This window comes from Cydia fagiglandana, chromosome Z (genome assembly GCF_963556715.1).
Source record: "Cydia fagiglandana chromosome Z, ilCydFagi1.1, whole genome shotgun sequence".
NCBI lineage: Eukaryota > Metazoa > Arthropoda > Insecta > Lepidoptera > Tortricidae > Cydia > Cydia fagiglandana.
This window is the reverse complement of record NC_085959.1, coordinates 37,466,002-37,610,180: the sequence shown is the minus strand read 5'-3', so window position 1 is coordinate 37,610,180 and position 144,179 is coordinate 37,466,002. Positions and strand designations below refer to the sequence as shown.

Below are 144,179 nucleotides of genomic sequence, written 5' to 3'. Positions count from 1 at the left end.
AGTTAAACCAAGATAATTCTGCAACGATTTTGATAACACACGCTGTGAAAGTGTTATTTTAAACGTCAAAACTTCTATGAAATTATGACGTATAAATAACATTTGCACTAGTTGCACTGCGTATGCTATCAAAATCATTGCAGAATTTTCTTGGTCTAACTCTATTCATTCACCAGTCAAGTTATTAACATGTAGATACAGGGTCAACCAAAAAACCAACCAAAAACGCAAGCGCGAAATTTTTTGTTGACAATATCGCAAGGCCGGGTACCAATCTTCACCTGGGCCTAAAAGTCCGAAGTGCCCCAGTGAGGTGAACTTTCATGCGAAGTCAAAGCCGTGCTTCAGGCTTCAGGACTAGTAGTTGAGCACAGACTCCAACCAATGTCCATTGTATGTATTAAAAAGCGAGACCGCAGGCCGAGCATGGCGCAGCGAGGCCAAAGGCTAAGCTGAAGTAGAGGACATGTGGAACACAAACCAATAGTAAATTGAGGTAAAATCACTCATTCACTCCGAAACAATTAGACAGTGTGCGCGTTATAGGTATTGACAGTCTCTTAAGACTGCGTCGAGCGTCCAGTGGCGCCCTCATTAGTGGAATTGTGTTTTATAATAAAGCAATTAATTTCTGTACCTATACATGAATCAGTATAATATGTCATAGGTATTAATATTGTTGTCCTACTCGTACTTATTCTCCAACTTTTGGTCTTATTCCGAAGTACCATTTCGTAAGTTTCGGCCCGGCCGAAAGGTTCGGCCGTTTTTTGGCCGAAACCGAAACTACAGCCGAAACATGATGTTTTGGCCGAAACTGGCCGAAACCGAAACCGAAACCGAACCTTCGGTCGGACACTAATTTTTGTAATGTTTTGTAAGTGTTTTTATATTTTACTTTTATACTCACATTGTAAAATCCTAACCTAAGACCGTAATTGAATAAAGGAAATGAATATACAATTGCGCTCAATTTGGGATCGATTTATCATCACTGACAGGACTATTGTAGCCAATAATCCTGACGTTGTGATAATAGATCGATCGCAACGCCTACGTGCTCGTTGACATCACCATCGTGAAAGCCGAGAAGGAGAAGTCCAGTAAGTACCTCTCACGAGATAACCGCCATGTGGGATGTTGATTCGACGATCATTGTCCCGATAGTCATTTCAGTGAACTGTCTAATAACCAGTGATCGTACATTTTCCAGCATTTTTGGTGCAGCAGAGTGGTGTTAACGGAATTGGTATACTTAGATAATTTCAACTGTAATGGTAAATTAAGGTTAATATTAACGTAATTAACGCTAATTAATCATTAGGGTTGAAATTATTTATACCATTTCCGTTAACACCACTCCGCTGCACCAAAAATGCTGGAAAATGTACGATCATTGCTAATACCAAAGAGTCTCGACCAACATCTTGAGAGAGTCCCGCTAGGTGGTTAGCCGCGTCGTACGGCCACAGATTAATAAATAGTTGTGGTACGGCGCGAATACGAGTAGACCGCAGGTTCCTCTCTCCCCGGCCCTGACCACCGGTAGCTTGGGCCTTGCCCCGCTGCTGGCGGCACCCTAGGTTAGGTTTTTTTATAATGTGTTTATATTTATTTTTTATTGTTTTGTAAGTGTTTTTACATTTTACTTGTATATTTATATTATCACCTAGCCTAAGAGTTAAAAATAAAAAATAAATAAATAATAAAAAATTGAAAGAGAACTCTTTAATCTATTTATGTAAATGAGCACCATTTTAAGAATGACTCACGCTAGACCGGGCCGGGGCCGAGCCCGAGCTATCGGAGCTTCAATTTCTATTGAAAGCACTACGTAATCACCGATCAGCCGTCATAGAAAATGACGTGTCGTACGCTTCGGCCCGGGCTCGGGCCGGTCTAGCGTGAGTCATCCTTTATTCGACGATTTTTCGTTTTGTATGGTTGCGTTTCTGAACATTTTGTGGTAGGAAGGGTAAAATAAATATCGAGATAAGCCAGCAAGTATAATTACAGTAAAATATTATTATACTTAGTCATCGGCAAATAAATCAGATTCAACCTTGTGCACGTTGTGCAAGTATAACCCTAATATTGGTTTGACGTCTGTAAGGTTGATCCGCGGCTGCTGTCGCGCGTCCATAGGCTTCCGCGCGCGCATTCGCTTCCGCGCGTGCATTCGCTTCCGCGTGTGCTTCCGCGTGCGCTTCCTCGTAAGCGCGCACTGCCGCTTGCGCTTCTGCGTCCGCTCCTTCTAAATGCAAGAGTGCGCCGATTGCCCGGCGTTCTAACCTGCGGTTAAAGAAACTTATTAAAAACAGGTCTCCCAGTTATCTTAGGTGAGTGGAAAAGAAGTTTTGTAATAATCTGGTAGTTACAATTTCTTTGTAGTTTTAGATACATATGTATGTAAAATGTATAATTATTGGTGCAATGAAGAATATTTACTTAATTACTTACTTAAAGCGGTGGTTCTTATTGTATATTGGTTCTATCTACATACCATTCTTTCTGACTCTGCAAACTCTGCGAATAAAAATAATAGTCACGTTAATCAACATTTTATATATTTATATTATATAGCCAATTCAATCATCTCTTCCTCGCATTGTCCAGGGTTTTCCACTGCCCATGAGAGCCTGGGGTCCGCTTGGCAACTAATCCCGAGAATAGCAGTAGGTAGCTACCACTTTTGACGAAAGAGACTGCCATATGACCTTCCAACCTAGAGGCGTAACTAGGCCTTATTGGAATTAGTCCGGTTTCCTCATGATGTTTTCCTTCAACGAAATGCGACTGGTAAATAACAAATGATATATTATACCTACAGAAGTTCATAAATCAGCTTTGGTGCGAGGTATGCGGGGTTTGAACCCGTATACCTCCGGATTTAAAGACGCACGCTCTTACTGCTAGGCTACTAGCGCTCTTTCCCATAACTAACCATTTTGGCTCAGCGATCCAAAGAGAATCTCAATGGCTTCCGAAACGAGAGCGTGCCACCTGTCCCGATCCTGCGCAACTTCCTGCAAGTTACTGACGCGAAGCTGAAGCAGATCCGCTGTCACACTGTCTTCCGAACGATACCTGAGCCAACCCACCGGTTTCTTTCCCATAATAATAAAGCATAATAATAAGGGGAAGATAAGCCCGCAGGGCAGCTTGTGGCGAGCTGTTGGGGAGTAACGACCCCACGGACCCGAGTACTCCCGAGAGTCGGTCAGGGTCTCCGTCTCCGGCGTGTCTTCGTCGGTCGGAGTGGACCCCAAGGAGACCCGCAGGACTCTCAGCTCTGGCTTGCCTTAATTGGCCGTCCAGAGAGGAGTCGTTAGAGCTATATGCTCCAGGGGTGGAAGTGAAAGATGCATAAGACGCGAGTTGGCACAGTGGCTGTTAACAGCTAGAAAGCGGCGCACACCTCTCGACACCCCTGAGCCGCTCACACCGATGTTGCTCCTGGTCGTCTTTACGACGGCAGTTTCAGGGGCCCATCTAGTAAGCGGCGAGTCATCGCCTGTCTCGATGACGGTGTTTACATTGTTATGGCAGGTGTCCGGACCTCTTTTACAATAGCCCAGTCTCATTGTCCACCCAAACATCAATCCATAAACCGGTATACTGTTCACTTCTTCTACAATAGTCCCAATGCCTGCTGCGACCGGTTCACGGGTGTCTATTGTTAAGCCTGTGAACGGGTTCCAGCAGGCGTTCTACATGACATTAAAACTCTCCAAAGGGCCTCTACGTGTTGGATCTATATCCCCACGCAAGCCTATCAAAAGACCGGGATTTATAGGCCCGTGAAGTCCCAAAAAAAAAAAAAAAAAAAGGGGAAGATAAAACACGCACTTGTACACCAGCGGCCGCCAGCAGCACCACGGCGATCACGAACAGTCCTCGAACCATTTTTATCTGTACGGAAAGGAAAATTTAAATTCACTATTTATTTTCCAACTAAGTAAACTCTGTGCCAACATTAACATGACAGTGTGGAAGTATAACTAAGGTAAGGTACTTCCACAGCTGTACCAGTGATAAAGAAGGTCCATCGTTTAAAATTTATTTTACTTTGGTTTAATATGAACTTGCTATCCTGATCGTTAAATAAGTTAAGAAAACAATTCCAAAAAAACTTGCAGAATTGTCTATGATCCTTGCAAATATCTTAACACAAAATGGGAACCCAATCACACTTATCTTTAAAAAAAATGTGTGTAAAACGTTTGATTCGTTTCTTAAGTTCAGGACGAAGTTTATGGTACTTATATGTAAGTACGTACATAAATCTTGAAAATTCATGACCCAAGACTAGAATATTACCTGAAGTAAAAATGTAGGCTCGTAGGATTCGTGTGGCATCTGAAATTGCCACATACGTTATTATATAGGTACGAACACGAGAGCGCGTCGAATTGTATTCATTGTGTTTACTTATGAATTAATATTTGCAATTGTATTTTGTAATTGTTGATGATTTTTATTGCTTGTATGAGTTGTATGTTAATTGCATTTAGACGCGTAAAGGATGACTCACGCTAGACTGGGCCGTGGCCGGACCGGGGCGGGCCGGAGCGAACCGAGGCTAAAAATGCTTGCTAAATAAAAGTTTGAGTATTGAGTTTATTTCAATTGAATGAAATTATATATATTGATGTTTTAAAATATTCATTTTACTTGAATGTGGTAAAATATAATTTATATAGTGTTTTTATGTCATTATTTAATCCATTTTTTATTTGTGGTAGTGTTTCTTTTTTTCACAAAATTTTCTGGCTAGATAGAGTTCTCTATCCTGCAAAATACGAGTATTAAGCGCAATTTCACCAAAAGTTGCCCGAGTAAGTAGAAATTAATAAAGGTATATTTTTGCTGTCCCTAATTGGGTTACCGTGTTTATTCCGCCCAGAATGAAGAGCTTATCAACATTCGTAATATTAAGACTTATTTTTCTGCAATTTTTGATAGGTAATTAACATTAGTATTTGTGTAAGTCCTGTTACTAACACTTGTATGGGTCTTGCCTGAAATAAATGATTATTCAATTTAATTTAATTATATCGAGCTGACATCGTGCGACATTAAAATAGTAAGTTCTAGACAGATTTCCGAAATATATTTGTGTAACTACGTAAATATTAAATACTTACGGAATCCAACTAAAAGACAGTGTTAAAGATAAATTGAAATAATGTTTCAATTTATTACGCATATTTTTAAATCAAAGTTTATGATTAGGTTCCAAAGCTCGAACATCGAAAATTTCGGGCCTTGAACCAAAAAAAAGCGGCCAAGTGCGAGTCGGGCTCGCCCATGAAGGGTTCCGTAACAGCAAGTAACATTTTAAAAAAAAAGTACTTACCAGATCTTGTTCAAACCAATTATCGGTGGATGTTTGCATGGTAATGTAGGTACATCATATATTTTTTTTAGTTTATTATTCTCTTATTTTAGAAGTTACAGGGAAGTGTCTCTCGCGCAAACTATCCAGTCTAGAAAAAAATGATATTAATAACCTCAATATAATTTTTGAAGACCTATCCGTAGACCCCGTATGGGCAAAAGAAATTTTTTTCGCTAAGTATATTTCTTACATAGATATTTTGTACGCCTATAATATATATTTTCTTTATAATACCAAAAAAAGTACCTCAAGAGAACTCATCAGTATTATAATATACCGTGTTTTTATTGAATTCCGTTAACTTCGGGGTATGGGTAAACACGTATAAAGAAACAAAATAGCATAGTATTCATTTTGTGATAGGAAGGGGAAAATAAGATTAATAACGACACATTCCAGCAAATAAGTATAATTACAGTAAATTATTATACTTAGTCATTGGCAAAGAAATTAGATCCAACCGTGTCAACGTGTTGCCAGCAAAACCCTAACATTAGTTTGACGTCTGGTCTGACGATCCTGGGCCATGCTCGCTACTGTCCGGAAATACGCTTCCGCGCGTGATTTGGCTTCCGCGGTTGCTTCCGCGTAAGCGCGTGCTGCCGCTTGCGCTTGTGCGTCCGCTCTATCTAAATGTAGGAGTGCGTTGATGGCCCGGCGTTCTAACCTGCAATTATAAAAACTGTTTAAAAACAGGTTAACTAGTTATCTCAGGCGGGTAGAATAAAAGTTGCAAGGTATCTTCTAGATAAGGTAAAGTCCCGACGCTGGATAAGCACGAAGAATTCATACATTGACGCGCTATTACCTATCCCTATTGTACGGGCATAATTATATTGCTGTCCCGCTCGTACAGTGGCATTATGTACCTTCCAATTCATTTAAATGTAACGTTTTTATAACACTTTATCATTAATTCAATTCAACACTTATATTGTATATTTTGTTATTTACCTACTCGTTTTTGCTATAATAGAAGATATTGCATTTGGTTTACGAGGCAAATGATAATGATGAATAGGACGACATAATTATCAAATCAAGACTGATTTTTTTCGTCAATCGTAGACAATATGGCGCCATTTCTTTTAATAAGTACAGACCGAAATTAATAAAACTCTATGACTCTTGTTTATGCTGAAATGTTGCCAAAGTTTATATTTGAACTTATTCAAGTATACAATTTTTATTTTACAGGGTTCGTGGTTACATTATTATGTCAATGTCATTATAGGGGTGTTTACATGGGTACTATTTTTCAAAAATCACCATTATTTACACACTTACCATCGATTCTGACTCTGCGAAGAAAAAATATAATAACGTTAATCGACAATGTATGAAATGTATCCAGTTAAATATTTAGTCCCAAGTCCACAACCCTTTGACCGTCCTAGACGTGCCGTATTCGAACTTCAAGATATTCACAAGAGACGACACGTACTACGTACACGTTTATACGTTATAGTTTAGATATTAGCTAGTTCTCTTTTGCAGCGCAATTCGAGCAACCAATGTCACTTTTACGTTATAGTCTGTTCGGAAAGAGAAGAGTCCTGGAATGTATGAGGCCCAATACATTCCACGACTCTTCTCTTTCCGCACAGACTCTAGATAGAGTAAGATATCTATTAGATGTGAATTTGGATCTCTAAGTCATATCCTGTGGAAATCGTTCAAGAGTATCTCCAGAATCGCGCAAATGTCAAATTTGACAGATTAGATCTTAAACATATCGTTATCGTATCTTGGTGATGTCTAAAAGATGTCTAATAGATGTTTATTTCAAAATCCGAATCGAGCCCTGACGCACGCTGCTGCAGCCCAATATCAAGCTTCGTGCATCCCGACAAGGTTCACAATGACGAACCGCATTTAAATTTAAAGTCGCGATTAAATTTATATAATAAAGCAGTGGTGGTCAAACTTTCTTCAAGAGGGGCCAAAACTTGAAGGAATTTCAGAGGAGGGCCAGATTTACAGCAAAATGTATTTTTATTATATTGCTGGCCATATTATACATTTTTTTTAATGACCGGCGGCGGGCCAGATATTACCCTTTTGCGGGCCGGACCTGGCCCGCGGGCCGTACTTTGCCCACCACTATAATAAAGCAAATAAAATAGGAAGTACAACACTCACTTGTACGACAGCGGCCGCCAGCAGCGTCAAGGCGATCACGAACAGTCCTCGAGCCATTTTAATCTATACGGAAAGGAAAGGGTCAATAAGCGCTACTAGCACCATTCCACTAACCCGGGGTTAGCCGGTTAAACCTGAGGCCCAGTTCTCGAACGGTATTAGACTAATATTATTAGTCCACCAAAGCCACCAACTGTCAAATCGTATGGGTTGCTATGACAACACACTAATAATATTATTAGACTAATACCGTTCGAGAAATAGGCCCCTGGAGTTACCATGGTTACCAGTAGGTACAAAAAAAAATCTAAAATAACCTATTTTCTGCGCCCGTCTTTAACTTCGTGTTTATGATTAAAATTATACTCTACAGGGTGGAAAGATATGTCGGGCCCTCTGGAGGGAAACTACCTTAAATCCTTAAGTTGGCCCATTTTAAAGTAAAATGAGCCAACTTAAGGATTTAGTAAAGGAGACATTCCTTTATTTTTAAAAAGAAACAAAACTGCATGCAAAGATTTTTTTAAATTCGCTTGTCTCGACCGGGAATCGAACCGAGTAAAACTTCCAAAAAATAAACACTTCTTTTTTTTCTACTAGTCGATACGGTTAATGTGAATGATAACATTTCTCCAAGAAAAATTAGGTCTTACACTCGTCTGTCGTACAAAATATCCATAAAATCGAATATTTATTAGGTACTCAAGAATATTTTTGACAAGAATAATTGAAGAAAAAAAGAAATATCTTTGAATGCAGTTTTATTTCTTTTTAAAAATAAAGGAATGTCTCATTTAAGTAAAATGAGCCAACTTAAGGACTTAAGGTAGTTTCCCTCCAGGGCCCGACATATCTTTCCACCCTGTAGGTATATAACTTATTCCAAATGCAAAATTTTGAATAGCCTCGCGAGGAAGCTCGTGAATAAGCTCGTAGGCAAGAGCCTACGAGCTTATGGTTAGGAGCCAGGTTAGGAAGTTTATCTAATACCTCCAGAAGTACTTACAGGGGCCGCGGCCTCGAGTGTATGGGGTATTGCAGCCACCTATGGGATGGCTCAGCTAAATACCAACTCGCCGCTTTGGACTCAGTGGAGCGCAGAGCCAGGAGGATGATTGGCGACAAGAAGCTAACGGCTAAGCTTCAGTCTTTGGCCCATCGGCGGAAAGTCGCCAGCCTGTCGGTATTCTACAGGTTGCACTTCGGGGAGTGTGCCCAAGAGCTACACGAGCTTATTCCACCGTCCCCATTCTACCATCGGACTTTTAGACGCACGGCCGGTTTCCATCCTTACTTGGTAGATATTCCACCAATTCGCACGAAGCGCTTTGCTTCTACTTTCCTTATGCGCACTGCCAAGGAATGGAATTCCTTGCCGGCGTCTATATTTCCGTGTTCTTATAACCCGGCAACCTTCAAATCAAGAGTGAACAGGCACCTTCTGGGCGACCTCGCTCCATCGTAGGCCACGTCTACGCCTCGGCTAGTCTGTGGCCATGAGTAAGCCCATTCATAATTAAAAAAAAAGAGTATATTTTTATGCCCTGCGGGGTTGAGACCCCTGGCCCGTGGGGTCCTAATGTTCTACAACTATTTAAAGACCAATCAAAAAAAAGAATCGATTTCACTGGTGACCGAAGAGCTGGCAGCTTTCTCGCATAACGTATTAACATTGCAATTCAGCAGGGAATTGCTGCCAGCGCCCTCGGCACCATGCCAAAGGGGCCCAATTTCTTAGATACATTTTATTTAGCATTTGTTTTTAGTTTTATTTTATAGATACTTATCTAGTTAGTTTTTTATGTACCTACCTAAAACAAAAAACAAACCTTTGTATCGTGTTATAATATTTTTTTGACATACCTATAAATGGTATTTACGTGGGGTTGACCATAAAAGTCCAACATATATTAATTGATAATCTTTGACTAAATGATAAATATTACCTGAAGTAAAGATGCAGGCTCGTAGGATTTAGATTTCGTGTGGCACAGAAACATACATCTACGCTAATTATATACGAACTTGAGAGCGTGTCGAATTGTGTTATGTCTTTTCAAGGAAATTGGCTAAGCACGAGTCTGATTCGATTTTCTTTGAAAATGAAAAAATAGGCTTTATTTTACTGTAGTAATTCGCCAGTAACTGGCCACCAGGTTAGTAACTGGCCACCCTAAATGAAAATGAATACTATTTAACTACCTATAAACATAATTCATTTTTGTATAAGGTGGCTAGTTATTGAAGGCTGGCCAGGTATTGAAACCTAATACATACTAAAATGAATTCTGTATATAGGTGAATAGGAGTGGCCAGTTACTGGCGAATTACCCTATTATTCTTTACTATTTACTTATACATTCTATTATTTTTTTTATGATATAGGTAGAAGGCAAACGAGTTGATACATCGCCTGATGGTAAGCAATTAATGTCACCGTTGGATACTTGCAGTACTAGATAGGTTGTAAGTACGTTGCGTGCCTTTAAGTTGGGAATACGCTCTTTTTTTAGGGCTTGAAGGTCGTATCAGTCCGGAAACAGTTCAGGAAGTTTAAGGGTTTTTGATCATTACTATAAAACCGGGCAAGTGCGAGTCGGACTCGCGCACGAAGGGTTCCGTACCATAATGAAGAAAAAAAACGGAAAAAAAATGCAAATAAAAAACGGTCACCCATCCAAGTACTGACCACGCCCACCGTTGCTTAACTTTGGTCAAAAATCACGTTTGTTGTATGGGAGCCCCATTTAAATCTTTATTCTATTCTATTTTTAGTATTTGTTGCTATAGCGGCAACAGAAATACATCATCTGTGAAAATTTCAACTGCCTAGCTATCACGGTTCGTGAGATACAGCCTGGTGACAGACGGACGGACGGACGGACGGACGGACGGACGGACGGACGGACGGACTGACGGACAGCGAAGTCTTAGTAATAGGGTCCCGTTTTACCTTTTGGGTACGGAACCCTAAAAAATGATTGCCATAATTCTAAATTTTAATCTAGTGTAATGTACTCGTATACATGTAATTTTTTATAATATTACCCTGACATTCATTACATAAAATAAATCTTATTACTGCAATTTTTGACATAATTATCGGGCTTACATCCGACGACACTAAAATATAGTTACTTATAGTAAATTCAAGACGGATTTCCGAAATATGTTATTTTAGTAGATTGTTAACTAAGGGATGAAAGGCACTCATTTCTGCCGAGGTAGTTTGGCGCTCGAACGCAGTGAGAGCGCTTTTAGTCCGAGTCTGAAATGATGCCTTTCACCCGAGTTAAACACTCTACTTTTCATTTCAAATAAGAGGAAAGTAAAATACATGTTTTTTTTTAAACTTGACAAATATACATGTTAATTGTATTTTTGAGGATATTTTTTAATTAACAATTTAGGCAAAAGTATCGTTATTTATGGAAAGGAGAGTCCAATATCAGAATGGAAATTGTATAACAAATGCATTTATATGCAAATTTTATTGCTTATCGTAAAAAAATACATCATCTGTGAAAATTTCAACTGTCTAGCTATCACGGTTCGTGAGATACAGCCTGGTGACAGACAGACGGACGGACGGACAGCGAAGTCTTAGTGATAGGGTCCCGTTTTACCCTTTGGGTACGGAGCCCTAAAAATACAATCTAACTTAGAACCTAAAATGCTCTAGTGCAGACACGTATCATTTTCTGCACACCTTTTAGAACAATAATGACCCTCTTTCAGAGCATGAGAAATGAAAAAAATATTACTTATGGAACCCAAATAAAAGACATACATAGATTATTAGAGATAATTGAAATAATGTTTCCATTTATTTAGCATATCATCATGCCATTTAAAACCGAAACAAATCAATTATTTATTGATTGGTTTGTCATATTGATAAACTTTAAATTGTTTTTAGAAATCTAACAACTTTTTTTGTAAGCACCTACAGCACGTGTAACGCACGTGTTAAAAAAGTACATATAGTTTGTCAAAGGACTGTCTCATTTCAATCATAGACAGAGAGAATCATACTATCTTTGTCTTACACTAGTAAGCACTAGCACTACTAGCACCCAAAAGAAAAGAATGAGTATAGTTTTCCAGGTTCTTATTGACTGACCAATTGGTTTGACCAACTACATATATGTCAGTGTGAGTGGAACGCTCTGAGGTTGATATAAGTACCAACAGGGGCCCATTTCTCGAACGGTTTTAGTCTAATATTATTAGTGTGTTGCCATAGTAACCCATTCGACTTTACAGGGGCCCATTTCTCGAACAATATAAGACTAATATTATTAGTCCACGAACTGTCAAATCGTATGGGTTGCCATGACAACACACTAAAAATATTAGACTAATATCGTTCGAGAAATGGGCCCCAGTTCGTGGACTAATAATATTAGTCTAATACCGTTCGAGAAATGGGCTCCAACATCGAAATTAGCGTATCAGACTATTCGTTAAAAGTATCTACTATTCTCCGACGATAGCTAGAGGGCGTCCGCCAGCTGACGCTTTGCACGGAGCGGGTGAGCGAGTTGACGAAAATTAGTATGAGCACCGCTAACTAGCGAGGACGCGTGGGACGGATTTAACTTAGGTATTCGCCCGCTCCGTGCACACGCGTCAACTAGGGGACGCCCTTACAAAAAGACATATGTATGTCTTTTTATATAAAAAAATTAAACTATTGCAGATACCTACGTACTTTTGAATTGAAGTTTCAACAACATCAAAACTTTAACTACTTAATTATATCGATTTCTTAACACATTCACTGCCAAAGTTCTCTTAGCGCTACGCTAGCGTGCAAGAAAGCGGCTACGAATAGAGAACCCGCCGAGCGAGTTCCCGACGCTCCATGTGTTAAGGCAAAGGTACCTCTAGCGCTCAATCCCGTGGCGTGGGTCTCCAATGTGCAGGTGATCCAAGTTTCTTAGTAGTCAGAGTCACTCATTTCGGTTCTCTAGTATCTTTACCAAATAACCAGAAATAGACAGCTAGTTTGACAAAAAAGCGCATTCAAAAGTGACTACAGTGAGACCAAGAAAAGTCTGCAGCGATTTTGATAGCCCACGCAGTGCAAGTGTTATTTATACGTCATAATTTCATAGAAGTATGACTTTTAAAATGACACTTGCACTGCGTGGGCTATAGCTATCAAAATCACTGCAGACTTTTTGCGGTCTGACTCTACCTACTTTGAAATAAGAATGGGGAAAATAAGTGATCACATATTTCAGGATGTATTTATTATAAGTATGCAATGCAATAACTGGAGTCCGTTTAAGCTCTGGGGCCTATTTCTCCAACGCTATTAGTCTAATATTATTATTCCACGAGACAAACTAATTATATTAGACTAAAACCGTTCGAGAAATGGGCCGCTGCACTGGATGCCTAGCGATCCGCATCCGCTCTATCTAAATCTAGCGGTGCATCATCACGTCTGTTAAGCCATTTAAATAACTGACGTTTCGCTTCCTTTTGAACCGTCTCCGCTTCCGCATCCGCTCTGTCTAAATCTAGCGATGCGTCAGCACGTCTTCCAATCCAGGTAGATATCTGCCGTCCCGCTCTCATTGGTGGAACCTTTTTCCCTTCCGTATTCGCCCAATCTAAATATAGAAGAGCGTCGATGACCTTGTGGTGCACTGGCCTGCGATTACAAAAAAAACCGAAATTTAAAATCCACAAACTTTTAACAGCACTGTGAAGTAGATTATGGGACGGTTCACGCTAGACCGGCCTGGTCCGGCCTAAGTCATCCGATACTTCAGATTTCTTTAAAAAGCATCACGTGATCACCAGTCAGTCCGATCTCATCACTGCCGTGTCACGCGCATCTCATGTAACTTTAAAAGTTGAGTTTCGAGATAATTACGTTTAAAGTTTTAAAGATTCAAATGCTGTTATCGTTGACGGCTCATCGTAATTTTTTTATTTTTTCTAATCTACATGTAGGAAAATATGGTCACAGAATGGGCCCTTTTTTTTCGCATAATTGAATAGGTTTCATTTTATTCGAATTAAATGGTTCCGCATGATCAACTCTTCCATACAATAGTGGTCACACAAAGTCATATAAGTCAAGTTATATGACATACGCGTGATCAAACGTGACACGTATTACTTGACCAATATTGTTGTCGTATAAACCAAGCGCTCAACCAGTCATGCCTAACTCCAGCAACTTAAGAAACGATGGTGATATTTTGGTTGTGTCAGTCATGCAACTCAAGTTAACTGAGTTGTGCATGACGCCATCGGCAAAAAAACGAAGTTACATGAGTTTGTCATATGCTTTTCTCAGTAAATAATGAAGAATTTCAAAATTTTCTTTTCGAAGATATATCTTTAATGGTTTTTAAGACGATTTAGACTGGTTATCCGTAACTCATGTAACTTGAGTTAACGGAGATTGGCGTGACACGGCAGATCATAGAAAACAAAGTGTAGAACGCCTCGGTCCGGACCTGCATCTAGCTTGAGTCGTCCTTAAACCTAAAATTTATGAACTGTTAGTGTATCACTTAATTTTTTAGCGTTACCTTTAAATGCCTATCTAATTGGCTAAGATTACCCTTTTAATTAGCTTATATCATGTCTGTTCCATCTTTAAGAAAAATAAAGCTTTTTGAAAATAAAGGAATAATGGAGATATAGAATTCCATACCCACTATCTTCCTTTTCACACTGCAAAGAAAATATGTGCATAAATAATAATTATATTAAAAACTAGCAAGGAAAAATAGTATTGTATAACACAACAAGAATAAAATTATTTCTTGAGGTAAAATCTATCATTTGTGTATTCGTAGGAAGTTTTAGCAACGTACTTGTACATTCGTGACAGCGACTAACAGCAGCGCCGCGGCGAATAAGAACAGCATTCCTCGAACCATTGTCAACTGGACAAGCAAAAATTTAACCCCATAAGCATAAAACTATACCAATACTAGCCCACGGATAAGTCAAAATGACAGATTAAGACAAATGATTATCTGCTACCAGTAATTGAGGCTGTATGACGCATTAATGAATAACGCGTTCACGAAAAAGTGTGAGAAAAGGGCGGGTCTAAAAATCTATATTAAGTATGTGATGTAATTAATCGATGATCCCTTAATTAGTATCCATCACACGCTAATGACATTATTCATAAATGCGTTACAAGGTAGAATGTCTACGATTCTGAGAAAGAAAACAAAATCTCTGTACTTATGACTAGAAATTTTAATTCATTTCACTAATTTGCGCTTTCTTCATCCGATTGATGGAAACTGTTAATTTAGTTTTCCCTTCAATGTTCACAAAATAGCCTAGATAGTCCAGTCTTAATAATTTTGGTTGACAAAAACACAAATAGGGTTATAAAATTGCATTACGAACCTGAAGTAGAAAAGAGTGTGCTTGGAAAATGGAATCTCATAATTTCTAAGTACGCATTTATAAGAAATGCAAGCGGGACTAGAGAGCGTGCCTAATTTTATCCATTATTGATACATAAGGTAGATAAATTTAATGGGCCTTAAGCATCGCCTGGATCCTTTTGGATAGGACGCTGTGACCGGGCTGGTCGGATCAGGAAATCTGCTTAATGCTTCTACTTATTTAGTACAAAACAATTTAGGCTTGCTAAAAATTAAAACACTCGCGCTTAGCCAATTTATCCGAAAGTGACAACACAATTTGTGTTATCTTATGTATCAATAATGGATAAAATTAGGCACGCTCTCTAGTCCCGCTTGCATTTCTTATAAATGCGTACTTAGAAATTATGAGATTCCATTATCCAAGCACACTCTTCTCTACTTCAGGTTCGTAATGCAATTTTATAACCCTATTTGTTATTTTGTCAACCAAAATTATTAAGACAGGACTATCTAGGCTACTTTGTGAACATTGAAGGGAAAACTAAATTAACAGTTTCCATCAATCGGATGAAGAAAGCGCAAATTAGTGAAATGAATTAAAATTTCTAGTCATAAGTACAGAGATTTTGTTTTTTTTTCTCAGAATCATAGACATTCTGCCTTGTAACACATTTATGAATAACGCCATTAGCTTGATGGATACTAAGGGATCATCCATTAATTACATCACACAATATAGATTTTTAGACCTGCCCTTTTCTCACACTTTTTCGTGAACGCGTTATTCATTAATGCGTCACACAGCCGCAATTACTCGTAGCAGATAATCATTTGTCTTAATCTGTCATTTTGACTTATCCGTGGGCTAGTATTGGTATAGTTTTATGCTTATGGGGTTAAATTTTTGCTTGTCCAGTTGACAATGGTTCGAGGAATGCTGTTCTTGTTCGCCGCGGTGCTGCTGTTAGTCGCTGTCACGAATGTACAAGTACGTTGCTAAAACTTCCTACGAATACACAAATGATAGATTTTACCTCAAGAAATAATTGTATTCTTGTTGTGTTATACAATACTATTTTTCCTTGCTAGTTTTTAATATAATTATTATTTATGCACATATTTTCTTTGCAGAGTGATAAGATAGATAGTGGGTATGGAATTCTATATCTCCATTATTCCTTTATTTTCAAAAAGCTTTATTTTTCTTATAGATGGAACAGACACGATATAAGCTAATTAAAAGGGTAATCTTAGCCAATTAGATAGTCACTTAAAGGTAACGGTAAAAAATTAAGTGATACACTAACAGTTCATAAATTGTAGGTTTAAGGATGACTCACGCTAGATGCAGGTCCGGACCGAGGCGTTCTACACTTTGTTTTCTATGATCTGCCGTGTCACGTCAATCTCCGTTAACTCAAGTTACATAAGTTACGATTAACCAGTCTAAATCGTTTTAAAAACCATTAAAGATATATCTTCGAAAATAAAATTTTGAAATTCTTCATCTGAGAAAAGCATATGACTAACTCATGTAACTTCGTTTTTTTGCCGATGGCGTCAGGTTTAAAAACTTTAAACGTAATTATCTCGAAACTCAACTTTTAAAGTTACATGAGATGCGCGTGACACGGCAGTGATGAGATCGGACTGACTGGTGATCAAGTGATGCTTTTTAAAGAAATCTAAAGTATTGGATGACTTAGGCCGGACCAGGCCGGTCTAGCGTGAACCGTCCCATAATCTACTTCACAGTGCTGTTATAAGTTTGTGGATTTTAAATTTCGGTTTTTTTTGTAATCACAGGCCAGTGCACCACAAGGTCATCGACGCTCTTCTATATTTAGATTGGGCGAATACAGAAGGGAAAAAAATTCCACCAATGAGAGCGGGACGGCAGATATCTACCTGGATTGGAAGACGTGCTGACGCATCGCTAGATTTAGACAGAGTGGATGCGGAAGCGGAGAAGGTTCAACCAATGAGAGCGGGACGGCAGATATATACCTGGGTTGGAAGACGTGCTGACGCATCGCTAGATTTAGACAGAGCGGATGCGGAAGCGGAGAAGGTTCAAAAGGAAGCGAGACGTCAGTTATATAAATGGCTTAACAGACGTGATGATGCACCGCTAGATTTAGATAGAGCGGATGCGGATCGCTAGGCATCCAGTGCAGCGGCCCATTTCTCGAACGGTTTTAACCTAATATAATTAGTTTGTCTTGTGGAATAATAATATTACACTAATAGCGTTGGAGAAATAGGCCCCAGAGCTTAAACGGACTCCAGTTATTGCATTGCATACTTATAATAAATATATCCTGAAATATGTGATTACTTATTTTCCCCATTCTTATTACAAAGTAGGTAGAGTCAGACCGCAAAAAGTCTGCAGTGATTTTGATAGCCCACGCAGTACAAGTGTCATTTTAAACACGACGTATAAATAACACTTGCACTGTGTGGGCTATCAAAATCGCTGCAGACTTTTCTTGGTCTCACTCTAGTCACTTTTGAATGCGCTTTTTAGTCAAACTAGCCGTCTACTTCTGGTTATTTGGTAAAGATACTAGAGAACCGAAATTGTAATTAAAATCTACTACTTCTTGTAAACCTACGATTACTTTCCTGCTGAGGTTGTAAAACTGTCCGAAATAAACGCGTTTCCATCAATCGGATGAAGAAAGCGCAAATTAGTGAAATGAATTAAAATTTCTAGTCATAAGTACAGAGATTTTGTTTTCTTTCTCAGAATCGTAGACATTCTACCTTGTAACGCATTTATGAATAATGTCATTAGCGTGTGATGGATACTAATTAAGGGATCATCGATTAATTACATCACATACTTAATATAGATTTTTAGACATAAGATAACACAAATTGTGTTGTCACTTTCGGATAAATTGGCTAAGCGCGAGTGTTTTAATTTTTAGCAAGCCTAAATTGTTTTGTACTAAATAAGTAGAAGCATTAAGCAGATTTCCTGATCCGACCAGCCCGGTCACAGAGTCCTATCCAAAAGGATCCAGGCGATGCTTAAGGCCCATTTATCGGACGGTATTAGTCTACTTACTACTTGTAGTCAAAATATGTCCCTACCTATCATTTATTCAAGTATCTAAGTAGGCCTAGTATCAAGCACTTTTAAATCGTCTTATATTTAATAAAAATTTCTGATAATTAGACTGAGGAAGATGATATTTCTTAAAAGAGCAATTTATTAATGCATTTGTTATTGTTCTTTTGAAATGTTCAATCTCTATAATGTGATATCAAGTTTAATTATAAGAATTTTACAACTGTCTATCCTAATTGTCTGGTCATACGGAACTTGTTGTTCGTTTCTTGACCGACTACTTGGTGTGTTTGCTTCCAGTTATAGTGCTGCTCATGGCAATACTTGACTGAATATAACCTATTATTAGATGATTTACTCATATTACTCTAGTATGCTGATATTGATTTAGATTTAGAATCTCCAAAACGCGTTTATTTCGGACAGTTTTACAACCTCAGCAGGAAAGTAATCGTAGGTTTACAAGAAGTAGTAGATTTTAATTACAATTTCGGTTCTCTAGTATCTTTACCAAATAACCAGAAGTAGACGGCTAGTTTGACTAAAAAGCGCATTCAAAAGTGACTAGAGTGAGACCAAGAAAAGTCTGCAGCGATTTTGATAGCCCACACAGTGCAAGTGTTATTTATACGTCGTGTTTAAAATGACACTTGTACTGCGTGGGCTATCAAAATCACTGCAGACTTTTTGCGGTCTGACTCTACCTACTTTGTAATAAGAATGGGGAAAATAAGTAATCACATATTTCAGGATATATTTATTATAAGTATGCAATGCAATAACTGGAGTCCGTTTAAGCTCTGGGGCCTATTTCTCCAACGCTATTAGTGTAATATTATTATTCCACAAGACAAACTAATTATATTAGGTTAAAACCGTTCGAGAAATGGGCCGCTGCACTGGATGCCTAGCGATCCACATCCGCTCTATCTAAATCTAGCGGTACATCATCACGTCTGTTAAGCCATTTATATAACTGACGTCTCGCTTCCTTTTGAACCTTCTCCGCTTCCGCATCCGCTCTGTCTAAATCTAGCGATGCGTCAGCACGTCTTCCAACCCAGGTATATATCTGCCGTCCCGCTCTCATTGGTTGAACCTTCTCCGCTTCCGCATCCACTCTGTCTAAATCTAGCGATGCGTCAGCACGTCTTCCAATCCAGGTAGATATCTGCCGTCCCGCTCTCATTGGTGGAATTTTTTTCCCTTCTGTATTCGCCCAATCTAAATATAGAAGAGCGTCGATGACCTTGTGGTGCACTGGCCTGTGATTACAAAAAAAACCGAAATTTAAAATCCACAAACTTATAACAGCACTGTGAAGTAGATTATGGGACGGTTCACGCTAGACCGGCCTGGTCCGGCCTAAGTCATCCGATACTTCAGATTTCTTTAAAAAGCATCACTTGATCACCAGTCAGTCCGATCTCATCACTGCCGTGTCACGCGCATCTCATGTAACTTTAAAAGTTGAGTTTCGAGATAATTACGTTTAAAGTTTTTAAACCTGACGCCATCGGCAAAAAAACGAAGTTACATGAGTTAGTCATATGCTTTTCTCAGATGAAGAATTTCAAAATTTTATTTTCGAAGATATATCTTTAATGGTTTTTAAAACGATTTAGACTGGTTATCCGTAACTTATGTAACTTGAGTTAACGGAGATTGACGTGACACGGCAGATCATAGAAAACAAAGTGTAGAACGCCTCGGTCCGGACCTGCATCTAGCGTGAGTCATCCTTAAACCTACAATTTATGAACTGTTAGTGTATCACTTAATTTTTTACCGTTACCTTTAAGTGACTGTCTAATTGGCTAAGATTACCCTTTTAATTAGCTTATATCGTGTCTGTTCCATCTATAAGAAATATAAAGCTTTTTGAAAATAAAGGAATAATGGAGATATAGAATTCCATACCCACTATCTATCTTATCACTCTGCAAAGAAAATATGTGCATAAATAATAATTATATTAAAAACTAGCAAGGAAAAATAGTATTGTATAACACAACAAGAATACAATTATTTCTTGAGGTAAAATCTATCATTTGTGTATTCGTAGGAAGTTTTAGCAACGTACTTGTACATTCGTGACAGCGACTAACAGCAGCGCCGCGGCGAACAAGAACAGCATTCCTCGAACCATTGTCAACTGGACAAGCAAAAATTTAACCCCATAAGCATAAAACTATACCAATACTAGCCCACGGATAAGTCAAAATGACAGATTAAGACAAATGATTATCTGCTACGAGTAATTGCGGCTGTGTGACGCATTAATGAATAACGCGTTCACGAAAAAGTGTGAGAAAAGGGCAGGTCTAAAAATCTATATTGTGTGATGTAATTAATGGATGATCCCTTAGTATCCATCAAGCTAATGGCGTTATTCATAAATGTGTTACAAGGCAGAATGTCTATGATTCTGAGAAAAAAAAACAAAATCTCTGTACTTATGACTAGAAATTTTAATTCATTTCACTAATTTGCGCTTTCTTCATCCGATTGATGGAAACTGTTAATTTAGTTTTCCCTTCAATGTTCACAAAGTAGCCTAGATAGTCCTGTCTTAATAATTTTGGTTGACAAAATAACAAATAGGGTTATAAAATTGCATTACGAACCTGAAGTAGAGAAGAGTGTGCTTGGATAATGGAATCTCATAATTTCTAAGTACGCATTTATAAGAAATGCAAGCGGGACTAGAGAGCGTGCCTAATTTTATCCATTATTGATACATAAGATAACACAAATTGTGTTGTCACTTTCGGATAAATTGGCTAAGCGCGAGTGTTTTAATTTTTAGCAAGCCTAAATTGTTTTGTACTAAATAAGTAGAAGCATTAAGCAGATTTCCTGATCCGACCAGCCCGGTCACAGCGTCCTATCCAAAAGGATCCAGGCGATGCTTAAGGCCCATTAAATTTATCGGACGGTATTAGTCTACTTACTACTTGTAGTAAAATATGTCCCTACCTATCATTTATTCAAGTATCTAAGTAGGCCTAGTATCAAGAACTTTTAAATCGTCTTATATTTAATAAAAATCTCTGATAATTAGACTGAGGAAGATGATATTTCTTAAAAGAGCAATTTATTGATGCATTTGTTATTGTTCTTTTGAAATGTTCAATCTCTATAATGTGATATCAAGTTTAATTATAAGAATTTTACAACTGTCTATCCTAATTGTCTGGTCATCCGGAACTTGTTGTTCGTTTCTTGACCGACTACTTGGTGTGTTTGCTTCCAGTAATAGTGCTGCTCATGGCAATACTTGACTGAATATAACCTATTATTAGATGATTTACTCAAATTACTCTAGTATGCTGATATTGATATAGATTTAGAATCTCCAAAACGCGTTTATTTCGGACAGTTTTACAGCCTCAGCAGTAAAGTAATCGTAGGTTTACAAGAAGTAGTAGATTTTAATTACAATTTCGGTTCTCTAGTATCTTTACCAAATAACCAGAAATAGACAGCTAGTTTGACAAAAAAGCGCATTCAAAAGTGACTAGAGTGAGACCAAGAAAAGTCAGCAGCGATTTTGATAGCCCACGCAGTGCAAGTGTTATTTATACGTCATAATTTCATAGAAGTGTGACTTTTAAAATGACACTTGCACTGCGTGAGCTATCAAAATCACTGCAGACTTTTTGCGGTCTGACTCTACCTACTTTGAAATAAGAATGGGGAAAATAAGTAATCACATATTTCAAGATGTATTTATTATAAGTATGCAATGCAATAACTGGAGTCCGTTTAAGCTCTGGGGCCTATTTCTCCAACGCTATTAGTCTAATATTATTATTCCACGAGACAAACTAATTATATTAGACCAAAACCGTTCGAGAAATGGGCCGCTGCACTGGATGCCTAGCGATCCGCATCCGCTCTATCTAAATCTAGCGGTGCATCATCACGTCTGTTAAGCCATTTATATAACTGACGTCTCGCTTCCTTTTGAACCGTCTCCGCTTCCGCATCCGCTCTGTCTAAATCTAGCGATGCGTCAGCACGTCTTCCAATCCAGGTAGATATCTGCCGTCCCGCTCTCATTGGTGGAACCTTTTCCCCTTCTGTATTCGCCCAATCTAAATATAGAAGAGCGTCGATGACCTTGTGGTGCACTGGCCTGCGAATACAAAAAAAACCGCAATTTAAAATCCACAAACTTATAACAGCACTGTGAAGTAGATTATGGGACGGTTCACGCTAGACCGGCCTGGTCCGGCCTAAGTCATCCGATACTTCAGATTTCTTTAAAAAGCATCACGTGATCACCAGTCAGTCCGATCTCATCACTGCCGTCACGCGCATCTCATGTAACTTTAAAAGTTGAGTTTCGAGATAATTACGTTTAAAGTTTTAAAGATTCAAATGCTGTTATCGTTGACGGCTCATTGTAATTTTTTTATTTTTTCTAATCTACATGTAGGAAAATATGGTCACAGAATAGGCCCTTTTTTTCGCATAATTGAATAGGTTTCATTGTATTCGAATTAAATGGTTCCGCATGATCAACTCTTCCATACAATAGTGGTCACACAAAGTCATGTAAGTCAAGTTATATGACATACGCGTGATCAAACGTGACACGTATTACTTGACCAATATTGTTGTCGTATAAACCAAGCGCTGAACCAGTCATGCCTAACTCCAGCAACTTAAGAAAGATGGTGATATTTTGGTTGTTTCAGTCATGCAACTCAAGTTAACTGAGTTGTGCATGACGCCATCGGCAAAAAAACGAAGTTACATGAGTTAACGGAGACTAGCGTGACACGGCAGATCATGAAAACAAAGTGTAGAACGCCTCGGTCCGGACCTGCATCTAGCTTGAGTCATCCTTAAACCGACAATTTATGAACTGTTAGTGTATCACTTAATTTTTTACCGTTACCTTTAAGTGACTATCTAATTGGCTAAGATTACACTTTTAATTAGCTTATATCGTGTCTGTTCCATCTATAAGAAAAATAAAGCTTTTTGAAAATAAAGGAATAATGGAGATATAGAATTCCATACCCACTATCTATATCATCACACTGCAAAGAAAATATGTGCATAAATAATAATTATATTAAAAACTAGCAAGGAAAAATAGTATTGTATAACACAACAAGAATACAATTATTTCTTGAGGTATAATCTATAATTTGTGTATTCCTAGGAAGTTTTAGCAACGTACTTGTACATTCGTGACAGCGACTAACAGCAGCGCCGCGGCGAACAAGAACAGCATTCCTCGAACCATTGTCAACTGGACAAGCAAAAATTTAACCCCATCAGCATAAAACTATACCAATACTAGCCCACGGATAAGTCAAAATGACAGATTAAGACAAATGATTATCTGCTACGAGTAATTGCGGCTGTGTGACGCATTAATGAATAACGCGTTCACGAAAAAGTGTGAGAAAAGGGCGGGTCTAAAAATCTATATTAAGTATGTGATGTAATTAATGGATGATCCCTTAGTATCCATCAAGCTAATGGCGTTATTCATAAATGTGTTACAAGGCAGAATGTCTACGATTCTGAGAAAAAAAAACAAAATCTCTGTACTTATGACTAGAAATTTTAATTCATTTCACTAATTTGCGCTTTCTTCATCCGATTGATGGAAACTGTTAATTTAGTTTTCCCTTCAATGTTCACAAAATAGCCTAGATAGTCCTGTCTCAATAATGTTGGTTGACGAAATCACAAATAGGGTTATGAAATTGCATTACGAACCTGAAGAAGAGAAGAGTGTATTTGGAAAATGGAATCTCATAATTTCTAAGTACGCATTTATAAGAAATGCAAGCGGGACTAGAGAGCGTGCCTAATTTTATCCATTATTGATACATAAGATAACGCAAATTGTGTTGTCACTTTCGGATAAATTGGCTAAGCGCGAGTGTTTTAATTTTTAGCAAGCCTAAATTGTTTTGTACTAAATAAGTAGAAGCATTAAGCAGATTTCCTGATCCGACCAGCCCGGTCACAGCGTCCTGTCCAAAAGGATCGAGGCGATGCTTAAGGCCCATTTATCGGACGGTATTAGTCTAATATTATTAGTGTGTTGCCATAGTAATCCGGGATACGAATTGACAGGGGCTCATTTCTCGAACGGTATTAGACTTATACCTATTATTAGTCCACAAACTGTCAAATCGTATGGGTTTCCATGACAACACACTAAATTAGCCTAATATGGTTCGTGAAATGGGCCCCAGCAGTTCGTAAAATTCGTTGGTAAAATTTTTGTGGAACCCAAACAAAAGACGAAGCAATTTACTGTCTAACAAGATTATTTTATGTATCATAGTCATTATGAATGAGTTTTGTGTACGAAGGTAATTGAACATACTTACCTTACATTGATGTGCTATATTGCGATACTTAACCCGCAACGAATCAATGAAACAGTAAAAACTTTCGCGTATCGAACATTTATTAAAACATTTTCTGTCTATCGCAAATACGTTTTGATGTCCTTTATTTTCGGCTACCTTTCCACTGACATGGAGATGAGAGGAGACGTGCGGGAATCAACCTAGCATTGGTTGTGATCCAGCGGAGCGGAAAAAATGCTATCATCTACGACTCAGTGAAAAGGAAGCCTAACACTGGTCTTGTTCGCGGATATATCACGGAACCTTCTGGGATACTGGCCATGTTTATTTTGAGTACTCCCTTATTTATTGTAAATAAAAATATATGTTCTATTATATAGAATTATTCTTGTGTTTATTCCAGAGGAGAATTCTTCTTTTAGAGACAGACCAAGAAAAGTCGGCAGCGGATTTGATAGCCTTTATAGTGCAAGTGTTATTTTAAACGTTTATGACGTATTAAATAATACTTGGAGTGTGTGGGTTATCAAATCCGCTGAACCTTTCTTGGTCCGACTCTAGGCTTCTAGCGTAAATTCAACTTCTATTTGGAGCCCAATCAGGGGCCCATTTCTCAAATGGTATTAGTCTAATATTATTAGTGTGTTGCCATGGCAACCCATACGATTTGACAGTTCGTGGATTAATAATATTAGTCTAATATCGTTCGAGAAATGGGCCCCAGATGTAACATTGTTACTGTAACTTGTTACGGATTTGATCATGCGTTATGAAGTGACAGTGCATGATATGCGTATAAACCAGATCAAAGCCATAACAAATTATTAAATTAGAAACGATTTCTTGGTGCCTGTGGTGGTGAAATTATACACAATAAAATCCAGTGAAAAGTTTTTTTTATTAGGTGCCTTTATATAAAATATAACTACGTCTAGTATACACAGGTTCTTATAAAATAATTATACATAATATAGAATGCCTTTCAAAAGCAATATTAGATAATATCTAATTTAAGGTGACGTAGGCCTAGGTCGATATGTCAAATAACTAAATGTCACTAGATAATGTTCTGAACGTATTTAAAATTAAACAGAAATTCTTACATATCGACTTTTGGCTACTTATCTTAAAAAAATAGTATAGGTAACTGGATTTTTGAATTAATATACTTTTTTGTTTTTTTTTTTCTGTTCTATCATGAGACCAGCCAGCAATTCAGATTAGAAACAGATCTCTTTTCCCCCATAAATCGCTTGATATGATTTAATGCCTACTTCAAATGAAATGTATTTGAAATATGGCGTAACGAAACTTTGAGAATTCTTTTTTTGTACCATTAAACCTTTTTTCAGTACCTATCCTTGTTACTTAGTATATTTCGTCTACAAAATCTATGAATTAATCGTCCTAAGACTTTAAAAAGAAATATGTTTGAATTTCTTTTCTTTTGATGTCGAACCAAACAAAAGAAATGCAACTTATTTCCAATCGAAAATGGTTTAAATTACAATGAAGCAATTAGTACTACGGTGGAGACCGTGGGCCTTAGTAGGTTACATCAAGTGCTGTTAAGTATGGCACGCTCCCATGTCATTGGTTAGTAGGAGCAAATATAGCATACACAGATTCTACATCTTATTAGCCTTAATTTTCTTTGAAAGGATCAATGTAGTCGTGCTTCAAAGCTAAAGTATTTAACTTTCATTTCGCTCATTGAATTATGGAAACTTTGCCTTCTTTTCCCGTATCCTGTATCACTATGCTATAATGCGAAATATCAGGGGCCCATTTCTCGAACGATATTAGACTACTATCTATTATTAGTCCACTAACTGTCAAATCGTTTAGGCTGTCATGATAACAGGCTAATAATATTAGACTAATATCGTTCGAGAAATGGGCCCCTGATCTATTACAAGCTAAAGTAAACATCTATTTATGTACAACACAAAGAGCAACATCATGTAATACAAATCTGCTTTAATTAATTTTTTATGTATTTGTTGTGAAATGGTTACGATTAACTAAACTCATTAAGTATTAACGTAGATTTAAACATGTAACAACACTTACAATGACCGCATGCTTTGGATCCGACCGATCAGTTAATATTGGGGCATTTCACAAAGGGGTCTCCATCGGGGACCTGACGCGTATAGCAGATAAAGTGTATAGCTTTCAAATAGAGCTCGACGGCTAATCCTATTGTCTATTGTTAACTAAAACCGCACGTGCTACTTACCTGCAAAAAATGGTCTTCATTATTCTATTTGGCACCTGAGCGCGGGTTAGTCCAACGCTCAAAAAAACATTGTAGGTGCGCTCTCCGATAACGCGCCTTTGTTACGCATCTCGATGACACATTTTAGACTGGTTCTGTAGCGTTCGACTCGCCGGCACTCAGTAACCGAAGTACGTATTTTTTGTGCAGGTGGTTGTGGCACGTGGCACGAGCGGTTTTACTTAACAATAGACAATAGGATAAGCCGTCGAGCTCTATTTGAAAGCTACACACTATAACTGCGGTCAAGACAGTGGCTCAGTCGCCCAAGTACCGCCTCTCTTGTTTTGAAATTAGATTGAATGAGGCACGATACCTGGCCTTTTTCTACCGAGCCACTGTCCCCTCCTTGATCCTACAGCTAACCTGCAGAAACCTGTATTAAATACACTTGAATTTAAAACTAACTTATTAAATTTTATCATGCCAAATATCGGATTCTCAGCTTTATTAGAAGTGTTAAAAAAAGCTTCTCCTGCCCGATATTTTCCTAGGATATTGGGGCTTTTCATAACTATAATGGAGCTTTGGCTCGGCCACGACATCGAGCGACTTGCGACGGCGGGAGCGATAACCATAGGTTGGAGAGAAAGGTCCGATCGCTGTGTCACGCTCCAACCTATGGTTATCGCTCTCGCCGTCGCAAGTCGCTCGATGTCGTGGCCGAGCCGTTAAAGGAGAATTTGTAAGCCTATACTCTGTATTTTTAAGGTATTTAAATAAATGTAAACAAACAATTTGTACATTTTCGAGTAGTTTTATTTTAGTATAGTTTTTGTTTGAAATTATCACATTTAAATTTTCACGTGTACCTACGTATGTTAATTCGGTTGTTTTAATAAAATTAGGCCCATTATTTAAAATAAATTATTTTGTACATTATGTAATATTAAGGGCCAGTTGTACAAAACCGTTTGACAAAGTCATCGTTAATACATTGCAGGTGTGAAACGTTTGACAGTTCTCTACGTAATGACATCAGACGCAGCCGTATTTAAAATTGGTCAGTTCTGTGATTGCACAAGGTGCAACCCACCCTTAACTTGTATTTAAGGACTATAAATTACATTGCAATTCTACTCAACTACAGGAAACGGATGTTAGAATAGTTGCGGGTATTTCCTTAATAGTTCAATGTCCTATTATTAACGGCAGATGATAAATTGAGGCCAAGGTATTAGATAATTTATTATAAACTTGCATAGAAATATAGAAATTTCGAGAAGACTAGTTGTCTACACAGACTAGCGCTTAACACTTTGATAATAGAGGCTTTGTTTAGATATTTTTGAACACCTTGGCCGCCCCAATATATCTGATGGCGACTGTACTGGAAGCAAAAAAAAATCTCTGTACACTGCACACATTAGTACTTTGATTGCAATATCACACAAAATTTCACGGTGGGTTGAATATCAATCCAAAAATATTATGTCGATTCATATGTTTCCAACAACTTTTGAGCCTAGTGGTAATTTCAATATAAGCCTCATATTTGAAGGTTTCTCAAAGAATATCTATTATGTCATATCATTTTATTTTAACAATTTCAAAAACATCAAGAATACCTAATCCGCTAAAATATTTGGTTCTATATACTTTAGTATGCTTAATGGTTACTTAGCCTAGATTGAGATCTTCCATGGTTAGTTATAATGGCAAGTGTGGATGGCGAGTCTGATATTACCTATACAAATATGCAGCTGTTTAAAAACTAGTTTGAAATTGACATCATCAACATCATGATAGAAAAGATCTTGTTAAGGCGGCAGATATACCTGACGTCAGGCTAGCAAGAGAGAGGAGTTTAGGTGTGACCCTATTTATCGACCCCTAATCAACTCCAAAATTCCTGCTTCGCACTGAAAAAACAGTGGAATGAACTGTTTCCTGCGGTATTTTCGGCCCGTAATGTTAAAAACTTCAAGTCAAGAGCGTATTCTCATCCTAAAAGCTAGCAACGCATTTGCAATCGGCGCTCGGATGGCCGGATTTGGATTACAGATATATTATGTCATTATCAGGGGCTCATTTCTCGAACGTTATTAGACTAATATTATTCGTCCACAAACTGTCAAGTCGTATGGGTTGCCATGTCAACACACTAATAATATTAGACTAATACCGTTCGAGAAATGGGCCCAGGTCAAATAAAGAGCATTTAATTTTAACATTATTGAATTTTTTATGATCAAAAGACATCAAAATTATAGGTACACTTATAATTAAAGTTAGAAGACTTCTTAGGAATACATTTACTGGCAACAGAGACTTATAGAATTCCCAAACACGACCTTGGTCCAAAACGTTTCGAAAAATGTATATCATTTACAGCTAACAAATCCAGAAGTATAAAGGTTTAATTAGGGTATAAAATGTGCCTAGAGAACTCACTACCAAATTCGTAAAGATCTGCATTAAGTAGGTACGAGTATATTGGTCTATTTGTTACGTTAGTTAGATCATGGGTTTTTTGGCGCAAATTGTAATATTTTCATGCCCTTTCTTTACCTTCACAGACGTCAGTCTAAGAGGTTTGGAGCTCCTATGTTAAGTATAGGGAGTAACTAAGTGATATTTTAACCTAATACAACATTTATTTTGGCTCATCGGCACCTTAATGTTCAAAAATTAATCTAAATTTATTAAATTACTGTTGTGGATAGAGTTAGACCAAAAAAAGTCTGCAGAGATTTTGGTAGTCCACGCAGTGCAAATGTTATTTTAAACGTCAAATTTCTATGAAATTATGACGTATTAAATAACACCTGCACTGCGTGGGCTATCAAAATCTCTGCAGACTTTTCTTGGTCTAACTGAAACTAATTATTGACCACAACGTTTAGCCTGACGGAAAAACAACTAAAAAGATTATGATTCTGGATTAGCAAAATGTCTAAGTGAAACGAAAAACATTTTCAATATTTTTCATAATAATGTAGATCTTAATGACGCTAAATGTCTAACCTACTATAATTTAGTAAGCGTAACTCCATTCAGGCTTAATTCGGCACCACCAAGTCTTCTGACTTCGATCCTTAATCTACAGTTGAACAATTATACAGTTATAACTTTTAAAAGTTCCGACTAGATAAACATGAAAACGATTGACATTTCAATGTCATTGGACTGCGGGTAATTTGAAGCTAGGGTTTCTCTTAATAATACCAATGTTCATAACAGTTCAACATCACTATGTTAATTGTCGAAGGCAAAGACTTTTACAGTCCAGTTTACGAATGACGACGGTTCAAGCAGCAAACCGACTGCCTCAGCTTTCCAAAGAAGCTGGTTTTCTCTTCGACGTTCGCATGGACGTCGATCATGCGCGGTGTTGCTTTCGTTGCTTCATCAGTCTTGCTTGCCCCGTTGGTTGCGTCTGGCTCCTCGTCGGATCACGTATCCGGGCCGGGGTAGCGAACAATAAGGTTCATGTCGTCATCATCAGGGTTGCACTTACGGACTTGAGTTGGCCCTTCGAAACGAGGCCTCTCACACAATTTGTTCTCGATGATGTTGACGCAAACGTCGGCGGAGACGCAACGACGCCCGTTTACAGGTTTTGAGTCTTCCTCTAAGTCAGATTGTTGATTTTCGTCCGCAGTGGCTTCTTCGTCTTCCTTATCTTCTTCATCTTCATCTTCGTCGTCACTGTTCTCTCTGCCTTCGAGGATCATGCGGTGCGTAGCTTCTTCCATCACACTATCAGTAGGAGCTTCATTAATGTTAGCATGTGAGAGCGAGAAGGGCAGCTTAACTGACAGTTCTCCGCCTATACCGCTGACGTTCAGTTTTATCTTCACGTAGTAGGACACGTAAATGGCAAACACGTTGCGGTCTTCGGGCGAGTTTGAATTGCACAGGACCGTGGATGCTAGACAGGCCCCGGTTTTTGAATAGGAATCCTCGAGGGCTATCCAATTCTTTGTGACACCTGTGAACAATGACTGGAGTTATACTACCTACGAATATTTTTAATGGTTAATCATTAACAATTTTGTAGTTAAACATAAATGAGCAGGGTTATATGCGTTAATCATTATTATGTGCTATGTGATTATGTGTTTGCTGTAACAGTCAACGCCATTTTTTTTCATCCTGATTTTAGTTACTTATATTATTTAAATATTGACTTGTACCTGCTTCCAAGTCTGATTACCTTTCTACGAATAGTGTGTGGATGCTCTTGACTTTAGGATTATTTTTAGACTTTAAGTCCCTTTAACGCGGAAAAGTATTACGAGTAAACCTGGCACACAAAAGTAGACTCTGTTTCAAGCTGAATGACTAACTTAAGTGAGAATGTTAATATTGAGTCTAATTTTTTATCCGTGATCGGGTTCTAAAGTAGTATTCCATCTTATGTCAAATCTTACCCCTGCTGGGTATCATTGTATAGGTTTCATCCAGCCGCTGTCCCGGCGGGACGAGAGTGGTGTCATCCTCGACCATTGCCACGTCGTTCTTAAACTTGCTGTCGGAGAACATGCAGACCTCTACGTGCTGAACCACCACCGCCTACACAAAGAACAAGGCTCTCACCCCGGCTAGGTATCATAGTGTAGGAGCCGTCGAGACTCTGCCCGGGCAGCACGGGGGTGTTGTCCTTCTCGAAGGCCACCACGTTCTTGAACTTGCCGTTCGAGAACATGCAAACGTCCACATGTTGGACGACCATTGCCTGAGGGAAGGACGTTAGAATTTTGAAACGCGGAGTTTATTGCCAATTCGTTTTGGAGTTTTAAAGGATTCCCAGTTTTCTTATCTCTTTCTTGCAATTTCTTTAATAAGGTAATTTAGGAATATCGCGCCATAGCCAATAAAACACCAATTAAGTAGCAGAGAGGTTGTCAAGACGTCCAAATGTCCTCTTAACTTAACTTACTTACTTCAAGTAATGATTGGGCTTACTTAAATTAATTTAGAATCTGTGAATAAATATGAGTTTTAATATAGGTAGGTACCTACTATTCGTCTAGTGTGGAGAAAAGCGAATAGAACGAGTGAAATCACACACACACACACACACCGGTAAAATTTTAGTAAGAAGAATCCCAAATATGAAATGATGCTGACAGTTTCATGTCTATGTACAGCATACTGCTTCTGTTAGTTAATGTGTGTGATTCTCGATCATGCAACATAAAATAAACATGTTTAGAATTTAATAATATGTAGTTTTCGTCCATACGTTTCTCGCAAGTATATCGGACACATTTATTCAATATCAATGAATGCCCGGTCCTGCATCAAAATTATACGTTACCTTGATGCGTCGAACAGTCTTGTTGGAGTGGTTGATGATGGAGAAGCTCACGATGATGGGCTCGCCGTGGTGGTAGGCGGACTTGTCCAGCCACGCTTCCAGCCTCAGTCTGTATAAAAATAATACCAGATGTACAGGTATAAAGGAGTCATATTTGAGCGATAGAGAGGCGGATAAATAAATTATTCGCGTTTTTCGCGGCAGGGCCTCTGACCCTATAGCAATATATGTATACTTCAAAGGCCAAAATAGAATCATAATTTTGACTGTAAGTTGTGACCGTGGCGTATCTAAACAGCGTATTGTAGGTAATCTGTATCCCCGACCCCTATAAAAGTTTATTCGGCTCGGAAGCACTCACAAAACCAGTTAATTGCCTTTAAAATTATGTCTTAAAGTTACGACGATTATGAATTCTTTGATAAGCCATTTAATGTTTGTAGATATTTTCAAAGTAAGATGATTCAAACAAGAAACTCGGAGGCATAGAGCCCATTTCAGATTTAATAACTTTTTACATTTTTAATCTTATTTTGATACGACCGTGAGGAACGCTCATGAACGGGGCATGCAAAATGATTATTTCTATTATATTTCTATTTCGTATATATTATTCGTTCCTTATTTCCCTCAACAATAATATGATCAGAAAGCACTATACTTACATGTGAAATGTTCTAAAATGATGTACTCACCGACCGTCGCAAAGCAGGAACGGTTTTTCAACGACCACGCGAGGCGCGGCCGGCTCTGTAGGGTTGGAGCTTTCGCCTGCTTCTGCGGCTAAAAATACATGTACTTCAACATCAAAAGTTAATTCTCTAAGCGTCACTTGCACCATCCCACTAACCGGGGTTAACCAGTTAAACTGTTAACGCAGTGTAAAATTGTTCTGGTAACCATGGGAACTCCAGGTTTAACCGGATAACCCTGGATGCAAGTGGCGCTAGCTGGCGCGGGTGCACGGAGCGGGCGCACGCACGAGAAGTTACTGAACTTAGATAGAATCTGTTACACGCGTCCGCGCCTGTAATGGCTCCTCTACACGATGGGGCAACACCGACCACTCCAAGGGACACAGCCATGTAGAATGAGACAGCAATATCACTTGCTCCCTCTAACGCATAAATGCGTCCCTTGGAGTGGCCGGTGTTGGCCCATCGTGTAGAGGAGCCATAAGCGTTGCTCATACTATTTTTCGCTAAGCCGCTCACCCGCTCCTTGCTACAACGCCAGCTCTGCTAGGCTAGCGGATTTGTCAGAGGCTGTGGTAGCCCTAGATAGAAATTTAGGATTTACGAACCGCATCGCCTAGCAAGTGTGATGAAAAAATTCATTAATTAGAGCCCTAAATCGTAATTTAGGATTGGATAGGAGTGTGATGAAAAGATACATTAATTCCAGACTTAGGTCACAAATGTAGGATTTACGGACCGCATCCCTTACGTGTAATAAATAACACTCAGAAAACAGCACTAAATACACGTGCCTCATTTTTTTAGCATTTTAAAAATGGTAAACAATCTTGGCGTGTCTCTCTTTATTGAAAAACGCTTTTTAAATTATAGTACATGACTATTATTTATGAAAGTAAAATATTGATCATCTAATGCTATATAATTTATTACACAAAAGGTTAATGGTACATAAATAATCATACAAAAGTAACTTACATATATCTAAATATTAAAATGTTTTAATCTAAAAGACATCCGCGGGCTGTACCGGGTGCAAAGGTGCTATCTAATTGTTACATACCTTATAAGATTTACTGTGACTTATTTTTTAAAATCGTTTTAGATTGTTTACCTTTTTCCTAATGCTAAAAAAACGAGGCTCATGTGATCCACGACCTGCACATGTGTTCACGTCAGTACCTACTAACTCGACGGTGACGTAAGCGGACCGCAGAGGTTCGGAAATGAGTTTTGCGCAAACAAAAGACCATCGATTTCCTGTGCTTCAAAGTTCAAACCAAGATGAATGGACCCAAGTTTCGCCACCGTGTATATGAAAAGTTGTAAGTGGTTGTTGTTTGTATGAAATTACGCCTTTTCTAGACAGTATGTGCACAAATGTGGGTCTTGTGGGTCGGTAGGTACGTACATGCTTTGTTATGTCCCTACAAGCATAACGAGCAAAATTTTACATTGGAAAATTTATTCAAAAGTTTTGTGTAGGTACTCGTATAGTAGGACAGTAAAGTACAACGCCATTCTGTATACATCAGGTTGATTATATTATATTATTTGACAAAAGCACATATTATATAAGCACTTTTTACCACCGTTTCTATGATAGAGGATGCAAAACAGCAGACAGATCGCGACGATAATGATGTCCGTTTTTAGGGTTCCGTACCCAAAGGGTAAAACGGGACCCTATTACTAAGACTTCGCTGTCCGTCCGTCCGTCCGTCCGTCCGTCCGTCCGTCCGTCTGTCCGTCTGTCTGTCACCAGGCTGTATCTCACGAACCGTGATAGCTAGACAGTTGAAATTTTCACAGATGATGTATTTCTGTTGCCGCTATAACAACAAATACTAAAAACAGAATAAAATAAAGATTTAAATGGGGCTCCCATACAACAAACGTGATTTTTGACCAAAGTTAAGCAACGTCGGGAGTGGTCAGTACTTGGATGGGTGACCGTTTTCTTTTTGCTTTTTTTTTGTTTTTTTTTTGCATTATGGTACGGAACCCTTCGTGAGCGAGTCCGACTCGCACTTGCCCGGTTTTTATTTTTAATTATCAATAGGTTTTAGTTACCTATTCGATCTATTTCCGATATTATACTGATACGTCAGTGTAAAAGTGACGTTTTTGGTTAAAGTAACGTCACTTTTGACACTGACAGATCAGAGCGCCTACCGCGAACCACGTTCGACGTGTTGCCTCCCTGTCACACTTACGTACGAATTTACAAGTGCGATAGAGAGGCAACACGTCGAACGTGGTTCGCGGTAGGCCCTCTGTAGTACCTATCATCATATTGGAACCAGATCGAGTAACTAAAACTCGAATTGGCCTGTTTGTTCTAAATTACGAGTACCTCTTATAATAAAAGTTACTTCAATTTATTCAAAATAGGTAATTAATTCGAGCTTAAGTATTCCTAAGGGCTGACTATACCTAGAATTACTAATTACACTTAGTATCTAGGCGGATTAACTTTTCTCTGTATTTTTATTAATGCTAAGTTTTAATTAAACCTTTTATTTCGCAAATTAAAAGAGCAAAACTTTATTCACCTATTCTGTGAGTATTTTAGGAGACCATTCTTGTATTCCACGAAAACTCCATAAAACTCTGTAAAAATTCTGAAATTTTTATTTTGTTTAAAAAGTGTGATTTCGCTTATTGCAATATCCTATTTATATACAACCGCGTAGCAAAAAATGGATTGAAATAAATTGTCAAAGCACAGGAAAATTCGACGGTCGGCATTTCGAAACCCGTTTTTTTTCTTATTCTCTATTGTGTCACAACCATGTTTTTTCGACTTTATGTTTTTTTTTACCTGTGCTGAGAAAATTTATAAAACAATCCGCGAGCCGTCGCTTGGCAGGCAGACATGAAAGCCTCGAGCATTTCAACAGCGCGTCGCTTACGTCACACTAGTTCAATACTAATAATAATGCTAGGAAGCCGAATAATTTTGACTCTCTTTATAATTTTGAGCCAAGCCATAAAATAAGAAATGGCTCCCTAGCATTCATAAGTATTAAAGTAGTAGCGTTATGTAAGCGACCCTGGTAAATTGCTCTTACACCTCACGGTTACCGCAGTTTTCCTGTGTCACTCATACTGCTTAGCATAACAACCGTATGTGCATTTGATAATTCATTCAAGTGTGTACCTTGTTCTTAAGCAATAAAGTATGCAGTTGAAGAAGTTTCCAAATACACATACGGTCGTTATGCGGAGCACGTCACTCTGACACTTATATGACTGACACGGGTAAAACCTCGAATCGTGTTACAGATGTAGGTAGTGTATAATTGTTTCCATCGTATTTTCACGGAAACTTACAAACGTGTCTTGCTATTTCAGTCAGTCTCAGTACAAAAAATACTGACATTGACTGAACTAGCATGACAAATACCAACGTTTCCGAGAAAATACGATGGAAAACAATTATGTAGTACCCCTGTAGTGCATGGCCGTATGAAAATATCAATGTCAAAAAAACATGTTTGTACAAACTTTTCTTCAAATGTTGCAATAACTTGTACTTATCCCTAATGATACAAGTATACACAAACAAATAATACAGCAGGAATAATGATTTCTTCTGAATCCGACCGCTTCCTATAATATAAATTCCCTTTTACCGCTACAGAATTTTAACCCCTTTTTTGACAAATTTATTTAAAAAATAATGTAAAATCACAAAATAAACAAATAAAAATCTATGAAAATAATACAAAAATAGGGTAAGTAATATTTAATGTCAATACGGGTATTTTTAAGTGCGGCTGGCCTTCACATTGGGATCTATTTGCACATTGATTAGTGTTTATTGCGACTATTGCGAGTTCAATTTTGCTACTTGCGTTTAGTGGCAAATGTACGAACTCACACTAAGCACTAATCAATGTGTAAAATGTAAAAATCAGCCACAGAAAACCTGTAGCCACATTATCCGTATTGACCATGACCTTGACCTTTTAGCGAGATACGTTGCCAAGAAAAGGGTTACATTTTATATCGTATCGCTCTTTACTAAGATTACATTGTACGGAAATTGATTGTTTCTCATCGGTACTTTTGTACAAACAGGAACCCTCCTTTACATCTGTGGACCTTATTACAATAGGCGTAAGGTCCACCGATGTACAGTTAACATTGGGGACGAAGGTATACGGTAATTTTTCAAAGAGGCAGAACAGACGTGTTTACCAGCAATCAGATTTGGGTGTGAAATCCTCTTAGATGCAGTCGCAGTCGCAGTCTTAGTCGCAGTATGTTTAGGAAATTCGGCTAACAAGGTAGAAACGTTTTTCTTGTGTATCTACGTAGACTTATATTGAATAAGGCGTGAGCAAAATTATCTCAAACAAGCAAGATTTACAGGTCTATTAAATAACAAAATTCATGTTAATGATCATTGTAGCAGTAACGTGCTGTTATTCGGCGACAATCGTTCCTCTTTATCAAGGATCTACACCGCCGCTCTGTCACATCAGGGGCACATTTCTCGAAAGGTATTAGACTAATATTATTAGTCCATGAGTTTCCATAGCAACACACTAATAATATTAGTCTAATATCGTTCGAGAAATAGGCCCCACTAATGCAGCTGTTGTGTCGTTGAAATCTGAATGTCACCTTAAGTTATCATATTGACATATTGTTTTTTGTCACGATGGTAACATTAAATGACATCATTAATTCCGCAATGAAAGCGAGATGCAATGCTTTAGTGTTTCTTCTCTTTCAGTAATACACTTTGATCGTAGAACCTGGTCCCCTTTATAAGGCCGAGTTAGACTAACATAAGAACTAACCTGGCTGTTCCTTGGAAGTCTCTTCCTGATGTTTTTTCCTTCCTCTTATCCTAGAAAAAAACAAAGCATTTTAATATTAAGCATATATTGGTACTGGTACTAATGAAGAGTGGTCCAAAAATACGTTAATTATTAATTTAAAAAAATGTTTCTTGTCGGTTGTAAAAATTCCATTAAAATTAAAATTATAACCATTTATTTAACCAATACAAAATATATTACCTAAAATATTCTATTCAGTTTTGATACACAAAAGCAAAATTTTGTCACAATTTTTAACAATATGCCGCAGTCAAAAATAATTGGCAAAGTATTTTTAGGACACCCTACCCTGAAAATACACAAATACCTGGTATTTAAAAAAATATATCTTACACTTCTTTTATTCAGCTGAAAAATAAAACTCAAAATAAATTTGCTTTTTACAAAAACATAATAGTGGAAGTATTTTTCCTCAGCGCAAGTACTTATTTATTAGTTGCTCTGTACTTCGTTTTATTAAATTCCATGCTCATAATAAAGTTAAATATAACTTTCAACTTTTGCAGAACTGACTCTTGAAATAAAACATAATACCTATTCGTATTTACATTTATTTGAAAATACGTTTTCATTTCCCAGAAAAAGGGATGTAGAGATAAACCGAAATAAGTGTGTAACGATTATGATAGCATACAAGCAGTGCAAGTGTTACTTATAAGTAATAATTTCATAGAAGTTCGATGTATAAAATAATACTTGCACTGCGTGTGCTATCAAGATCATTGCAGACTTATCTTGGCCTAAACGGGTGGTGATTTTTTATATTTCTAATTAATAACTTGAAACATCAATTAAAGTGGGTATTCAAAACCCTCCATATCAAATGAGTGTGACTGTATATTTCTATTCAAAATAAATCAACAACAATAATTAGAAAAAGTTTGACATTATATGTATTTGACCCTTATAATAATAGACGTTAGCCTAAGGCAGAAGAAAATACATTATTATCCCGATCTCATTGATATTCTGTTGAATAATAAGTGCCAGCCCAATTCTATCCCGAGAATTGACATTTATTTCAATACCAGTGTTATTTCCGTTCCAAAAGAAACACTTCATTTTATCCAATCTTTTTGAGGTCACAGGTTTTAACGCGAAAAATATATCAGGAGAGATTTATTGTTGAATCAAAATATGTTTCATCAGTATTTCCCTGTGTGTTTTTCCCAGAATTTTAAAGACAGGATATAAATTATGGGCGTTTATTATACTTAGGTTATCAAAGTTTCACATAGCGGCCACTTGGCGGCCATATTTGATGACGTAAATCAGAAAATTTTGGCATCAAAGACTGGTAGGTACTTTAACATTGTAACATGTAGGTAACCTCTAAATTCCACAACTAACTTTTAACATAGTGCTGTAGGAAAATACTGTTGCAGTAATACTGATGTAATGCCATCACATATATCGGAGTGGCCAAGGTGTTCACAAGGTGACCACGCATCTATAATATTGTCAAGGCGTTAGAGTACGTGTTCAGATATTTTTGAGGCTGATGGCGACTGTACCTGAAGAGATAGACATGCATATACATATACAGTGGAACCTGGTTAATTGGCACCTGGATAAATGGAAAACCTCAATAATTGCAACCTAAAGTCCGGTCCCGGTCCCTTGAGACCAAAAGGCCTCTATAATTGAAATTTTGGAACCTCTATAATTGCAATTTAGATTTTAGTGCTTTCGGTAATTTTGCCTCTGTAATTGACCACATCGCAACTAAGACCTCGATAATTGACACTGTCTTAAAAAAATCCGTTATTTTTGCTCTTTTTTTACCTCTATTATTGAAACGAGTCTTACTTATTACCTCTATAATTGAAATGTAGTTGTTGTAGACAGCAGAAACAATATTTTAATAGCAATGATCATTTTATTTATATCTTCATCCAGAATTCAATTTATTTATTGGGTATCTATCACAGCCTGTAGTAGGTGAAATAGTCTTGTTAAAATCAAAAACAAAGTAGGTATGCTTTTTACATTCTAATAAAACTTTCTTCTACAATTCAATGGAATTTTTTAAACCCAAATGATTAATAAGAAAATAAAGTAGTAATTAAATAATGTAGTGTAAAAGTGCAAGTGTTGCCAGAAGCTATATATAGCTTTTTTATAGACTAGAAACCTAGAACGTAAGCGTGTAAATCTACTTTCAATGGTTATTTGCACCTCTATAAAAGAAATTTGTCAAAACGCAACCTCTATTAATGAAAACCTCTATAATTGACCCAACGATTTTTTGAACCTCGTTAATTGACACGACCTGCTTAAATGAAAAACCTGGTTAATTGACAAAAAATGGCCGGTCCCTTGAGATTGCAATTATCCAGGTTCCACTGTACTCGAAAAACAACCTTCTTACGGCAGTCGGCAAAAAAATATTGTCAATATAAGCATTGTACTTCAAAAGTAATCGTTGACCAACAGACGAAATAGGTAGTTGATTTCACTTGAGTGGTCACTCATGTATCCTAAGTATTTATCGGGGTAGAAAATTGTCGTCCGTAATCCGTAACCTAAAGAGAAAGCGGCCACCCCCTCTACCAAAAGGACGAGTATTCATAGGACAGCTTAATAGACACAGACATATATCAACCTCGTAAGACCCAAGACAATTTTTGCGCCTTTGAATTTGGAACTTTCTTTTATTGCTATCAGAGTTCAAAACTCGAATTTAATTTGTACTTGTGCAAGTACGCAGGGACTTACGAGTTACGATTGTTATTTTTATAAAACCAAGTGGGCGATGGTGTTACTAAAGTATTTATACTCGTAGCTCATCTTTCATTTGTTTTTCATTGGAAAAAAAACATGTGTTAGGTTATATTTATACCATAATCAAGACATTAAACTGAATTTTCACATATTTTTGACCATCTGGGCCGTTCCGATGTATCTGATGGGTTTACCTTAGGTAGCCTAACGAGTTACTGTGATATTACTACACCTTATAAAACAAAGTCCCCCGCCGCGTCTGTCTGTGTGTGTATTTGTAGGTTTGTTCGCCATGAACTCAAAAACTACTGAACGGATTTTCATGCGGTTTTCACTTATCAATAGAATTATTCTTGAGGAAGGTTTAGGTGTTTAATTTTTTAACCCTTGCGAAGCCGCGGCGGGTCGCTAGTATTAAATACTTAATTTGACCATGTCGTTGTTGAGTCTAAGCCTAAGCTAATCCGCAAATATTATCTCAGTGTAGACTACGCAATTAATTTAGCCTTGTGTTTTAATAATACTTTTATTCCATAGTTTGGATCCTCCAGAGGGATAAACAACAAACAACTTGATAACATCACTTGATTTGAACTTGAAGTATGATTTCATCAATAATATAACAAATTCTCCAGTCAATTCACTTTCGGTGATAACAGTTTCAATTGATGGTGGGGGCTGACCGGTCCGTGTAGGAGGGTCGCATTCTATACCTAATTCGATACCGATAAAATGAATTAAAATTTATCGGGTATAGCATTTTACATCAATTTTACACGCGAGCTAGGCCGTTGGCTCTGGAAATAGAGGGATTCGAGTAGTTCCTGGTACAAGGACTGACCTTGGTAATCCAGCGTGGAAATGCTTCGCACCGGGAACGGCGGAAAATTTTTGTTTTAATTTTATATTGTTATTTTATTTTTACCAGAAAATAATGTGGTTTATGATTACCGAAGGTGGACTGACGACCTGGTAAAGGTCGCCGGAGTCCGCTGGATGCGGGTGGCGTGGCGCAAGACCGATCATTGTGGCACTCTCTGGGGGAGGCCTATGTCCAGCAGTCGACGTTCTCTGGCTGATATGATGATGATGATGATGATTACTTAAGATGTATGTAGTCTGCCGTGGTTGCTATAGCCAAAAATACCACATGTCGCCTAAAATTAGGCCATGCTCCAGTAGTCCTTCAAATGTCCCGCGTCTCCGCTGACATATTATAATGTGCATTATGAACGCTCAAGCGAGCGCCCCGTTTCCGAAAGCCGTAATTATAGCAGGCGCCGTAGTATTTAAGCTAATAGCACAGACATAATTAATTAATAATAATAATTGTTGCGTTTAGAATAAATTTCGCTTTTAAGCGTTTAAAAACGGACAGGCAAGGCGCTGTTGGCTTCGGCCCCACGCACGCCTCCCAAAGGTCCGGGACCCCATGGTCCCGAAATATGAAAAGACAGACATATAATAATAATACATATACTGTGGGCTGTAATAATAAAATCTTTGAACCAGAAGCAAGACACCTTAATATGATTATTGCGTAAATGTCAATCGAAAAATAATAATCACTTAATATTTGTTGGTACTTGGTACCTGAAATTTAGATATGAGCAATATTATGCTTGACTGCAGCGATTACTTTTTTTATTTTTATAACACAAAAAGACATGATATCGCTCCCGGACACGCGCTTCATAATCATTAAGGAGCCCACTGATTAACAGTCCGCCGGACGGTATCGGCCTGTCAGTTAGAACAAAATTTTGACAGTTCCGAACAACTGACAGGCCGATACCGTCCGGCAGACTGTTAATCAGTGGGCCCCTTAACCTTTATTGTTTGTGAGAAATGGGTTACATTGCCAGTAATTACTATTGTAACAATTTATCATGGATTCACCAAGGCTCTACCTTTACAGGTGTACAAACAAACATTTCCTATGGACTTCCATTCCGCTCACGCTTACGCTCGGTGAGAGTGTAGTGTACCTATCGGGAACGCATGTTTATCCAAAGAAGAATATTTATAAATGTAATATGTTTTATGTAATCTATTGTTAAAACTTCAAAGATTCTCTAGTCTAGGGTATCGGCGCGGCGCTGTACATATTCAAAATGCAAAATAGCTGGGAGGACGCGACTAAACACCCAATAGGTATAATAAGTAAACATATTAAATACCTACCTATCCGAGTGAAATTTTTTACCAAATGTTAACAAGTTTAATTATTTCGAACTCTGGATTGGAATTGACAGGGAGAATTGACCCGAAAGTTTAATTTCCCCAACTGAATACTCTTTATTGCATACCTAGCCTCGTTTTCATCAATGGATGCCTTTCTTTTAAATGACGCGCCATACGGCCCGACCGGACGGACGACTTCTAATTAGGTATCCCTATTTGTTAACGTACTTGATTTACGTACAGTATTATTAACTACAGAGGGCTTAATTACTCATGTAAATTTATACTAAAGGTAGGTAGGAGCCGGGTATGTCCTTAAATTACGTCCAAGAACACCGGTGGACGGGCAGCAGCGTCCCTCAAATTCGGTGTACTCGACTGCGATCGCCAACCCGCCTGCCAAGCGTGGCGATTATGGCATTCACCCCCCATAAGGGGGAGGCCTATGTTCAGCAGTGGACGTCTTAAGCACTGGTCCCACCGCGAGCTAGTAAGCTATGAGCTATCGGCTATAAACACGAACAAAAGATAAGCACTCCCGTGTAAATAAAAGAGACACGGCGATATTTATAGTTACTCGCCCAGCGGTGAGCTATAAATATCTTTTGTTCGTGTTTATAGCCGATAGCTCATAGCTTACTAGCTCGCGGTGGGACCAGTGCCTTATGGCTGAGATGATGATGATGATGAGGTAGGTACCATTACATATTTTCCAAATCATCATCTTCCTCGTATTCTTTACCGGCTTCTTACCACGGCCCTCGGGAGCCTGAGGTCCGCTCAGCAACTTATCCCATGAATTGGTTTAGGCAATTAGTTTTTACGAAAGCGACTGCCACCGCTCCTTCCAACCCATAGGGATAGGGGAAACTAGGAATTATAATTTACATATTTTGCTAAATAATAACACGTTGTTTATTAGTGTCAAAAATCATAGTTAGGGACTTGTATACATGCAAGCACATGTGCGTATTTTCACATTTTTTTTCCATGACGTATTTTTCATATTTTTATACAAAACAATAAAATAATAATATAGATAAAATCAGACCTAGAAAAGTCTGCAGCGATTTTGATAGCACACGCAGTGCATTTGAAACGTCAAACTTCTATGAAATTATGACGTCCGGTCTATTATGTTGTCCGGTTTTTTTACTGGAACCCTGTGGTGTGCAGTCTTAAACTGAACATGGCCCGACATCCCCTCGGCTACTTTTTATTTGATATTATTAGTTTTTTAAAGAGCGATATTTTTGTTGCTTTGACATCATCGGTGTTTGTATTCACAATATAAGTAAACTCCCATACTCATACGAAATATTTAATGTCGCGTCACGATCGGAGCGTGTAGCGCGCCCTTAAATGATCAATACTCATGTTCATGTAGGTACGTCGTACACCAACTGGTTAGCATTCAAAAGTGACCTGGAGGTGGAACTGGGAGACCCTAAAGGCAAGTTAAACTCTATTATTGACATAGAACTTGAAACAGACAGAATAGCACAAGCTGTCTATACAGCTTGGACAAACAACTGCCCGGAAAAGAAAATCCTGGCGAAGAAGGTGCCCTGGTGGAACCCGGAGATTGCAAAACTCCGGAAGGAAACCAGAGCTGTCTTCAATGATGCTAAAAGGACCAATGACTTCGAGCATTACGCGCGAAAACTCACGGAATACAGCAAAGCTGTGAGGAAAGCAAAAAGGAAAGCATGGATGAACCATTGCGATCAAATCAGGTCCATACCGGAAGGCATGAGACTTACAAAGGCACTAGCTGCAACAAAGTCAGTTCCACTCACTTCCATCAGAAGAAGTGACGGAAGAATGACTGAAACGGGGCTAGAAACCCTCAAAGTTATGTGTGACACACACTTCCCAGGCTCGATAATACATCGGAGCGTAACGGACGATGTAGCAACCGGTGCAATGGAACAATCCATCAGCACGACCAGGTACAACTGGGACACGTCTAAAAAGGTAGTAGATCACGATAAGATACATTGGGCACTATCCACATTTCAACCATACAAAGCCCCGGGGCCAGATGGAATCTACCCCATACTACTACAAGAGGGCGCTAATGTACTAATACCGCACTTAGGTAGACTGTACAGAGCGTGCATAGCCTTCGGACACGTACCGCGTGTGTGGAGGATGGTAAAGGTAACGTACTTGCCTAAACCAGGCAAAGCAGATTACACAGAAGCCAAATCATACAGGCCGATAAGTCTGTCATCGTTTTTCCTCAAAACACTGGAGAAACTGGTAGACAGACACATAAGGGATGGTCCTCTTAAGAGGCATCCGCTGCACCAATTGCAGTGTGCGTATCAGCCGGGTAAATCGACTGAAACGGCACTACACCTGGTGACAACCAGAGCGGAACAGGCGATAGAGAACAAAGAACTATGTCTGGCCACTTTTATAGACGTGGAGGGGGCATTTGACCGCACCACGTATCAGGCAATCAATATTGCAGCATCTAAACATGGCATAGAACCAACAATCTGTAGATGGATTGGTACTATGCTAAATAGCCGACTAATAAAATCCTCCCTTATGGGAGATGAAATATTAGCTACGGCTACGAAGGGTTGTCCACAGGGTGGGGTTCTCTCACCAACTCTCTGGAGTCTGGTAGTTAACTCACTGTTGGAAGAACTAAACAAAGGCCCAATACATACGGTAGGGTACGCAGATTATTTAGTGATTCTTGTAAACGGGAAATTCCCGGGAACAGTATCGGAAATCATGAATAAAGCACTGAAGCAAGTGGAAAGATGGTGCAACTGTCATCAACTCTCCATAAACCCAGGCAAAACAGTAGTAATACCGTTTACCAGGAAAAAGACCCTTAATGGCATGAAGCAGCTGAAGCTTTATGGAAGGGTACTGGAAATGTCCAATGAAGTGAAATATCTAGGCGTTACACTAGATAAAGAGCTGAACTGGAGAAAGCATGTCGAACTAACAACCACCAAGGCACTTAGAGTGTTTGGAATGTGTAGATCGGCTTATGGCAAAACGTGGGGTCTAAACCCAAAGGTACTAAGATGGATCTATACCATGATGGTAAGGCCTATCATCTTGTACGGATGCCTGGCATGGTGGCCAAGGACACTAAAGAGCACATGCAGGGATGCCCTTATGAAAATACAAAGAACGGCATGCATGGCTATTACTGGTGCGTTTAGAACGACGCCAACAGCGGCGATGGAGGTACTGCTAGACCTCTCGCCGCTACACCTAGTGATACAATCTGAGGCGCGGAAATCGCTACACAGGTTGACCCTAACAGGACTCTGGAGCGATAGCAAGCCAAAGACCAAACACACAAACATGGAATGCGACAATTTCATGGAAAGGATTACGAACATGGGCTGCGATAAGATGCAACCCAAGTTTGTGTTCCATAAGAATTTTAACGTTAAAATTCCAACAAGGGCTGAGTGGACCGAAGGTCTTGAAGCACCAATCTCTGATGAAAACGACATTATATGGTACACAGATGGGTCTAAGACAGAATCTGGTACGGGGGCAGGTATTTATGCAAATGACTTTAGTAGTAGCATAAGCATGGGCAATTACGCCACTGTCTTCCAAGCCGAGACATTCGCTATAATTGCCTGTGTTCATGAGAATATAGTTAGGCGAACCCAAGGGAAGAATATCTATATACTCAGCGACAGTCAGGCCGCTCTCAAAGCGCTCGAAGCTCCCAGAGTGGACTCTAGACTGGTATATAATGGCGTCCAAGCTCTGAACCAGCTTGGAAGGCAAAACAGGGTGCAACTGGTATGGATCCCAGGGCACGAGGGATTCATAGGCAATGAAAATGCAGATGAACTCGCCAGAGCCGGATCTGTAAGTAACCTTATAGGTCCGGAACCATTCGTGGGGCTCTCACAGGGAACCATCACAACGGCTATTAAAGACCATACCAAGACTAAACACCAGGAAGAATGGGATAGTCTGACGGGTCTAAAGCATGCAAAGCTCTTTATGCAAGGAATAGACTCCGGCTGGAGCAAAAAGCTTTGGAAACTTAGCAAAAGACAACTCCAAATCATAACGGGGGTGTTTACTGGCCACTACGGGGTCAAAGGATTTCTGGCCAAGATGGGACACTCTGACAACACCGATTGTCGTATGTGTGGCGAAGAGGAAGAGACAGTAAGACACTTAATGTGTGAATGTCACGCCCTCGCCAGACAAAGAATGAAGGACTTTGGAGCAGGATACCTGGAACCAAAGGACTTTAAAACGCTACCCATGAGCTCCATCATCCGACACATGGATATGGTGGGAAAAGCTCTTGAGTAGTTGACGGATCTCTTCTAGGGGGTAACTGCACAAAAGATCCCTATGGGTCGAAGTGTATCCGCAAGGGCCCCCGAAAACAATAAGATAAGATAAGATAAGGTACGTCGTGCTCTGCGTGTATAATAGACCCTAGGGTGCAATTTGCGAAGGCGAGGGAATAAGGTACAATCTACGAAGCAAACGTTAGGGATAGATCCCAATCGATCTAATAGATATTTTCATGACACTGATTTGCTGTTTGAATGTTTAAAAGGAAAGGAAGACTTGGGCTGATCAATTACTTCGACAGATATTTTCTAACAGTTCAAATATTTAGTTGATTCCATTTATGTGCCTTTATGTCTCATTCTTCTTCCTTGCGTTATCACGGCATTTTGGCACGGCTCATGGGAGCCTGGGGTCCGCTTGACAACTAATCCCATGATTTGACGTACGCACTAGTTATTCCGAAAGCGACTGCCATCTGACCTTCCAACCCAGAGGTTAAACTAGGCTTTATTGGGATTAGTCCGGTTTCCTCGCGATGTTTTCCTTCACTGAAAAGCGACTGGTAAATATCCAATGATATTTTGAACATAAGTTTCGTAAAACTCATTGGTACGAGCCGGGGTTTGAACCTGCGAGCTCCAGATTGCAAGTCGTACGCTCTTACCGCTAGACCACCAGCGCTTCCACCATTTATATTCCTTTATGTGTTTGATGTATACTATTATTTATGTATAAAGAGAGTGATCTACATGCAAAGCAACATAAGTATAAAAAGGTGACTTAGGGCCACTTGCACCTTTCCACTAACCCGGGGTTAACCGGTTAAACCTGAAGCAACCGTGGTTAAATATATTAACGGTTTAACCGCTCAACCCCGGGTTAGTGCCATGATGCAAGTGGCGCTTTTATTTTAACGAATTTTAACGTACTTATTGCTCGTAAAGAGCTAGAGCCGCGAGATACTCCTAAAATAAATACGGGGTTATTTTTTGCCCTTGCCCTTTACGGTATTTGTTTCTGGCCCTCAATTTTCGCAAATAAATAGGGTAAATGCGTTTGTAAGTACTCAAATAAATAGAGTACCGTAAAATGGGGTGAGTAGGGTCAAAACTGAAATTCAAACCCCGATAACATTTTATTTCTACATATGAAAACTGAATGGTGTAAGGTTTACTCGGGTAATTCCGAATGTCGAAAACTGCCGGATAATTCCGAAAAGAGACTTTTATTATGATGGAATTTAGGGTGATTTTCATCTGAATTTCGGAATTAACCGACATTCGGTATTACCCGAATACACCTTATATAATTAATAAGTGTTCCGGACGTTTGTCTTTTAGTTTTTATTTTATTTTGGGTAGTTCCATTTCATAACTGTGACAATAAAGAGGAAAACCCACCTCACCCCGTAGTGCCTCGTATTTAAGGTTAGAGGGGTTTTCATACAAAGGTGATTTTGGAAGATTGTTGGATCGTTTTTTTTTTATTATGCGTATTACTATAGCTCCATTTTAAATTGGAATAGGTACATTATTTTTGTAGCAGTAGCCTTAAAATCCCTTCTCACCCCCCTCTCAAACCTTCTCTCCCCATTCATAACCCACCTCTCCCGCGAACCCTACTCACCCCGTTTTACGGTAAGTTTGTTTGTATACAGAATTCAGATGGAACTGGCGGTGTAAATGGCTAGGTTAGGTTATATCTTATTCAAAAGGTTAATTTTCTCCTATTAGGGCCCATATACATATTTTTGTCTTTGTACAATTTGTACATTTTCTGGTAGTTATAACATTTATCTGTCACTGGACGGCCTGACTAACCTAAATTATTTGATCATGTAATGTTTTCTAATCTACCCTCTTAATCTACCCTATAGTTAATCTACCCTCAACTGGCTTAAGGTGTCATTGAGGGTACATTTTGTTTACTTTTATTTAAATACCTAAAGATACAGAGTTATAAATCTGGATTGATTACTGCGGAAATGGGGACGAATCTAAGCCTTTTGATTTAGAAAACCTTGGGGTGTTTTCCGGCGCGGAAATAGGAGAAGGAATGAAAGTGATAAATCTAATTTGTCTGTGTTTTATTGAATTCAGAAATAGAAGCGGAGTAGTCTATTTTAGATTTGTTGCGTCAGCAAAAAAAAGTAGGCTGTATAGGCTCAGGTTTGAGCGACTCAGTGCAATGGTTGTATACACCATGCGCGTTTTAAGTCTAGTACTTGCTCACTATACAACTTTGGGTCTAAAATATTTTGGTTTGTAATGTTTTAATGCAGCGGTCGGCAACCTTTTAGCAGCCAAGGGCCACATAGCAGTTAACGATGTGGACGCGGGCCGCACTCTGTTAATATGTATGACTTTATCAGATATTGTCATTTGTCAATATTAAATACAAAATAGCCAGGGAGACTGGCGGGCCGCAAGTAGTAGGTTCGCGGGCCGCATGCGGCTCGCGGGCCGCGGGTGCCGACCGCTGTTTTAATGTACTGACACTAGGTACTATAACTTACCTATGCAAAGGTAAGGTACATAAAAAATTGAAAAGACTAATATTCGGATGTTGAAAATTTTGTGAAATATTCAACATCCGAATATTGGTCTAACCAAACAAATATAATGTATTTTATTTCGTTTATTGAAATTGAGGGTTTTCATTTGAGTTTGGATGTCCGATTCTGTGATCCCATAGCTGCCTAACGAGCATCAATCTTATGTTTTCACAGTATCGAATTCGTTTCCGAATAACCCCATATTGGAAAACCGATATCATTTCCGAATAACCTCACATTGGAAACCCGATATCCCAAAGCTGGATGACAGGCAAACAAGCCGACTTATGCGTTTACGGCTGCTGGTCACTACAAACACCCATTTGTAGTGTGTACACGCGATTTTAGGCTTTGAGCCTTTGAGAGTAACTGGTGTATTTGCTTGTACAAAGAAATGAAACTTCAATATGGAGGAGCATTTCGTTGAACTGATATAGGACCTTGTGTATAACACAATGTTGTCCGTAAATACTTGATGATCTTTCAACGAAGCATTTGTAGACGAATCCTACTAAATATTTTATGTGAGTCATCATCTTCGTCGCGTTGTCCCGGCATTTTACCACGACTCATGGGAGCTTGGCAACTAATCCCAAGAATTGGCGTAGGCACCAGTTTTTACGAAAGGGACTACCATCTGACCTTCCAACCCAGAGGGAAATATTTACCTACTAGGTAGTATTAGTGGTAGGTATTTAAAAGGTTACGCTTTCAAATCTACCCAGGCTTGAATATTGCGCCTTTTTCTAGTGTTTGGCATGACCAGGGGTTACCAAACTTGTTTGCAGTGGGATTCCCTTATCTCCCTTGTATATTAAGAATGAAAATACCTGCCCGTAGCTCTAGAACTAACCATACAGGTTGCCGACGCCCCTAAGCCAAAAACGCAACGATTTGGCACGACGCGTTTCACAGTTTCTATAGGCTAACCTATAGGCTTCACTATAAAAAAATAATACGTATTAAGGCCCCTGTACGTATTGGGCCAACGCAGGCCAGTCCAAGGGAATGAGATAACAATATCACTTGCTCCCTCTCCGTCTCCCAGACTGGCCTACGCTGGCCCAGTAAGCCTTTAAATAGTACCTCAGTAACTGGTGGTGCGCCATAGCGCTCAAGGAGTTGTGCGCGGGCGACGGCGGAGGCAGCGCGGCGGCGGCCGCGGCCCGCGACGCGCCCTGCAGGACCCTGATGCCCATGCGCACCATGTTGCGCCGCGACACCTTCTCGTCGACTTTCTCCGCTGCTGACAGAGTGACGATTAGTGCCTCTATTCGAGACTTGAATATCAACATGAAATTAATTTAAAGTACAAATAATAAGTATTGCGATACAACAAGATACGGCACCATTCCGCAGGGGGATAGTTTGTAGTTAATTATTAGTTTTATGTAGTTTTTAAGTTTTGTAGGTTAGTTCTTTAATTTTTTTCTAGGTATGTAAGTACCTACTTTTACTCGTAATGCATGTTAATTATAAGATGTAATAATGTTTTGAAAAGATGTGTCCCGCCGAGTTTGTTGCCGGTCCCATATTGGGATACCCTCCTCCAATTGAGGGGGGATTTAAATCTTCTCGGGGCAGAGGTGTACGGTTGGAGCCGGTAAAGGTTTATTTGACGTTCATAAGCGCATTGTAATATGCCTACTTGAATAAACTATTTTTTATCTTATCTTTATCTTATCCTATATTAAATTTGTATGCACTAATAAATAAATTTAAAGTATAATTACTTTTTAACAAGATCTTCAATTTTTTTTATTAATTATATTTTCTTCCCCTCCCCCACGTTGTCCCAGTTCCTCCGTATGAAATTTCTGAGTGTTTAATAAATAACTCAACAAAATGGCAATCGCTTAACCGGAATCGTATCCTAGACTGTAAATAATCATAGTCGTTTAAATTGTAATTGCTTTGGTTAAAGGATGACTCACACTAGACCGGGTGTTTGCCGGGCCGAGACGTCCGACATGTCATTTTCATACCTCGCAATCGAGCTAGCAAAACCGTAGTTTGAGATCAAATAAACAAAAATTTAAATAAGTAATTTAATAATTTACTTTCCTGAAACACAAATTTAACTTTAAAATTTAAAAAATAGTGACTATGTTATCATGAGTCATGATGATGATTCATGACATATGAACGCTAACCTTTACATTCAACTGTCATTTGCTACGGTTTTGCTAGCTCGATTGCGAGGTATGGTCATTTTATATGACGGCTGATCGGTGATTACGTGATGTTTTCCATAGAAAAAAAAGCGCGGGAAGCTCGGGGCCGGCCCCGGCCCGGTCTAGCGTGAGTCATCCTCCATAAAAATACCCGACTACACGTGTAGATCTAAGCTTTCATTTTTTTGATTACAGATTCCACATCATGCAAACCAAAGGGAAACTTAACTATATTTTATTAAATCCCCGCTTCAGTAATATTTATTTATTTATTTATTTATTTATTTAAACTTTATTGCACATAAAATTATAAGTACAAATGGCGGACTTAATGCCATAAGGCATTCTCTACCAGTCAACCACTGGGCCAAAAAGAGACGGTTGTTAGGTGCAGGTTTTATAATAGAAAAGTTAAAACAGATAATCACAAAACTACTACTACTATTTACAAAATAAACACTAATTAACATACGATGAAATAATAAACTTACACATATACTTTGTATGATACACTTACATAAATATCTACATATATACATACATTATACATGTACCTACTCTGAAACATTACTTATATTTCGCAGATAAATGCTTACGCAGCATGCGCTTGAAAGTCAGTTTACTCTGGGCTTTCCGGATGTTGAGAGGAAGGTTATTCCACAGGCGTATCGCTTGAACAGTGAAAGAGTTGGTCAGAAAACCGGAACGATGAGGGGGAATAAGAAGCTTAAGGCTGCGGGAGGTACGGAGAACACAACCTGGGCGAGCAGTAACAAATTTAAATTTGGATCTGAGATATTCAGGTGTAGCAGGGTCAAAAAGAAGAGAATAAAGAGTACTTAACAGTCTCAGAGATCTACGCTCACGAATGGGAAGCCAATCAAGTTTCTTACGATAAGCTGATATGTGATCGTACTTCCGAAGGCCAAATATGAACCTAATGCCGTTGTTGAGCAGTCTATCTAATTTGCTAAGGGAGGCTTGAACGACATTGGAGTAGCACACATCAGCATAGTCGATCACGGGAAGGATAAGAGCTTGAACGAGAAGGATCTTTGTGCTTATTGGCAAGAAGTTTTTATACCTGTAAAGCGCTCTCAGCGTGTTCGTCACTCTGCGACATACATCAGACACCTGGGGCTCCCACGTAAGGCCACTATCAATAACCAAACCCAGATTTTTCACTTTAGGTGACAGCGGTATCACGACATCCTCAAACCTGATCGGTGGTATGTAATATGTATTTAATTTCCCAGTTGCTTGCTAATATATACCAGAAATCCCCTGGAAATATTAGCTCAGTTATGATTTTAGCTGTGTGGGTTTACACGCGTATGGTATAAAAATAAATGATTGCATTATAACATTGGAGTCGTTATTATATTATTTCGTTTTCGTCTTGACTAATCCACTTGATCCATACTTAAGGAAAACAATTCATATAAATATAATGGATATTCATATTGGTTTATTAATAGAGATAACTTCGATTATCGATTATCTGTTTAACTTGCTGAAAGATTGAAACTATTTTTCCTATGTGGTCACCATCATGTTTGGGGTTAAGGATTCAATTATAATAACAATAAAGCCTTTATTTTCATCCTTAATCTATCTTACATAATACAGCGTACAAACAACGCATCAATTAAATCTGCCATCCTGGATATATTTTACAAATAGTGATATATATCTACAGTTCACGTTCAAAAATATCTGTTCTATTTAGTCTGATTGTTGTACATAAATCTCTTTTTTATTTTATCCGCTTCTTTTGGCGCTGACTGTACCTACTCACATACTCAAATAACGTGCGATAGACTGCTAAAATCCTACCTATGAATTAGCCGTGGAGGGGTAAATAATGAACTTTCGTCAGCCTTGGCTACCCAATTTTGTTCAAACTAATGCAGTTGGCTCGCGTGGTCGGTCTCGCCCCATTTTTATTTTTGCCGTCAGTTTCAGGCCACTGTACCCGAATTCTTTTGAAAACATGCCCTGTCGATTTGTGCAAGTAACGTTACGTTTTTTAAAAGTGTATAGTATTTTTTCGCAACAACAAGAACGCGCTACCGCTACCGTACCGCCCCATTATTTCTGTTTCTGGCTGAATTATTCTCGGTAAGTATCGGAATCGGAAAATTTTCTATAGATAGTTCGGCATTGTTCTTGCTGTTATTTTAAATCAATAAATAAATAGCATGGTACAATCTTACATAAATCGAAACATTCCCACAGTAACATCAATAATGTTTGGGTCACTTCATTTCTCAAAATAGTGATGCCGTATGGCACCCCAAAGTGTAAACCGCAAGTTTGAATGCCTGTCTGTATCACTCTCGAAATCTCTATATTACTTGTTTGTAGTTCAATTATGACCCCCCCCTCCCACCTCGTGCAGTACCCGGTCTGTCAAAAACATTCTAAATACCATCTTGGCAATGTTTTTCTCATATTTCCAAAAGAAATCTCATTTTCCTGTGACATTAATTAATCTGAAAAAGCAATAACGGAAAATAAATGAGAACGGAGTGTCGTCAGCAGAAAACGTCGGGTTGTACAATGTTTGTTCTTTAAAAAGGGAAATGTATTTTTGCTACTGAAAAAGGCAGGCAAATGTGTTTGAGAGTGCTAATCAAAAGAAAACCTAGTCCAATATGAAGCTAAAGCGGCTTTAAGGCGTGTAATTAATTAAATTACTGCTTTTTTGTATAAAACAACTACATATTTAAAATCCTGTACAAACGACGCCATTTTAAACCAAGACTGGGTCTTGAGATAAAATAAAAACGTTGCGAAAATTGATTAACGGAACCCGCGGATGCAACTATTTAGTCTCGCATTTTGTTGATTTATTATATGAGAGAATATTTTAAAGTTAATATAATACTCGTACCTAATAAGTTTAACTTCTGACGATGATGGTTTACTCGAATTATATTATGCAAAACAACAAAGGGTAAGGTATAGCTCTACTGACTTACCAGTTATTTTACAATGAGAATTATTTTAAGTTAATATAATACTCGTACCTAAGTTTAACTTCTGACGATGATGGTTTACTCGAATTATGCAAAACAACAAAGGGTAAGGTATAGCTTTATAGCATATCTCACGGAAATATAGGCTTAAGGGGGATTATTCTATGTCGACCTTCCGACCCTACCCGAGCATAGTCAATGTACCTTTATGTTTAAATTTAAATATAGAATGACCTAAATTTTCGTCCGTTTGAACCGACCATGGAATAGCCAGAGCAAAGAGCTAGTAATATGAAGTTTAAGAAAATTTTCATTTTCGAGTTTGACAGCGTAGATGATGCAGTACGGATTCATTGATTATTAATTTACTACGGTAAAATAAATAAGGATGTCACAAGTTGACATTTGACAATTCAGTTAAACCACAAAACTCATATCTTCATTTATTTTCTCAGATGGTCCAGAACGCAAAATGACTAGTGTGTTGTTAATGTGCTGCAAACAGCAAAGAATAGGAGCCCCGCGGAAGCGGGGCTCCGTCGACATCGTTATAAAATTAAGATAAAACGGAAAAAGTAATTCGGGCATTTTGCGTTCTAGACCGTTTGCGATGTAGACTAATTGCAATTTAGGCAAAACAACACACTAGTCATTTTGCATTCTAGACTAGACCATCTGCGGATAACCCAAATTCAGGCCACGAGATTCGTTATTGTTTATATTTTAGCAATCTTACAATACTTAAATAAAGTGTACCGAGCTTATATGTTCCGCGGGGCATCGGACATAATTTAATAACAACACCGAAATATGCTTTTATTAAGCTTCCTTTCATCACACCAGCTCGTAAAGGCACTCTTTTTTTGTACACGACGAGTACTTAAATGGCAAATTAATTTAATGCAAAATCGATCGAATGATGATTCTGAATGATAAATAATTATTTAAAAGCCTTCATTTGTAAAATTTTACAGTTAGTGTTTTTCTCACGTTGATGTGGACAAAAATGTTGTTTTACTCGGCAAAGCTGTTTTTACTCTAGTGCTTTGATACCCACAATGTCATAAATTCCGCTTTTACTTAGAATGTTTCAATTTTGGAGTCATTCAATTGCTCGGGTATCAATATTAGCACTAGGAGTTAAACAACAATTTCGTCCCCTTGTAAAAGAAATAACTGTTTCTTCTTACTAGTCCTATTATGTTCTACGGGGTTCTTTTTACTTTATTTACTTGAGTATGTAAGACAAAGCGAATAGAAAGGGTAATTTTATTTTTGTGTTTCTGCGTAGCGGCAGTTAAGCCTATTTGATCAATGAGGTAGATATATACTCGCTTTTGTTCATGGGGTTAGAACGTTACTTACGTTTTCAACAAACTCCAAAAAAAACGAAAGATTTCACGATGCTTACTTGTTTATCCTTCAATAAGTCCTTCCTATAGGTATATACGCATAGTTTGCATTTCAGGCTATTACTTAGAGTTAGAGTTAGACCAAAACAGTCTGCAACGATTTTGTTAAAAAATATATATTTTTGTTATCTATATAAAACTATTTAAAACAATGACCTACATCAGCGGTCGGCAACCTTTTAACAGCCAAGGGCCAGGGCAAGGTAGTAGTTAAGGAAGTTGACGCGGGCCGCACTTTTGTTAATATCTTTATCAGACATTGTTGATTGACAATTTTACTTACAAAATAGGTAAGGGGTTCGCAGGCCGCTTGTTGCCGACCGCTGACCTACATTATTACTTTGCAACGCTTTAGTTGGGAGTTCCCACGTTTATTAATATTTAAGCAAGTTATGGAAATGTGGGCCGGGGCCGGATTGTGCATAGGTATTTTAGTTAATTTTTATCGAGCGACAATTATGTTAATAATAACCTTGTTGCAGATGCTATCCAAAGAAAGGGGATGACCAGGTTGACCACCCCGAAAGTTTGTATGGAAAGGCGGCCATACAAACGTAGTTCCCATTTTCCTTTCTGGATATTAACAATATTGAAAATATTTTTATACAATTTGATGTAATTTGGCTATTCCTGACCGTTTTATCATATAAATAAAATAATCGAAAAAAAAACTACGGTCGGGTATAGCTATGACTAACATACATAATAAATATTTCCCATAAAATCAATATAAGAATAAGAAATGTTTATTAGCACTAAAATAACATAAAATTAAAATTCATTTAGAACATAAATATTTGTGCTAAAGGGCCTCATTCCTCACTCAGCTTCTTGTCACGTTGAGGACACACATCCTCACACTGATTTTCAGTGAGGCCTTGGAGGATAATGAGGAACACGTTTGTATAGTGAATTGATCGTACCCTTTTCCTCTTAACAATACGCATTGTGAAAAGTAAGGAACATCATTATGGATGACGACGAACGACCCGCTATATTCAATATTTGTAGAACAGTTCCATAAATAGATTTTTCAATTCACCGATAAATTCTCCCTGTTTTGACCTTTCTACTCGTACATCACAAATATCACAATACAAACAGTGGAATAGAGGCAGCGAACTGATATACATGGAAGTATTCTGTCCGCTCAGTTATGACCCAACGTAAACTATTCGATTGTAGGCGGTGCTTACAAACTATTCGATTCGCAACTTCAGTTCGTCCGAGATGACAGTCAGTGACGGATGGCTAAATTGATTTATAAAAACAACGTTTTTTTGTAATTAAAAATGTCTTCATGTGTCGTGAAGTGGTGCAAAAGTTATTTTAGTTCATACCAAGGATAGTGGAATCACTTTTCACTTGAAGTAAACAGATAACTTCAGTAAAATTTGGAATAAACATGACGATTTGTTTTCAATACTACCGTGCTAAGCTAAAACGTAACAACTGCATACGACTTTCATAACAACATACGACTTTTTAAATTGCGAGAATAATAGGGATGGTGTTATGCCAAATGAAGTAGACTATTTTATTAACTTGTGCTTGGTTTAGGTATTTTCTATATAATTATAAATGTAGTAGGTAATGAATTATTTCTTACAGATTTGTATTTTCCTTTTTTATTTCATGAGATGGAGCTGTAAAAAAACTACCTCATTCTTTCAAATTAATAATCAATTATCATTTATATTACTTATAATAATCAATTGATATTATCATTTTACATTACTTTCCATTCAGATTCCCACAAGATGCTATTCGCAGAGAACTATGGAAAAAAGCTGTCCAATTAGAGAGACATGAAATGAAGTGGATGCCTGGAAAGATATCTAGAATATGTTCTATTCATGAGATATAACTCGTGAGATAATCATACCCGGTCTCCTATATGTAGATACACTTCCACTGAATTAATTTAACAAATACACACATTATCTGAAAATGTTGATCATTCGAATCCACCCTCTACCGTCACATATATGTAGGTTCTCTCTCAAGCCATTTCCGTCAGTAGAAAAGAGCGGCAAATTAGAAAATGAAAGCGCGCGAACGGGTGTGGTCCCATACAAAATTTTAATTTTGCACCTTTTTCTACTGACAAACTTGCTTGACCGGCTATATACATATAAAATATTTCCACTGAAAGTGGGGATTTATTGTGACTCCGCCTATTCAAATATTTTTGACCCGATTCGTGTACCCATGTAAATTTTGCAGGCTGTATAGCCAGTCCGAATTCTAAGATCAAGTTTACCATACATTTACAATGGCGTACTTGATCTTAGAAAAACGGACAGACTATACCTGAACGTGACTTCGCACTGCCATACAAATTTATTATAAAATATACAAAATACTTATTATAGCGGAATACATTTATACAACAATTATATATTTACTTATGTTGAGTTAGTCTGTCATTTCATAACAACATTTTAACTAGTTATCTTTTAATCTGCATTAAATTATTATACGTGAATTATTTGACTAGTTCTTCAATGTATGGCATAAACCTATCCCTGTCCAAGTCATATTCTAATCAAATATGAACCGCAAACTCTCAGCGGCCAGTACGTACAGCAAGAAGGTTATTAGCGGATTAATGTCGCTGATTGGTAGTTATTGACATTATATGCATTTCATCTACACTTAGCTATGTACCATTAGTGTAATAAAGATGACTATTATTTTGTTTACCAGCTTTGATTACAGGCTCTGTAAACGCGTACGCGTCGTCTTATTTAAATGTAGGCGTAATTTTGTATGTGTGCTAATTTGGCCCGAGAATTTGAACGGTAATGTTCCTAAAGGCGGTTTCCATACTAAATATGTGCGTTCACTGAATAGAGGTGCCACGTGTAGGGTGGAACGAAAAAATATTGTTTTTATTTATTTCATTCCTGTATCGTCACACAAAAATAACGCGAGGTTTCGTGCGAAATTTCAATATCCTAAATTTACTTTACACACTACATAGCACACTCCGTGTGCAGTGATTCTATTGGTTCTTTAAACATATCATCCACATATGACATCCCTCGCATCGCATCCTCGCATATCTCTGGTCGAGACGCAGTCAAAAAGTGTCGCGTAGCTTTTGATTCTTTTAACTTTGCGATGTCTAAGAGGTGCGATCCAAAGATTGGGGTACATTGGATAATAGGATAATAATTGAGAGATATCTAGTAAACTAGAATCTACCTACTGCTGTAGCAACCGTATACAAGAGGGCTCGGTAAGTTTAACAGTAGCGTGTTTCTAAAGTAGGCATTGCTTCAATGTTTAGTAAATATAAACATTAGTGATTTTCAAGCAAAATGCGTGCGAGTACTGGGAGTTAAGCATACAATGAAATGTGTAGCCCATTTTCACCTTGTATAAACAAAATGAGCCTATTTTATTGAACACTAATTATTTTCCTACTTCCCAACTGTTAATACATACGAAATTAAGCACGTCTGGTTTCACACGCACAATACGATTTGAGTGTCATTGGATCGAATTAAATTAATCCGAACGGTGAGCTCACGCCGCCGTTTCTGTTTTTAACAATTTGATATTTTATGAGTCATGTTATTTTGATACCTTGACAACTTACGTCACTAAACGGTCAAAGAATTTAATTGTAGTAGGTACCACTTCGTACCTTGTCACAGTGACCGTGGTATGAGGTCCCTAGCGACTTTCATATTGATTGTCTCGTTGACAGCCTACCTACGTACGGGAATTGAATTACCTATTTGACTTTACCAGCGTGCAGGTAAGTAACATTCGATTAGATTGGACTTGACGAAATAGCATAGCCTACCTAACAAACATTGATAGAAAAAAAATGTCAAGAAATGATCACGTGACTTTTCGTTGCATCTGTCATCCCGATATTATTTTCTTTTCGATCGGCGTATGTCGTATTGGCTAGGCCCCCAGGAGGCGTCTGGTAAGGCATATCTCTCGCACTTAATGGTGCACATGAAATGCCTGATAACACGACTCGAGATGATATTAACATAAGATCAAAACTTAATCGAAATGTTAAAAGCGAATCTTCATCACAAATGTACGAATTAGAATATGGTCGGATGAATAAATTCGCGTTGAAACTTCACGGCTGTTCTGGCAAAATTGATATGAAATATGATTGCCATTGTGAATCTTCCATTAGATTTCGGAATTCGGATTAACAATGATCGCTAACAATAGTACCTAACAATGCTGCCATTATGTAAATGCCTTTGGTTAAAGGATGATCACGTTAGATCGGGCTGTGTCCCGGCCGGAGCTTCCGGTAGTTACTTTTTTATGACATGACAGGCGATGACGTGATGCTTTCCAAAGAAAACGATGCGCCTGAAGCTCCGGCCCGGACACGGCCCGGTCTAATGTGGGTCATCCTTAAATCTGACACAGCAGACGAACGCCATATTCTTATGGCTCCTCTACACAATCGGCAATGATGGTCCATTACAGGACGGGCGACGAACCCATCGTGTGGGCACGCGCACAATCGTGGCCCCCAATCCTTAGAATTTGCCCTAAAACCGACAGAATGGCAATTACACTCCATCATCGCCGATCATGGGCCACTGCAGGCCATTAAGCCCTCTACACGATCGGGATCACTTACATTTGCCTATGGGCCATTGGCCGTGGCTAACACTTTAAATTGTTTACCAATTACAATAACAATTAGGTATGATTTCATTCTACCAAATAAAATGTAGGTAGGTACATAGGTAATAAGAGAAATTGTAGTCACTAATATTATAGATCGGTCACCAAAATTAATGTTACAACGATTACCTACCTAAATATCAACTTACGGCCTGATTCTAGTTTTAATAAACGTGAAAATATAATCTCCTTACGATATGGATCTAATAAAAGTTAAAAATTAAAATCAGGCCGTTGTCTATAAAACAATAGTAAAACTTACCGATAAAAGCCCGAACGTCGTAAGATGTCCCAATGGGCGCCCCGTGGTACTGCTTAGCGGGTACCAGCTGCACGCTAGGGGGCGCCAAAGGCGTAAGCTCCAGTTGAAAAGGGTACGCGTGGGCGCCCAGACGCTTCATTAGGGCCTCCTGCACACAATAAAAAAAATCTGTCAAAATAACAGCCGCTATTCGGTATTTCGCTAAGATCACCACGTTACAGGCTGAGCCTAATGCTTTTATTGAAATTTCTGTTTTTCTTGAAATAAATATATTTTGAATTTGAATAGGAGAATAGGTAATAGGAGATATTTAGGAGTATTACAAAATATATAAAGTATCATTAACCATATACATATTACATCTACTTTATGTATTTGTTGTTGATTCAAGATGGTAAGAGACGAACATACATTTTTAAATGTTCGGACGTAAATAATAACTGTTTTTATTTATTATCCCTTTACTCCGCTGTGCTCCGCAACAAAGTTATTTTATTTTGCAATCTCGTGAAAACTCCAACGTTTGTAACAAATAATCCGAATACTGTTTACAAAGGAATGCCTTTGGAAGAAAATATCAAAACCGGCTATGTACATTGGTCAAACATTTTGTACGGAAGTTAACATAGTTTCCCAAATATCTTTGAAGGCAGCGCTACTATTATTTATCCCCTTTATATTTAGATGTATTTATTTCAATAAATTCGACGTTAGAGACAGGCACAAGCACATATTGTAGATATATCTTTACCCGCCGTCAAACTTGTAAAAAAGTGGGTTTAATTATGATTTAAAAAACTCCAAATTACACCATGCGTTTAATGTTAGCCTTTCATAAATTTTTTTATTCGTATTTTCTCAAAAAAATCGGACATAGTTGACTCAGGGAACGAGACAATGATTGTCAAGTTTCACGATATGCCTAGGAATTTCATGATTTGCCGGATCGAACGATCGGATGCCGACAGATACAACTTCAACGAATACACAAGTAAATCGAAGGAATTATTATTCTAATAATAACTAATGATGACTTATTTTTCAATGGAGGGAATTTTTACTCGGATCGTGGATCGCGCTATGTCTGTAACTTTAGGTATCCAAATAAAAGTAAACAAAATCTACATTACACGATCAAATAATATAGATTGTAGGTTAATGTCAGATCGTTCAGTGACAGATCCAGGCGGTTTTGTATCTGGTCGAGCACCATCCCACTAACCCGGGGTTAACCGGTCTAACCTGGATTACCACGGTTACCAGTACAATTTGACACTGGGTGAACGGTTTAACCGGTTAACCCCAGTTAGTGGGATGGTGCAAGTGGCGCAAAATGTTATAACTACCCGAAAATTTACAAATTATCTGTTTACTTACTTTTATTTAAATACCTAGATACAGAGTATAAAGGGTAAACCTGGGGATAATGAAAGCGCTATAATAAATGTTAAATTTTATATATTTACACGCGGGTTTGCCGAGGTTGTTAAAATTTATTACTTCGTCAGCTTTAATAATGGCAGCTTCTCATGGGACATAACAGGTACAGAGTAGTATTAAAATTATATAATAAGCTTAAATAAGAAATTATGTGCTATCCCCAAGGAAGCATAAACTAGTAAACCATAGAGAATATTATTTTGCATGCTAAAATTTAGCCGAAATTTTCGAACGGATTATACAGCGTGTTTTCTCCTAAACTACTAAGTATTTGTATATTATATTGAATTTATCGATTTTCCAGGAAGAGTAAGTACCTTTAGATAAATAAATGTCAGTAGGGTTTATATATCTCATATCATATAACACAAAATGCAATAAAATCGGATAAATAGCCTATAAAATTCAACATAAAAAAACCGGGCAAGTGCGAGTCGGACTCGCGCACGAAGGGTTCCGGACCATAATGCAAAAAAAAAGCATAAAAAAAACGGTCACCCATCCAAGTACTGACCACTCCCGACGTTGCTTAACTTTGGTCAAAAATCACGTTTGTTGTATGGGAGCCCCATTTAAATCTTTATTTTATTCTGTTTTTAGTATTTGTTGTTATAGCGGCAACAGAAATACATCATCTGTGAAAATTTCAACTGTCTAGCTATCACGGTTCGTGAGATACAGCCTGTTGACAGACGGACGGACGGACGGACGGACGGACAGCGAAGTCTTAGTAATAGGGTCCCGTTTTACCCTTTGGGTACGGAACCCTAAAAAGGGTTCTTTTATATATTTTCTCTTGCTATTAAGTACAATTAGGTCAATTTATAGTGCCTCATTCCTCACCCTAGGGCGACACCTGAACCCCCATCGGCCCATAAAGAACGAAAGAGGAATTGAAAAGCAAGGATCGGAAAGATCGCATTGAAATCGCAACAATTGCTCTAGTCACTATTGAAAACTGAACAGCCGGGTTTAGTGGACTACATCCATTAGAACTGGCAGTCTGGATGTATACATACAAAGACTCTGGTTATAGTTTTGTAGGGGCAAACCGTACCAGTGCTAGTAATTAATTTAATTTGGACTCAAGTGTTATCGATGTTGGCGGCCGATCGTAAGATCAGGCAGATCGTAATGTTCCTGTATAATGTTTTGACGATAGTCACATTAATCCAAGATATAGGTAACTAGGATATGTTCGTAAGGTTGCTTCAGATGCCCGAAGGCGACTGCCCAGAAATAGAAGCCCCGCGTAGCGGGGCTCCGTCGACTCAGGGAACGATTTTCCCTGATTTTTACGTTTCACGATATGCCTAGGAATTTCACGATATGCCTGTTCTTACGATCGGCCGCCGACGTCGATATAGATGTCCAGCCATTTCTATTATAATGACAAAATGTGAAGTGACTCATTCTCGAAGTAAATAATATTATTGAGAGTACTAGTTCTTTTATTAACTATTTGCAAACGTCTTTGATTTATTCTTATTGCAACTGGAAATATCTGACATGTAGCATTAACTTTTTGTCATTTTGACAATAATTAAACATCGATTAATAATTTTAAAAGCAAAGGATAGGGATAAATTTAAAGAGCTAGGGGCCTTTGCCTACAAAAGGCATACAGATATAAATTAGATTAGATATATGTATATGGTAACAACAAAATGAAATGTACTGCAAAATATCTGTAATAAAAGCTATTTCAATTCAATTCAATAATTTTAAAACGAAAAAGAAATTTTAATTTTAGCGATTTTAATATTTAAAACCGGCGAAGTGCGAGTCTGACTCGAGCACGAAGGGTACCGTACCATTAGGCAAAAAAAGCGGTAAAAAAAATGCGTTTGTTGTATGGGAGCCCCACAGTGAAATGACAATCCGCCTCTATACACTCACAGTAGGTAACAGTAGTCTTTTCAAGCTATTTTTCCTCGACTGTACGGGCTGTACCTACTAAAATGTTTATACTTATTTTCCCACTTTTACTGTACAATAAACACTCTCTAAGAGTTTTGTCACGTCAACTCTTAGCACAATGGCATTCTCCCTGCGGGCGGATTCAAACCTTGTCGCTTCAATATTAAGGTCGAAATCGGATTGACTACGTCCTATAAATGAACCATAACAGAGGTCGGCGGGATATTTAGAGATCTTCAAGAAAATGCAATGACGAAAGACTGGTTATAGTGGAATAAGTGAAATAAGTCAGTAAATCAGTGTTTTGTCAGTGTTACAGAGCAATCATATTCGTAACAGAAAAATACCACTGTGGTAATCAATCTAAATCAACATATAGGTACGTTTAGCAGGCCTATTCTATTATGGATGGCTTTATCTACGTGACAAAATATCCGTCACTTTTTAAAAGAGCGCGAATGAAAGCTGCTAATATTATAAATGCTAAAGTCAGCATTTATAATATTAGTAGGGATATATGACACAGATCATAATATTAATTTAATTGTTGATGTACTATTGTACTGATCTGACTGATAAAATGTACTGATCAAATATAATCTCTAAAATTTAGTTTATAATAACTAAGCCTACTTTTGAGTATTAGCTTCTACGCTTTTCTCTAAATATTTGTAGAATATTTTCACTGTCTATAAAATTTACGGAACCGTAATAAAAGTTCAAGTTCACGCTTGTTGGATTCACTGAATCGGAAAATTTTACGATTTGGCCCTCTCTGCAATTTTGCGTTTGTTAAGAAAATTAAATATGAAACGGCGAAACATTTAAGGCCGAGCTTTTTCAAATTAATTCATTTAAAAACGTTTAAAATTGTGCTCTCTTTGTTGAGAATTAAAATAAAGTTGTAGAGGTACTAATCTTATTTGGGAAATGGAATCACTTTAGTTCACTTTATTCCTAACAACTTTTGTTATATAAAATGCTCCAAAGCAAACTTTAAAAGTGTTGATTAAAAAACAACGTTGTCTATTAATGATGTAGTGTGTTATCTTAGCTAAACAATGCCCGAAACAAATAAACGATTGTTTTTTTTTATGTACAGTCAACGTCAAAGATATGTTTACGTTTTTCGCCTTATTACAAAGGGGTAAGGTGCAAAAGTGTAAACATATCTTTGACGTCGACTGTACATAATAGGAAGCAAACGAGCACACGAGTCGCCTGATGGGATGCAGTCATCACCGCCTAACCCCAAGGATATTACTAACATCAGAGGAGCCACTTATGCGTTGCCAACCTTTGAGAACCCTAAATACCTGCTGCTTAAAGAACTCCATGCAGGCGTGGCTCACTCCGCGATTTCGTCGCTTTGCTACAGGTAGCTAAAAGTCCATCCGTTCGACCCCAATTTTGGAGTTTGCCATAAGCCGCGCGTGGCGCTGTCGCCACCTAGCGGCCATATCTGTGCTGATCGTGACAGACGCGTTTTGTTAGAGAATGAGTCTTCTGTACCTAGTATGTACTATTATTTATTCTGTGCCCCATGTCATAGCACAAGGGAAATATCTCACAAGGTAACTCATTCCACAAATTGCACGTTCTAGGCAAAAACGTAGAAGATAACGTAGCATGTAGAACCGATGGCCATTGGAGAGGTTCTACCACCACAGTTCGACCACGTACCGGAAGGCGTAGCGTGGGTAGACCCCCCGCAAGGTAGACTGATGACCTAGTAAAGGTCGCGGGAGTCCGCTGGATGCGGGTAGCCCAAGACCGGTCATTGTGCCACTCTTTGGGGGAGGCCTATGTCCAGCAGTGGACGTCCTCTGGCTGATATGATGGGGATGATACTAATTTATTATATTACCTACCACCTGAAAACTCCGGCTGCGGAGTGCACCGCGCCCCCCGCCCCCGCTCTGTCAGCACGCGCGCAACGAGCGACGAGGCGGGCGGCGCGATCAGTGCACGAGTTGCAGTCGCCGCGAGCACTCGAGCTTGAGGAAGGACCCCAGACGGGCCCGAAACATGTCGCCAATAGCGACTAAAAATGCAATTGAGTGAAACCGTTGTCGTATAAACAATATTACCTACCTGTAAAGCCGTGCTTGGTTCCCTCTCGTGGTTGCAGTTGAGCGGCCACACTTGGGCGAGGCTCATGATGGCCTCATTGCAGAACTTCAGCCCCATCACCTCTTCGTCTTCACGTCCGTATCTGTAGCAAAATGAAACTTTGATAAATATTATTTATTTTTTGTGTAAATATCACTCATATTTTTGTAATATATTAATATGCAGGCCACGTGTTAAAGGATGCCACGCTAGACCGGGCTGAGGCCAGGCCGGAGCTTCCGGCGCTTTCTTAAAATGTTTCTAAATCACGCTGTCACGTAGACAAGAACGAACCTCATATCTGTACTGTGGAAAGCACCACGCGATCACCGATCAGCCGTCATATAGAAAATAACATGGCGGACGCCTCGGCCCGGGCTCGGCTCGGTCAAAGACATATGTAACTTCGTATAAGATGAATAAAGTCTAAGGAAAAAACGTGCCTCGGAAATCAAGAAAAAGTCATTCTCGGATAGATGCCGCACACACCTTTAGCCTATGCTCGGCTAGATGGCGTGACGACACCGTTTCATATTTAACAATTTTAACACATAGATATCAGTGAATGAATGATTGGATCAAAATGATAGATATCGACGTGTGTCGTGACGTGTGTCGATAGATGGCAGTAAATTTACTGTGACTACAAAATTTACAATGACAGGACCCCTCTATACTTATTATCTATTCTTTTTGGCTCGGTCTAGCATGAATCATCCTTACGCTACGTCTTACGTAGGCGAACAACGCGCGAACGCGGCGCGGCGCGGCGCGGCGAAATCAATCCTTTGATGCCCATAGAAGTGTCCTACGTAAGCGATCTCGTTGCGAACGCGGTGCGGCGCGATTTGCACGCAAATGTCAGGCGGCGCGGCGCGGCGCGGCGCGGCGCGGCGCGGCGGCGGCCGCTTTCGCCGCGCCGCGCCGCGCCGCGTTCGCGCGTTGTTCGCCTACGTAAGACGTAGCGTTAGCTGTGCCTAAGTACGAGTATGTCACCCGGACCATAAAGATACCTCATTCGTTCTAGTCTGCAAGTTTTGACGCGACACGGTAGAACATACTATGCAAACATAATAACCACCTACGAAAACGAATACATGCCCTATATATGTGTCGCTTAACATCAAACTCGGGTAAATCCATTCGACCCTCTGAGCAAATATCTACCCTATTACCTATTCATAATACCAAAATCGCATAATCTGACATATGGATTTACCCGAGTTTGAAGTTAAGCGACTCATATGCTGCTAAAATCAGAACCTTTATGTCTTTGCCGTCGTCGAAAAAAAGGTCGACCCTTAATGTAAACAAATATTTTCGGTATACTTAAGTCAATTTAAACTATCTATTTATACCATTCTCAAAACAAACTGTTCACAGACAGTTTGATTAAGTAATTTATGCAGAAACCCCAGATTACTTGTCTTTTAGATGGAACATATACGAAACATCGCGGTTACCTGGATAAAAAGTTAGATTATAGTTGTATACAGAGGACGGAATTGTCGTAGCATTTCGACCTCGTGGTCTTAGTAAACTGTTTATAAGCGGAGTCATTGAACAAGTAGTCTATGGCTCAAACTAAAAGCGTGTCTGAAAGGCCGAGAGAACATGAAACCATTTCCGCTCTTGCCCACTAAATGAATACTAATAGAGGTGAATTTAACAAACCATTAGTTTTCCATTTATGTATCTAGGAAGACCGCAATAAATGGAGGCGGTGATTTTCAGACCAGCTATCAAACATGACGTTTTTGGTTGAAGAAATTTAACTTTATGAAATAGAGATTGACCAGATATGTGACGTCCCACAGGTAAAGGTTCCTTATGGCGGTTGGCGCTTACGCTATTATTAACGCTGCTCTAATATTATTGCGGCGCTATGCGACGTAAGCGCCGGCCGCCATAAGGTGCCTTTTTCTGTGGAACGTCACATATCTTCACTATTTCATATTTAGTGAATCTCTAATTGATTTCCCGAATCGCGACGCCAGCTGCCATAAGGTACCTTTTGCAGTAGAACGTCACATTACTATTTCATATCTAGCGAGTCTCTAATTCATTTCCCGAATCGAGCCGACTGAAAGATCAGTATCGTAACTATCGGAAACTAATCGATACCTAAAATTCGAATTGACCTGACAGTTACGTTCGAGTATACAGGACCCCTATTCGACAAGCGACGTTTGACGTATCGTGTTGATCTCCCGTTGATGTGGGAAAAATCGTAAGTTCTCGAATACGTACAATGTCTAAATTTGACATTAACAATCCACAGTTAGGGTGACAAGCAAACCAAACCGACCCACCCCTAGTTTAGAGTTGAGTTTTGGTTGTACCAAATGATATTATCCACCGTTGATGGAATCAACACTCAGTATGCAATAAAATCAACTGTTGATTTGACGTGGATGCGAAATCTGACAGTTGTACGTGTCGAATTTGGCTCCTGGTATTACTGGCGGTATTCGGAGCAAACATCCCATACAACCATTTCCAGTCGCCGTTACGTCGCGGTGTAGACACATCTTGTGTCGACACCGTCTGTTTCGGTCACAATTCCAGTCGCAGAGTCGTCGCCGTGTCGACACAGTTACCAGAAATGGGGAAGGGTCGACACATGACACAAAGTGACATAAAGTGTGGTCGCCGTGTGCACACATTGTTACGAGTTTGCGACTACTTTATGCCAAAATCATTCGTTCATTCGTTCATTTTGTTCCTGTCAAATGGAAACTGTCAGATGGAAAAATAGTTAAATAAAAATAAGTGACATTAATACGCCATCTCTAAAACAGATTACAAGACGTAATTATATATTGTTTGCATTTATATTACAATAGGACTTAAATTATTATGGGGAATTAAACTGCTCGAGTGATTTGATAAACTAAGTGTAATATAATCAACGCGCCACCACATTGTTTTAGTTTAGCCGGAAATGAAATTGTTTATTTCTCAGTGCCTGTGTTCATAACTATATTATTTGATGCATTTTTAGTACTTCGATGCGTATACTATACTTAAATAACAGAAATAACGCTTTACATACTACGAAACTTGTTAATTATGATGTATAAATATGGTTTAAGGCTGAGAAATATTGCAGTCACAAAGTAGTCGCAAATGTTTCGACTTTGTGTCGACTCTGTGTAGACACATGACACGAGCTGTCAAAAGTAATAACAAAGTTAATGGATTTCCAAAATGGCTCCTTATGTTCATTTGTTTTCAGATATTCTCAAAGTGTAAAAATGCCGTGGTCAGAGATGGGCATTAATAGATTAACTGTTTAAATCCTCAAATTTTAATCGCGATTAGGTAGTTTAGTCGACCTAACATAGATTGAAATTGAATTAATCTGAATATTAATCGAATAAATTATCGATTAAATCTCGGTTGGAAGATGACATGGCCCCCTGTTTTTGTACGTAAAAATAATAGAAATGTCTTGCATGCAGATGGTAGCCAAACACTTTGTCATAAAAGTCGAGATGGGTGTCGATTTATTCGTTTTAGGGAGTGCCGATTTCGAAAATGATGACCATTTTGGAACCCAAAATGGCGGCCATGCACTGTGTCATAAAAGTCGTCATGGATGTCGTTTTATATGTTTTAGGGGGCCTCAATTTTGAAAATGATGACCATTTTGGAATCCAAAATGGCGGCCATGCACTATGCCATAAAAGTCGTCATGAGTGTCGTTTTATACGTTTTAGGAGGCGCAGATTTCAAAAATGATGACCGATTTGGATTCCAAGATGGCGGCCATGCACTATGTGATAAAAGTCGTCATGGATGTCGTTTTATAGGTTTTAGGGGGCCCCGATTTAGAAAATGATGACCATTCTGAAATCCAAAATGGCGGCCATGCACTATGTCATAAAAGTCGTCATGGGTGTCGTTTTATAGGTTTTGGGGGGCGCAGATTTAGAAAATGATGACCATAGTGGATTCCAAAATGGTGGCCATGCACTATGTCATAAAAGTCGTCATGGGTGTCGTTTTATAGGTTTTAGGGGGCGCAGATTTCGAAAACGATGACCATTTTGGATTCCAAGATGGCGGCCATGCACTATGTCATAAAAGTCGTCATGGATGTCGTTTTATAGGTTTTAGGGGGCCCCGATTTAGAAAATGATGACCATTCTGAAATCCAAAATGGCGGCCATGCACTATGTCATAAAAGTCGTCATGGGTGTCGTTTTATAGGTTTTGGGGGGCGCAGATTTAGAAAATGATGACCATTTTGGATTCCAAAATGGTGGCCATGCACTATGTCATAAAAGTCGTCATGGGTGTCGTTTTATAGGTTTTAGGGGGCGCAGATTTAGAAAACGATGACCATTTTGGATTCTAAGATGGCGGCCATGCACTATGTCATAAAAGTCGTCATGGGTGTCGTTTTCCTGATTTCGAAAACGATGACCATTTTGGAATCCAAAATGGCGGCCATGCAGTATGTCATAAAAGTCGTCATGGCTGTCGTTTTATAGGTTTTAGGGGGCCCCGATTTCGAAAATGATGACCATTTTGAAATCCAAAATGGCGGCCATGCACTATGTCATAAAAGTCGTCATGGGTGTCGTTTTCCTGATTTCGAAAATGATGACCATTTTGGAATCCAAAATGGCGGCCATGCAGTATGTCATAAAAGTCGTCATGGCTGTCGTTTTATAGGTTTTAGGGGGCCCCGATTTAGAAAATGATGACCACTTTGGAATCCAAGATGGTGGCCATGCACTATGTTAAAAGTCGACATGGATGTCGTTTTATTGGTCATGGTCATCATTTTCGAAATCTGCTCTTCCTAACACCTATAAATCAACATCTATGACGGCTTATATGACAAAGTGCACGGCAGACATCTTGGAATCGAAAATGGTCATCATTTTCGAATTCTGCACTCCCTAAAACCTATAAAACGATATCCATGACGACTTTTATGACAAAATACGTAGCCGCCATCTTGGATTATAAAATGATCAATGTTTTCGAATTCTGCACTCCCTAAAACGTATAAATCGACATCCGTGACGACGCAAGTTATCTTTATTTTCAGATCTAACAAATTGCTACAGAATACAAAGGACAAAAAAAGAAGCGAGGAGGTAATGAAACAAGCAAAAATACAGATGATTCCTCGACGCAATTGGATGCTTCTTAAATTGTGTCCAGATTTTTTTGTCAAAAAAGTTTTTATTTTTCACATATTACTCTCACAAGTTCCGTGACATTTCGACCTTGTAATTTTTTAAGTAAATGTTTTTGTTTATCTATGAGGATCTCACTAGAATAATATAATCAAGGTATGTTTATATTTGATGATTGAAATAGTAACGCAAAAAAAATATATATATATATATATTTGTGTCTTATATTCCTGCCGAAGACTTTTATTTTTCCTTTTCCTTCTACACAAGTTTGGCCAAGTACTTAATAAGAATTTAGGGCTCTCAATTTTATTTTGACTTCTACAACAGTAAAGCTACGAGGCCATGTTTGGTATCTTTTACGTATAAATTCGCAGTACCAAATTTAGTTAAGGTATCACATTGACACCATTCCAAAGTAAAAACATATAAACTTATTAAAATACTTTCTTTTAAACTCATCTTCACGCTTAAACTGCTGAACAGTTTTAATTTAAATTTAGTACACATATATTTTGAGTCCCGAGACAGGACATAATAAGTTATCTCAAAAATCATCCTTTAAAGGTGTGAAATGAGGTGTAGGGGGGAATTTAGAATTGACTTCTAGAAGTAAATACTGTTTAAGTTTAGGTTTGAAGTCATGTTTTTTATCATTTTTAACTAAATCAAAGATGTAGACCATCCCAAATTTCATATAAATCGGTTCAGCGGTTATTGATTTCCCGTACAAATTTCCACGCCACTTTTCACACCTTCAAAAGATGATTTTGCTTATAAGGTCTATCCTATGTCCTGCTCCTGTTCCGGGACGCAAACTATTTCTATACCAAATTTCAACGAAATCGGTTCAGCGGTTAAGCGTCAAGAGGAGTTTAAAAAAACCGGCCAAGTGCGAGTCGGACTCGCGTATTAAGGGTTCCGTACATTAAGTCCGACTCGCGCTTGACTGCACATTTCTAATAGGTTTTCCTGTCATCTATAGGTAAAGAACTATTTTGTGTATTCAGACGGACAGACATACAGACGCACGAGTGATCCTATAAGGATTCCGTTTTTTGCTTTTGAGGTACGGAACCCTAAAAAGTTTTTTTTTAATTTTGTGGAATGGTGTCAATGTGATACCTTAAATGGATTCAGCAACCCAGATTTATACGAAAACGATACCATACACGGCCTAGCACCTTCACTGATGTAGATATATCAAAATAAAATTGAAAAATTGAGAGCCCTAAATAAACTTTCAAGAGCGGATACTCAAAAACTATTCAACATATCGAAAAAATTGACTGATAAACTTGTAACAAATGAAATTAACTTTCATTTTGTATAAGTGGCCATGTCGCTAAGATGCATAGTTTCCGAGATATAATCAAAAAACCGGAAAATGGGACCTTCAAAGCCCCCTCTCTTCCCCCCGCTCAAGGGCTACGGCCGGGGACTTTTGATATGTTCACCTCCTAACTTGTCCAAACCAAGTTACGGAGTCAAAAATTGTGTTCCGAGCATTTCCCTCTACAACTTTTTGGAGCATTCGTTGGCTGACCTAAGTAGCTTTAGCCCGGGAAGTAGTGTCATAAGGTGCAAATTTTGGTATCGGATGAATTCCCTTAGCACAGATGTAATATACGTAAAGCTAAGCTAATTGAGCCCGGTAGACATCCGCCACCCCCTGGCAGGTAGGCAGGGGGGCAGTCAAAGTAATTTGTAATGGATTCAAGCTTTGAACTCCTTTTTAACCCCCTTAGAGGATGAATTTTTAAAAACGCTGAAATTACTTTTCCTGTATTCTAATAATATGCGCATATACTCGTAAAAAGTTTCAAGCCCCACACTTGAAAAAAATGTTGATCTCCATACAAATTTTCAACCCCTATTTCACCACCTTAGAGGATAAAGTTTCAAAAACGCTGAAATTAGTTTTTTTTGTATTTTAATAATATATCTTTTAACGAAGTTTGAAATTCCTAGCTTAAAATAAAACATGAACTCCATATAAACTTTCGTCCCCTTTTTAACCCCCTTAGGGGTTGAATTTTTTAAAATCGCTTCTTATCTCTTGTACACATTATAAATGTAACCTGGTGTGCAAATTTCAACTTTCTAGCAATTGTAGTTTCTGCTGATAATATTAATAATTGAATAAAAAATTGCAAACCGATTTTGATTTGTTCGTCAATATTTTTGTTTTTTTCTATTAAACTGTACATTAAATGTCTCAAAAATGAATTCCTTATGCCCGATTTATCTGGAAATGATACCAAACTCGAGGTGGTAGGTACATAGAAGCCGATATGCAGCGTGTAACTTTGGATGCTCCCCTGCTTACCCACAAGGGGGTGGCGTTTGGCTACCGGGCTGGATTGGCTTAGCTTTACGTATACTACATCTGTGCCAAGTGAATTCATCCGATACCAAAATTTGCACGTCCCATACATTGGGTGACACTGCTTACCTCACTACTTATTGCATTTCTTTAAAAACTTTTCTGTAAAAGGTTGACGGGTGTTGGGTGTTTATATGGTTTTGGTCGATTATTATCATTTGCATCGCCCAATGATGACTTACTAGAATTACGAGCACACGAGACACTAATAGTAGTTTGACAAACCTTGGTTTTCAAGAGGTATTTTATATTGACATTTGCTGTCACAAATTTGCTGTCAGATTTAGTCGCAAACCGCACGCAAAGTGCACACAAATGTGTCGACACCTTGTTACGGAAAAGTGTACACACGGCGACGACACTTTGTTTCGAAACAATTCTAGACACATTGTGTGGACTCTGTTACGACACTTCTGACATTTAGTTACCACTTTGATGATTCTGCGACTGGAATGGTTATATGGGATGTTTTCAACAACAGGACCCCTATTCGACAAGCGACGTTTGACGTATCGTGTTGATCTCCCGTTGATTTGGGAAAAATCATAAGTTCTCGAATACGTACAATGTCAAAATTTCACATTAACAATCCACAGTTAGGGTGACAAGCAAACCAAACCGAACCACCCTTAGTTTAGAGTGGAGTTTTGGTTGTAATCATATTATCCACCGTTGATGGAATCAACACTCAGTATGCGATAAAATCAACTGTTGATTTGACGTGGATGCGAAATCTGACAGTTGTACGTGTCGAATTTGGCTCCTGGTATTTCTGGCGGTATTCGGAGCAAACATGTTTTCAACAACAGGACACTATTCTTATTTGAATAAGCTGTTTAGTGGAACTAATTATTGCGATTTGAAAATTTTAAATATCGTTATTATTCAAAACAAAGAAACACAAGAAAAAACATTGTATAAACACTAACTATTCTCTGAGATTACATTATTTTGTAATACTTAGCAGGTGAATACTTAGGTAACTAGTTTTTGGAAACAGCAATTGAGGCTGCACTTGAAAATGTTATTCAATTAAATAGGATGAGAATTCCTAATTAAAATAAAATAATACAAGAACATGGACTCCTAATAACCGATTCATATATTTTTATACTCAATAAAAGCACAAAAAGATAATATTGTTACGGATTAAAGCGTTATTGCACTCACGGTGTATTATATAACACTTTCGCCCTTGAGCGAAAAATGGAAGAAGAAAATCTTTATTGCCGGTCCTGGCGAGAATAAGACGCCTTTTCAGATAATAATTTTATGGATGAAATCTGAAATTGTAACAAGATACCATTTATATTTTACGTATATTTTAGTATTCCTCGTTTTTCAACTTAAAGCATTTATGCGCTCAAGATCTATGAAAATAGGTCATGTTCTAAGGATATCTAGTATATCTACTGGCATGATATATTTACTCGGCTTCACGTGACATGTATTGCAGCAGTATGAAAGGGACAAACGATTATTAACATGAATCTAGTATTAAACTGGATTGGGCATGAGTGGTGGGGATAACAGACAGAACGGGATAGTCTTATGTATCTTTCAGTAGGAGTAGCAGCGAAAGCGCTATTATTGTTTCTCCTTATCACAGTCTCACATTTTATTTGTTCCCCACCTTTTTTTTAGTATTGATAATGGTGGGCAACAAATGAATTCGACCAATCACAGTGTCGCATTTGCATATGTTTTGTCCCTCACGGAGGCACGCGTATACCACTTCTATAGGATGCTACTTCTATGATTATTAAGGACTTGTCAACTTTAGTAAACGTTTATTATGAATGAGGGGGTTAGAAATTTATCAGGAGCGCGATATTTTCGTATTGTATTAAGTACCAAAATTATATATAGGCACAGAATAAATAATAGTACTAGGTACAGAAGACTCACTTTCTAATAAAATCTCACTTTCAGATATGGCCGCTAGGTGGCGACAGCGCCACGCGCGGCTTATGGCTTTCCCCAAAATTGGGGCGGAACGGATGTATATATTTTAGCTACCTGTAGCAAAGCGACGAAATCGCGGAGTGAGCCACGCCTGATATAGGTAAGTACTAATAGGAATGGAACAAAGAAAAGTTTTAAAATGTATGAGTAGAAATAACATAAAAGTGTCATTTTTCGAGAAATGCTCTCCTACTGTAGGTACGTATTCTCTTGATAAAAACTTAGTTAACCTCAAAAGTTTCTTTGTAAGCGCTATTAGTAGTTTTTTAATGAACTTGAAACTGAGAGGGGACGATTCAACTTCTCCTTGCCAACTTGCTCTAATTAGTTTCCAACTTTACCGGCAATGGACTTAGAAAAGTTCTGATACTGTACCTACGCTAAAGGATGACTCACGCTAGACCGGGCCGTGCCCGGACCGGGGCGGGCCGGAGCGAGCCGACGCAGGAGCTGTCAGGAGCGCCACCGTGACCGGGCCGTTCCGGGGCCGGGGTGTCAAGGCCACCCGTTTATTACATTAACACTAGTGCTGTCCGAGCAATGTCCGAGCCTCTAGTGTTTAAGTACATGTAGGAACTCGAGTCCTTTGAGTCTGAATTTGATGTAGGCACAGCTCGTTTTTACAAGACTCTGCGCTTAAAAAACTTCTCCCGACTTCTGTCCTTTGTAGTCCTTTTTAAGAGCAACTCAAAAGGACTCGAGCCTCCAAATAAAGACTCCGTGAAAAAATTTATAGGTTTTTCCTATATAACAGTAACGAAATTAAGCGTTATTTTATGATTTATGTACGTATCTAATCTACAAATTATACATAAAGACAATGCATTTCGGTTTTTTTTTTGTAAAAATACGAGAGTTCTCTGAAAAGTACTCAAGTCTCTACAAGAGACTTTGGTCTCTATCTAGTTGAAAAGAACTCGAGTTTAAACTTAATTATAAGAGTCAGAAAATTGAGTAGTCTTCAAGCAGAAGATTCAAAGGATTCGAGTCCTACCCAGCCCTATCCGAGCCGACCGGGACGTCCGAGCCGACTGTTCATGACAAATGTCATAATAAATGTCAATCAGATTGAAAACAATGGTTCGATCGGAAGCAAGCGGATATGGAAGGAAATAATATAATCAAAATATTGGCCCTAGCTGCCTTAATGACTGATTACGTCGACACGTTCGGAAAAATAAGAATAGGTACATACAACATGATGTAAAGAGCTTTATTTACATATGACTCAAGATTCTTTCGAAGCCACGTCCACACGGCAGAATTAAACAACGTTTGGTAAAACAAAAACAAGATTTCAGAAACCAATATCCAGCATTCACCGTCTGGCTCTCTGCTTCAGGTAAGATATGGAAATACAGTGCATGTACCTATTAATAAATATGTATAATCATGTGCCGAAGAATATTAAGCTATTAAGAGGAAAGGGAATGACCGGTTCTCCATACAAACATAGTTCCCGTTTTCCTCAGTGGATATTGATATTATGGAATATTTAGGTAGTCGTCAGCAAACTGTAGTGGTACCCAATGCATTTAGTTACATTCTACAAATGTAGATTTTTCAGCTTATCTGGTTTTGACATTATTTTCTCCCATCAATGCCACGTTCTTCAGTGTTCATGTGTTCAGTTCAGATATGTTCAATTTCAGGAACCCATGCATGAAAAACGAGTTTAAAAGAGGAGAAATTTCCAATGGCTGCGACGAAGTAACAAAAATTTAAAAAGTATCGGTATAAGATAATTATCTACAAGCTGTTTTCGGCCACAGCGAATACAGTACCACCACTAAGAATGTCGGTGGTGCGCTCTCAATAAAATAAGTAAGTAAATAAAAACTATTAAGCTCGTTACACTAAGATAGAATTGTGTCGGTTACAAAAAATAAACTATCTACTTACTTACTTTCATCTGGTGAAACAGAAGCCAAGATGGCAAAAACGGAACCCTTACAGTTTCGTCATGTCCGTCTGTCTGCCTGTCAGTCTGTCTCTGTCTGTCTGTCTGTCCATATGTCACAGCTATTTTACTCAAAAAGTATAAGGTAACGATTTGGAAATTAGGTATATTTTGTAAGTCGTGCAGAAGAAGATAACAATATAATTGATTTTGTATATGTCAATTCCAGATTTTCTGTTACTTATAAGTATGTATGCAGCAGTTTTCATTTCACTACCCCGCCGAGTCTGTCTGTTTGTGTGGATGTATGTTCGCGATAAACTCAAAAACTACTGAACGGATTCTCATGCGGTATTAACCTATCAATAGAGTGATTCTTGAGAAAGGTTTCGGTGTATACATTTTTAAGGTTTTGTGTAACCCTTCTGAAGCCAGGATAGGTTGCTAGTTTATATTTATTCATTAGCTTGCATTGCAATGGCACTTTAGGCTTAGCCTATAAGTACTAAGATTCTAATGCTTAGATCTAATATTAAAAAAAGTCCTTCTTTGGTCCGACTCTTAAATAATATGTTTGGACTCTTTTCTTATGCCTTTTTACATTTTACGACTTTTAAATCAAAGAGCATATAATCACTACGTTTTAAGAGTCGGCACTCTCGAACAATCCTCGAACCGAATTATGAACGTACATATCCCAACACACCAAATACAGGCTTAAAGATCTCGCATCCAGGCCATAATTGTTAAAAAAAGAAAAACCACACAATACTACCAACACAAAAAAAAACAACGCTAGGGCTCGACACTTCCAGTACCTACTGTTTATCGATATCGATAAATGTGCGATACGTGCTGCTGTATTTACCTACTGTACTACAGCTTGGCAAAAAAGAGTAGATATGGAACTAATTTTTTTTTGCTCTTACAACACTGTTTAATATGTCAGTTGTTAGTATCTATGTTGTCAACAGTGTTGGTTTATTTTCGTATTTATTGTATTGTTTAAATTTATCGTCAGTAAACTGTTGTTATTGTGGCAAATGATGAACAGGACGATCCGAAGTGGCACCCGCCAGGTTATTTATAACGTTTACAGGCGGTGTCTGGCAGAATTTGAAGCCAAAACCTTGTTGTCGGAACTGGACAATGTTTACCAAAGAACGGCTGAGATGACAGGTTTGTAATGATTTTAGAATACTAAAAATGGTGAACTCTGGCGTAATTTACAAAATCCCCATGTTTTTCAAGTTTTAATAACTGTTTTCTTGAAAATTCAATCAATACCAAAGGTTATGTTTTTAAGGTTATGTGTAATATGTTAACAAACCAACCAACTTGGTACTTGCGATTTGCGATATATTTTTATAATGTAAATGTTTTGTAAATTATATTAAATATGTGACTATTATAACTGTATTAACTAGAAATTATAATTAACTCTTCTTTATATTTATTCAATCAGGTAAACTACTGTAAGGAGAATTGTATTAGAAGATGACCTTAACAATGCTGTGTTTGCAACGCCTGGAAAACGCCGAAAGGGGCGTCCAAAAAAGGAACTGGACAATTTCGACCTATGTGCCATTAGGCAAAAGGTTCAATTTTTTGATGGGCTTTGATGGTAGCCGGGGAACACCTGAGAATACTACTTCATGCTCTTCTGTTCAATCTTGCTGCATCACGATAACGCCTCTTCACATAAGTCCCTCAGAACAAAGGCGTTTATTGAGAAAGCTGGGATAGAAACCTTACCACTTCCACCCTACAGTCCTGACTTAGCTCCCTGCGATTTCTTTTTGTATCCGGTGGTGAAAGAAAAAATAACGGAAGTTTTTTTCAAGTGCTGAAGAAGCCGTGGCTGCATATGAAGAAGCAATTTCGGACCTATCTGATGAAGACTGGCAAAAGTGCTTCCAAAGTTGGTTCAGACGAATGGAAATTTGTATAGAGAGTAATGGAGAGTATTTTGAAAAAATGTAAAATAAATAATACTAATATCTTCAATAGCTTTTTTTATGTCAAAATTTATTGAGTGACCTACGTAAATGATCATATTAGATTGATAACTGTTAGATATAATTTGTGGCTACTTATTTTTAAAATGTGTTTTTCAATTAAAAGACGCATCAATATTGTTTACCTTATTTCTAATGCTAACAAAAAGGAACATTACAAAAACTCAAAATTTGTATTTCCAGTACCTACCTGCTGATGAGAGTGGAGTCCACTTTCTTGACTTACCTATATTATCCAAAATCGGTTCCGACGTTGTCAAATATGGGGTGTGTGCAAATTTGGCATTCGAATAACCAATAGTCACAACTTTTGGGAAGAGTCGATACAAACAAGAACATTAAATCTGTCCATGGCCCAAGTATCAATATCTCTAGGTCGTACTATTTGTGTTGCCATGTAAGCGACAGTGGCGCCCCTATTAATTTCTACTCTTTTTTGCCAGGCTGTACCTATTAATAAAATAAAAGAACATTATATATATATAAACAATTTTATTTTACATGATAAAAATAACATAGTTTATTATTCAAGTAGGCATATTACAATATGCTGAATTCGCGCGCATTCTTTTTTAATCTGGTCCCTTTTTATTGAAGGCACTGGATGGAGAATGATTTCCACAAATGAACTTGTTTCCATTCAGCTTTTGAATAGGTAAATAAATACGCCAAATCCTCATTTCCTTTTCCTCAGCTTTGCCCATAATCGACATCTGAAATAAAGAGATTATCGATAAAATTGGTCGTACACTATTCGTGTCATAGGTTACTTAGTTTTTTACTTAAAAATACTTTATTCACAAAATATTTTCGTTTTAATCATGGATTGTACACGACTAAAACTAATTAAATTAGTAACTGTTAACGACTCAAAGTAAAAAATGAAAATATTGCATACAAACATCAGTTTACCGACCTGTTCGGATCAAGTTGGAAATTTGGCCAAAAATGCGTCAGTAGTTAGTCTTCTTACACACCCACTACAAACTTCACATTTCCTTAAAGATTTGGCCCCCATTTAAATAACAGCTAAAGTTATTTTACCAATTACAATAAAAAATAACCACGTATTTCCACGTTCACGACAATTCAAATGACGTTTGACGTTTTACTACCAATCATACCAACCTAAAGAAAAGTAAGTATAATACGTCTATGTTAAAAACAAGTATGGTATGTGCCACCAAAATGCAACAGCAGTCATTTTAATTCGATAAGATTATTTCTATGCCTCAATGTTGGTAACAAGGGCTTTCATAATATATCAAAGTATGGGGTGTCGATGGGCTGTTTTAAATATTTGACGCTGTCATGTTTTTCGAATAGTATAATAAACATGTCAAAAGAAAAAATAGTGATATTAAATTTGTAGAAAGATACTAAATGTATTTGAATACGCAAGAACACGTTGAATGCAGGTAATGTATCGTGTTACCCCGCGCGTCAAGGTATTGGCAAAAATAGGTATGATTATGGTGTAGTGCCGTTTGAATCTGCATAGGAACCCGCTTTCGCCTTTGTAATACCTATATATTAGTATCTTCGAGCAACACCAGCTTCCGACACATCGGAAGGGAGGGGCCCAAGCGATATCTTAACATGCAAATCATTCTGCCATTTTTCGCGGGGGGGGGGGATGGTTTTTAAAATATTTGTAAGTATATTGTATGTACGTAGGTTTGTCTGTAAGTATATTTTTTGGTTCTAGAAGTAATACCTAGTAACCTTAACAGTGATGTCTTTCACGTTTTTTTTTCAAGTAGGTACGTACTACTTGCATACGTGAGAAATAAGAAGAGGAGTAAAATAAATTTAATATTACTACACATACGTACACATACGTATGTCCAAAGAAAGAGCGCTATGATAAGCAAAAGTTATTTTTTAGGGTTCCGTATCTCAAAAGGAAAACACGGAACCCTTAAAGGATCACTTCCGTCCATCTGTCTGCCCGTCTGCCCGTCTGTCCATCCGTCCGTCCGTCGGTCTGTCCGTCTGTCCGTCCGTCCGTCTGTCCGTCTGCCCGTCCGGCCGTCTGTCTGTCGATACCCTTTATTTCGGGAACGGGTCCGTATTGAGTTGAAACCTTTTATATACTCCTAGACTTCGTAGCGTAGACCTACGGTCCTGTGAAGATAAATCAAATAGTAATAATTATTATGTATGTATGTATGTAATGTACCTACAGTATTTCCAAAAAACAGCGCTATATAAGGTTTCGGTGCTTAGGTACAGTCTCCATCAGATATATCGGAGCGGCCAGATATACAATTAATTGTATTATAAACGATTTTTTTTTCATGTACCATGGACATTCCTCGATGGCACCAAGTTGCAACCGGAAAGCGATGATCACTCGGAAAATCAAGACTGTAGTAGCCACATCTAAGGAGATCATGAATACCTATTCAATAAATTTTTATTCTTTGCTGTTTGATATGTAATAATAAGTTTTTGGCAAAAATTTCATTTTTGGTACAAGCTTTTATCGTCGACTGTACTTTTCTCCACAGGCAACTAATACTCATCGAGACAATTCTAAAATCCCCAAACACAATTACTTAGGTTTCGTTGTTTTATCACAGAGTTCCTATGGCCACCTCCGGTCTCCATCATCAGATCAGCTCGATGACACCATAATATTGCATAGTCACCCGACTTACAATCGAAAACCGGGAAGTGGATCAAATTTAACTTGCAAGATTTGATTACAGACAGACAGACAGACAACAGTCAGGTGAAACTAAATAAAAGCTTGTAAAAATGCGGTATAATCCAAGATTTCACAGGTCCACCCGCCATCCTGACATCAGAATGGCGGGTGGAACTTTTTTGTTAAATATCTCGTTTCCGGGAGAAGTACACTGGATTCTATTAAAAGTACAATAATTTGTACACCGAAGGTACAATATGTTTATAAATATTTCGTTCAAATTCGCTGAGGTCCACCCGCCATCCTGACGCTCACGGAATGGCCGTCCCTAGCAGAATTGTAATTTAAATTGTTGCACACGCAGTATACCCTGGTTTGATTCTTATACAGTCAGGGTTATAACCGCGAACCACTTCATTAATTAATATCCCACCAAAAACATAAATGTAAAAAAGGAGAGCCAAGTTCAATACAAAAATTATGCTTGGCTGTGGGGCTCGCCGCAAAAAGAATGGAGATCTAAATGAGTGCCACTGCCAAGTTCTATGCAAAATCCAAATATGTATTTATAGGAACAAAATAACATTATAAACAAGTATTAAACTCTATTTCCTTGCTTTATTGGATACCTATAACAATTGCTGTTATTTAAAAAAATGTGAGATCTTAAAGTAGGTTAGATTTGACTTGGCCAGTTTTCATTATATCAATCATTTTATATATATTGTAATTCTGATAAAACCTGGCCAAGCCAAATCTAACCTACTTTAAGATCTCACATTTTTTTAAATAACAGCAATTGTTATAGGTATCCAATAAAGCAAGGAAATAGAGTTTAATACTTGTTTATAATGTTATTTTGGTCCTATAAATACATATTTGGATTTTGCATAGAACTTGACAGTGGCACTCATTTAGATCTCCATTCTTTTTGCGGCGAGCCCCACAGCCAAGCATAATTTTTGTATTGAACTTGGCTCTCCTTTTTTACATTTATGTTTTTGGTGGGATATCAATACTTTTTGTAAAGAAAACTAGGCAGGTATTGAGATTTAATGTTTTTTCTTGTGTTTCCGCTGTATGGTTTTTACTTCTGTTCTTTGTATAATTATGTGGTACCGCGCGCCGCCGACGACACACCGCACACCGTTGGCCGGTTGTTTAGAGCGTATTAAAAGTTTTTTGTATGGGTACACCACTTATTTTTTGACTAAACTTTATTTTAATATAGCAAATATAATAATACATATATTGGGGTAGTTTCAAATATCTGCTTGTAACGGTTCCAACGCTAAAAAATATTTTTTTGTATGGGGACCCCCCCTATTTTTTAACTTTTTTTTATTTTTAGATTTTTTCCTACGCTTACACACAATAACCGAGCTGGATTCCAAATTTCATCCTTCTAGGTCATCTGGAAGTAGGTTAGGTTTAGGTACTTATATCAGTCCCAATAAAAAGTGGTTTTTTTGTATGGGGACCCCCCCTATTTTTTAACTTTATTTTATTTTTAGATTTTTTCCTACGGTTACACACAATAACCAAGCTGGATTCCAAATTTCATCCTTCTAGGTCATCTGGAAGTAGGTTAGGTTTAGGTACTATAAGTCATAAGTCAGTCTTAAAATTTACGACTTTTTGACCTTCATACCTTTATAACCGTTTGAGCTAGCTTCATGAAATTTGGGCTTCTAGATATCCTTATGGATATAATTAAACACACGTAGTTTTATGTGTTTACGTCAAAGATGTTTTGAGTTATAGAAGGGTCAAAAGTGGCACCAAGTGGTGCGTGTAATATTACACTCGGCGCTGGCTAGCCAGTTCCTTTGCTTGAACTTGGCTTGACACGCTGCCGCGTGTCTAGATATTTGCCTCTCTATCACTGTTATGATTATTTGCGCGAAAGAGAGGCACTTATATGATTATTTGGCATGGTTAGCGGTCCCCCTGACGCGTTCCACGTCTTTTAGGATGGTATTCCATCTATCCAATTTCTTTGCCCAATGTGTAAAGTCGGACCAAAAAAAGTCTGCAGCGGATTTGATAGCCCATGCAGTGCAAGTGTCATTTATACGGCATAATTTCAAAGAAGTTTGACGTTTAAAATAACACGTTCACTGCGTGGGCTATCAAATATGCTGCATATGGTCTGACTTTCTATTGAGTCTCACATCAGAGAGTGAGACGCAATGACATTGGACAAAGAAATTGGATAGGACGGTGGAATACCACCCTTAGTCATTTATATAAGAACAATAAAATATACGAAGAGTTCTATTGTATTATTTCAGTAGTTAGTGCCTTTGGGTAATTTTAGGCAGGAAATAAGGAATATTACGGAAAATTCTGCGTATGGGGCGTTACTCTCACTAACCCCAGGACCTACTGCGAAACACGAAAACCAACATTTCGGCCTCTCTATCACTCGATATCTGCTTCTCTGCATATCGACAGAGGCAATCAGTCGATATCTGCTTCCCTGCATATCGACAGAGGCAATCACTCTCCCTAGTAGCATTTTCGTTGGGGCCCACGGTGCCAACGGTAGGGAAAACGTTGGGATGAGGTTCGTTCCGTAGCCAACATTAATTTTGTATTGGCCCACCATCGCATTTACCAACATTCGCTGTGGCACAGATGCCCAACAATGGGCCTTTGTGTATTTTGGTACCGTTGGCTAAACAACGATAATATTCGTTGGCCCAATGATGACATATATCGCATTTACCAACATTGGCAGTGGCAGTGATGCCCAACAATGGGCCTTTGTGTATTTTGCTACCGTTCGCTAAACAACGATAACATTCGTTGGCCCAATGGTGACGAATACCGCATTTACCAACATTGGCTGTGGCACGGATGCCCAACAATGGGCCTTTGTGTATTTTGGTAACGTTGGCTAGTCAACGATATCATCCGATGGCCCAGTGATGACAAATATCGCATGTACCAACATTGGCTGTGGCACTGATGCCCAACAATGGGCCTTTGTTTATTTTGGTAACGTTGGCTAATCAACGATATCATCCGATAGCCCAATGACGACAAATATCGCATTTACCAACATTGGCTATAGCATTGATGCCCAACAATGGGCCTTTGTGTATTTTGGTAACGTTGGCTAGTCAACGATATCATCCGATGGCCCAATGATGACAAATATCGCATGTACCAACATTGGCTGTGGCACTGATGCCCAACAATGGGCCTTTGTTTATTTTGGTAACGTTGGCTAATCAACGATATCATCCGATGGCCCAATGACGACAAATATCGCATTTACCAACATTGGCTGTAGCATTAATGCCCAACAACGGGCTTTTGTTTATTTTGGTAACATTGGCTAATTAACGATATCATCCGATGGCCCAATGACGACAAATATCGCATTTACCAACATTGGCTGCAGCATTGATGCCCAACAATGGGCCTTTGTGTATTTTGCTACCGTTCGCTAAACAACGATAACATTCGTTGGCCCAATGGTGACGAATACCGCATTTACCAACATTGGCTGTGGCACGGATGCCCAACAATGGGCCTTTGTGTATTTTGGTAACGTTGGCTAGTCAACGATATCATCCGATGGCCCAATGATGACAAATCTGCCGCCTTAAGAAAAAAAACCATAAGTGACAATTTTTGCGAAATTGAGTTATTGACACCCTCGAAATCAGGAAGAAAAATGTGATTTTTCTATCTAGCAGTTATTTCTTTATCTCTAACAGGTCACGATTTAGACAAGCATAACTACACGCCATTTTGGTAAAGTTACTGCCTTTTTGAGAAAGAAAAAGCATAAGTATATATTCATAGACAGAAAAGTACTAAATATGACGACTTGTGTTTTTTTCCTCTGTCATGAATTAGAGGCCAACAATTATTTCACAAGATGAAAAACCATAATATTGGTTTTATATAAAATTTCTATGTAAAAAACCCATAAGTTGACAGAAGTGTTCATTCTTGTTAGTATAAAATAATTATTAGTCATAACTCTCGGAATCTGAAAAAACATAAGTTGCATGTTATGTGTTTTTTATCTCGTATGACTCTTCCTAATGCTTTTTCTGCTTAGTGTCGGTTTCAAAAAAGCAAACTTGTGCTTTATTTATTAAACGTTGTGGTCAGTTATGCTTTATCAGGCTAGTAGGTAGTCCCCCTCCGGTCCCCTATAAGGACAAATTTCGGCCGGTTCACTCCTAGTTACTTTCCTTCGGAAGAGGTTGCGCGTACGACGTACGTATTAATTACTCCTGTGCCTACTTCAAAGAATATTAGAAGTGTTAATGTGTATACGTGATTGTAATAAGTGTCAAAAATTATTCGTAAGTATACTTATTTCCATGTTACGTTTCTCATCTTGTCGCGTATTCCAGATTTTGCCTATATTTTTGAATAGCTTTAGGTATATTTGTCGCGGTCATTTTAGTAGGTACCTACGTTAAGGCTTGGCGCGCGTATTCAAATGTATACCTATGCGTATCTGGAATTAACATTATCTATTTATTTATATTGGTGTTAAGTAACTTGTCTATTGAGACTGCTGTTGAATACCTACCTAAAACATATTATAAACCTAACCACGAATTAAAGGTACAATGGTTTAAAATAACGTGGCTTTAAGTTTCGGTCCTATGTATGATCACTCCGGCACCACCGAGCTTTATGTATGTTGCAAAATAACACGTACAATTTTACATTGGCACATGGCTTAATTTTAGTACGGGATACACCGCCCAAAGTCATGCTTGTTCATGAAACAGGCTTTTTCCAACTACAACTTATTTTTAATTATGATTGTTTCATGAGTATCGCTTTTTGTTATTTTTATGATTGCAAGTTTTGTTATAATGAAATAAAATTGTTAATTCTCTGAGTATTTGAGCTGTATCTAACATTCTAATTCTAACCATATTTTATTCTAGAACTCAAAGGGTGTTTGTGCTTGCTTCTTGGCTGTGGGTGCGTTTTTTTTTTGTTTTGGTTATCAGATTATTAACGATGCGGCAGTCGTCCAGGAGCAGACGGTTGCTTCTTATGGCCAGAGGTGACATTCAAGAAAATAATATCTAGCCACAGACATCAACAGCATCTCAATAAATTAAGGACTAGTACTTACAATCCGAGAGTGTAACTGACTGGCAACCGAGAGGCAGCAAAAGAAAAAACTGCAGACCTCTAAAACGCTGGGAAGATATAATGCATAAAATAGGTGGTCCTACTTGGAGAAGGCTGGCTAGGGACAGAGAAGAGTGGAGGAGACTGGGGAGGCCTACGCCGCAGAGGCGACTTCCATAAATATTAACTAAAAATAATTATTAAGATAACTCATTGACATTAATAAAATGCATGAAATTATATGACAAAATTTACAGTTTATTATAAAAAACATGTAGAAACGAAATCACTTAGTTATTATTGTAATGTTATTGAAAATTCTTATTTAGAATAAAGGCTTTTTTATTTATTTATTTACTTAGTACAATCTACTTGTACCTCATTTCAGTTTTGTATTACATTATGGCAATTTAAAGGTATCTAATTAGCAATTTTACTTAGGTAGTGCAATATAATTGTGCATTTTTTTAGTTTTATATTACATTATTAATCAAATATCTCTAAAAATATCTCATTTGTTTTCTTTTAATAAATAATTCTGTCTCTTCATCGTATTTTTATGAACTCCTTTAACGAGATAATTTAACAACGAGATTTTTTATTTGATAACGTTAACTATGCAAAATAAACATAAAGTACGCAATTGTGCTTTTTCAGCTTCGAGATCGGTCAGTAACATAAGCACAACTGTGTACTTGTGTTTTTATTTCTTAGACATCGTAGTGCAAAACTAACACAAAAACCATAAGTACACACTTATGTCATTTAATGATAGTAAAGATATTTTTATTTTATTTATATCACGAGGCAGTAACTATTTTTTCTAAATAACTTATTTAAATAAAAAGATAATCGAATAATTTACAACGCATAAAAATTCTACACTATTACTTTGTTCATTAACAAAAGTTTCAACTTTGTACTTAGAATTTAACCTATTTGAACAGGAGTTCAAAGTTTTTGGGCTTTTTCTCGAAACTTACTTTTTGTCAGTTATGGTTTTTTTTCTTAAGGCGGCAGAAATATCGCATTTACCAACATTGGCTGTGGCACTGATGCCCAACAATGGGCCTTTGTTTATTTTGGTAACGTTGGCTAATCAACGATATCATCCGATAGATCAATGACGACAAATATCGCATTTACCAACATTGGCTATAGCATTGATGCCCAACAATGGGCCTTTGTGTATTTTGGTAACGTTGGCTAGTCAACGATATCATCCGATGGCCCAATGATGACAAATATCGCATTTACCAACATTGGCTGTGGCACTGATGCCCAACAATGGGCCTTTGTGTATTTTGGTAACGTTGGCTAGTCAACGATATCATCCGATAGCCCAATGACGACAAATATCGCATTTACCAACATTGGCTATAGCATTGATGCCCAACAATGGGCCTTTGTGTATTTTGGTAACGTTGGCTAATCAACGATATCATCCGATGGCCCAATGATGACAAATATCGCATGTACCAACATTGGCTGTGGCACTGATGCCCAACAATGGGCCTTTGTTTATTTTGGTAACGTTGGCTAATCAACGATATCATCCGATGGCCCAATGACGACAAATATCGCATTTACCAACATTGGCTGTAGCATTGATGCCCAACAACGGGCCTTTGTTTATTTTGGTAACATTGGCTAATCAACGATATCATTCGATGGCCCAATGACGACAAATATCGCATTTACCAACATTGGCTGCAGCATTGATGCCCAACAATGGGCCTTTGTGTATTTTGGTAACGTTGGCTAATTAACGATATCATCCGATGGCCCAATGATGACAAATATCGCATGTACCAACATTGGCTGTGGCACTGATGCCCAACAATGGGACTTTGTTTATTTTGGTAACGTTGGCTAATCAACGATATCATACGATGGCCCAATGATGACAAATATCGCATTTACCAACATTGGCTGTAGCATTGATGCCCAACAATGGGCCTTTGTGTATTTTGCTACCGTTCGCTAAACAACGATAACATTCGTTGGCCCCATGGTGACGAATACCGCATTTACCAACATTGGCTGTGGCACGGATGCCCAACAATGGGCCTTTGTGTATTTTGCTACCGTTCGCTAAACAACGATAACATTCGTTGGCCCCATGGTGACGAATACCGCATTTACCAACATTGGCTGTGGCACGGATGCCCAACAATGGGCCTTTGTGTATTTTGCTACCGTTCGCTAAACAACGATAACATTCGTTGGCCCCATGGTGACGAATACCGCATTTACCAACATTGGCTGTGGCACGGATGCCCAACAATGGGCCTTTGTGTATTTTGGTAACGTTGGCTAGTTAACGATATCATCCGATGGCCCAATGATGACAAATATCGCATTTACCAACATTGGCTGTGGCACTGACGCCTAACAATGGGCCTTTGTGTATTTTGGTACCGGTGGCTAAACAACGATAACATTCGTTGGCCCAGTGAGCACAAATATCGCATTTACCAACATTGGCTGTGGTACTGATGCCCAACAATGGGCCTGTGTGTATTGCTTGTGGTGTCACTAGATGGCGTTAGTGTCTCCAAACATCGAAGTTATAGTTATTTTCTCGATTATTCCGGATATAATCATAATATTTTTTTAAAGTAAATTATAAATCTAAAGGCTATAACTATAAAATTTATACATATATTTAAAAAATTGTATTTTACCAACATTTCCTCAATTTAAATTTCAAAAAACATAAATCTCGCTTACGAAGTTTCGAAGTGCGGTTAGTATATATACAAATTAGAGTGTGTAGTAAGTGTACTTGCTTCGGCAGTACGTATACTAAAATTGGAACGATACAGAGAAGATTAACAACAACTGCTGCCTAGGGCCTTCATGTGGATACAACCAATGCCTACCGTAGTGTAATTGTAATATTTATCAGCAAAGGCCCAACGTCGTATTACACAACCACTTACCTGACGTAGGGTAACTGTAGGACTCGTAAACAAAAGCCCATTACATAATTAGACTGTAGGCCCACTATAAATTACACAACTATATTTACCTACGGTAGTATTGTAAGAATCCTACACAAGGCCCAACGTTAAAGTTACAATGTTGGCCCTTTGTGGGACAAGCTGTGTTGGGCCTTCAACCTGGTGCATGACTACCTACCGACCTACCTGACTTGCCGTTGGATAATTGTTGAATTTGCAAACAGAAGCACAACGAATAAATTGCCCTTTTTTAATTTTTTGCAGTTGGCCCTACAGCAAGCCATACGGCCAAATGTAACAATTAACCAACCATCAAACAAATGTGTATAGGCCCAACCACGGCCCAACCAAAACCACCACCGTTGAATAATTGTATGATTTATTTAAATAGGCCCAACGAAAAAATTAGTCTAATGGCCCTCTGTTGGGAATCTTCGGGAGGGCCTTTGTCGAGGGCCCTCCAGCAAATCGTACGGCCAAATGTAACAATTAACCAACCATCAAACAAATGTGTATAGGCCCAACCACGGCCCAACCAAAACCACCACCGTTGAATAATTGTATGATTTATTTAAATAGGCCCAACGAAAAAATTAGTCTAATGGCCCTCTGTTGGGAATCTTCGGGAGGGCCTTTGTCGAGGGCCCTCCAGCAAATCGTACGGCCAAATGTAACAATTAACCAACCATCAAACAAATGTGTATAGGCCCAACCACGGCCCAACCAAAACCGCCACCGTTGAATAATTGTATGATTTATTTAAATAGGCCCAACGAAAAAATTACTCTTATGGCCCTCTGTTGAGAATCTTCGGGAGGGCCTTTGTCGAGGGCCCTCCAGCAAATCGTACGGCCAAATATAACGGTTGCCCAACTAATACGTAAACAAAGGCCCAACAAAATCCCTACAAGAAAATGCTATTAGGGCTATATCTGCTTCTCTTATCGACAGAGGCAGATAACGAAATTTTGATTATCGCGTTTTGCGGTAAGCCATTTGTAAACAAGTCACCTGGATGCATCAATATCATGGTGAAAAGTTGACAAAACTGTTTAGCCCGCTCCACACTCGTGCGCGAATCGCAGCGCGAAGCCAAGATTCGCGCACGAGTGTGGACTTGTGGAGTGGGCTTTTAAGGCATAGTTATGATGTTAAATAAATCTGTGCAGGCAGAGAAGATCAGTTGAACTCTAAATGAATGAATAAAAATGGTTATTATAGTTTGTCAAAGGACTGTCTCATTTCAAACATAGATAGAGAGAATCATGCTATCTTGGTCTTACACTAGTACTAACACCCAAAAGAAAAGGATGAGTATAGTTTTTTTGTTCTTATTTACTGACAAATTTGGTTTGACCAACTATAGATACGGTATTGTCATATATATTTCTATGAACTTCGTACGAAATAAAAAAGTATCTAAGTAATAAGTTACTTCTACACTCGATATAATAAGTGGTAATGTGAGAAAAAACTATATAGTATCTTAATATTCATTATAAACCTACATGCTCATTAATGAATCATTTTTACAAGCAGTAACATCAATAGATGTCTCATTTAATATAATCCGACAAAATTACATTTCAGCAACACTTCCATATTTCACAAAATAAATCAAGACATTATCCATCCTATATAATCTTGACGTATATTATATCAAAGACGGCTGTACCTAATATAAACCGACCAAGTAACGAATTAGCTATACCATCATATTTAACAAACAAATTTATGACGTTTTGCAACCTCTTTATTTTGGCAAATATATTCCGACACAGCCGGGCATGCATATTGTGAAGGGTGGTATTCCATCTGTCCAATCTTGGTCCAATGTGTATTTGCGTCTCACATTTTGCTTAATGAGAGAGTGAGACGCAATGCATATTGGACAAAGATCTTAAACAAGTAGAATACCACCCGAAGAGAAAAATAGGTTGTCAGGAGGCTCCGGGACGTGACCGGGCCGGGCCCGCACCGTGCCACGCCCGAGCCCCGGTGATCACGTGATGCTTTCCATAGAAAACGACGCTCCGGATGCTCCGGCCCGGCCACGGCCCGGTCTAGCGTGAGTCATCCTTAATACTTTATATGTAACTACTAAGATAGACAGGCGTGGCTCACTCCGCGTTTTGTCGAGTCTCTACAAGTACATGCAGCAACACCAGTTTTGGTGTTTTGCAGTAGTAGTTGCCGCGCACCGCTATGGAAGTTATGGAACGGACGCCTGCCGGCCTAGCCAAGCTGACAATCGCTGTCGCTTCGACAACGAAACGCTTTGTGTCTCTCTATCACTCTCCCATATTAGTGCGACAGTGACATTCTGCTGTATTCGAACTTCAATATATTCAAAACAGACGACACGTTCTAGATCCATTCTAGAATACGTTATAGTTTAGATATCAACTAGTTCTCTTTTGCAGCGCAATTCGGGCAACTAATGTCACTTTTACGTTAGATAGAGTAAGATATCAATTAGATGTGAATTAGATCTCTAAGTCATATCCTGTGGAAATCGTTCAAGAGTATCTCCAGAATCGCGTAAATGTCAAATTTGACAGGTTAGATCTTAAACATATCGTTATCGTATCTTGGTGATGTCTAAAAAATGTCTATTTCATAATTCGAATCGGGCCCATTTGCGTTTCGATTAATACGAAGCGTAAGCGATTGGCATGTTGGCCACGCGGTCTGTTCGCGCTTGCGCTTGTATCTCTCGTAATAGACGAGTTTAGAGAGTGAACCTTCTGTACCTACTTACCTACTAGGTATCATTTATTCAGTGGTCTTGTATACCCCACGTATAATAACCGGATGTTACGTTTAATACTAAAAATAGGTACCTACTTACAGTAAATTACCGTTTATATTACATCAATAAAAAAGCTAATAGGTACTTATAAGTCTTATAACTTAACGATGTAAACACACTTGCTTTTGTTACATGGCTTTTTCCTTCTTTCAATTATCCATCTCAAGAAAAGTCTTACTTTATCGCGTACTTCGAACTAAAAGGTTGTAACTGACGTGATATTACTCAGAAAATGTGTTGTTATGGAAACGGGATGGGACAGGCAAGTCATTAGAGCTGTTTCTTTGTAGCCGGGGTCTATTTCCGGCACTATTCAACAGGTACAGTCGCCATCAGATATATCGGAGCAGCCAAGGTGTTCACAAATATCTGAACACGCCTCTATTCTCAGGGCATTAGAGTGCGCGTTCAGATATTGCGAACACCTTGGCCGCTCCGATATATCTGATGGCGACTGTACCTACGGGTAAATACGCCCTGGGAGCAAAATGGCCCTTCACAGTAAACGTTGAAAAACAGTAGAAGCAGGCGTGGCTCACTCCGCGATTTCGTCGCTTTGCCACTGGTAGCTACAAGTATTACATGCGTTCCACGCTAGTTTTGGTGGCTAGCCATAAGCTACTCGTGGCGCTGTCGCTACCTAGCGGTCATATCTGTCCTGGCCGCGTAGCCAAGATGCTAATCGCTATCGCTCCGTAGCGATCGAAACGCAACTGTCACTGTCACACTCATATGGAAGAGTGATAGAGATACATAATGCTTTTCGTTGTCGAAGCGATAGCGATTGTAACCTTGGCTAGGCGGCCTGATCGTAACAGCCGCGTTTTGTTAGAGAGTGAGTCTTCTGTATCTAGTACTAGTTATTATTTATTCTGTGGTAGATGTATGTAGAATGATAGTATCTATGGGCCACCCCACAATAGCGGCTTTTGAGCATCGGCGTCCAGTCAGCGCGCAGTTGCGCCAACGTTGCGCAGCCATAGAGTTGACTCATTTTTATATGGAGTAGCTGTCACGTAAAATATTAGTAGGTAGAGTCATGTCTTGGAAGTTTAGCAAATTAATTAATTTAGTAACGTACTGAGTAACTTTTAACGAACAAAAATACAGTACAGGTAGGTTTTGAAAACATGTTTTATCGATGTTGTGTTTTTTTTAATTAAGTGCAGCCAAGAGGCGCTTAAAGGAACTGTCATAGGACTCATAGGGATATCATTCCCTTTAAATATGCATTTACATATGTATCGCATTAATGCCGATTCTGATTTACCATTTTATCATTGATGTTATTAAATTTCGCAAACACCAATCAGCGTAAGGGATTGTGAATGTTTTATCAAAAAACAAATTGTTCGATTAGAATTGTCCTCATAAAGTTAGAAAGTATAATTCAAATCAGAACCCATTTGTGTAAAAGGAATAAGTAAAAGTTTTTGTGATATTGCACCTTATTCATCTTATTACTGAGATTATCTCAGCCTTCAGCATTGTAACACCGATTTTAGTAGGTATCTCTAAGTATGTTAGTGGTTGAAATACTGTTTAATAGCCGTACACCGTGACCGTGTCCAGTAAACAAGCAACCGTCTTTGTGTAGGCACGTGGAATTTGCGAGAAAATCCTGCAATATTTTTCAAGTTCTTATACATATATGTACATTATGTAGGTACATATATGCTACTACACACAAGAGCAATAGAAATGTCTGACTGTATTTTTATTAAAATGCACACGGTAATTACGACCAGCCTGTACGGATATGATGTTCGTTCTTGTCTACGTGACAGCGTGATAAAACGGTGTCCGTCACTTTCTATCCCGCGGTGTTAAAAAGTGAGTTATTTTATCACGTGGATAAAGTCATTCGTAATACGCCTGCTGATTGTAAGGGGTTACCGTAGTTAGTTACCTACCCCATAATTTCGTAAGGCCTACTCTTCTTCTTCTTCGACCTAGCGATTTCCCGGCCTAGCGCCAGGGTCCGCTTTCCTGCTCAGTCTTCTCCACTTTGCCCGGTCTTCGGCATCCTCGGGTGTGAGATTGTTCTCTCCCATGTCCGCTGTCACGACGTCAAGCCAGCGCTTCTTAGGCCTACCGCGTGATCTAGGGCCTTGGACAGTAAGAGGCATCTATTTCCGATGTAGTCTACCGGTCTGCGGCGTATATGGCCATACCATCGGAGGCGACTTTCCTGCAGCTTATCCGCTACGTCACGGATTCCGAGGCTGCCACGGATGTGTTCGTTACGTATGCGATCTAGTCGCGTAACGCCACACATCCATCGCAACATCTTCATCTCCGTGACGTGAAGCTGCTGGACATGCCTTCCGAGGACAGGCCAGGTCTCGCTACCATATAGTAGGACCGGTCGGATGATGCTCTTGTACACAAGGCCCTTTAGCTAGGCTTCGTAAGGCCTACTACTTATACAACATTTTCCTATTTTAATACCCTTAGCGCCACTTGCACCATTCCACTAACCCGGAATTAACCGGTTACACCTGGGGTGACCATGGTTATCAGTACAATTTGACACAGGGTTAACGATTTAACCGCTTAACCCCGGGTTAGTGGGATGGTGCAAGTGGCGCTAACATAGTAAATTGGGGATGTACTGTACTTATTTCGTTTGAGAAAGCAATGGAAGAAAAATAAAGTGTCTTTATTAGGTTCATGAACAGTTCATAATTACATTATTTTGAAACGTCAGTGTACATTGTACAAGTGTATAGCCAGCCGCAGAGATAACTGACCCCCAGCATAGAAATGGGGGTCAGCACATTGGACCTTACAATGATAATGTAGTCCTTCGAGAAAGCCTTCACAAGAAGTCAATTACACGGTCGAAGTGTTCGCAGAAAGAAAATTACCTACTTTGAAACGTTTCGGTCTGGAAGTTTTATACAAATTGATCCCAATAGATTATTTAGAGATGCAACGGATAGTAGTTTGACCGGATACCGGATACCGGATATTCGGGCTAAACATCGGCCGGATATCCGGTATCCGGCCACCGAATTTTCGGCCAGCGGAACTATACCTACATTTCGGTTTTTCAGGTGCGCATTAGACCACCAATTAGGAAAAAATTAGACTAAATCGGAATGACGCAATATGGAAACATTGGAAACCGACTAAACACAGTCGAATATGCTCTGTCATATTTAAATTCATTCTTATTATTTTACGCACATTTATTTTGTTGAATAAAAATAAAATAGTAAAAACTTATCAGCTATTTATTTAAACCTTATTTCACAAAGTACAGAGAAATGCAATAAAACCCAAAATACAACAAAAAGCTTTTGCTACAAAATCGAATCTACACACTTCGAAATAGTGTAATATTCCCTATTGATTTTTATGTAACGTAATTAGTATACAGTAAGTACCTATAGCCCTAGTAAAAATTTCATTCGATAGCGTAACGAGACGTTTTTAAGTGCCATTTTGTATGGGAGTATGAGTTTTAAAAACGTCCCGTTTGGCGCGCTGTTCATACAAAACAGACATATTATTAAAACGTGAACTTTCACATCTATCAAATGAAAATGAAATTTACATTAGGGGTTCTGAGCCACTATAAGCCTCCTGCGAACCTTTCCGAATTAATTACGTAATCGATCAATAGGATCAGAGTAAATCTCTCATTACGCGGCCAGCTTCCCTTTACACCCCTTTTCCACAGCCACTGTGTTTTAATAGTTATTTGTTTTACAAGGGGCCAAAGTTGGGTTTCGAGGGTTTCAATTCACGAGGGTAAAACAAACTTTGCCACCGAGTGAAACACAAAACTACACTAATGGGAGGAAAATGTTAGTTGTAAAAAGTTTCTACAGATGTAGTGCATAATTATTTTCTTTCGTATTTTCACGGGAATGTACGAACGTGTCTTGCTATTTGAGTCAGTAGTACAAAAAGTGCCGAGGTTGACTGAAGTAGCATGACAAATACGAACGGTTCCGAGAAAATACGAAGGAAAACAATTATGCGCTTCATCTGTACTAATCATATCGAAATGTCTAGTGAATATCTTTCATTTCCCGAATCACGCCGACTGCCGACAGTATTGGCAGCGAATTAATTTTCCCCCAATTGCAAAGTTCGTTTAATTCTAAGTACACACGCTGTTCATTCTGTGTCATCCAAGACTTTAAAAGGCAATGAAACTGATTCAGAAATGAATATTTTATACCAATTTAATATGACTAGGTATTAGGCCTACTGCCAGCCGTAGGGCGGTTTCAGACTAGTGTTTTATACGAGCGTACGTATACGCGCGCGTGCGCGTATTCTCATATAGAGCCAATGTAGGGAAAAGTAAGGGCCCCCCCACATCTAGCGTCTTTAGAGCGTCGGCGTCTACAACTCTATGGCCGCTGCTTGACGCAACGTCGACGCAACGTCGACGCAACTGCGCAGCGACGTCATTTTCCATAGCGCTGACCAGACGCAGAAAGACGCTAGATGTGGGGGGGCCCTAACGTGCGCGTAAGCTCGTACGCCTCGAACACGGCACGCACGCACGTATAAGCTCGTATCGTACCGCCGAAATGACCGTATACGAGCTTAGAAATACGCTAGTCCGAAACCGCCCTAGCGTGACACCATTCGGTCGCTGTCGCTCTCGTACAGTCGACATCAAAGATATATGTTTACACTTTTGCACCTTATGCCTTTGTAATAAGGCGAAAAATGTAAACATCTTTGACGTTGACTGTACAGTGGTCCGCGAAATTGCTGTGCACTTTGTTTATAAATTGGCCGTGCAAATTTAAGGCTGTGCAACATTGTGACCATACCCAACTAACATTAGGCGCTAAATTTAAGGGTTAGAAGAGATTTATATAAGCGCCTATTTACTCTTTAGGTGTTGTTAGTACTCTAAAAATAGGAGTTATAGCCGGCTATAACCCCGTTTTAACCCCGGATTGGGCACAAATTTTATCACCATAAGATTTATAACAGTGCTAGAATAGGGTTAGCGGATAAAAAAAGAGACATAAGAGCGGTATAGTGGAGCTACAATAGTGTTAATTAATTCTTTAGGAGCTAGATGGGTTGCATATAGGTGACTACAAACTGTTGTAGTAGAAGAGCGCTAAAGTAGTGTTGTAATAGCGTTGATTAAATACTTAGGATTTAAAAGGGTGCCAAATAAGCGTATACTAACTATTTGAGTAGTAGTGTAGGGCCATATAGATGATACTTTCAGCTTTAGACGGTATATTAGCATTTAAAGTCAATATTTGTAACACTCAAGAAGGTAATTGCACATTGTTTCCTTAGCCCTATCTGCTTTGGTTGTAGATGTTTCCATTTTGTATTATTATTCGTAAGCTTACTCTGTGACAGCTTGAAGTGAAATGTAATGGCGGATAATTAAAAGCAAATAATTATTTTAGTTCACTGATGCAGGAGTTATCTGCGGATTTATGATAGCGAAATTAATTACACTGTCAAAAACTATATGTCTTACTAACAAAATTTTAATGGGCCTCTGATCCTTTGCATATTTCTCTGAATATAATATTTTTTTATTTGTGGTCCACCGTATTTAATTTTCGAAAAATTACTCAAAATACGTGAAGTCCGGTTTTAAATATAACAATACTAACATTAGGTCGATATTGAGTAAAAGTATCGATTTTTATGAAGTATTTACGTTCTAATTAATAGTTTTTGTTTTGCTTATTGATTCATCGGTCATCTTAACATGGCGCTATAGGCTTAGGTTCTAAGTAAGACTCTAATAACAGTATAAGATGTACTAAAGTATTGAATAACGCTCGTCTGCGACTACATGATCGATAATGGTGACTCATAACTTCTCTTTTCGACTGTAAGTGATACAAGAGAGTTAAGTAGCGATTATGAGACACGGAGCTATAAAAGACTTTTTATCGCCTGTTTAGAACCTTAAGTGAAAATTGCAGCTGCTTATTACTCATATAGATATTAAGGTGGTAGAATTCACTTTGAGCTATAACACTAGCGGCATAAGATGCATTATAGCGGCCAAAACGGCTACTATGGATCTTAAAGCTTATACATGGACCTCTTAAAGACCTTGTTGTCACCAGAGCCTGTAAGCTTAGAATATGTAGCTATTCTACAGCCGTTCTATGTCTTTAGGTGATAAAATAAGTGCTAAGTGTCGCTTAATTGTTTGTTGGGTAATAGTTACTTACTAAGATATAGTTATTTACGATACAAGTGCGTAAAAGAGAAAATTCGAAACGAGTGGCGATAAATTAAAACACGACCGAAGGGAGAGTTATAAATCGACACGAGTTGCGAATTATCTATTCGCACGTGTATCGTACAACGTTTTACAGTACATATGGCCCTTTAAACTTTTGACATCGCACGAAAAGTGCTATTTTACGCACTAGTGCGGAAAAATAGGACCATATGTACTGTAAAATGTATTTTAATTTAAGGTCCTCAGGTAATCCAATCAGACTCTTAATACAAGCACGATACATTTATTAAACCACAAATATGAGTAGTTTGATGCCTAAGATTAATTTTAGGGTATCATCTTTAGGTACAATAAATCTTCCACGGGTGATCCCAAGATCTCTTAATAAAGTTACCAGGGATCTAATAAGATATTTTCGTCAGATAATTATCACTTACGTTACCCTCAGATGAACTTAGTGGATAATTGGATGTAATGAGTCTTATACCGACAAGTACGTTCCACGTGGATCTTATTCTAAGGCCCAGCCACATAAGAAAATATCCAAATTGTAAGTACTAGTGAAATTTGAAACTATTGTGTGGGAAATAGAGTTGATTTTGATGTGGATAGAAATTGAACAGAACAAAATATTAGTAGTTGTAGCTCATTATATACGTACGGCGTTTCATCTTCTTTTCGTGTCGAGGTTCCATTTTTTATACGATGGATGCCCAGTAGGCAGCGGTGTTGACAGCCCTGGCTGTCGCGTCCCTCAGATCCAGCTCCGAGCAGTGATATGGGCATGCGGGGCACGCCAGTAGATGTGCCATGGTTTGCGTTGCTGTGTCGCAGGCACACTGAGTCGAGGGGCTACAGAGCATTCCCCATTTGGCCATGTTTTGCCTACAGCGACCAACTTGGGACCTGAGCCTGTTTAAGGACTTCCAAATTGGCCAAGGTTCTTTATGGCCAGGCGGTAGTTTCTCCGAAGCCTCCACGTACACGTCCGGTGGGGGGCACCGGGTCTGCCACAGCAAGCGGCGCACATCGGGCGGCTCACCCTGCAGGGGGCTTGTGCTCCGCATGAAACTTCTGCGACTTTTAAGACGAGCGGGTGGTGGGATATGTCCATGCAAGGGGTGCCGCTTGTCGTTCTCCTGCTTGTGCTTTTCGACAGCGCAGGCTACCTCCCGGCGGATGTCAGGGGGAGCCACTCCAGCTAAAGGGTAGAGCTTGTTGAGCGGGGTCGGCTTGAGGCAGCCTGAGATGGTGCGGCAGGTGTCGTTGAGCGCGGCGGTTACGAGGCTGGCATGTGGGGACCGATGCCAGACTGGGCAGGCAAACTCGCCTGCAGAAAAGCACAAAGCTAGTCCAGTGGTACGCAAAGTGTGCGCGGTTGCGCCCCAGCTCGTTGAGGTTAGCCTACGCAGTAGATTGTTCCGTGCACTAACTTTCATGCGTGTGTTAGAACAGTGCGCCCTATAGGTTAGCGCTCTATCCAGCGTTGCTCCCAGGTATCGCGGGTAGGGACAATGTTCAAGTGCCGCACCATCCCACTCTACACAAAGGGGTCTGTTTGCGTGATGGTTGCGCAAGTGAAACGCACATGTCTGGGTTTTGCTTGGGTTTGGCCGGAGGCAGTTAGCCCTATAGTAACTACCGAGTTGCTCCAATGCCCCAGACAGAGTCCCTTCCACGTCTTCGAAGGAGCGACACTGAGCTGCGCGGGCTAGATCGTCTGCGTAGATGAAACGTTGAGTCCCCAGTGGGCTTGGCTGGTCGTTCGTGTATAAGTTAAAAAGGGTTGGCGCCAACACGCTGCCTTGGGGGAGACCATTCTTTTGGCGTCGCCATCGGCTCTTCCCCGTATGGAGCTGGACTTGAAAACAGCGGTTCCGTAGCAGCTCACCAAGTACGCGAACGAAGCCTCCATCTCGAGTGACGTTGGCAACTTTAGACAGCAAGATTTTAATGTTCACAGTGTCGTAGGCTGCAGATAGATCGACGAAAGCCACACCAGTGACCAGGCCAAGCTCAAAACCGTCCTCAATGTGCTGCGTCAGTTTTAGTGTCTGACTCGTACACGACTTGCCGGGGCGGAATCCTGCTTGCTCGTTGATAAGAAGAGGATCCACTGCTTGTGTCAGTCGGTTGAGAAGAAGACGCTCGAAGAGCTTGTAAGTGTGTCACAGTAAGGAGATAGGGCGGTAGCTTTTAGCATCTTCGGGAGGCTTCCCAGGTTTTATCAGCGCTACTATTTTTGATTTGCGCCACACTTTAGGTATGCTGAGCGACACCAGACAATCGTTGAAAAGAGCCAGGATGTCGCCACAGGTCCGAAGTGCTTTATTTGTTCCACTGTGAGGTCGTCCATGCCAGACGCCTTTCCGCTTTTCAGGTTTTTTATGGCAGTTTGGAGTTCATATACAGTAAATGGTCTGGTCAGGCTGCAGTTGGCGTTATCCTGAAGAGCCGCGGTAGGAGGGGGCCTTGGTATGCGGTGAGGTGGCTTACCGTTCAGCAAAAGTTGGCTTGCAATCTGGTTGGCCGTGATCAGGCCCGGGCGCGTGGCCGCGGGTGCTTCGCCAGTGAGCTTGTGGAGAGTAGACCAGGCCTTTTTGCTGTTGTGTGTCAGGTTGATATTGGAAACGCTCTCTGCCCACTTTTCTCTGCGAGACTTAGCCAGCTCATCCATTAGCTCTGTGCCCGTTTGTATAGTTTCAGCAGAGAAGGGGTCGTTCCTAAACTGGACTTCGTAGGACTGCAGCAATTTTGACGACGTTGGGTTAAGACCCGGAATGTAGTTTGACCGGCAACCTCTGGGTATCGTCTGGCGCGATACGGACTGGACAATCCTGATGAACTCATCGTAGTTAGAGGCGACGGGTTGTAGTTGCAGGGAGCGAAGCTTTCCATCTATATTCGCAGAGTATTTACTCCATTCGGCGTTTCATGAACCAAAGATTCTCGTTGGCAGGATTGGTCCCTAAGACCCTAGTATGGATTTAAGAAGTCCAAGATTTTCTATGTAAATTTTTGGGTTCTTAACTTTATTTTAATCTCTATATCATTTAAGCTACTAGGCCATATTTTATTGATTAGATATTTGGTAACGTTTTTAAGTAATATAAGTTAACGATCCCGGATACTGTTCATATAACCCGCCTTACCCGCCTCGTTATCTTTTGAGTCTCTTTGCGATATGCGACAAAAAAGACGCGAACGAGTTAACTTTGTATTTGAGAAATATATCCAGCATGCACCGATATTGGTATCAAAAAGAAAAGCGGGCAAGTGCGAGTTGGACTCGCGCTCGAAGGGTTCCGTACCATAATGAAAAAAACGGCAAAAAAAAGGTCACCCATCCAAGTACTGACCCCGCCCGACGTTGCTTAACTTTGGTCAAAAATCACGTTTGTAGTATGGGAGCCCCACTTAAATCTTTATTTTATTCTGTTTTTAGTATTTGTTGTTATAGCAACAACAAAAATACATCATCTGTGAAAATTTCAACTGTCTAGCTATCACGGTTCATGAGATACAGCCTGGTGACAGACGAACGGACAGCGAAGTCTTAGTAATAGGGTCCCGTTTTACCCTTTGGGTACGGAACCCTAATGATCTTAAACTCCGTGTCTGAACAGTTCCTCGGTGACAATAAATCGATTTCCATTTCCGAGTGTACAAGCTATCAGCCTATCACGGACATGACATGGTGGCTGTGCTCGCCGCGTTCATTACATCACGGGTAGCAGGGTAATATAGCTACATATAATTAGGTACGTATACCTATGTATACCCGTGCCACGAGTCACTGACAATTTCAACACTATATACATATAAACGAAGCGGTTTGTTTAACTTTTTTCGATTTATTGATTAGAAGAAGAGCGACATACAAATTATGTAAGATACAATTTATTTAACTGGTCCTAACTCTTATTATCTAAAACAAAATTCAAAAAAAAAAACAACAGTCTAAAGGGCATAGGTGGTTGATATATAGGGTGGAAAGATAAGTCGGGCCCTGGAGGGAAACTACCTTAAATCCTTAAGCTGGCTCATTTTACTTAAAGGAAACATTCCTTTATTTTTAAAAAGAAACAAAACTGCATTCAAAGTACTTTTCTTTTTTTCTTCAATTTGGCTTGTCTAAAAAAATGTGGAGTACTAAATATTAGATTTTATGAATATTTTATATGTATAACAGACGAGTGTTTCTTGGAGAAATGTTATCATTAACATTAACTGTATCGACTAGTAGAATAAAATTGCTAGTGTTTATTTTTTGGAATTTTTATTCGGTTCGAACCCCGGGCGAGGCAATCGAGTTTTAGAAAATCTTTGAATGCAGTTTTGTTTCTTTTTAAGAATAAAGGAATATCTCCTTTAAGTAAAATGAGTCAGCTTAAGGATTTAAGGTAGTTTCCCTCCAGGGCCCGACTTATCCTTCCACACTGTATATCAAATTGTGGAAATTAAGGACTACATTTGTATGGAAAGGCGGTTTCGAGGCGGTCGTCCACTTTTGTCTGCGTTTATACAACCCGGTAGAGCAATTATTTAAACCTCATACTAAAACGTCCTGGGTCCGGGCCGAGACGTCCGACACTTCACTTTCTCTAGACTGCAGTACTTAAAGAAAAAGAAACGAAGTATGACGCCACGTTTCGGAGACAGACCTTCTAGTTTGAGTCATCCTTTAATCGTATTTAGAAACGACCGGCCTAATGATCTTACATTAAATCGATTTCCATTTCCTAGTTGACACGCTTTCCCGCCTGTCACGGATGTCGGACATGGCGGCGGTGGCGGTGTTCGCCGCGTTCATTACACGATGGGTATTATTATACCTATACAGGATGATTCACGAGACGTGAGCAGGACTAATCCTGCACACTCAGTAACTGATAACTGATCGAACACCGTCGCATTTAGGTGAAACAACCACACTTTTTCCTATTTGGTGAGGGCAAATTTAATTATCTACATGGTTACCCTACAAGACTTATTAACCGTAATGACAGCATTTTAATTACGATGAAAATAAATCGTCAAACTTGCGTGAGATACGCGTTTTCAAAAGTAACCAGACCGCGCGTGATGTCAGTGATGACATTCAATTTGACACAGAATATCGGTAGTTCAGTATTCTAATTTCAGGGTGACTATGCATGTCGTAAATAATTTCATAACTTTTTTTCGACACGACTAGATAATTAACGTTACTCTCACTAATACTAATAATAACGAAACAGTTGCTTATAATTTACGAAATGCGCAGTGTTAGACCTGCTCACGTCTCCTGAATCATCCTGTATATCAACATGTTACAGATATATCGTCGGTTTAGTCGCATACCTCTTATCTCATCCATACTTAGAAGTTAATGGGTTTGCAGCTTTAGGTTCTGTTGCCTAAACTTGCTAATCCTATGTCCTTCAAATGGATTTGGCCTTTGTTTAATTAATTTGTAAGTAGCTAAAAATGTTTTCAAAGTCAGTAACAGGTTGGCAAGCGTACGGACCGATTGCTGATTTTACGTTTCAATGCGGTTTTCACTGTTAGTGGTCGCGGGTTTGCAAATAGCTGAAGCGTGAAACAGATTTATATCAGAGATACGGGAAAGTACCTAGTATGTATTGATTTTCTACTAGAAAATAGAAATATAGCATGAATACTTAATTGATTCGGGTAAAAATAACATCACCTAGGTGAAGTGTACTTTTTGTTGAAACGCGCGTGAATGTGATGGAATCAAAGTGAAATAAATAAATTCGCATTTAGGTATAACACGAATTATCAGTAAGGGCCCCCCCACATCTGGCGTCTTTCGAGCGTCGGCGTCTGTCGGCGTCGGTCCAGCGCTATGGAAAATGACGTCGCTGCGCAGTTGCGTCGACGCTGCGTCGACGTTGCGTCGACGTCGGCCATAGAATTGTAGACGCCGACGCTCGAAAGACGCCAGATGTGGGGGGGAGGGGGGGCTAAAGAGTCTAAAGACACTCGCGTTTGTTGTTTGTCTGTTCTTCTCCAAAATAAGGGTCTCTACACCAGCGGTCGGCAACAGGCGCCCCGTGAGCCCCCCTGGCTATTTTGTATGTAATATTGACAATAAATGACAATGTCTGATAAGTCATTAAATGTTCACCAAGTGCGGGCCGCGTCAACTTCGTTAACCCCTTGGCTGCTAAAAGGTTGCCAACCGCTGCTCTACACAATTGCAACTAATGATGTGCAGATAACAAGAATTTTCTCTATGCTGGTTTTCCTGTAACCAAGCCAAGGAAATATTGGTTTTCTACAGGTATTGTGTTCCAATAGTGACACATTGCTGCTGGTGAATTCGCAATATAACTTTAGGGCTGATTTCAGACGGCGCGCGAACTCGCATGCGATTTTAGTTACATTGTGGACTGTTGGTTACGCCCAGTTCAACCGACCGATTAAAGCCCGCAATGTAATGAAACTCGCATGCGAGTTAACGCATCGTCTAAATGAGCCCAGATAGAACATTCTTACGGTAGATGTCGCTATTTATAAACTAAAAGGAAGGAAATTGACTGATTCGTATTCTTCTGGTAACTCAGTTGGTTAAGAGCGATCAGACCGGGTGTTTCGGAACGTTACAATTTCGAATCTTACCCATTGTTACCCATTCCGTGAATTTTTCCATTTTTACTATAAATAAAAAAATTGCGAGCTTTTACTGCATACAAGCTTTTATTTAGCTTGCAAATCTTGCAATGTACCTATGTAAATAGGTAAATTTTGCAAGCAAAATTTGACCCATTTTCCGACTTCCAATGAAGCTGAAAATTTGCATATTTACATAATATAAGTAAGTCGGATGACTATGCAATAGTATGTTACCATCTGAGTACCAGCTGATCCGATGATGGAGACAGGAGGTAGCCATAGGAACTCGGTCACAAAATAACACAACGTAATTCTATTCTAGGGTTGTCAGAATTGTCTTGATGAGTATTTCTTTTTAGCTTGTTTGTAATAAGTTTATTACTTTTAATTTTTGTCAAACAACTACAACAACATACATACGGGGTCCCTTTGTTTCCCATAAAGTTTTAAGTCATAATGTATTGTTTGTCATATTATCGTTAGTCAAAAAACTGAAACCATTAATTTTTCAGGATTTTCGTAAGGATATTCTATAGATAGGATAGGTTAGGTTAGGTTTGTTTTGTGGCAATCCTGAAAAGTTACGCGTTTCTGAGAAAAACCAATTATGACTAACGAAAATTCGGACAAACAATACATTATGACTTAAAAGTATTTGGGAAACAATAGAGACCCGTTATATACATACATACATACATCACTGGCCCAGTGACCCAAAAAGGATCTTGGCCTCTGACACAAGAGAGCGCCACTCTGCCCTATTCTGCACAACTTCGCGCCAGTTGGGCATTCCGAGGGTGGACAGGTCTTTTTAGGCTTCGTCACTGCAGCGGTATCTGGGACGCCCAGACGGACGTTTTCCGCCCGGGTGCCCCACATACACTCTTCTCACAGCACGATCCTCCCCCATCCTCTCCAGGTGACTAAGCCAGCGGGGTCTTGTGGCTTTGACAACAACAACTCACCTGAATGTAAGAGTGACTTGACCATACAGCTTCTTATTATCGACGTGTTCGGGGTCCACGTGCAGAACACCCTGTATGCGGTCGATGCTGTTCGTCTCCACCACCAGGTCCCGCGACGCCAGGTACAGGGTGAGCTTGTTGTTGGGAGACGATTTTTTGAACACTCTGTGGAAAAAAAAGAGTGACCTTAGCAGAAAACAACACAGGTACAGTCACCTGCAATAATATGTTACTCTTCGAAGGCCCCAAAAATATATGACACGCACGTATGGCTCTACATATAAGATCGTGTCAGATATTTTTGCGGCCTTCGTTTTGTAACATATAATTGCAGGTGACTGTACACAGGCACTGTAGACAACATGCCAATCGCTAACGCTCCGTAGTAACCGAAACGCAACTGTTACTGTCACACTAATATGGAAGAGTTGTAGAGAGACACAAAGCAAATCGATGGCGAAGCGCAAGCGATTGTAATCTTGGCTAGGCCGCCAGTTCCTCGAGAGACTCCGAGACAGGCCGAGAACGAGTGTGTACATGCTGCTCACTTCTCGTCTCGCTCTTCCTTGTCAGATTGGATCAGAGCGGTGCCGAGACTCTCAAGGCTCTCGACGAGTGTGTACTGCCGGCATAGAAAATACTTCTTATGTCGGCTGTATACATATAGTATAAAGCTGGCTATTATGCTTCTTATTATAATGCTGGCTGTAATGTAGTAAGTATTTCGACATATTATCGACATAAGTAAGAGAGGCTCTCGACAAGTGTGTACACTGTGCTCTCGCCGAGAGGCTCAGGCCGCGTAGCCAAGATGCCAATCGCTTACGCTCCGTAGCGATCGAAACGCAACTGTCACTGTCGCGCTAATATGGAAGAGTGATAGAGAGACATAATGCTTTTCGTTGTCGAAGCGATAGCGATTGTACCCTTGGCTAGGCCGGCAGCACACTCGCAGTATGTACACACTCTCTCGGGGTGTCTCGACGAGTGTGTACAGCCGGCAGTATAGGATAATCAAATGAGGAGCGTTTTTAAATGACCCTTTAGAATACTAAGTACCTAGTTAGACTGTTGCTCAACTCTCTTTACTCCCTGTATACTAAAGAGTGTAAAGAAAGCTTCCGCTCTAGAAAGCGCCCTGTTTATCACAAAACAAAGGAAATAGATTGCCCTTTGTTTGATTCTTTTGTTTTGTTTGATAAAGACAACTTGTTTCAACTTGATTCAGTTGCTATTCCCTTTTGGGTGGCGAGTGAGGGGGAGCTAGTGTCCCGTGTATCGGCGAAGTATCGATTGCGACATAAACATCATGATTCAGTCTGAGGTTTCAGCCGAAATTAGAGCAAGTTCCAATTTCGGTAATAAATTCAGTTTCGGTCGGACACTAGGGAGAACCAAGTGTTTGAACAAAATAGTAAAGTCCGTGTAAGCTAACTCTGCACTGACATTGACCAATGGTATTATAAAACTAGGTATACTTAGATAAGTTCTACGCATAATACATATACATAGGGCTCTCAAAAAATCTATCCATATTTATTTAATTACCTGCGAATGAACCTGCTTTTGCTCAATAATTTTCCCATACCATTTTTCTTTGTTACACTCTTTGTTGAGCATAAATTTGTCTCTTTGTCTCTTAATGTGCGTGAGCTCGTAAGCGCGTGCACGTCTCTTGCTTGCCTAGGTGGGACTTAAACCAACTTGTACAATTTGTACAATGTAAGCTCTTCAATTTTGGATCGCCTATAACCTATCTGACGGTTGAGTATGAGTTGCGACTTCAAGTATGGATATGGCCTCGCGCGCGAGAACACAACTTATGCTAAACCGCCAGTAGTTATAATATCATTGTCTTTATTATACACACATTAGACGTTTATGCTTGTAAAAGGATGAGCACATGAACACAAATGAATGAGTGTTCAATTAAATATCGACGCAAGTGTCATCGATATCGATAGCAAGCAATTCCGAAACCATAATAACAAAGTGTGACTCTTCCTTGAAGTAGGCATTATTAATTAAGAGTTCGGTCGGCAAGTGAATGACAACCCCCAGGTGTCACGAGGAGTAAAGTTACACCCCAAGGGACTTCAAGTCGACAAAGTTTTAGATTCGATTTCTTCTTCCGTCCGATTATTTGCGATGTGTGTACCTACTTTTATATTTTATACACTACCGTAAAATGGGGTGAGTAGGGTAAAACTGAAATTCAAACCTCGATAACTTTGTATTTTTTATATGAAAACTGAATGGTGTATATAGGTAATAAGTGTTCCGGACGTTTGTATTTTAGTTTTTATTTTATTTTGGGTAGTTCCATTTCATAATTTTGACGATAAAGAGGAAAACCTACCTCACCCCGTAGTGCCTCGTATTTGGGGTGAGAGAGGTTTTTATACAAAGGTGATTTTGGAAGATTGTTGGACCGATTTTTTTTATTATGCGTATTACTATAGCTCCATTTTAAATTGGAATATATTATTTTTGTAGCAGTAGCCTTAAAATCCCTTCTCACCCTCTCAACCCTTCTCTCCCCATTCATGGTGAGAGATGGGTACCTCTCCCCTCGAAACCTACTCACCCCGTTTTACGGTACTGCAAGAGTATAGGTACCTAGCTTTTCAAATATTTGTTTGTAAACTATGTGTAGGTACATATACTTACATGTACACCAGTGCTCGCATAACATAAACTTACTGCCACTGCTTTACTTCCCGTATAAATAATGCCTCCTTTGTGTTCCGAGTTTCCGACCTACTACATTATACCGTACCGTGTCCTGACTTTAAAATACCCTATAAATCAATCTAAATTAAATTACAAAAGTAAGAAACGTTCACTTTTATGGGAATACAAAGGAATACTTACCTATCCTTCCCTTGCCGCACATGATACATACTTATTACCTAATAATATAACACTATGTAGTAGCGACTCTTTAAACCTAATGTTTTCGTTAGAAAATTGTCTCGGCTTTTTGATGTTCATAATTCTCGCAATAATTAAAACTAATACATATCTAAAACAAAACAAACAAAGTCGCATAGGGTAAACATTTGTTAAATTATACGAAAACGTTTTCCATAACATGCAGGAAGGAAAACGGGACTTTTGTATAGAATAAACGACCGTCCATTATCCTCTTAACCCGAGAAAAAATACCCTTATTTCGTATTACCTCACAAAGAAAACTGTAAAGTCAACCTAACCCTTTCGCTGCTTAACATATCGGGTCCAATAACATAATAATACCGGCACACTTCAAAGGAAATTCAGTCAATGGAACTCGATCAATCACTATTGCCCCCTATTCCAGTACATATAAATTGGTGAATTTCTGCCAAACTAAAACGGACCTTATGTATATGGGCTTACCGTTGGGAGTTGAGGGAGCTGTCTGCTGCCATGTTGTTAGGACAATCTGTGGACAATGATTTCTATATTACTTCTTTGTTGGACATTTGGCAACTGCCGTGTTGATTCGTATATTGTAGCTGCATAAAGGTACGTGCGACGGAAGATGTTGCTAACCGGCGAGATGCTCAAAATAGCTGAAAAAATAAATGGTGGCACAAAAATTTGACAAAAAGTTGACATTTTTTACTGTGGCGTAGGTAATATTGTTCACAATGTTAACAATTTTTGCATCTCTTTTTTATTTTTCTTTTTATTATACAGTCTGTGGCCCGTAATACAAGCAAAAAATTTAACTGTAGACTGTACTCCTCATACTGACCAACATTTGTTCAGCGACTTTTAAAATTATCTTGTGGTTTGATTAATACACTTTAAAGTTTATTGTAAGACGCAATGTATTGCGAATTTTATTATGTTTAAGGCGTGACAAGCAACGTCAATCACAATGATATGGCATGGCGATGGCCTCCATTGAAGATAATATTTATTTTGTATGAAAAATAGGGACTCTAAATACTTCATAATTTTTAAAAGTTGTTGAACAAAAGTATCATCGTTTGAGGAGTACAATCTATGTTTTAATTTTTTGCTCGTGTTTATAGGCCACACCCGGTATACATGGAAAACCAACAGCTGTAAACATTTCTAAAAAACTACAATAGATTTACAGAGCCAATTACAGGTTCTCACTTATAAAAATTAAGTAGGAAAAACAAAGGACAAATATAATTACAAAATTACACATACAAGTATCAACAGCACAAGCCAAGGTTAGTTAGTGTGAAACTGCATAGACACATTAGAAATAGAATTCATTCATAATGTGGCCATGCACTTCCACCGCCGACTGCACAAAACTTCACGAAAAAAACCGAAATAGGTACAAACAAAAAAAACTAAAATAAAAAATACAAGTGTACCTATGTAAGTAGTACTCGTATAACTTCAGTAAGCCGAGCCCGGACCTGCGCTAGAAGTATCACCCATATGCTATCACTAAGTATATCAAAGTCAATTAAGTAAAACTTTATTTACACTCATGTGTATATTAAAAACTTGTATCGTAATATAGTAGTAACTATCTACCATCAAAATCCCTATCACATAGTTGAGCCAAAACAATAAGTATGAACCGTTTTTTAATATTTACCAAAATAGCATTTTAAATTTAAATATTTACCATACTTCACAAGTTTCAACCAATTTGGCAACAAAATAAGGGCTGAAAATGTTCTTCCTGGATTAATTACAGAGTAATTTACAAGTTGTCATGAGCAATCAAAGTCCAATTCCACTCAATTTGTACCATCTTAAACTTCTTGCAAGTTAATTTAAATTAAGTAATTCCGTCACGGTAGTGTGAACTTTGATAATCTATGTAGCCATCTAGTGAACCGTCTAATATTAGTTTATCTTTTGCCGTTGTAATTTGAGCTCTGTTTAAATACGTGTAGGTTAGATTTCGCGCGTGTGTTTCGGCGTTTGATCTCGGCCCACCGTGGAGGCTATACAAGTATACATTCGTAATTATAATTACCTCTCATATAGTGGAGTTGTTCGTACAAGAAGGTTCTTCGCGAGGCGACCTGATGTAACCATTTACCAGGAAGCACTTCTCAAAGCAAAATTGTTTTTTTCTAACAGTAACAATATGATGTAGTTTTTAAATATGCATCAAACTTGTAGCAATCTTGTGTCTGACTCTAAGCGTCTTAGCTCTGAGCCCGGTCACTAGTTATATTTTTCTTTGTGACATTAATTCAATGCTTAATGTTATTATTACTCACGACAGTTTAAAATACATTATTTTGAAACAATTTTATTACAAACTACATCCAGCAAGTGTTATTCTAAACGTCAAACTTCTATGAAATTATGACGTACCTATAACACATTCACTGTGTTCGCTATCAAAATCGTTGCAGACTTTTCTTGGTCTAACTGTAGAACCAGACAGGCGGCGTTATCATGGTCGCATTTTTACCACTTGTCATGTCATGCGTCACTTTTGCACTTACATATATTAGAACGTGACAGGCATAATGACAGATGATAAAAAACCGACCATCTTAGCCCTAAATAGGTACTGCTGCCGGCGTATTATGGATGGCTTTATCCATCTTTATCCACCTGATAAAATAACTGTCCCTTTTTAACACCGTGGGATAGAAAGTGACGGACCCCGTTTTATCACGCTGTCATGTAGACAAGAACGACCATCGTATCCGTACTGATTCTAAAGGCCTCGCCAAGATCTTTCAACCCGATATTGTTTTTGTTTGGTGTTTGTCAATATACGATTAGTACAGTACTAGGTACGATTGTCATCTTGGTTAGGCCTCGAGATCTCGCGGTCTCCTTTAAGCTGGCCATTATAAGGTGGAAACCAATGGGAATACGTATCCAGGTGGAAATTCCCGGCAGTATTAACATCCAGCGCTCCCCCGAGTGGAGTTTTCAGTTCAAACTTTGATAACGTAAGCCGGTGGTTTAGGTTAATACGATAAGGGCGCTTGCGCTTTAACACTTGTAAGTAACTAACTAAAAATGTTATTTAATCCTGCAAATTGATTTTAACCCAAGTAGAAAATACGGATTGGTGGGGAAGACAGCCAGTTATGAACGTAAAAATATATGCGATTATATTAAATAGCCATTTACTATAATACACGGTGTAACATGAGGAAACCGAATAATTTTAACCACGCATTTCTGAGATCAAAAGAAGGAAAAAATGTAATACGTGTTTAGGTCAATTTCGACAAAAAAAAATTTTTTTTTGTTTTGTTTATTCAATTTTTGAATGTATTTGTTCATAAAAAATAAATGTCATTTGTAAACTTGCTATTTAATTTTTTCTTTCTTTCGTAAAACCTTTTTGCAAAGTGTTACTTGTCACTTTTTGACATCTACCAAAAAGGATATTTAGACTACGTCCCATAGCAGCAACATTACCATCAAAAAGGCCTTTTACAATGTAACAACAAAAACTTGTTTATTTTTAAATTAATATTATCTCTGAAACTAGGCGTTTTTAAAAAAAGGTTTATAGGACATTTTTGTCTCTAAATATGATCAGGAATACGCTGTTAAATTACTTAAATTTTTCGGTTTACTCATGTTACACCGTGTATATAGACTGTTCAACTAATTGAATTATTTAAATAATTGTAAGTATTAGGTCATAATAAGTCTTAGTACCTATGTACTATGTATGACCTAGTACCTAGTTAGTACCTACTTAGTAGTAAATTATAGAATTTAGTTAGTTACACTGAATTTTTTATTGTACGTCTAAATTAGTTACCCATCCTTAATAATCATGAAATTCATGAAGGTATGGTATAGGAGTTTTTAGCAGTTTACTGCAAAAAATACATTCTGTAATTTAAAAGAATCTAGGGAATAACTAAATGATAGCTTTCCACAGAGGCGGAGATGACAGAAATCAACCATTACTTAGCGGAGACAATTACAACCAATGCTATTGGCTGTTTTCTCTCATCTCATCTCGGCTCAGTGAAACGGCAGCCTACAAGTTAATAGTTTCCATGTATATTTCAATTAAATTCAACAATGAATTATAAGGTACATTGTTTGTATTTCTGAGGGACAATAACGACCTAAACACACACGTCAACAATTTAATCCCTTACCACACAGTTATGTTAGTTTCATACAGTCACCATCAGATATATCGGAGCCGCCAAGGTGCTCACAAACGCCTCTATTGTCAAGGCGTTAGAGTGCGTGTTCAGATATTGTGAACACCTTGGCCGCTCCTATATATCTGATGGCGACTGTACCTTGGTACAATAGGATGGCGCGTTCGTAGGTACATGCTCATTATTTACGTAAGTAAGCCTCAGGTTTTAGCGCGGACTAGTGTCATATAAGAGAGGACTAAAGGGGCCCACTGATTACCAGTCCGCCTGCAGTCTCTGGCCTTATCGGGCGGCCTGCCGTCCTAGACCAATAACGTCCACAAACATAAGCGATTATTGCCGGCCGGCAATGGTCTGCTGCCACCTCTGCGACCACAGACGAGTCGTCACTTTCCCACCGTACGGCCGCCCGCCGGCAATAGTCTGATATAATTTTGACAGATCCCTACAAATTGACAGTTCGCCGGACGACATTAGTCTGTCAGTTGACCGTAAAAGGCCACACATTAACAGTTCTATTTCAGATTTTGGACTGACGGCTATTCGAAATACGGCTCGTCGATTCCGGTCAGCGTCGACAGATATCTGCCGGACAGTCCGTGGCCTGCAGGCCAATTTACACACACATTATCAGATAGCCGGCCGGTTACCTGTAAGGAACACGAAATTGATTTGTTTATACAGTACTCGAATATTGACATTCTCTGTATAACTGAGCACTGGCTTAAAGGTCATGAATTTATGTTTAATTTCAATAATCATAGTATAGTAAGTTCATTTTTTAGGAGATCTTGCAATCGCGGCGAGTCATTGATAATGGTAAAACATAATTTAAAAAGTAAGGAGCGTAAAGACATTGTTGACATGTCTGTGGAACGCCTTATAGAACTTTCTTGTGTTGAATTGGAACAATTTATAATTATATGCGTGTACAGGCCCCCATCGGCAGACTATAACTTATTCGAATCGGTCATAGATGAAGTACTTAGTAGTGTTTTTGGAAGTCACAAAAATATAATTGTATGTGGTGATTTCAATATTAATTTGCTAGAAAATTCGCCATTATGTGGAAGGTTACTAAATACTTTTAAATCCTTCAATTTAGTCAATTTATTTTGTGAACCCACTCGAGTCACAGCAACCAGTGCTACATGTATAGATAACATCTTTAGTAATAATGACGCGATTAGTAAATCTGTTATTAACAACCTAAGTTCTGACCACTGTGGACTAAAAGCTTCTTTCAGCGGGAAAACTGAAGAAATTCCTCAAGACACTTTGTGTAGGCAGATTTCTGAAAGTCGCCTAGGTTTATTCAATCGTAATATTACTAAACAATTATGTTGTCTTTCATGTACCCAGGAAAACCCTGACTGTTTGAGTTCCGAGTTGTTTAATTGTATTAAAAAGGAATTTGATGCCTGTTTCATTCAGAAAAAGGTGCAAGGCAAGGCTAAGACTAAATTTAGCGACTGGGCTACACCGGATATTCACGAGAAAAGACGCCGGCTCTACGACTTATATGATTTAAAGGCAACTGATAAAAGACCGGAATTTCTGGAGTACGTCAAAAATTATTCTAAATCTTTTAAAATGTTGTGTGTCGCCGCTAAAGCCGATTATTTGTCGAAAAAGATCCTAAATTCCAGCGATAAAGTCAAAACTGTATGGCAAGTTATCAGTAATGAAACTGGAAAACGTAAACTGAAGGATCCGCACTACAACCTACGAATTGCTGACACTTTAGTAAGTTCCGACCGTGAAGTGGCAGATCATTTTGAGCGGTTTTTCTCGAATATCCCGGTAGAAACAACAAGATCCCTTAATTCATCGCCAGACGTCGCTGAAGAAATTTTGAAGACAAATGTGGCAGAATGTACAGAAATCTTCAAATTTTCGTATGTCTCATCGAATATAGTTCTTAAGACTTTTAGGTCTTTAAATTTAAAGAAAACAGAAGATCTTTGGGGCCTGTCTGTCAAAGTATTAGATTCCATCATTGAGTCAATTACACCATACTTAGCTGAGATTTTCAACAGATGCATTGATGCTGGAATTTTTCCAGATATTATGAAACATAGCAAAATTATCCCTCTGTTTAAATCAGGAACGAGAACAGATCCCACGAACTTTAGACCGATTTCAATACTACCGGCATTAAGCAAAGTGTTCGAGAAACTTATTCTGAATCAACTATTGTCACATTTCAACAGAAACAAACTGCTTGACAGCAATCAATTTGGTTTCACCAAAGGTCGATCAACTACTGACGCCGGTGCGGTACTTCTAAAACACATCTTTGATGCTTGGGAAAAAGCTCAAGATGCTGTTGGAATTTTCTGTGATCTGTCAAAGGCATTTGATTGCGATAATCACGAAAATTTAAAGAGAAAATTAAGCCGCTATGGGATAAAAGCTAGTGCCCTTGACCTGGTCTCATCGTACCTTTCGGATAGAACTCAGCGAGTAGTTATTAATGGAACTCAATCGGCGGGGTCCCCGGTAGCCCTCGGAGTGCCTCAAGGTTCAATTCTTGGTCCCTTCCTGTTCTTGGTATACATTAATGACTTACCAAAAGTTGTGCAAGATAGACATGATATAGTGTTATTTGCAGATGACACTTCCCTTATATTTAAAGTGGACAGAAAGGAAAATAGCTTCGAGAGCATTAATGACGCGCTATCTACCATTGTAAACTGGTTTACGGCAAACAATTTGCTTTTGAACGCCAAGAAAACCAAATGCATCAAGTTTACGCTACCTAACGTCAAGCAGGGGCCAAATTCGACATGCACAACTGTCAGATTTCGCATCCACGTCAAATCAACAGTTGATTTTATCGCATACTGAGTGTTGATTCCATCAACGGTGGATAATATCATTTGGTACAACCAAATTAACCAAAACTCCACTCTAAACTAAGGGTGGTTCGGTTTGGTTTGCTTGTCACCCTAACTGTGGATTTTTAATGTCAAATTTTGACATTGTACGTATTCGAGAACTTATGATTTTTCCCACATCAACGGGAGATCAACACGATACGTCAAACGTCGCTTGTCGAATAGGGGTCCAGGTAAATAACAGCAAGATTAAAATAAAAGGTGATACGCTGGAATTTGAGGACCGAACTGTTTTCCTGGGAGTCACTCTAGACTCCAAACTGCAATGGCATGCACATATAGGCACTCTAGCCGGAAAACTTAGTTCAGCAGCCTATGCAGTGAGGAGAATCAAACAGCTGACAAACGTAGAGACGGCCAGGCTGGTATACTTTAGTTACTTCCATAGTGTTATGTCTTATGGAATTCTGTTGTGGGGAAAAGCGGCAGATATTCAGACAATATTTGTGCTGCAAAAACGAGCTGTACGTTCCATCTATGGACTGGGCGCTCGAGTATCCCTAAGAGAGAAATTCAAAGAAGTTAACATTCTTACCGTTGCATCTCAATACATACTAGAGAATATTATGTATGTTCGGAAAAACATCCACGAATTCAACGTTAACAGTGATATCCATAACTATAACACTAGAAACAAACATAAACTTGCTGTGCCCGCCCACCGCCTCCGTAAGGTTAGTACGTCTTTCGTCGGGAACTGTACACGTTTTTATAACAAAGTCCCCACTGATGTAGTGAATTTACCACTTCATAAATTTAAGTCGCACATTAAGCACTCCTTGTTACGTAAGGCGTACTACACTGTAAATGATTTTATAAACGATAGAGATGCTTTTAAGCCGGTAGCTTGATTTCATTAGTATAATAAGAATTAAATAAATATTGTTTTTTTTTACATTGTGAATTAAATATGCTAGTGTCCAGTAGAATTGACACATGAGACAATGATGTTCTCGCTTGATTATATTGTTTAATTTAATTTTAGTTTTGGACACTTGGAGACCTTATACATCTCTAAGTACATATTTATTTATTTGATTTTTATTTTTGATTGTACATACTTACCTATATTTTTAATGTTTCTGACACTTAGAGACCTTTACATCTCTAAGTCAACTTAGGCTAGTAATTATGTGAAGCTATATTACTGTCTTTTTATGTAACATATGAGCACAAAATGCCGTGTCTTACAGCTACATGTTATTACTATTTTAATATTAATATAGGCCGGTAGCTTGAACATGTCATGCTCGCTTAAAAGTCTTTGCTTACGGTGGCGTTGTTGATCGGGTCGCCACTTTCCCGAATGAAGGTTGAGGGAGGCGATGGCTGAGATACGCGTCATACTCGTGAACGGGTGCTGTTTGTGGAGACTGGTCTGTTAAGCTAACACGAGCTATTATACTTAGTAACTTTTATTAATTAATTACAGTGAGACGCCTCATTCTGTTCTCGTATGTTTCTTTTCTTTTAATGAATGTATTAATTATACAGGATATTGACTCTTGGAGACCTTATACATCTCTAAGGATAACTTGATAAACTATATAATCTTATAGTTCTGACACCTAGAGACATTTACACCTCTAAATATTATAGATTTTTTTTGTGTGTTTTTTTATCTGTATTTTGTATGTAATTCGACATTAAGAGACCATATACATCTCTTAGTAATTGTAATACGTTAGATTGAATTGTTAGTTTTATTTTATAAAATTGTTGATGTTATTATTTTTGCTTTTATGTAAATTCAATGTTGACGTGTAAAAGTGCCCTTGTGGCCTATTTGCTGAATAAATGTTGATGTTTGATGTTTGATGGTGGCCTGTCGGCCGTCATCTGCTGTCAGTCGACGGCCTTCAGTTTCAAGTTTTTCAACTAGTTTAATTTTTTCAGCAAAATGGACAGTCGGCGTCAAAAATAATGTTTACACTTTTGGACCTTATTCCTTTGTAATAAGGCAAAAAATATAAACCTATATTTTACTACTACAGTGAAACCTGGTTAATTGGTTACTTGGATAAATGGAAAACCTCAATAGTTGCAACCAAAGCTCTGGTTCTGGTTCTTTGGAACCAAAGGTCCTCTATAATTGAAATTATGAAACTTTTTTAGTTATTTTATTAGTTACATGAAATTTGATTTTGATGTTTTTCTTATGTTTGCCTCCGTAATTAAACAGATTGCATAAAGTAGTTACCTACTCTATAATTGTAACAGTTCCATTGTTTGGTCCTATTTATTATTTCTACTAGTAAAATAGGATGTACTTTAAATATTTATTTATTTCATTATTTTATACTTTATTGCACAAAACAAGTTAAAGGTACAAAAGGTGGACTTAATGTTTTAAGTTATTCTTTACCAGTCAATTACTGGCCCAACCAGAAACTATTTTACAAGCTTTTATTACCTAACTGACTTTCAAATCTGAGAAGGACGAAGGTTATCAATAGGGAATATTACGCGAAACTCTGCGTAGGGGGCGCCAGACCGTTACAGAAACGAAATACTACCAGAAAAAGGTGACGAAGTGGATTACTATATCTGGTGATGTACGTAATTTTTTTGTTTGATTTCTTGTAAATTATAAAAATCTATGACAAGGTATCAAACAAAAAAATCACTCGTAAACCGCCCAAGTGGACCTAATATTATGTAGAAAAGGTTTTAAAGAGTAGAATGAATAAAACAAAAACATAACAGTAAGGTATTTTCATTTCTTTCAATTTGGTATACAAGATAGCACCTAAACAAGAGCCGGTGTAAGTAAAAGTAGGTTGAATCCACCGCTTGCAGCTTCTAACTCCGTATCCTTTTTTTGTAATAATAGTCACATAGTAGGAGAATTGCAGGTAGGTAATATCGCCACGCCACGCTCTGTAACGCCGAACACAGTTTGCTCCAGATATTCTTTTAACTTAAAACGGAATGAATTAATGTTGTCATAATTCGGATCCAACTTGTAGCTGAAGAATTTCAGGCATAGATCTTATCTCTTGTCTAAGCAGGTACTTCGGTTAGGTTAGGTGAGGTATCTCCATACTTGCGCTAGTGTTCCTACCACGTGTCTTTATAGCGTACTTTATAGAATCAAATCGCACAATTTTTGCAGAATGTCAGTCATGAAAAAAATCAGAATTGTGATATTATGTTTTCGATTTTCTTATAAAGGTATTTTTCATAGCTAGTCTTTTCATTGCTAGCTGCCGTGAACGCCAACGATGGTATACCTCCCGGCGTTATCTTGAGAACTATTAAAATTTTAACCAGTGTTTTAGGAAATATTGGGAGGCTAATTTCCCTATTTGAATCTTTGAATGCTTGCTCCTTTTTTTCTCGGTTACACTTCCAGCAATCAATAATCATGTCTGTATTTTCGAATATATAAGCCACGCAAATACAATATGTCACATTTAAAATTAATAGAGAAAAAATAAGGTTTATGTTATAATTCTCTTTACGACATTTATTTTTGACTGACAGTAAACAACAGTTGCGAGGTAACAACATGATAAATAAAGAAAAGTCTTGACAAACTAGATACATGCAACCTTCGCATTGTTGTATTCAGGCCTTAAAATTGTATAAATTTTATACTGACATCTGGTGACGTAGTTTGCACATTCGGAATAATTTTATTTCAATTTGACAGAAGCCCTACCGTATTTAAGATTAATAAGGTCTACTGGCCGTAAATTGTGTATGAAATTACAAGCAAATATCAGCCTCATAGAATTAAGTATTGGATCCGTGATGTTCGAAGACAAAAAGTCGTATGCTTATATTGCTTATTAGGGACTATGAACTCTTAAGTATTAGGAATAAAATAGAATTTACTAATGCTGTAACGTGTGTCGATCGCCGGCCGGCTACCTCATGATGTGTGTTTGACTGGACTCGAGGCCACGGACTGTCCGGCGGATATCTGTCGGCGCTGACTGGAATCGTCAGGCGGCCACACACGATCAGTTCGTGTAAGTCGTCAGACCGAAAACTGACAGAAAACTGTTAGTGTGTGGCCTTTTGCGGTCAACTGACAGGCTGATATCGTCCGGCGGACTGGTAATCAGTGGGCCCCTTAACGCAAAATTGTAGTTTTTCTACTCCCGTACTTTTATTTGTCATTTAAAGGGTTGTGCACCTTTAAACCCCTATCTTATAGTTGTCAAGACAAGTCTTTAGTCTATTCCCAAAAAAAGTATTTGTGCATACACGCAGTATCTTTTTGGCACTTTTACGATACTTCGTGTAATCACCACTTAAAAAATATTGTATGAAATACATAGTTGCCAACCTAATTTTAATTGTCATCCTTGACAGGTGAGTGAACCATAGACATGTTTTTTTTTTCATTCATTCTTTTCCCTCCCGTACCCTTCATTATTTGCTATTTCTTGAATGAAAAATATTCGTTAAATTTATAATTTTATTTCAAAGTGATTTGTCGTAGAAAAAGTAATTATTGTATGCAACGTTGTTCAACTGAGTCAAAAAATACTCGTGGCGTCTTCATTAACAATTTTCGGCTTCGCCTCAAATTGTTACTCACGCCACTCGCCTTTTTTGACCTCTCTTAAACAACGGTTGCATAAAATACTATTTTATATTGAATTTTTACACGTTACAGTCAAGAGCAAAAAATGCTATGATAAAATTCACATGGAAACTAGAATATATTTGCAAGAGCGGACTTTAACTAAAACCTTAGAACGTTAAAGTTTGGTTTGATAGAAATAATCACGAATATAGCAGTATAAAATAACTAGCAATATAGCCTAGGGATTTGTCGAGCAAAATTTTAAACAGAAGTATATTTTCAGATTAATAGGGATAAAATATTTCAATTTTTCCCCCGTGACGGTCATTTCTATATCATATCGTATCTATTGTTTCTTTCTAATTTCCTTGCTTTACGCCCCCGCTTGAAGTCGGTCCACGTTTGGTGAATGCGATGCTTGTCGTTTTCGACTGTTCTAGACGCATCTTACGCACCTGTGGAGGTAAGCCGATGTTTATTTGGCTTGCTATTTCCTTGGGATTTCTGATCATCAGAGAATAATGTTCTGATATCTTTAAATGGCAAGCCGGTGGAAATCGAGCACTATGGACGCTCCGCCACTCCTGTGGACGCATCTTAACAACTGAGTCATAGCCCCCTGTCTTGTAAACTGAATTAAGTTTAGCCAGTTCAATATAATAGGTAGATTTTGCTTGCTTGTCATGTTCGATGTATGTACAATTGTACACTTATATTATGACTAGTTGCCTGCAGCGATCCAAAAATCAAATGTCAAATTTATGAAATAGAGAGTACACGCTTGTGGAATAGAATATACGTACATATATTTACTTACTTCGTACCTGAAATGAAGCGTGAATCAGACTCGAGAAAATACAATTTAAACAACAATTTGAAGGTAATTGTGAAAAGCTGACATTTACAAATCCGCACCTAATCGTCAGGGTATTAACCGCGAAAGGAATACTGCGAAATTTATGCGAAATTTGAATTCACGAATAGATAATTGTATGAATAAATAATGGCTAAGCCGGGTGGCGCCATCGCCACAAACTGCCAAATTAAATTTTAACGGTCGTTTTCGTTGCGAATTGAGTGAACGAGGAGTTTCGGAGGTGTGCGTTAGATATATTTGGAGAGGATGGCGTTTCGTTTTTCATAAAAAGTACATAAATAACGGTCACAATGATATCATAAATACAATATTATAAAAGTTAAATCCATCTAGGATTGTTTCACAGATCATCAAACTATTAAGTAGTTTGATAAAGATTACATTATAATTAATTATATAACATTAACATTAACAGAATAGCCACGCGCACCCATGACGCCTTCGGCCAGACCTTAAAACGCCTAAGTTAAGAGATAAACCTCATCTGGTCATTGTGGTTGCGATCGATATTAGTTATATTTATTTAATTTAATTTTTAATAGTGTAGTATAGATAGAGAGATAGATTTTTATTAACATATTTCAATATGATATATTTATTTATTTTATAATATTTTATAAACATATTTCATCACTACCTACTATAAAAAGTTTCAAAAGGACAGAAATTCTATAATCTGCCGACTTGCCGAGCTGTCCAACCAGACGTCATGAACCAAGCATGCATTTTCCTTTTGTATCATAAAATCATAATATGCTACATAAAAAAAACGCATTTCTTGTGCACTATATAGATTTACCGTTTAATATACCTGCCCGTTAAATGTATATCTTACCGATAAAGCGACCTACGGTTACACACATCCGCCACAGATTGGCGGAAAGTTTACTAGGTATCCGCAGAAAAATACACAAAGTCATAAAAATACACTGCGTCGTAAAACTTATTTTCGGCTTCTATCAGCGGCTAAAGAAACATGCCCTTGTAAACGTAGCATACTCTTAATATTGATTAGGCACCTAGATTTATAGATAGGAACTTTTTGAGGCAAATTGATAATTAAAGCACAAAATTATTTTATTTTTTAACTTCTGTCGCCTTATACTTCAATTTGTCCGGAGTCACTCGCTTTTCGAGGTTTTTCTTTGTAGAGCTGACCTTAAGTGGTCTTCTCAGGTCTTACTTATTGTGGAATCAAAGACGAATGCGAGTACATAGTCTTTCGCAAAACAAAACAGAATAAAAATACTACGGGATAAACTTACGCAAAATATAATATGATATGATATGATAATAGATATGATACCTATACTGGGTGTGGCCTGTAATATGAGCAAAAAATTAAACTGTACCTACTGTACTCCTTATACTGACCAACATTTGTTCAGCGACTTTTAAAAATAACTTTGAAGTTTATTCTAAGACGCAATTTATTGCGAATTATGTTATGTTTAAATGCATGACAAGCAACGTCAATCACAATGATATGGCGTGGCGATGGCGTCCATTGAAAATAATATTTATTTTGTATGAAAAATAGGGAATCAAAATATTTCATAATTTTTAAAAGTTGATGAACAAAAGTGTCACCGTTTGAGACGTACAATGTTTTAATTATTTGCTCGTGTTATAGGCCACACACGGTATGTGATAAATACACAAATAGTTAAATAGCCTTACAAGTGTGGCTACCACCAGTTTGGCACTGACATAAACGCTATCGAGAAAGTCGTGGAAATTGTTATTAAACTTGAAAATTACTCGGAACAGGAAATATCACTCTCGTATGAATTTACGAGCTAAGTTTCAGGGACTTTTCTGCTCAAGTTTTAACTCAAATCATCCGTGAATCCAGGAGGCCGATTGTGTTTCAACAATTTGATATGATTTTCACCTTAATTTAACTAATATTGTATACATACCCCGGAACTAATGCAAGTGTATTAATAATACTGAAAATTTCTGGATATATGTGACGATTTATTTTTAAAGTGGCCAATCCAGGAATTTTCAGTAAGTATGCATTTTTTTTCATCAAGCGTCACTGGTGTGATTTATCAGATGTCATGACTCAAAGTCGTATCAAAACAAGATGCAAACTTCATAAAATTGCTAAACCAGAAACAGGTCTATAGAAAAATTTATTTCCTGTCCAGATTTAAACGACTTTCACATATCTGGTTTTTATATTTTCACTTTAATGCAATTGTTATTTATTTTTATTTGTCAGCCTGTTGTGTCCCACTTCTGGGCAAAGGCCTCCCTCTATTCCACGCGTCTCGTTCTATGGCAATATTACGCCAATCCTTCCGAAAGACGTCAAGATCGTGCCGCCATCTCCTTCGAGGTCTGCCGTGACGCCGCACTATGTTTGGTGTCCACTCGGTAGTTTACTTGACCCACAAGTCGTTTGGCATACGGCAGATGTGTCCGGCCCAGTCCCATTTAAGCTTAGCGGCTGTCAGGGCTACGTCGGCTACTTTGGTATTGAACGAAATTCAATTGTTACTTTTTATAATTTAATGTAGACCCCTGTCTGTCGAAAAATTACATTAATTACAAGTTTGGTGGAAAAAAACAGGTGTAGGTATTTTTGAAATTGAAATGTTAACCTTTTCGCCGCCATTGACTTTGATATAAAGTCTACTGCATCTACTACATTTCGTGCCCTGTGGGGCCACGCCTTTGTATGTTATACATAATATGTAATGCTTAATTCCTCATCCTATTTTCTCAGAAACTTTCGTATTTGTCATGCTAGTTCAGTCAAAGTCAGTATTTAGTTGTTGTACCGAGACATAACTGAAATAACAAGAAACGTTTTGTTTCCATGAATATACGAAGGAAAACAACTATGCACAACATCGTAAGTTGATATTAAACTTTCATGAGACTTATTTTATACTGTTTAGACGACAACGGTGTCTCTCACTTCAAGTCTTCGGTTTCAAGTGAGTGAAACCGTTCGGTTGTCGACTAAACATCGTACGGGTTGATTAGTTCACGTCACAGACAAAACATCCTCCAGGCTTAGCATAGTCGCGCTAACCCCTCTGCCACGCATACGGTAATTTTACTCCATGTACGAGCCGAAAGTGTCTTTGTGTGACGTCCGTGTCTTTGAACGGACCAATCAAGGCACGGGACTTCGCTCACCTCGTCCCGCGCACCCCCGCATTTTTGCCATCATCGGTTGCATGACTTGCATGAAATAATTGCTCTAAACTCGGTCTAGAGGATTCCTAGTCTATGGTTCACGTGCAATTTTTGACATGACGTTGAATGTTTATGATACTTTATTACTTCAGGCGGCGAAAATTATAACTGCCAAAGAGACACGTCAGACTTCCTATTTGTGCATTATGATGTATGTTTATTAGCTGTTAAGACTGCATCGAGCAAAATCAGCGAAAAAGGCAGTCACCGTTTAGTCGCTAGCGTTCACATCTCTTGATAAAAAAAATTATAATAAATGTCATTATTATCCCAAAGAGTGTGTTTACAACGAATCACCCTTGAAAATCTGAAATATTTTACAATATAATAAATACACTTATGCAAAGTTGTACCTAAAATGAGATGAACGAGTGTCAGCGTTTAGTAAAATTTGTATAAAAAAATCGATGCTCATGCTATAAAATCGAGTGATTTCGAAAGCCAGATAACTGGACTACAACGAATCAGGCTTTTCCTATTTTTCCTCTTAAAGGCTACAGACAAATTCAATCGTAAACGTAAACTTTCGTAAAATTTCCATACATCCGCCATATCTGTCAAATTCTCCTTTCAATCAGATGCCCGCTGGGCTTGGTTCAAAGCGGACGCGTACCAGGATCTCCCAGTTTGACAGTTTGAAATTCATATCCGTATACGAATGATGATACCAGTGAAAAACTGTGTTCAAAATAAATAGGGTAAATAAATAACGTCACACGGAGATCTAGAGGCATTAAAATTTCGACATCTTTTTATTCACAAGTCATAATACTTAAAAAATATAACAAATTATTTAATAAAATATATGAATACAACCAAATCAGTGTAATTAGCTTCTTCCTAATTCACTTAAAATGAAAAAAGTTTGAAGATTTGTTATTTCTTATTGGAATAAATTTTCATTGTGCTGGTATTCATGTTACGTCATTTTAAAAACATATATGACATAATGTCAATATACTAGATAAACAATTTATCAACAAAATTCTTCACATTTTAGCCTAAGCAATATAAATTATAAAAATTTTATTTATGAAGACGGAGCAATGTTGTTCACATAATTTCAGCAATAAAATTCTTAGTTTCAACTAGTTCTGTTGCTATTCTAAGAGCTATCACGAGCTCTGAAAGTTAATTCAATGATATATCATCAAGAAATTGAAATCAAGACTCGACCTGCAGTCTCAGCGAGTTTTTGTGGCTATATTATCAGTTGAAAGAACGATATTTAAAGCCAATACCAGCAGTGGTCTGTTTTACGAGTACCTATATTGGTTTCATGTGACGATGTTTATATAAATGTATCTATCAAACAACAACGTGCTTTTATTTCATTGATATTCGGTGCAAAACGATAACTCAGTAACGAAATAAAATTATGAGAAATGCCTTTGGTTTTTTTCAGTGAACGTTTATATTTATGAGGTCGTTTATAGGTAAGGTCTTATGTCTTATCAGCGTGGCTTTGGCCTTTGGACATTTTTGTAAAATTGCTTTGTAATAAGATAGGTGAGGTATCTACTTATATCCCTAATTGTAATAACCTTTTTTGAAATGAATTACAATTTAATTATTTAAATAAAAAAGTGGTCCACAATAATATACATCCGTTCGGTCCGCTAAAATAATATAAGTGCCCTTCATAATATTAAGTAGGTATATTTAAGATTAACAATCAGTAAACATCATTAATTACATTTTTCCTGTACTGAAACTTATAAGGTATGCCCACCAAATACGCTCATAAGAACGATATATTCGATAGATATAGGCTATGAACTATCTAATGATATACAGGGTGTAATCGTTAAGTGTAGCCAGGCTATAATTCCGTAAATATAACAGATATCAGAAAACTTCAAATTGATATCGAAAGTGCGTTACCCAATGAGTAAAATTACATTAATAACTTTTTTTAAATAAAAACAGAAATATCCCAGACATTAACTCTACTCTAAGACATTAACTCACAAACCCTCCCATACATTTAGTACGACGACTCGCCCTTCAAAGAACGTTGGTGTCGTAAGAGATAAAACTGCTTGAGATTCATTATTTGCGATGATAAACTGTAATAAAATAATAAAACTACCGTTTATGAAATAATAGATTTATTATTTAAAATAATAAAACTACCGTTTATGAAATAATAGATTTATTATTTCATAAACGGTAGTTTTATTATTTTATTACAGTGAGGGGTGAGTCGTCGTACTAAATGTATGGGAGGGTTTGACGTTAATGTTTGGGATATTTCTGCTTTTATTTAAAAAAGTTATTAGGAATCATCCATTAATTACGTCACATTAATTTCTAGGTTTTTTGACCCCTCCCCCCCTCCTTGTCACACTTGGTCACATTTTACAACTCCCTCCCCACCTGGTGTGACGTCACATTTTAGGTAATTTTGTTTTCAACGAAATGGGCAGTACTAACTCGGCATTATTAAAAAAAAAATATTTTTGGTAAAATAAATATATATAATTTTATAACACAAAACCAATTAGGAACGAAAATTACCTACATACTTCCAAAACCTCATTATTTAAATGTACTGCGAATAAAAAAATATAAATTAATTTTCGGTTACTGATAAATAGTGATGAAGTTAAAGTGACGTCAAAGTGTTTGTGACTCCCCCTCCCCATGTCACAACATGTCACATTTTCTTGACCCCCTCCCCCCCAAAACGTGTGACGTAATTAATGGATGACCCCTTAATGTAATTTTACTCATTGGGTAACGCACTTTCGATAACAATTTGAAGTTTTCTGATATCTGTTATATTTACGAAATTATAGCCTGGCTACACTTAACGATTACGCCCTGTATAAGTTACTTCGGGACGCGTCATGGTCATGGCCCAGAACCCATACTATCCGGGACACAGTTCTTTAATATTATGTGGGGCTAAAAAGGCCCTCTGTCAGTGCAGGTGACAAGGCCCGGTCCCGGGCCTTATTGAACGTATGAGATGGAATAGTAAATTTAAATATTTTAATATAGGTAATTATGAGTTTTTTGATTTCCCGATGAGTTTTAAGTAAGCATCACTTACTGACTTATAAAAGTATAAGCGTAGTACCTGCATTCTATTAAATGTTTTTAAAGCCTTATTATCAATAGAGCTTTAAAAATTAAGTTATAAGTAAAATATAATAAGCGTGTTTAGTTGTAAAAATATGTTACAAGACCTATATATAACTAATGAAGGGATAATTTTAGATATAAGTAGTTCACTTCGAGTAGGTAAAATAGACGATTTCTTATATCTTTAATAATAAAACTCCTAGTTTTAATTTGGTCTATGTCTACAAACCGCATACCTACCATCGCACACCACCACACTGTTAACTGACAGTTCGTAAACCTTATTACAAAAGGCATAAGGTCTACCGATGGACAGTTAAGAGCGTCGCCGTTTGTACCTATCTTAATACAAAAGTCAACAACGAAAATAAATAATTACCTAATAGAGTCTGGCTAGCCAAAAATTGTTGACAGATATTTCGTTGTTGTATCACCAATTGTCTATGATTTAAAAAAAAGCTAAAAGTGAGTTGTCAATTTATGTCATTCATTCAAATTGTTTGCGGTTTATAAGGGGTTTATTGTTAATAATATTAATAATTTCCATACTGAGTGATGTTCGCAAACTATTATTTAAGCTCGTAAATAATTACGACAATGTGCGAAGTCGACGTGTAGCGTTGTATAACGAAAAACTGCAATGTTTACAACTCCTAACCAAATGTAAACAAATTAGGAGGTTGGTGCTCTATAAATATTTTGATACTTTAAGTACTAGTTCTAACATTTGCCTATTACTTTGATTAAGTACGTGAATTTATTAATGCCTGAATCTCATAAATAGGACAAGTGTATAAAAAAACGGATAAACTAAAAGTTCTGAAAAATATCTATAAAATCTAAATATTGGAACGTAAACATATGTGTTTGTTGTTGACTGTACTTTAAATAGTGGTAGAAATTATGTAAGCTGACTTTGAGTGCACGTAAACTTTTATTTAGCTTATTTCCATAGGTACCTTACTTGTGCACAGAATACCAAAAATATTATCTAGTATCAAAACTATAATTCCTACTAAGCAAAGTGTGACCAGCCCAAGATTTTTTGAATTTCCCGCCAATAATTTAGGTAAAATTTCAGTAGCCAGACTCTACGTCACATACCTATGACATGACATGAACAAACAAGGAAAGCTATATATAAAAAGTGTTTTTTCTCTGTCTTCTCACAAAGGAAAGTTTGACAGTTTTAATTCCTCAAAGGAGGTCAGTAGTTAACACTAAACTCGAAACAGCACCTTTAAAAAAACATTAGGGGTCACTGACCTGTCCCAGTAAATTGAGGTAGTGTGCGTGAGCTGCGTTTGTGCGTGAAATGGGGTAATTTGACAGAATCTGAAAATTTACCCTCCTCTACGCCCTCTTAACTAAATTATCGGAACCACGTAAAATGTTATCTGCTGTGTGTTTTGGGGTGCCGCGCTTTAATAGATGAAGCAGAGTAGAAATATTATATACAGTAGTTTACCTTCGAAAACAAAACCATAAGGACAAGTGTAACCTTCATTGACCTTGATTAAAGCGAATATCGTTATACCTACATCTACGTCATTATATGTCGACCGTTTAACTGAGACAGTTGGTAAGGAATTATTTGACTTTTTTTGTGGTAATATCGTTTATATTTTTGGAATCTTAACTTACAACCCTTCTGGTGTAGCGGCTGGTAATCGCATACCACCAGCCGATTCGTCTGCTACCTTGCCTCCCATATAAATCTTTGCTTCGTGTTTACATCGGCGACATTCGATTACTTCCATCATTTATTGTCAAAAAGTCTTGACAGTAAAATAAAGGATGACTCACGTTAGACCGGGCCGTGTCCAGGCCGCAGCTCGGCGCTTACTTTTCTATGACACGACAGGTGATCATGTGATGCTTTCCATAGAAAACGATGCGCCGGAAGCTCCGGCCCGGACACGGCCCGGTCTAACGTGAGTCAAACTTAAATTGAATAAAGTAGGTACCGCTGAAAATCCGCATCATCTATTTCTCCAGTCTTTCTTACCGCAGACGGAATGTAAGTGATAGTTTACACTACACTCCATCGGCTATCGATTGCCTGTGATGTTTTGTACCACGCAATGGAGTAATAGCTCTCCTGTTTGCACGTTGTAATTTGGGGTAAAATGTTATTCACTTGGATATGAAGGCCGTCTATTTGTGGAAAACTAACAGCATGCATATTCATTTGGTTGGTACTATACTGATATACGTTAATAGACATTTTTAGGGTTCCGTACCCAAAGGGTAAAACGGGACCCTATTACTAAGACTTCGCTGTCCGTCCGTCCGTCATCCGTCCGTCCGTCCGTCCGTCCGTCCGTCCGTCTGTCACCAGGCTGTATCTCACGAACCGTGATAGCTAGACAGTTGAAATTTTCACAGATGATGTATTTCTGTTGCCGCTATAACAACAAATACTAAAAACAGAATAGATTGAAATTGAAGATTTAAATGGGGCTCCCATACAACAAACGTGATTTTTGACCAAAGTTAAGCAACGTCGGGAGTGGTCAGTACTTGGATGGGTGACCGTTTTTTTTTGGGTTTCTTTTTGTTTTTTTTGCATTATGGTACGGAACCCTTCGTGCGCGAGTCCGACTCGCACTTGCCCGGTTTTTTTAAATTTAATAATGTCATTATGTAATACGTCATTGTAATGAAATTATCTATCAATGAAATGAAATTATGTGTGTAGTAATTAAAAGCCGGTTTATAGCTGACTGACGTTTATTGTCAAATTATCTGAAATCTCATGTGCCAGTATAGTAACAACCTTTTTACAATCGTAGCATCTCTCCCTCTTAAGTTAGCTACCCGGTATAATAAAATAAAGTTTTAACTAAACGTTTAAACGATTTACCATAATCCTCCTCCTCCTCCTCCTCCTGTATTATTTACTGACTAACACTACACTTACTTAGCTAGACTTTTGGGCCCGCATCCAAGCGCGCAACGCACGGGCGGAAGCATCGGGCGGTGGCGCGGCCGGAGCAATCGGAGCATCCAACGTTGGCGTAAGGACTCCCGCGCTACCGGGAAGGTACTGCGTCAAAGGCTGCTCTGGTGTTGCCAGAGCTTCACCGTCCGATACATCCTCAAACGCTTCGTCAGCACCCATACCCTTGATTTACATGCCTTCGCCATTCGATTCCCTGACCCATATCAACCGTATACGAAACTGGACCAGTATGCGACTTAACCCTACCTTCGGACCACTTCTCCCCCCTTACGATCACAGTTACGATAGGTATTGGAAAAGAAACGTATTAAGAGCAGTAGGTACGTCCGCGCCTTCGTGTAGAGCTCTTTTCATAGCTTCTTTAATTGTTTTTGTCGCATTTTCAGCGGCACCGTTGCCTTATGGCCTGTATGGTGCTGACGTAACGTACTTAATACAATATTCTACAAAAACTTCTTAAACTCATTAGATAAGAATGACGGACCATTGTCGGTCACGAGCTGCTCAGGAAAGCCAAACCGCGCAAATACAGATCGGAACGCAAGGATAGTTGTACGAGCGTCCGTGTTTCTCATCCTCACAGCTCGCGACAGACGGCCACTCAAACAGAACATAACCATGAATTCTATTTAACACGGAATCCTTCTGCGTTTCGTATTTGAAACTAACTGGTGACGAATCTTCAACTAATTGAACATAGCTTACAGACTCCGAGGCTATAGGCGCTGCTATCAACATAATGCGCGTTTACCTAACAAAACTAGTGTCGCCTCTAAAAAGGCCTGCTTACAAGCAGAATCCCATTTCCAAACTTTGGTTCTTACCAACGCATGCAACGGATGCAACAAAAAGGGCTTACATGTGGTATAAACTTTCCGTAATAATTCAACATCCCGAGAAAACTTTTAAGTTACGATACCTACGTCTTTCGGTTCTGGAGCATTGGAAATGGCCTCTAGCTTAGTCCTATCTGGTCGTTAACCATCTTTGTTAATAATGAAACCTAAATAATTTACTTCATTTTGTAACAACTTACATTTGCTTAATTTTAAGGTCATTCCCATGGTGCGTATAAGCGTTCAAGTACAGCGCGCAAGTTTTGCATGTGCGGCATTAGGCCCGGTCACGCAAATGTCATCCAGGAAAACAACACAATTAGGAATCCCGCGCAGAGTTTCCTCCATAAGCTTTTGGAACCTCCCCGGAATGCCCAAAAGCCCATACGGTGTGCGACGGTACACAAAAGTACCCACATGAGTGATGATTGCAGTGTACGGCTGCGAGTCCTTCGTCAACAGACACTGTTCGTAAGCGTGACGTAAATCCAGTTTAATGTACTGCTCCCCCCCGCTAAGATTAGCGAACAGCTCCACTAAGATGCGAGGTAAAGGATAATAGTCACGCTTAAGCTTAGGATTTACCGTCACCTTGCAATCACCACAAATGCGCAATTCTCCATTTTGTTTAACTACCGGTACTATTGGTGTTCCATAGTCAGAATGATCAACTCGGCACAGGGTTCCGTCGCGGTCCAGACGTTCAAGTTCGCGTTCAACCCGTTCGCGCAACGCGAGCGGTACCGGCCTCGCACGAACATAAACAGGGTCGTGTTCTGTGAGCTGTAATTGAATGCCTTTTTTACAAGTACCTAATTTATCCGTGAACACCTCTGGGAATTCACTACACAGCTGGGTCACCAGTCTGTCCTCCTCCACTATCTCATTTATAAATCCTCATCAGATTCTTCGTCCATGTAATTTTGCCGTCCGAACTGTCGACAAGCCTCATCGCGTCCTTGACCGCACATCACCTTCAAGTGACCGCGCGTGTTGCATTCATCACAGTTGTAATGCATATATTTACACTTGTCCGGCCGGTGCGCCTTCCCGCACCGCCAGCACTGCGCCTGGTTGCCGCGCGCCGTGCCGCCCCGGGCCGCGGCCGCGCCGCCGCCGGCTCCGGGCCCGCGCCTGTCGCGCCGAGCACTCGCGTGATGCAAACCTTCGCCATTATCGCCGCCGCCGCCGTCGCAGCCCGAGGTGCTCCCCGGCGCCACCACTGCGCCGCTCACCTCCGCGTGCTTCTCCGCGGCCTCTAGGGCGAGAGCCAGCTCCACCGCTTCTTTATACTGAATATTTTTTTCAGCGAATATCCGAGATCGCATCGCCTCGTTTGCCAGTCCCGACACGAACTGGTCGCGCAGATTCTCCTCGAGCTTGGTGCCGAAACTGCAAGTGCTCGCTAAATGCTTTAAGTTCTGCAAATATTCTGCGAGCGGCTCGCCGACTCGCTGTCGGCGCAGCCTAAAGACGTGCCGCTCGGCAATCTCGGATCGCTGCGGTTCCAAATGATCAGTTAATAATTTTACCAGCTCTTCAAATGTTTTGGCCTCAGGAAGTGTCGGTGAACACAAATCGCACATAAGAGTATACGTGGCATGCCCGACAACTGTTATCAGCAGAGGCACCTTCAGTTCGGTCTTCACTTCATTTAACTTCATGTACTGTTCCACTCTGCGGATATATGCCGGCCACTGTTTAGATGTCAAGTCAAACGGTTCCAACTTCCCGAAAGGCATTTTTAAATACTAAATAGCCCGATAAATTAACTGAAAATACAAATAAAATCCGAAATCCTGTCGCCAATGTAGTAATTAAAAGCCGGTTTATAGCTGACTGACGTTTATTGTCAAATTATCTGAAATCTCATGTGCCAGTATAGTAACAACCTTTTTACAATCGTAGCAATGTGGATACTCTTATCTACTTATATATCTATATTGAACTGCGCGAGACATACCTACTCGTACTATTATGTAGTTACCTATAAAATAACACCAAAAATATAGTCTCATTTAACTTGCATGATTTTATTATAGGCCGACACACAGGCACGACAAATACAACGGGACAGGTGAAAATTAAATAAGAGCTTGTAAAAAAAATAAAAGCGTTTAAAATATTTATATCGGTATTTACTACTATAGGTACCTAAGTACTTTTTCTCTCGAATGTTGGTTTTACAAGCGCTACACGACGTTATTTAAATCTATAAATAAATATTATCATTTTTAACTTTTCTTTCTGAGCACGTCTCCTGCTGTGAAGATACAATATCCATATTGAATGATCTCCCCGAAATTTAATATTCATTCGACATAGTGCGTAACCTCATTTGAGATAATCCTTAAGGGAATAAATCTTCTACCTACATATTTCTATTTGTAGTTTATTTTTAGTATCTCTAAAAATAGGTCACAACGGTGCACTGTGAACGAGATTTCAGTATCAGTTCAATACAATCAGCGAGAAATATCAAATGAGGCTTGCTGTCCATTACACACTGCCGTAGTGAAACGACGACTATTTCTCTTTAGTAACGTAAATCCTATTTTCCTCGTTGGATACTGATGTTGTGGAATTTAATTTATAATTACCATAGCTAGAGATAGACCAAGAAAAGAAAAGTGCAGCGATCTTGATAGCCCAGGCAGTGCAAGTGTGATTTTAAACATCAAACTTCTATGAAATTATGACGTACAAATAACACTTGTATGTACTGCGTGGGCTATCAAAATCAATGCATTTTCCTGGTCTAACTCTTTACCCCTTAACCCGTTATGCTTTATTTATTTAAGAACCACATGCTTCGCCTTTTTACATTATTCTTTAAGTCAAATTTACTTTTACTCTAAGGTCATGTAACATTTTTTATTTCAATTGGCCTCAGGTATTCATAGTTAAATAAAACCTTTGAATTCTTACCAAGCACCTTCTATTAGATTTATCGCTGTTTCCGCTCCAGCCAAACCCAACTCAACGGAGATTACCGGCGAACTATATTTATGAGAGTAATTTTATTGCCGCTATTAAAATCGATTAGCAACTAAAATGAACCAATAAATCATTCACGGTAAATTGAAAAGATATTTTCTATGATAAATAAAAATGGCAGCCCATTTTTATTTATCATAGAAAATATAAACGTAAACTCATTGTTGTGAAAAATATGAATAAATTTTCAGCTTAAAAATATAATGGCGTAGCCTTCATACCGCTGAGTTGCTAACAAAATTTTTGATCAACAAGATTTTGCGAATAGTCAGCGGTAAATGCTTAAGTAGACTGCTGCTAAGTTGCTAAGTATTTATATAAAATATAAGAGGCACATAAATTGAAAATGAACTGATATTGTGTGCGAAGGTCACATTACAGAATTTGGTTTGTAAGGACCATGAGCGATAATGAAGATAAAATTGTTATTTACGATACAAGTGCGGAAAAATAGGACCATATGTACTGTAAGGGTCATAATAGTTAACGATGTAGTTTGTTTGTACTTATATATTTTTGGTGCATGGTGCATTTACTTTAATAAATTAGGTATATTACACATGTAAGTATTTACTTTTACACAATAAAAAATGTGGATAAAGATAATTGTAAGTTACCTATTTAATTATATAGTCACGCTCTGTGATTGTTATGCCATTTAGGGTTCTACCTTGATTGGAACTTTCATAGCGTTAGTATGGTACAACCAATTTAGCTAGGACTCTAAATGGCGTAACAATCGCGGAGCGTGATGGTACAGTCGCCATCAGATATATCGGAGCGGCCAAGGTGTTCACAATATCTGAATACGCACTCTAACGCCCTGACAATAGAGGCGTGTTCAGATATGTGAGCACCTTGGCCGCTCCGGTATATCTGATGGCGACTGTACTTACTTGTAGTGCTGTCATTGTTCCTATATTGTGTTATCAGCACTTGTACCCACGCCGAACCGACAATGGGGATTAGAAGATTTAAGGGCTTTCGCATCAACGCGTAGGTACAGTCAAGGAATTTAAATTCCGACCCATTTCGTACTTTGTCACAGTGACAATCAATATGAAAGCCGCTAGAGACCTCATACGGTTGTCACTGTGACAAAGTACGAAATGGGTCGGAATTTAAATTCCTTGACTGTACACAAATTACGACAAGAGGTGTTACGAAAAAACCTCTGTGCGAATACGCGAATACTTTTTGAAGTGAAAACTTCTTTAGCGGCGCTGTGCACTTTTTAAGATGGGGAAAAATGTTAAGCTCGAGACAGCGTAAGGCGTAACCCTCTCTTTCTACCGCGCGGCGAAAATGCATGCCTGAGCCTGCTGTTTCGTTCAGGCGGCGCAGGGCGCTTGCGTGACGTCATGTGTGACGGACAATGTCATTGTTTTTTTATTTAAATGCCATCTAGTGAGTTTCTCTGATAATAACTACATAGTTACTTGTAGTACTTACTGTCATCAAAAAGAATAGATAGTATAGAGGGGTACTGTCATTGTCAATTTTGTAGTCACGGTTTATTTACTGCCATCTATCGACACACGATTAAAACTTGAAATAAAATTGAAAATGTATAAATTAATCAAAATATGTTTACGGATAAATGATTCATAATTTTTATTGTTCCATACTGACCCATGTTCTTTCACTGATATGTGTTAAAATTGTTAAATACCAAACGGTCTCGTTAACGCCATCTAGCCGAGAAGAGGCCAAAGGTAATGGCGCCATCTATTCGAGAATGACTTTTTCTTGGCCGTCCAGGCACGATTTTTTCTTAGACTTTATTTATCTTATACGGAGTTATATATTGTGTTATCAGCACTTAATTGTACCCACGCCGAACCGACAATGGAGATTAGAAGATTTAAGGGCTTTCGCATCAACGCGTAGGTATTTACACAAATTATTCGTAACGACAAAGATATAGGTATGTAACTCCGTATAAGATAGGAAAAGTCTAAGGAAAAAAACTTGGCTCGGAAATCAAGAAAAAGTCCTTCTCGAATAGATGGCGCCACACCTTTGGCCTATACTCGGCTAGATGGCATTGACGACACCGTTTGATATTTAGCAATTTTAATAAATATCAGTGAAAGAACAAGGGTCAAAGACATATAAAAATAATAAATAAATAAACAAATCATTTATCCATATTTATATATTTTTTTGATTTTTATTTATACATTTTTAATTTTAGTTTTAATCGTGTGTCAATAGATGGCAGTAAATTTACTGTGACTACCTTTACTATGAGAGTAACCCTCTATTATACTATCTATTCTCTTTGGTAACGACAAGAGGTGTTGCGGAAAAACCCCTGAGCGAATACGCGAATACTTTTTTGACTAATAATAAGTCACAAGTACAATGACCACGATTAATTATTTAGGTATAAATGTAGTTAATTTTTTATGCAATCAAATAAGAAACCCCATTTTAATTGTTTTTGTTTTGAAACTGTTAGAATACCTAGATATAGTATTTCAGCTGTCAACAGTGACATTTCTGGATCAGAATATATCCATATCAGTGAGTAGGTACTTATGCCTTCGTCGGTCGCGGGTGGTTTCCATCAGTTCGTCCCGGATGGCGCCGGGTCAAGCTGATTGTACCCTTTCATGTTTTTATCATCTAAGTGCCACATGTACCTTCCCACTAACCCGGGGTTAACCGGATACACCGTTAACCCAGTGTCGAATTGTAGTGGTAACCATGGTAACTCCAGGGTTAACCGGTTAACCTCGGGATCGTGGGATGATGCAAGTGGCCCTAAGATGGTAAAACATAAAGGGGCCCACTGATTAACAGTCCGCCGGACGGTATCGGCCTGTCAGTTGTTTGGAACTGTCAAAACTTTTGTTCTAACTGACAGGCCGATACCGTCCGGCGGACTGTTAATCAGTGGGCCCCTTAACACACATATCCCGATGCAATCAAAGTCCATTTGTACAAGCCCGACTTGGACCCGAATCGATCCTGTCGCTGCCACGAGAGCAATAAATATATAAACACCAATACCCGGTCTGATGAATATGCAATGAGTCGTCGGCGTGTATAGTCCGGCAAGAAAGAGTAGATATTTATCGAGCATCACTTAAGCCGACCACTGACTAACAGTCCGCCGGACGATATCGGCCGGTCAGTTGTTCGGAACTGTCAAAATTTTGTTCTAACTGACAGGCCGATAACGTCCGGCGGCCTGTTAGTCAGTGGTCGGCTTTATACATATGTATAAATAAATACTAGCATAGCATCTGTCAAGTTTACTTCAAGTTCCGCCTCCAGGGGACAGGGAGAGAATTAGGATTAGAAATTAGCCGCTTACTGACACAGACCGAATTCCACGCGGGCGGAGCCGCGGGCACAGCTAGTGTATAAATAAATATAATATTATATATAGGACATCCTTACACAAATAACAACGTTCATTTGGAATTGATTTCGTTTGATTTTCCTTGCGTTGGTGTGGTGAAAAATTATGTGTATAACTCGGTAGCAAAATTAGTTTAACCACTCGTGCCTTGAAACCTTGCTTTATTTGATGTTGATACCCGAGCAAGCGAAAGATTCTAAAATATAACCCCGTGGTTGCACGCTCGTGCGTCTCGTGTGGTTGGAAAATGGAATCTTGATTGAAAATCAAATTGAAATCATCTTGAAGAAATTGTTTTTAGCTTTAAGTAACAAAAATTATAGATAGACCATTAAGATGGTAAATAGGCTATGGTTTTAGTGCCTATGAAATGTAACACCTTCATTTAAACCCTTAGTCACAATCATTAATGAGTATTATGATTATGATTATAATGATGAAATTACTTATATAAGTTGGTAGGCATTCTGTATTATTTCGTTTTTGGTACACGGAACATTTTGTCCGAATACCTCTTAATCGAGTATTTCTCTGTTATTTAAGGACGCCAGGATCCTTCTGGGAAAACATTTCGTTATTAATACGAAGGACTCATTTCTTGGTTATTATTTTGTGCTGTTTACTTTACCCGTTGTTTTATGGGTTGAAATGAATGAATAAATCTGGGCTTTGTATGTGCGGGTAGGGTACAGAGACTGTTCGGAAAGAGAAGAGTCGTGGAATGTAATTTCCGCACAGACTATTTAGATATGTATCGCCGGCAGAGTTGAATTAAAGTTGACAGTCCATTTCCAACGACAGCTGCACTACTGTTGCGACGTTAAGTACTGTCATTTTGTCTTGTCATTCATTTCACTATGGAAATTGACAATAAGAGTGACATTCCATTTCCAACTGCAGCTGCAATACTGTTCATTTTACTATGGAAATTGACAGTGACAGCGACGCGTTTCTTTAGTAAAATGAACAGTATTGCAGCTGCAGTTGGAAATGGAATGTCACTCTTAAAGTGACATTCCATTTCCAACTGCAGCTGCAATACTGTTCATTTTACTATGGAAATTGACAATGACAGCGACGCGTTTCCATAGTAAAATGAACAGTATTGCAGCTGCAGTTGGAAATGGAATGTCACTTTAACATCGACGTGTCGGAGCAGTATTGCAGCTGCGGTCAGAAATGGAATGTTATGTTAACGACAGCGTTATTTTGTCACCCACCAACGGAGCGGCAGCTGACATAAGGTTAGGCTTAGCACCTTCGCAAATGTGTATGCAGGGGTGCAAAGCTAATATCTTTGCTGATTGTACACCTTAAGATTTAGAAGTAACCACTTTACGAATTATCTCCGTAAGCTATGACCGACAAAAAAAGCTACGGATGGTAGTCCCTAATAGCTTGTGTTATAGGCAGACATCGAACATTTTCCAGCATTTTTGGTGCCGCGGAGTGGTGTTAACGAAATTGGTATAAATCATTTCAACCCTAATGATTAATTAGTTGAAATTATCTATAGGTACCAATTCCGTTAACACCACTCTGCTGCACCAAAAACGCTGGAAAATGTACGATCATGGTTATAGGTGTGTAGTGTAACGGTTTTTTTCATTCATGAGGAATAATTTAAATGTAAACAGATTTTTTTTGCCTAATCCGATTCGCCCTATGATGCGATTCGGCCTCGGTCTACACTATCTACATATACCGGGTGTGTCCTGAAACGCGCAAAAAATTTAACTGTAGGCTGTAGTCTTCAAAGTTACTAACATTAGTACAGCGACTTTTAAAGATTATGAAGACTTTATCTTCGTATTTTTCCATATTTTTTATAAAAATAAAATTTTATGTTCAATGTCGACGATGACGACCGGTCTGGCCTAGTGGGTAGTGACCCTGCCTATGAAGCCGATGGTCCCAAGTTCGAACCCTGGTAAGGGCATTTATTTGTATTATGATACAGATATTTGTTCCTGAGTCATGGTTGTCTTCTATGTATTTAAGAATTTATAGTTATCTGAGTACCCACAACACAAGCCTTCTTGAGCTTACCAATTTGTGTATTGCGTGGCTTAGTCAATTTGTGTAAAAATGTCCTATAATATTTATTTATTTATTATGTACCTACAGTTTAATTTTTGGCTTGTATTACTTACAGGACGTGTGTATTACGGTATACGTATAACTCAACTGTTTCGTATAAGTATTTTATCACAGGTACATATGTACTTACATATTAATTATACTGTGAAAATATTAGTCTTTCACACCTACCTACAAAGTATTTGCCGAATTCAACTGGTATTCAAGTAAAAAGTGGGTGATTAATGACCTACGTGCGTTTAAAACTGACGCCGGCCATATTTCGACAATGACGAAGTGCCACAATAATAAATTACTCAAAATGAAATTGCAAAAAATATAATTGACGATGCATTAAGCCAGAAATTTCAGTTAGAGGCGAATTTCCATCGTGTTTTGGCTATTACCTTAAGTGGTCTGCCGCGCGAGCGTAGTTAAGTTTACGTTTTACTGAATGTCTGATAGATTTAGGTAAAATTCTGAATGAAATAACAAATTCAGATAAACAGTACAGTCTGGAAATTCCCGGGCATGACTTAAAAAGCGAATTAAAAGAAAATATTTAAATGCAGTTATGGGTCTTTTTAAATATAAAAGAAATTTTCCTATAAATAAAATGAGCTAACTGAAGTCACTTTCCCCAAGGGCCCATATTTGTTTTCCACCCTGTATATGGAGATAAGAATTCCAAATAAAAATATATATATTTTGTTTCACGATAGGCGTTATTTTTAATAACGTGCAGTATTTTTTAATAAAGCCGTACTCTCCAATACGCCTGCTATGTAATTTAGTTTTCACAAAAGGCAGCTTGGCCTGTAAATATAAAAAATATTGAACATTGCATTGTATATTTTTTGTTTCATTTTTTACTGCGGCTCTGTCGTAATATAATCAATCTCCATTGAAGGCTCTTTGTGGTTTCGTCGCATTTTTTATATTTCCCTCCCTTGAATAACGAGGGTACCGTGCCCTAACATCAACCACCCCCGTGATATAGCCACCACGATTAATATGAAAAATAAGTGGGTAATATTACCGCCGGTGACCCATAGAGCGTTTTCACAATGTCCGATCTGATATCGGATGTCGGATGACCTTTGGAGAAACACTTGAATTGAACGAAGTGAGGGAATGTCATTATAATCGCCATATTTATAACAATTTGATGTTAATTATGACATTGCCATACTTCGACATTGCAAATACCATGCAATCTATTGAATCGAGTCATTTTATTTTTGCAATAACGCTTCTTTTTGAACAGCAAACAAACGCATAAAAAAATATAAAAAGATACTTATACTTGGTCAAGCAGAACTTGTCAGTAGAAAAAGGCGGCAAATTTGAAAAATGTAGGCGCGAAGGGATATCGTCCTATATAAAATTTGGATTTCGCGCCGTTTTTTACTGACAAGATTTGCTTGACCAGCTATATTACTTTTTTTAGTGGTATCCGACACCCGATAACGGATCAGATAATGTGAAAAAGCTCTTAGTTACAGTCGACGTCAAAGATATGTTTACACTTTTGTACCTTATTCCTTTGTGATAAGGCGGAAAATATAAACATATCTCTGACGCCACAGTCGCCATCAGATATATCGGAGCGGCCGAGGTGCTCACAAATATCTGAACACGCCTCTATTGTCAAGGCGTTAGAGTGCGTGTTCAGATATTTTTGAGCACCTCGGCAGCTCCGATATATCTGATGGCTACTGTACCTATACGAAAAAATTTGAAAAGGTGTTTTCGTAACAAAACGCAAGTCTACAATAGGACGTTAATCAACCTCTAGCGGCCCATAAATTAGGTACTGCTTGACAAGACAAAAGCAATTATGAGTTTATAAATCTCTCTCGTGACAGATGGGTTTTTTTTTATACTAAAAAAATCCCTTCTAAACACCCCGTTTATCGCTCATGACATGACTCAGTCATCTTGGAATAATTTATTATGAATAGCGACTAGCATATGACAGCTTTTCAAGAAGCTATCACAGATTAGAATTAGGTAGTCCAATCGCTCAATAATATTATCTTGCTACTAACAAGCATATTTAAGTTAATATATTATGTTTCTTAGAATCATAAAGAAGTAGAGAGCCTATTATAGAGCAAAGTATATATTTAATACTATTAGAATTATTAGAACAAATTAAATTATATTCAGAAAATATTTTCATTTGTTTTTATGTCAAGTAAACACTACTTTATAAAAATTATAAATTATAAGCTGAAATAAATGTCATATACTAAGAAAAAATTACCAAAGCCGTCAGTGCCCCAGACTGGAATCGAACCAGCGTCCTCTACTATGGCGGCAGGTGCCTGTGCCATCCCAGCCTGCCTGCCAGGTGTGCCTGAGGTTTTGGAGGCCTTGGTCACTCCTTCTTAGTATATAAAATTTATTTCAGTTTATATTTTTAATGCAATTTTTTTATGACTAACTGTTGATATTTAATGGTTTTTATAAGATTAATGTATACTTAGTATTATAGTTGACATAAAATATAATGTAACCATTTTTCCATTTCAAAAGTAATAAAAAAGCTTTAAAATCTTTATCCGCAATTTTGGAACTTTTCTATTTAATAACCATTTTAATACGAGACTTTTTAATGCCACATTTTTTTTATGATAAAATGCTAATATTTTAGCCACTTATCTAGATTATTCTATAAAAAAGTATTACCTTGTGCAATTAAAATTATCCTCATAAATAATACATTTAATGCGACTAACGACGGAGGCCATTTTCCGCTACTTCGTTACCCCCATTAGGAAAAAGGCACGACTTTAATAAAATTTGCCCTGTGACTTTATTTTTTGTCATAGCAATTTAAGGGCGGCTTTTTTACTTGGTCAATAAAAAGGTAACGTTTCTTGTGCTTACGATTTTGTAAATTCACCTTCATTTTTTCACTTAGATATAAAGAATGACTCACGTTATACGGGGCCGTATCCGGGCCGGAGCTTTCAGCGCTCACTTTGACACGTCAGGCGATCACGTGATACTTTCCATAGAATACGATGCGCCGGAAGCTCCGGCCCGGACACGGCCCGGTCTAACGTGAGTCATCCTTAATATTCCATTACTAATACTAGTCGCGCAAAATATATATTTAAAAAATCACTAATATTTATAACAAAAAAAAATATCATACCTTTATTTTCCATGTTTACAATCCCGAATTTCCTCGGACGCTCAAAGACGCAACTCAGAAAACATCACAAAAGTT

At 38.4% G+C, this 144,179-nt stretch overlaps 2 protein-coding genes and 1 long non-coding RNA gene across 3 annotated transcripts; 1 reads left to right on the top strand and 2 right to left on the bottom strand.

Annotated features, from left to right (window-relative positions):
• Nucleotides 1-2,057: 2,057 nt before the first annotated feature.
• Nucleotides 2,058-9,588, bottom strand: LOC134678128 (mediator of RNA polymerase II transcription subunit 15-like). The gene is made up of 4 exons (XM_063536577.1): nt 9,490-9,588; nt 3,850-3,912; nt 2,504-2,526; nt 2,058-2,292 (listed from the first exon to the last, which is right to left on the bottom strand). Exons 1-4 carry the CDS (start codon nt 9,541-9,543, stop codon nt 2,058-2,060), a joined length of 375 nt encoding a protein of 124 aa, XP_063392647.1. The 5' UTR covers nt 9,544-9,588.
• A 19,969-nt stretch (nt 9,589-29,557) lies between these two features.
• Nucleotides 29,558-110,390, bottom strand: LOC134678127 (phosrestin-2-like). The gene is made up of 13 exons (XM_063536576.1): nt 110,359-110,390; nt 107,526-107,630; nt 106,978-107,142; nt 66,189-66,309; nt 60,735-60,882; nt 50,312-50,468; nt 48,873-48,888; nt 37,085-37,099; nt 35,684-35,693; nt 32,597-32,684; nt 31,902-32,010; nt 31,178-31,316; nt 29,558-30,569 (listed from the first exon to the last, which is right to left on the bottom strand). The coding sequence occupies exons 1-13, from the start codon at nt 110,388-110,390 to the stop codon at nt 30,031-30,033; spliced, it is 1,644 nt and encodes a 547-aa protein (XP_063392646.1). The 3' UTR covers nt 29,558-30,030.
• LOC134678650 (uncharacterized) lies at nt 78,568-79,620 on the top strand. The gene is made up of 2 exons (XR_010100220.1): nt 78,568-78,792; nt 79,079-79,620. It is a non-coding gene; the product is annotated as an uncharacterized LOC134678650 (long non-coding RNA).
• Nucleotides 110,391-144,179: the final 33,789 nt, after the last annotated feature.

Excerpts from the sequence above, each read along its gene's own strand:
- LOC134678128 (XM_063536577.1), bottom strand. The coding sequence starts at position 9,543 with ATGTTTCTGTGCCACACGAAATCTAAATCCTACGAGCCTGCATCTTTA. Across the intron at positions 3,913-9,489 it reads AGCCTGCATCTTTACTTCAG|ATAAAAATGGTTCGAGGACT; the intron begins GTAATATTTATC and ends CTTTCCGTACAG. Across the intron at positions 2,527-3,849 it reads TGGCGGCCGCTGGTGTACAA|AGTTTGCAGAGTCAGAAAGA; the intron begins GTGCGTGTTTTA and ends TTTTATTCGCAG.
- LOC134678127 (XM_063536576.1), bottom strand. The coding sequence starts at position 110,390 with ATGGCAGCAGACAGCTCCCTCAACTCCCAACG. Across the intron at positions 66,310-106,977 it reads CAAGTCACTCTTACATTCAG|ATACGGACGTGAAGACGAAG; the intron begins GTGAGTTGTTGT and ends ATTTTGCTACAG. Across the intron at positions 31,317-31,901 it reads AGACTGTTCGACGCATCAAG|GCAATGGTCGTCCAACATGT; the intron begins GTAACGTATAAT and ends TCCTTCCCTCAG.